Here is a 144,179-nt window from a genome sequence, read left to right as displayed (position 1 = left end):
GGTTGGCTCAAGGATTATTCAATCAATCCCATTTTGCCAGTGATTGGTTTGGGAATAAGGCTGTGAATCCAATTCTGTTACCTAAGATGTGAGGGGAGCCCTCTAGGAAAAGTTTCCTTGCTCCTGTGAAAGAACAAGAGCATTTTGTGGAGTCTTGATTTGACTGTGGAACTGCTGCCGCCATCCTGTGCCCAGCCCAAGGATGAAGGCCACACGGGGCATAACGTTTAAAGATGAATGTTGGTTCACTGGAGTTTTTAGAAGAGTAAAGTTGCAAGGATATGAGTAGAGGAGAACTAACTGAGTCCTTATCATGTGCCAGACCCTCTATTAAGTCCAGTATAACATATGACAGTTCACTTAATTTTGACAGCAGTGATCTGGCATTATAAAGTGATCAGCCTATCAAATTAGACTCTGTTGATTTTAATTTTAGCTTCAACATTTAAGCAAATGCTTTCATCTCTTTAAACCTCAGTTTTGTCATCTATGAAATAGGAATTATAGAATCTGTATATCATGGGGTTGTTAGAAGTATTAAATAAAATAATGCATGTAAATAATCTAGTGCTGCCACTAGGACTCAACAAAAACCAGGTTACAAATTTTTATCAACTATGTCAGGCAGGTTCTTAGTACTATTGTTATTATACTTTTTCATATAAATAGAATGAGCATCACAAAACCCAAGTGGACTTGCCTAAGATCTCACCATGTGTAAGTGGAAGAGCTGAGATTTAAACTCAAGAATTCTTACTCAGAATGTACTGCTCGTGCTTTTCCTCTCTCCCGCTTGCCATATTCAGTTGAAGAAATCCCAACATTCTCCTGCAGCAAGTGGTGGATTGAGAGTTCTTCCACAAACACAGGTTTGCAAGCAAACTAAGAGAAAAGGAGAAGCTGGGTCTGAGGCATGAGTATGACTCAGTAGCTGTGAAAGGCAAGGAACCCCTTTCAGCAGGACATATGTTAGGCTTGAAAATAACAGACGCCCATAGGACCACAGACTCTCAGGGTTCAAAGAACGTTTAGAGATTGTATAACCCAACCCTATCCCATGCTGAAATTCCTACTTGCCTACCCCTTGAGATGCAGGCTTTCAACTTTCCAGAGTGAGGCAGCTCTGAATGTTAAAACGTTCTACCATTTGTTGAGATGATATTTGCCTCCCTTGAACTTCTACCCATTGGTTCTAGCTGAAGTCTCCAGGAGGAGAGAGAACAACATGGTAGGCAGCCCTTTGGAAGCATGGTGTTGACACCACATGTGCATCTTCTCCTTCTCACCTCCAAGCTGCTGCCTCCCTCAGCTTTCTGGACTGATCCTCAAACAATACAGTTTCCAGTTCCACCACCATCCTGACCTCACTTTTGATATAGAGAGACAGAAATGGAATCAACACTGACGGATTTTCTAACCATCAGAGCAGTTCCGCAATGGATCCAGTGATCAGTTTGAAACATTATTGTTACATATAAATTATACCTAAAAAAAAAAAAAACAGTTGTGGGGGAAAAGCTATTACCTAAAGTGGTCGGCATCTGTTGTTTTTGTTTGTCCAACATACATTTCATTTCCTTTGGGACTAAGATTAAAACTCACTTGGGTGAACAAACAAGGTCCTTTGGATGTCATCTAGCAGAGACAGTTAGTAAGGTTCCCTACTCTCCCCTAGCCATGAGCAGAGCCATGGCCCTCCTTGGGCTGACCTGATATAACCTTCCTAATTGGATGGGAATTAGGGGGGGTGGTTTGAGCTCACTGGCTGTCACAGGGTGCCTGGATCAGCCAGTGCGTAGTTCCTGCAGGACCCCTGGAGCACTTGCTTCCTCTTCCTGTCTTTCTAAGCTTGACTTTCAGCTTTCCTTTTGAACTTGTGAATTCCCCCATATTTTCCCAACAAGTTTCCTTTTTGGTATATGCTTGTCAGATGTAATTTCTGTTGCTTGTAGCTAAAACCCCTGATTTATTTGGTAACAAAATAAAGAACAAATAACATTATGGAGTATTAATAAAATAGACTCAAAATACACATAAAGAGAAAAATAAATATAGAATTTACTCTCTGTTATTACATTTATTGCATGTTATATTTATTTTATGTTATATACATATGATGAATATATTTAATAGTGTTTCTAAAAATTAAGTTTTATTATAAAATAGCATGTGCTCATTATAGAAAATTTGGAAAATACAGAAAGTGATATATTACATATTATATATATAAAATTATTACTTGAGTGCCAAGAGTCTGAGTCTATGCCTAGGGCAGAATTTATGCCACTCCACACTAGCCTGGCTTCTTGGTTACCTTTTGGTCTGTTTTTATTTCACTGGGAATTTGGGCCAGTGCTTATTTTCACAGCCAAGTTAATTAATGAGAAAATCCTCAGACTTTCCATTTATCACGTCCAAACAGTCCAAACACCCACTTTTGATGAGTCAGTTGCCATTTGAACAATATAGGATAATTTTCAAATTCATTAAAACAAGGCAATAATACAGCCTATTTCTTACTCAAGTTATCTCCCAGGGACTCTGACTTCATTAATCTTTGGACCACCACTCTTGAGCAGGGAAAGGACATTAATCATGTTTTTCCAGTGGAGGAGAGACAGGCCCCTGCGTGAATGAGTGGTTTGTCAGTCACAGAGAAGTGCTGGGGTAATTGGGACTATGTATCTTGGAGTCTTTCTCAAAAAAAATTGTGGTTTTTTTGCCACTAGACAATCAAGTCACCATATATTTACTGGATTCCTATTATATGCTATGAATACTTAGGGGAACGTGAAATATGAACAACTATGGGATCTATCTCCTATCCCCTTATAGTTCAAGTAGCGAGGAGAGACAGATCTGTTAGGAAATAAAGAAGTACAGAGATAATATTGTGTTGTTCATGAAGTATAAAGCAGCTGCAATGTTTGCTCTCTGAACACAGTATAAAATCAAGGCTCTTGGCTTTTGTACCTTTTTTCTGCTTCTGCAAAGACTTGTTAGTATCTGCCATGCGCAAGGCATTTTAACATGTTTCTCCTCTTTTGATGCTCACACTGCCCACTGAAGGAGGTGCTCTCATTTCCAGCCTATCGGTGAGGGTGTGGAGGTCACGTAGCAGTAAGCCCCCTCCCTTCTTTCTCCCCATGCACTTTCTGGATTTTCTTGTGCACTACCATGACCTTATCACCAGTGTGCTCAGGGGCCCTACACCTCTCCCTTAGCCCAGCCTTCTCTCTCTCTGCTGAACTTGAGAGTCATAACCAAACAACAGTAGACAATTCCACCTAGATTTCCTGCAGGCGTATGAAACTCAATACACCTTAGGCCAAAGCCATCTTGTTTCCTCCTCCAAGCCTATTTGCTCTTGTTTAGTTTCAAATAGTGCCATCCACTGACATCCTAGCCAGGATCCTGAGAACGAGCCTGGATACCTCCCTCTCCAGCAGACTCCCTTCCCATTCAATCAGCCATCATTTCTACTTCCTGCATGTGCCTCAGAACTGCCCCCTTCTCTCCTTCTCCCCGTCCAAACTCTCACCTTTTATCTACTATTTACTCCATCAGCCTTTCTCTTCTTCTCCAATATCCACTCCTCTCCAATCCATCCTCCATGCTACTGCCAAAGAGATTCTCTATAAATGCAAATATGATCATGCTATTTACCTGGTTTAAAACATTCAGTGGCTCCCTAGTGCCCTGGGTACAAAAACCAAACTTTTATCCATGACATATAAAGTTCTTTAGGATCTTTTTTCAGTCTACCTCTCATCTTTTTGCTTTTGTTTTATATTTTTTTTTACTGCCTGGAACTTTTTTCATTTCTCTCATCACCTATCAAACTCCTATTCATCTGTCAAGATCCAGCTAAGGTGCCATCTCCCCTAGGAAGCCTTCCCTAACCTCCAACATGGGAAAAAGCTTGGGAGGGATGACAGTGAGGGCAGGGATTTATTTCCCTGACGTCTACCTTGTATGGTCACCCTGGTTTGGCTGTGACCCTCAGCTGTCAGTCACTCTTCCTCTTATGGTGATCTTCTCGACACAGCTCTTCCCTTCCAGGTTCCTGGAGCCAACACCTTCCCTTACTCTTTTGAATCTAGGGGTGGTAACAGCGCCCCTGCTGGTAGCCCTGGGTTCCTGCATAGCCCCGTTGGTCCTCTACATCCCACCCACATTCTTGTAAACACTCCTTTTGTAATAAACTCTCTTTGAATTATCTTAATTTAGGTGTCCCATCTGTTTCCTATCAGGACCCTGTCTGATCCACCAATATTTCACACACAGAACCGCATTTTCCTCTGTTACTATTTCAAAGCTACATTATCTTCATTTCTGATTGATCTTTCATTGGCCTTAGTTTGTAACTCTTTAGGTTAAAGGTGGGAGCAAAACAGTTTTTCTGTCCTATTTTCCAAGAGAGTGAAAAAACTATAAAAATCCACTGCTTTTATTTTCAGGACACAGATCTTATCACAATAATCACAAAAAGCTATTTACAGGTCTATCTCTCCACTAGACCGTGTGCACCTCGAGGAACAGGAACTGGGTCTTCTTCACCCCAAAGCCCAGCCCGCTGCCTGGAATACAGTGCACACTCAGTAAATATTCAATTAATGACCAAATCACTAGTAATCTTTAAAAAAAACACTTGTAGAATGAATGAATGAACAAACAGATGGGGAAAGAGTTGATGCTCCAAATCTGAAAGTCTTAGGGTCTGTGGTTGTTAACAAGTGAGCCCCTTTTTTCTTTTGTTCCCATGCCAGGGACACTGAAGTGTTATTTTGGCAGAATTGGGAATTTTCTGAAAGGAGTTGAAAATATCTTTCCTACCCAAAGCGCCTTAGTAACGCATCCTTGGAGGATGAACCCGGCTGGAGCAGAACCACTAACCAAGCTCTCACTCCCATCTTCTCTTTCACCCCCCTCCTCTCCCCCCTTCAGATTTGACAACTCTGTAGGAAACCAATTTGCTGTTAATCACAAGGGAGTTTTATTTACTCTGTTGAAAGAATTGAAAAGCAGTCATTTTTATTAGTGCCACAGCTGGTTCTTCCATTGGGGAAGAAATACAATTATGCGTCTTCCTATGGCTGAATGCAGACAGCTACAACCTCATTATTCATTCTGGTAGGAAGCAGGACTTTATAATGAGCAGGGGAAAAAAATGCACCGAACTCTCATTTGTAAAGGGAACAAATCTTAGTTCCTGGAACGACATTGCCACTGTCACCATAGAAAAGAAGGCTTTTTATTTTTTTGGTTACATAATACGGTGCGATAGCTTTAGAGGCAGAACCAAAGGCAGTTATTATAGTTTAGTGGAAAGAGGTTAGGCGTTGGCATCAGGCCAGCCTGGGTTCAAACCCCAGCCCTGTTTCTTATCAGCTGTGGGTAGGGGCACATTAGTTCTTCTAAGTCTCCATTTTCTTATTTGCAAATTGGAACTAGTAATAGAACAGTTTCTCAGGGTGGCAGCAAAGATTAGAAATTAAATTCCTACATGTGGCATCCAGCACCCATGGTGACATGATCTGCTCCTGCCTACCTCTCCAGCTTCTCTCCCACCCTCAAAGCTGCCATTGCTGCTGTAGCCATACTAACCTACTAACAGGTCCCTAGAACTTGCCATACTGCCCCATGCTCCCCTGACTTTACACATGTTGTCCCCTCTGCCTGAGTCACATTGTCTCCCCATTTTCCTTGTTCACCTGGCAAAGTTCTTTTCTTAAAAGTGACAATTTCTCTGCAAAACCATCCCTTTGGCTCCTGCCCTAGACAAGCACTGGCACCCCCTCTGTTTCCATCACCATTTGGACATACCCTGCTATAGGCAGTGGCCACACATTGCAGTGGGCTTGTCTGCTTACATGTCTGTTCCAAGCATCAGTGTGTAAGCTCCTCAAAGAGCACCGTGTGCCTTACTCCTGTGTGCCTAGTGTTGATGCAGTGCCAGGTAGAATTGGTGGTGAGCAAATGATTTACTGAATGAATGAATGAAGACTTAGGTAAAGCACCTATTGTTCTATGTGGATGTGGCAGGCACTATTGATTGGTTAAGTTAAACCATGCTCAACCCTTCCCTTGCCAGCTCCCACCAAAGAGGCACCCCAGCTGTTAGGGAGATGGAGAGTCCTATTATCCAGTTTTGGCCAATGAGTCATTGGGGGAAGTCTATTGAGGGGGTACTTGTGTTTCTGTTATTGGTCCTCAGATATCCTAATTGGGTCTTGGTTCAGAATATTCAACCCTAAAGGTTGATCTACTTTGATCCAGCCTCATCCCTGGATACAATGAGCGGTATGGCCTTTGGAGGCAGACAAATGAGAGTTTGAATTTAATCTCTATCCCTTCGTTTCCCACTACAAAAGTAGATATGGAATGATGGTTTAGAATACTGACCTGGGAGCCGGACTGCCTAGGCTCCAGTGCTGGCTCTATTTTGAAGCTGTTTGACCTTGGGCAAGTGACCCCATCTTCTAGTGTCTCTGTTGCTTCATCTGTAAAATCAGAATAGTAATAGTACCTGCCTCATAGGGTTAAATAGGCTAATGAATATAAAGTACTTAGAATAGAGTCTGACACATAGGGCTGTATTAGTGTCAGCATTAATTTTATTAATAATACTAGTTGTGTAACCAGAGGCAATTTCCTCTGCTTCCTGAGATTTGGCTTGCATATCTATAAAATGGAGGTTAGAAATGCCTATCTTGTAGGATTATGGTGAGGATGTCAACCCCTGTATGTGGAGTGTTTGGGACAGCTTTGGCATGAGGCCATAGCTGTGCAAAGAGGGAAGAAAGACTGTGACAAACCTTGGGACCTGCTATGTCTGAGAATGTCTGGACAGACTATGCTCTCACTTCGCTCCTGGTGTACTTCCCTCATCTCCTCCCGTGACCGAAGAGAGGTTCTGCCTCCTGGGCAAAGCCAGTTGCTCCCCCCAAGCTCTGGACCTCTCCCTCCTGCCTTCTCAGGGGCCTTGTTCTATTGATTCAGCTCCTGTCCCTTCAGCCTTTTCCTCTCTACTTGCTCCTCCCCAAAGCATTCAAATAGGCTCCCATCTCTTCCACTTTAGAACAAACACCAGCCCTCAAAAAAAAAAAAAAAATCACCTTCAATCCCAACTCTCCCTCAGTCCCATTCTTTCTCTCTCAATCTTTTCACAGCCAAACTCCTTGCAGTATTTGTCTACACAACCTGTCTCTACTTCCTCACCTCCCACTCACTCCTCCTGATGGTACAGCCTTTAAAAGATGGTTGAAGTCTTGGAGTCTGGGAAAAGCAAGGTAAAAAAGGGAAGGGTTACTTTCATCCTGAGAAGGGAGCCAACAGAGAAGGTACAGCGGGGAGGCCATAGAGTCCCCAAATGGAGACATTCCAGTGAACCAAGAATGGGGCTGCCCTGGCTCGAGTTGGCCTTCATTGCCTGATGTGTAATCTAGGCTTGTGGCACACTGGGCAAAACCGATGGTTCTCTAGTTCCTGACATACACGTGCATGCAGATCCCTCCCACATTGCGAGCCCTTTCCCTGGCAGCACCATCAGCTAAGTCCAGCCAGAGCCAATCTCTCTGTGTCCTCTCAACTGATAGCCTTTCTTGTGAAAAGGAGGGGCCCATGGCTTCCGTGAGGCCCAAGCAATGCTAAGAAGAGAAGGCTGAGAAGGGAAAACACGTATGCAGATGCAAGATTTTAATTTTTTCCCATGTTTTCCCTTTCTCCTCTTCATAATTGTCCATAATGAGAAGAGGCCAGGGGCAGATGTCAACCTCATTCTGATGTTGTCCACCTGGGAAATCACCTAGGAACATCTGAAATGCCGTACCCGACAGCCCCAAAAGATTGCAGGTAGTATTTGTGAAGCAGACACTACAAAGCTCTGCCACGTCCAAGAGCTCATTTGATTTTCTGAACAGATAGATGGAGTAAGGGCCCTTGCTAACCCCCATTTACAGATGACGAGACTGAGGTTCAAAGAGAAGCAAGGTCAGCAGCACCTACCATTTGCAGGGCCTGCCATGTGCCAGGCACTGACCTGGTTGAGCACTTGAAGGCAATCCTCACACAGCCACAGCATTGTAAACAGGTGTTATTGCCCCCTTTTTGCAGATAAGGAGCACAGGATTTGGTAGCAGACAAGGCTGGCTCTGCTACTTAGTAATTATATTGGTGACCTTCTTAAGTTCTCTGGGCTTCAGTTTACCATCTATAAAATATCAGGGCTAGATTGAATGGGCTGAAAGGCCCATCCCAACTGAACTCTCTTTGACCTAATCATTGCTAAGCATCGCCTCATAATTCCCAACCTTTAGTGTCAGCTCTGTATGTTGGAGTAACAAAAAACAAGTTATTTCAGTTTTAGGAGTGGAAATAAAGTGGGTTGAAAAAGAACTGGGTGTCTGCAACAGCCATTCTGTTCCCTTCTAAGTTTTTCTTAGTGGACCTTTTAGAAAACTTTCCAAATTCTTCTAAATTAAAGCTGGAAATATTGGAATCAGATAGAAGACCCAGATCCAGTAATGGTTGTAGCAGTTACTGGTTATGTGACCTTGGAAGTTTATCAACATTTCTGAGCCTCAGTTCACCCATCTATAGAAGTGGGTGTTCACAGTGTTGTTGAGAAGATTAAGCAGGGAAGAGTGTGTGAAACTGCCTGACACATAGTAGATGCTCAATAAATGATAGTGATCATTCCTTGTTTTTTAAAAACATTTGCTTAATCCATTACATGATAAAGTGACCCATGGGAGACCCTCAGAAATATTTACATGTTTCAAACTGGGGATTTGTAAGTATTGCCAAGGATCTACCCCTCCTTGCTGCACATTTGTGCTCTTGTTAAAATATATTACTCTGCTCGAGGGTGTCCAGCCTTCTACTGTGTTGCACAGTTGCACAAGCAAGCTTGTTGGAGGTAGGTGGAATCAGGGTGTGTTTTCAGCAACAAGTGAGCAGAGGAGCTGAGCGGGTGGTTCTGAGCAGGAGGCCCGAGGAGTGACAGCAGAGGGGGAGTGATGCCGAAACGATAATATTAGAGTACACAGAATAATTCACAGCTGCCAGGTCATGCAACCTGAGAACTGCTTCAGAACAGTCAACTCTTCCACATGGTTGCTAAGAGACGCGGGAGGTGGGGAGGTATTCATCCCGCTAACAAAAGGGAGGGGAAAAACAGGAACAGAAATGAACTTTAGATTTTGGAAATGATTTCACGGACTCTTATTCTCTGAACGCTAGTGACTTGGAAGACATTTCACATGTGTTGAGTCCCTACTCTGTGCCACACATGGTTCTAGGCCCTGGGGAGACAGCAACGGCCCAAGTCTCTGCTCTCATGGAGCTTCTGTTGGATTCAGCCTCCTCCTTTGATAGCTGAGGGGACTGACTGAGGCCCTGAGAGGGGAGTAAGCTGCCTAGGATCTCCAGGCGGCCTAGTGGCAAAGCTGATCTTTGAATTTGGGCCCCCTAAATCCTAGATCGAGACTTTTTCTATTTGCTACATTTTATAAACGAGATTCATTTGCAGCAGCCTTTAATGTTAGCTGAGACTTAAGTACCTCAGCTCGATAAATAAAGGTCCTTACTCTGGAGATTTCTGGAAATGAGTCCAAAAAATGATGGTTCTTTAATTTCAGGTGTCCCACCGGGAAGTTTTGTATTTTTTCAGAGTTCCTGTCTTGCGTAGTACACCCAGTTGGATGAGACTGTAGAGTATGAATGGAGGTGGCAGGATCAAACCAGGGGGAAGGTTTGGGTATCTCCTAAGTGCTTAGGTCTGGAGATCTGGGCCCAGAACCTGTTTCTCCCCTTCCTACCTGTGACCTTCACCTCTCTTGGGCCCCAGCTTTCCTACCTGTACAATGAGAGACTGGATTAGAATGATCTCAGAACTCTTCTCCAGCTCTAAATTCTATGGTAAGTAACCCAATAATAATACCATGCAGCAAAAAAGGCCCAAAGGACCAAGATATAATTTCAGAAAGTAGCCAGGGTTCAAGGGTGAAAACTCGAGCGTTAATCAGCCCTTCCTCTGGCAGGATGCCACTGTCGCAGGTGCCCCCTTGTGCCTCCTGAGCAGCTGTGTCAGCATCTGTACCTCCCGGAATGTCTGTGCTCCTGGAGGGCAAGCACTGTGTCCTACTCACCGCCTTGTGACTATTTTTGGAGGCCTTTCTTCCCCACCACAAACTACCTCGACTACTCTGATGACAGGAATTGTACTGTATTTATCCCTCTGCCCTAGGGCCTGTCACTGAGTAGTTAGCAGACGTCTACAGAGTGAAGGAATCAATGGATAACGACTGAATGAGAAAACTATACTTTTTCAGGGTCAATAAGAGAAATGGCATGAAAGAGCCGCCCCTGATAAACTCATCAAAGTAATCTTAGAATTGAACACTGAGGCTAGGGAGGTTATTAGTGATGTGCTCAAGGTCATGCAGTTAGAAAGCAGCAGAGCTAGGACTACTTCCCTCTCTCCTTTTCTCTCTTTTAGCAATATCCAACAAGGGTGTTTAGCTCCAAGTGTTAAACACAGGTGACTTCCCAAAAAATTTTTCTCAGGACAAAATGAATTTGGAAATAGTTAAGACCACGGCCTTTGAGCCTAATAGGTGTGGGTTCAAATCCCACGGGGCCACAGAGTATTGGTGTGATCTGTGGCAACGTTACCTCCCTGAGGTCCAGTTTCCTCATGGGTAAAATGGAAGTGGTAACATCTCCACCACCTCCCTCGGAGGCTGGCTCTGCAGGGTCATTTGAAGGCTTATGGTTAACCTAAATTAGAGGCAGGATGGGAGTTTCTAACACACCAAGTCTCTGATTGTCTGGCTTGATGTGTTGCTTTACAGCAATAGGTTCTTTTCCTTCCTTATCTCTTCTGAAATGCCACTGTTGGCTTAGATGATAAATAGCCTTCTCTACGCAAGTGTGCATTCTCCACCAGACCTACTGGTGTGTATTTTCCAGCCCGCCGAAGTAGTCCAGGCCCACTCATTGCACACATCAGTTTGTGCTGGCGCGTGCTTTGCCCTTTCTGAGCTAAGGCTGAGTCCCTGTGGCTCTTCAACACATGGTTGCTGCCTGCCAGCACCACAGACCTTTCTAGGCACTGGCACGGGTTTCAGCCAGCAGAGCCTGCACAGAGATGCAAGGAAAAGGCTTCCGGTGTGAGCTTGCTGTGAGTCACAGACAACCATAGTTATATGCTGGATGGAGAGCTGGCAGATGCCATCAGCATATGCCCCTTAGAAACTCCGGTTGTTTTGTGGCCTGGAGATGAGCCCAGAGTTATAGGGCCTGAGAGGCAGCACCTCTGCTGTCTGAAAAGGAAGCCGTAGCCCCGTGAGCTTCACCACGTGCACAGTGGCGGCATGCGGACCTGAATGCCCCTCTCATTACTCACCGGAAGTGAGCTTTGAACATTTCACACAGGAAGATGACTCGCTCCCCTAACAAGATCCAGAAAGCCTTTCCAAGGAAATGATTTGAAGTGTTTAAATATTCTAATTCTTAGTCTGCTTTTCCTCTGTCCAATGCCTCAGCTTGAACGGGAGGCTTTATTTGCAATTGATCCAGTTGTAGCATCCCTTGAAAACCTTGGTGGATTTTGCATTTGTACTTAGGCCAGTTACAACACTTCACCCACAACTCCACTCCTTTTATGCCTCTGCAGCACTGCTGTAGAGAGGACAGGTTTGTCACAGCAATGGGAAATAACACAATGAACATGTTGCTTTTACAACTGGAAAGGCACAAACGTAATAAAAAATAACAGCTGACATTTATCATGGGTCGGGCTTGAGCACAGGTATTATGGGTCTCTACCATGCCTGGGTGAGTGGGAGGACGAAACTGGGTGAAGGCAGGGTGGGGACCAACATCTTGATCCCACTCAGGTCAGTGTAGGGGCAGGGCAGTGTAAGAGACCCAACGTAGCAAGGAAGGGAATGGGTTAATCTGGGTTCTCATTCTCAAAGGAAGATGTGTCTGGAGGGGAAACCCCTGCTTGCATTCTCTGGAACCAAGCAGGGGTCTGTCACTTTTGGAGAAGATATGTCCATCTACAGCAAGTGTCCACCGGCAAGGACAGAGTCTGGAACCCAGCCCCCAGGGAAAGGATCTAAGAAGAGTCAGTCATGGATCCAGGCCACTCACCAGTGGGCTGTGGACAACAGCAGGCTCTAGGCTCAGAGGAAGGACACTTAGGAAGAAACTACTCTTATAGGATTGCAGAAGCCAGCATGGTGTCATGGGGAGAGCATGACTTAGGATTTGGACAGACATATTTTAATGCCAGTATCGGTACCTACTAGCTGTGTGATTGTGGGTAGGTCATTTTGCTTTTTGGGGGCCCATCTGCAAAATAATTCCTAGAGAGGCCGCAGAGTATCATGGTCAGATAAACTTGGGTTAGAAACCCTGGTCCATCATATATGAACTATAAACTACTTAACTTCTCTGTTTACCTTCTAGAAGCCTTAGCTTCCCTATCTGTAAAAAGGAGGTAAGAGTACTTATCTCATAGATCTGGTGGGAGGATTAATTGAAGCAATGCAAATAAAATACTTAGCATAAGGCTCGGAACACAGAATGCGCTCCACAGTGGAAGGTATTAGCTGGTCCTGGGATGTTGGGTCCTGTCCTGGTTGGCAGTGAAGGCCCAGGAATATGTGTTTGGGGTATGGTGGCAGTTTAGGGGATACCCTAGAATTTACCGGAGTTGCCTATTCAGCTCAATCTTGGTATCATGCACTAGGCTGTGCACCGTTTGGTCCTGGTCAAGCTACCAGATTCCAGGTCTGAGAACATCTTCAAAGCCCCTAGAGGGATGGGCTGAGGAGACGAAAGAGGCAACTTTGAGGTGAACTTTACTGGATGGGTTCACCTCAAGGACTGGGGTCTCCAAACCGGGGAAGGCGGGGCTGAGGCTGACGGCCTTACAGGTCAGAGAGTGTCTTCCCAAACATGGTTTCACGGAAGCTGATTCTTACAGGGTGCATCACCAACATGTTCCCTAAATGAGGAAACAGAGGTTCTATAAGTGGGAGTCACTGCTGGTACAGGGTCCTGAACCCGGGTGGGACTGCAAAGCCAGGCCCCACCCATGTCACCACAAGGCTGTGCTGCCCGCCCCCAACCCAGTAGCCAGCGAGGACTTGCTCTATGCCCAGCACTGTGGAGGGGCTGGCAGTGCCAGCCTGTTCCTGCCCTTATGTGGGTTGTAATAATAGTCACTATTTGTTGAGCAGTAGCTATGGGTGCTAACTGCTTTCTATATGTGACTTTATTTTTTTCCACAGAAAAACATTATAAACAGGATTTTGGTGTCCATTCTATAGACGAGGAAAGGAAGGTTTAGCAAGGTAGTCCAAGGATATACAGCTAGAGGAAGAGCTGGGATTTAAGTCCCCTTGGCAGCACTCTTCTCATGCTTGATGCCATTTCATTTTCCTTCCTGCTATGGCTTATTATGCAGTTAGCTTAAGCCTAATTATATAGAACCAATTACGAATTGTGCACAATAGGATTCTGGTATGAATTTCCCATCCTTCTCCCACTAAGGAACTGATGAAACCCCTAGTGGGTAGATGTGACTAATGGAATTGTTCCTGTTCTATTCTGATTTGAATTTCTACTTAGATATGAATAATTACATAAACACACTAATGACCAGGCTAGACACTGGGTTAACTGTGCCCCTTCGAAATGCTTCTGTGGCTGGGACTCCTTCTCTTGTTCTTTTCCTCCTTTTCCTTTGGAACAGTTGTTCACGTTCGTTGCCAATTTTTCTTTCTTTCTTTCTTTTTTTTTTTTTGAGACAGAGTCTTACTTTGTTGCCCGGGCTAGAGTGAGTGCCATGGCGTCAGCCTAGCTCACAGCAACCTCAAACTCCTGGGCTTAAGCGATCCTACTGCCTCAGCCTCCCGAGTAGCTGGGACTACAGGCATGTGCCACCATGCCCGGCTAATTTTTTCTATATATATTTTTAGTTATCCGATAATTTTTATTTCTATTTTTAGTAGAGACGGGGTCTTGCTCAGGCTGGTCTCGAACTCCTGACCTTGAGCGATCCACCCACCTCCGCCTCCCAGAGGGCTAGGATTACAGGTGTGAGCCACCGCGCCCAGCCAATTTTTCTATTGAGTTATAAGAACACTTTATATATTAAGAAAATCAGTACTATTTGTTTGTTAGAAATATTTTCCCCCAGTTAGTCAATGGTCTATTGACTGCACATATAATATTTTTGGGTGGGCCATGAAATAGTTTTGTATTATTTTTTAGGAAAGCCTTCTTACTCCAAAAGAAAAAGTCAATTATTTATGTATCTAAATATGGGTGTTTCACTTTACTTTCTATTCTCTTTCATTGAATTGTCCATCTAAAATTTCCCAATTTCAAATTGTTGCAATACTTATAGCTTTATAATTTGAATCAATATCTGCCCTTTTTCAGCTTTTCTCTGACTTCTCTTGCATGTTTATTTTTTCATTTCTTTAAAAGTTATACAAATGATACAGCTTTGTTGTAGAAAAAAAGAGAAATAATAGATAAGTACAACAAGAAAATAAAAGAAAATGAACAATGATAATTCCATCCAAATGTTACTGATATTAATATTTTTGGAATACCTCATTCCAATCTTTTTCCTATATGCAAATACATACACAGCCATCATTTTTCTAACAAAAATCAGATCATGCTATACCAGCAAATATCCTATCTGAAATCTCTATACCCATTGCCTAATGATTATGCCCATTGCTTAATATACTATGTTTATTTAACTGTTACTTAATTGTTAACTATGCAAGTTATTTCTAATTTTTCACCCAAGCTATTTATGCTTATTTCTGTCTGAGTGTGAATGAATCCTTTGCACATTCCTCTAGCAAGTTGATCAGCATCTGGTCTGAGCTATTCTTTAGCACCTTGGTGCTGGGTTTGTGATGTCCACATTAGCTTACCAATGTCTACTCAAAGACTCCTTCCTTCTCAAAAGTACTATCTAGACTTGCTCCGGGTATAAGGCAGACTAAGTCACTGTGGAAGAAGTTGTCATTGTGGTTAAGAGCATGAGCTTTGGAATCAGATAGAACTGTGTGGATTTGGCCTAAACTCTGAGTCTGTTTCCTCACCTGTAAAAATGTGGACACCAATACCTCCTCATAGGGTTATGGTGAGGATAAATGTGGCTATACCTGTAAAGGTCTCAGCCTTATGCCCAGCACATAGTAAGATGTTCAATAAATGATAACTAAACATTCTGCCACCTCTCCCTACTCAACCACAGCTGCCCTCTCTCACCTTACACACTTTGCTGCTTGACAATCTGAGGGTGGGGTTGCTGAAAACTGAGTCATGTTTTAGGAAGCCCCGTTGTCCCAGGACTAAGGGCATTTGCATCACCTGAGACTCTTAGAATCTGAAAACTCTCAGGCCCTATGAGCCAGACCTATTCAATCAGAACCTACACTTTCAAAAGATTCCCAGATAATTTGTATGCACAATAAAGTTGGAGAAGTTACTGGTCTAGGGGTATTCAGGGAGCTGGTGGTGGCTGTGTGTGGAGGATGGGAGTCCGGGAGCAGATGATATTTCTAGTCTGGAATTCTCTTTAGCATTTGCATTGTTTTTGTCTCAAATCCATCACTTAGTAGCAATGTGCCCTTCACAAAGCTCCCAGGTCTTTATCACCATGGTTGAGTAGGAGACGCTCCATCTTCAGAGTCAGACAGACCTGGGCTTCAATCTCAGCTTTGTTAGCTAGAGGACAAATCATTTCAACTTTCTGAGCCCAGTTTCCTCACCTGTAAACTGTGGATAATACACCTTTCTTGAGGTGTTATTAGAAGAGAAGCAGTGATAAAGTATTTAAGGAGTCTGGTGCATCATAGGGGTACAATGAGTGGTTTGGTACTCCAAAGACCTGAGTTTGGATCTCAGCTCTGCGACTCATGGGGCCAGTTACTTTCTTTCCTGGGACTCAGGTTTTATCATCTGTAAAAGGGGCATGTAGACCAAATAACTCTTGAGGTCTCTCCCTCCTTTAAAACTTGCTATCTCAAAGGCATATTTCAGTACAAATATTAAAGTTCTAATGGTAACTCATGATTGGGAAAGAGTTGAGACTTCCATCCACTTGCCAAATTATCACACTAAATCATGTCTCTCCATCAGGAGACATGAAAAAAAGTTTGCATTTTCTATGTACTAATGAATGTTTTCAACTTGGTAGAAAAAAGAGACTCAAGGGAAGTGTTGACAGTTATTAAAAAGAGTTTCCATATAATAAGGGCATAGACCAAGGTGATCTATGGTGGGTACTGAGAATTTCAAAGCTGGATTTTGAATGGGGACACATATCTGGTACTAGAAGTTCTCTGATTTGAATCAGAAAGCTGTCAATATCATCTGGACCTCAAAATCCTGGTGGGGGAAAGGAAACAAAAACATAGCTTCCCACAATGGAGTCTTAATTAGTGACATATAATTAATTAAAGTAACTGAAGATGTCCTAAGTAATCCTTTTTGAAGGAAATGTAGCTTCAGGAATGTCTCCTGAAATACGCTCAAACTCACAGTGTGTAGTGAAAGAGAGGAAGCTAATTCAAACATTATTTATCATCTATTTGTGCATTCACTCATTCACTAAGTCTTAACTGAGCACCTACTATGAGATAGACACTATGCCAGATGTTGGAGCACAGAAGGTCAGAGTGGGAATAAAGATAAATTAGATAATTACAGTGTGTTTTGAGAGATGAGACAAATACCTAAATAACTCTAATGCAAGATGAAACGTGTCATCAGAGAAGGATGGATGAAAGGCTTTGAACATTTAGGGGACAGGGAGATTGTTTCTGGAGACTGGTACACATTAGACATGGCTTCCTAGCTGATGTAACATCTAATTTGGGCTTCGAATGTTTGCATTGTATCTACTAATTCAACAAATATTTGCTAGGAACCAGTTAACCACAATGCCTCATAGAAGATGCATTCAGAGGTGGCTCATTATGAGGAAGCTGTTTGCCAATTGCTAATTTTCTACAGTTTTCTCTTCTTCTCCTTCCTTTTACACCCCCAGTTTGAGGAAGTTAAACTTGCAGATCACTTGGGGCATTGTCCAAGTGTGGCTTCTGCTAGATATTGGTTTCTGCAAGCCAGGCAAACCTGCATTCATTCAGCCTACATTTATAAAGTCTGGACTATGTGCCAGACATTATGGTAGGAGCTGGAGATACACAGATGAGGCCAGGCACTGTCTCATGCAACTTACAGTCCGGTTGGAGATACAAGCAGTGTCAGTGATGTAACAAACACAGATAGAAATGTAACTTTGATGAGTGCTGCAAAGGGAAGAAGGCTCTTGTTGCTGAGGGACTTATAAGGGGAGTTGGCCATGGCAGGGGGATCAGCGAAGGCCTCACTGAGATGTGATGCTTGATCCTTTACATACTCCAGGGACCACTGTTCTAGGTAGAGGAAGCAGCATGTGCATAGGCTGCTCTCCAGGGGAGCAAGAGGAGCTGGAGAGAAGACAGATGAAAGGAAGATGATGCAAAATGAAGCTGGAAGAGCAGGAAGGGGCCTGATGGTACAGGAGGCTCGGTCAAAGAATTTTGTCTTTATCCTCAGTCATGAGAAGCCACTGGAAATTTTAAGCTGGAAAAAGGGATGGTCATATTTATATTTTGCTAAGATCTTCCAATATGCTAACTCTCAGTGTTTAATTATTAATAGTTGAGTTCATATGTCTTCTGGCTGTAGTAAGGGGAATGAATACAAGGCAGGACACAATAAATAGGGAGAGGCTAGTTAGGAAGCTAGTGTTGAATTCAGAAGAAAGATGATGTTCTTTTGACTAGGTGATGATGGGAAGCAATGGACAATCTGAGAGATAAATAGGAGCTAAATTAATAATACAAACACTGAACACAGGAGGTAAAGGAAAGAAAATATAAGAACAGGTCAAATATATCTTCTAGGTTTGTCTCTAGTATGCATAATTGGATGGATGGAGTACCATTCATTCAAATGAATCACGAGTTGGCCTCGTTCCAGGGCTGCCATGTACAGTTGTGTGAGTTGGGCACTATACCAGGGCATCTGGCTAAGTAGCAAAGGCAGAAGCTAAAAGTCAGCCCATGCTCTGCTTGTCAAGCCACCCATCCTGATAAGAGGCTGTGTCTACCTAAGCTGGAGAAGCACCTTATAATTTGCAAAAAGGAGCTATCCATTTGGTTAGGTAAAAACAGTTACACCTTTTAGCCAGCATTGCAAGCACCCAGGCTAGCCCAGATGGGGTGCTACAAGTGGCAGGGGGTGGGAGTAGGGTGGTGGTGGCTGGAGGTGGTAAGGCCAGGACCAAAGCACCTGGATGGTGGAGGCAGGGGCTGGAGAAGGTGATGAGAAAACGAGAGTTCATCAAATACCAGGCTCAGTTTATTTCTCCTGTAGTGGCTGTCTCTGGCCTTTCCTGGACTCCTGACCCACAGGGAGGGAGCCTGCCTGAGGCTCACCCTTCCTGTTATTTTGATTCTTTTGTTGGATGCCTCTGATACAAATAGACATGGAAACTCAGACTTTCAGGGAGCAGAAGAAGCACTTTAAAAACCACCTAGCTCTACTCTCTCATTATATGGATGAGAACACTGAGGTCCAGGGAAATGAAATGCTTTGTTCCCTTGTCCCCATGCTGGGACAAGATCCTTAGTTGCCTGATGCCCCACACCACACTCACTGGTCTTTCCTCTAATAAGAAACTGACTGAGCTTTCACTGGCAGTGAGGCACACCCAAAATATCATAGGCATTGGGTTAGATTCACCTGAGTTTGGATCCCTGCTTGTCATTCTTTGCTGTGTGATCTTGGGCAAGTTACTTAATCTCTCTGAGCTTCACTTTCCCTACCCATAAGATGGAGACAAAAACACTCACCTTGAAGGGGGACTCTAAGGATTAGTGTAAAGCCTCTGGGACAGCGTCTGATAGTCACGAGCCACCAATCATCCCAACCACATCTCCATTTAGGTTGCCTTTGCTAGCCCCTGTCTCTCCCCTACCCTCTCTCTGTTCCTGAGAGTTTAGAGGTGATTCTGCAGAAAATTTATTTCTTTGGAAGTTCTTTGTGCAGCACAACATAAATTCGGCATATTAAATAAACACAATATTAAGAAATGGCTCTACATTTCCCCCTAACCTTTCACTTGAGGTTCTGATCCCTAAGATGCAAATGGCGGTTGAACCCTGGTCCCCAAACCAGCCCTCTACGTTCCCCCGACGATGACACTGCACAGATCCTAGAAAGCTTCATGTGAAAATAATACCTAGGAACCAGAGGCAAAAGGAACTAGAGAGGTTTATACAGAAAGCATAATATAAAAGCCAGTTTTGAAGAAGATGGGGGCTCAAAGAAAAATAAGCGATCACAGAAAGGGTTTTGTTTTTTCTTTCAAAATGATTTTTGATGGTGCATAGTTACTTTCATTTGTTCCCTGACTTTGAGAGGCTGACAAATAGCAGTCTTATTTTGAATGTCTATTGTTACTCCTGAGGTTTTATGTAGAGTAGAAAAGATTGTTTTGAATGTTTCTCATGGACAAGTGGAAGCTGTACTCTCGCTACAAATGATTCATCTGGGAGAAATGATATATAAACAAGACTGCCTGCTTGGAAAGTGGGTGGGAGGGTGAGTTTTTTCAGAAGGGTTTTTCACCCTCCCCTGGCAGCTAATGATAAAAGCTAGCACTCAAAACAGCAGGGGTGTTATGGAATGGAGACTTCAGAAAGTTTTTGAATCTTACGTCTCATAGTCAATATCAAACAAAATATTCCTTAAATTTCTGACTAAGGCCAGTTACTTTCTCATGGTGATGATGTATCAATAGGTTGATTCTATCATAGGCCTTGTCCTGTCAATGTGCTGTGGCTGAAGAGCTTGGGCCCTGAAAGCTGACCCAGCTGAACATCTGGGGAAAGCCAGGTGCCTAGGGTGCAAAATTTAAGGAGGCACCTACTTTCAGAGTCATATAAGTGCAGAGTCAGCATTTGCACAACCCTGAAAGCTAGGGCCTCTTTAAATTTTGCATTCTGGGTGCCCTTTTTGCCTCACCCTAGTCTGGGCCCTGGAACTGAGTTAGACTCAGGGCTCCATTGGTGGTGTAACCTTAGGGAATCAGTTAGAATTAGGCTTGGCTATAACTGAAAAACTGCAAATAAGAGTGGCTTATTTCTCTATTACATAAAAATCTAGAGTAATACAGGACAGGGCTGGTATAATGTCCTTGTTCCATAAAGTCACCAGATCCTGGGCTCCTTCTAGCATACTGTTCTGCCATCCCTAGGGTTTTGCCTTCATGATCCAAAATGGCAGCATCCATGATCTATGATGGAGACATCCATGTTCTAGGCAGCAGGATGGAGGAAGGTGCATGAAGTATGTGAATATTTATGATTTTAAAAAAATCAATAAAATTATAATTATAAAAATAAATGCAAATCCTATTTCAGAAACCCAAACTATATATGTGAGTGTGTGTATATGTATATAATTTTAATATATATATAGATAGATTGTTAAATCACTTATAATTGTTATTTCTGTCAATCCACTCCAAAATCTCAGCTTGAGCAAATTTGGGGATTGAACCAGAGTCTTGATCTCCATAATTGAAAGAGTTTTCAGAAAGAAGCATGCTCACAGATTCTCATGAAATGTTCCTTAAGCCACAGGTCTGAAAATGGGAAAATTATCTATCAGAGTGGTAGACATCTGTAGCATTTGCCTGCCCAGCCTTCACTTCCCATTCTGGTAGGCACATCCCAAGTTTGCTTTGAGGAACTATCAAGTTCCTTTGCTTACAGACTTGGTGGAAATTGTCAGTTGGGCTGTGGATGGGGAGAAGTAGAAATGTAATTCAAGACAGGACAACAGCTGCCCTCACTCCCAAGAATTGGTCTTTTAAGTAAAGAGAAAAAGCACATAAATAGGACTGGGGAGACATGGGGCTCATACAAAGTCCCTGAGCTGCTCTGGGTCCTGTCCTGTCTGAAGCCTGACTCTTCAGCTTTTCCTTTAAATCTTATTTGTGATGCCCCATATCCTTCCAGTAAACCTCTTCTATTTCGGTTAGCTAGAGTCTGTTTCTGTTGCATGCAACCGAGAACCCTAGCTGACAGAAGTCGTTATTCATTTCTCTACCTAAAGGGTTGAAATCATACAGGTTGGTCTCCTCCCTTATTAATTCTACTTGTTTTCTTCTCCAGCACTTCCCAGATGAGGCCACTAATGCCTCCACCCACAGGCTTAGCCCTGTTTTGTTTCTGAGCCAACTCTAAAGCAAGAAATGAAGAGTCTTGGGCTTCTATTGGGTAGATCTTAGAATTAAGTCATCCCTCTCTGGGTTTTAATGACTAATAGGCCTAGTTTTGTCCTCCAGAGTGAGTTGTGTGCAGGACACCAGAGAAGTTTCAGGGGCCAGGTTGAGGAATTACCTAGAAGGCACCATTCCAAGAAGGGAAGAGGCCAAAGCATCATGTAGAAGTCACAAAACAAGAGGACTTGCCTATCTTATTCCCCACTGTATTTGTGGCACTAAAAGCTATGTCTTGCTTATGATAAGTACTCAGAAAGAGTGCTGAAAGAAAGAAGAAAAAGCAGTAGTGCTAAGAAGGACTGAGATTTGTGGTGGCAGAAACCAAGTGAAGAGTTGAGGTGTCATCGTAGAGATAGAAAGAGAGGTCAGTGAGTAGGAAAGGGCAGTATGTGAAGTTGAGAGTGAAGAGAGATTGGCTTCTTAAAGGTGCCAGCCAAGGCAGCCATGGGGATGATTTCTGGCTGTCCACAATCTTCTCTTGTGTTCTCTTCTTTGCTAATTGCATCTCTTAACTAGAGTCAACCCCAGGAAAACCTATTCTGCCTCTTCTCCCTCCTCTTCTCCCTGATGGTTTGACCCCACCCACCAGAATGACATTCTGCCTTGGGCCTTCTTGGCTGCTGTTTCCCCATCCTCATCCAGTCTTAATCCTGTCCTAATATCCAACCCAGGGCCTAGGGCTCTCATGCCCTGCTCTACTCTTCTAAGTTCTCCTAAGACTTGCTCCATTTTCCTGACAGGTCCCTGAACTGCTGCCACCAAAGTCTGACTCCCTAAATGATGACTTGGTTAATAAAAACAATAATGACAATACCTGACATGTATTGGGCACTTACAAAGGTCAGGTCTTGGGCAGTGCTCTCTACTATTGTAAAGTGCTCACCACAAATCCATGAATTGAGTATTATTATTTTGGCATGGACTGCTAATCAGTTGCCTACCTAGTGTTCATTCTCCCATTCGCAAATGTTAAAGACTACATTTCCCAGCCTTCCTTGCAACTAGGAGTAGCCAAAGAATATAAAGGCAAGTTGCTTGGCGAGCTTTGGAGAAAGCTTTTTAATGCTGGTAGGGTGCTTTTTATTGCCCTGGAATTTTGGCTGGAATGTGGACATGATAGCTGGAGGGTACCTTGTAACCACAAGTGACTTCAGGATGGAAGCCACATGCAAAGAATGGTGGAGCAGGAACAAAGGAAAACCTACGCTGGATGACTGTGGAGCTGCCACACTGCCTTTCTCCAGACATATTTTACAACAGAGGAAATAAATCTCTAACTCTTTAAAGCCACTAATAGAGTTATTTGGCTATTCTATTTTATCCAATGGAATCTAATCCTGATTGAGCTAATTATTACCCAGTGGGGCAGATATATTTTGTGCTCCCCACATTTCCCAGTCTCCCTTGCAGTTGCGTTGGGCCATATGTTTCATTCTGACCAATGGGCTCCAAGCAGAAATGACATAAATCGCTTTTGGGCTGAGGCACTTAAGAGCCAGTGTGCCTTCTCCAGCTCACTCTTCTCTGCCACAGTAAGATAGGAAGCCACAGGGTGAGATGGTAGTGTCACAAGATAGAAGAAAATGAGACCCTTAAGTCACTGGGTGTAGAAGGACTCCCATTGACCTACCTTTCAGTGAGACTTTGGGTGAGTGAGAAATTAACTTTTGTTTTGCTAAGTCATTGAGATTTCAGAGTGTATTTGTTACCACAGCACAGATTAACCCATTCTGACTAATATACCCCATTTTATAGATGAAGAGATTGAGTCTCTCAGCAATTAAGTAACCTGCCCCAATTAAAGGTCTACCAAGTGACCAAGTCTACCTGACTCACAATAGCCAAGCTGTGGCCTCCACCCCTTCCTTAGATGCCTTGGCCACCGCTTGGCATTTCCAATCCTGCTGGCTCCCCTGTCATCTGCTTTTGCCCAGGTCCTTCCCTCCTTTCCTTCTGCATTTCTGTTTGGCACACATAGACGAGAATGCCATATGCCCAAGTCTTAAGCTATGACACCAAAATCACAGGATTGCTTCTAATGTTTTAATTCTCTCTTGGAATTTATTTTGAGTCTTGGCTGGTTGAGTTGGCCATTACTGAAAATGGCTGCTCAGCATCTGGCTCCTATTTTGGTCTTTGGCTAAAATAAAAAAATTCAAAATTCATTTTCATCACTGGGTTTGTAGTATTTCCTCTTTTCTTTGCTGAAGAAAAAAAGTGAGATACGGCCATAATTCTGAATCTGAATCATTCAGCTCGGTGGGTTGGAACAACTTGATCATAAGAAAGACTCGTGTACTCAACAGATGTTGTTATATTCCAGGGGCTGTGATAGACACTGGGGGTGCAAAGAGAGCTTTATGACATAGCCCTTACTTTAAAGGAATACCCAATCTAATGACCTGCATAAATAAACAAAATGCAAAACAGTGTGATAAGCCCATAGAGAATTAATATGTATACACACAGTGGTGACACAAACGAGAAGGTTGTTTTCCACACGAATAAGTCTTAGTGATATGATTGGAAGAGTTACTGAATATTGAGTGTTGGGCTAAGCGTTTTCCAAAAATCAACACTTCCTTCCTCCTTTACAACTATTACATCTATTCCATGGATGAGTAAGCCCTTGTTCCGTGAAGGGAAGAGACTTGTCCAAAGTCACGTATCTAAGATTTTAACTCAGTTCTGGCCAGCTCTAGAATCTCCAATCCCCCCAGCATACGAAGCCGGTACCCCTGGAACGCAGAAGGGTTGAGATGGGTTTATTCCGACGACTCAAGCCTCCCTTTCCTCATTATCCGGTGAGTTCCCTGAGCCAAGCCCTTCGGCAGCTCCATCTCAGCGTGGGCTTCTTGGAAATTCGGTGCTAGTTCTCAAGGCCTCCCTACCTGCTGAGCCTTATTCTTCATTCCTGAAATAAGAGCTGTCCTGTAAACAGCGTCTGGCGCTTGCTTCCTGGCCTCCGGCTGGTGGAGCAAGGACAGTTCCAACGCATATGCTTCCCCACTCTGTAAAAAACTGTTTATACTTAGTCCCCTCCGAAGGCGGACGACGCCCATTCTTTTGTCCCCGCCGGATTTGTCGTCTGGGCTTTTTCTTATCCTTTGCACCCCGAGAAGGGGGAACGCGGAGCCTGCCCTCTGGCGCCACCTACCGGCACTGTTTCCGGTCCACGCGGAGGAGTTGTGCTGTATTCAGTAATCCAGTTGATGATCATGAATCCTGCCACTCCATTAGAAAACATTTTTTTTCTTTCACGAACTAGAGGGTGACCAATTAGTAAAGAGATTATATAGCAGATATCTTACTTTAAAGAGACCAGAGTCTCCTCTGTCTCTCTGTCTTTCCCCACCCCACCAGTTGTGACATTCCTTCATCTTTAATTCTTTCTTCCTTCTAAAAATATTTATTTTGCTATTGTATAGAGATCAGGGCACGGGGCACACAGCTGCACACCTGAGCAAACAGAGGGGCTGACTGATTTGCTGGTGTAATGAAAAACATTAGTTTTGAGCTCATTACTGTGATTCCACAATGGCCACCAAATCCCACTTAAGACCCACGGAGGAAGTCTTCAAAGGGTCGCTGCTCCAGCTCTGTGCCTGGCCAGGGTGCCACCTTCTCAAGTCTTTCCACAGGAATGAACTACGTTTGGAGACCCAGACCTGTCAGATCAAAAGCAGGCCTGGCCTCCAGACCTTGAAACAAGTCAAAACAGTGAAGCTTACTCATCCATTTTCAAAATACGATCTGTTCTCTTTACAAAATTCAGCAAAGCCTCTCAGATGGGCGCTGGCTGCTGTGTTTGATATATTAGGGAGAGCCCTGACTCCTTCCAGGTTTCTGACAGTCTGTTTTAAATCCGAGTGGCTCGGTGGGGGATGGTTTTTAGTTATATTGTTTCATTTGAAATGGAATTTAAAACAGCAGGGGCAGAAAGCCCAGATATGGATGGGAGAGAAAAATAAAAAGGCCCCTGGAGTTCCCCATTCACCTTCCATGTTAAGGAAAAGGAATTGGCATTCCTGATAAACCGACCATGTCAAGGTACCACTCAGGGAGTGTGACATTGCCTGGCTGTTAGAATTTTACAACATTTTTAATGTTTTTCGTTTTCTTCTTCAGAGTTGCTTTGATGTAGTGATGCAGAGCTTGTCCTTAAAGTGGAACCCTGCCCCTGTCTTGTGCAGCCGTGGTGCCTTAGTCACTTCTGTAACCACTCTGAGGCTCGGTTTCCTCACCTGGGCACAGGCCTGGTGAGATTTAAACAAGGTAACGCAGAAGGCACTTACCACGGGTCTCTGCGCATCACAAGAGCTTCATAAACGGCTAATGTCATGGTCAGTCTTCCGTAGCCTGGAATTGGAGTATCTGCCTTAAGAACAAAGGGATGTGACCTTCAGAAAAAGCCTGGGTTTCCTTTGCTCACCGTCGAGTTGAAGACTCGAGGGTTTGGGTACTATATTCGGACATGGCGTGTTTAACTGCACACCATCTGGAACCACCTGGCCCTACGGCCTCACTCCCCCCTCGCCCCCATCACCCCCCTGAGGGAACCATACGTTCTAGCCACCCTGGTCTTCTCGCTGCTTTTAACACATGCTCTTGCCAAAGACAGGAATGCTCTCCCCACCCACCCCCATATGTCTGACTAATTCCTTCAGGTCTCAGCTTAAAGGTCACTTCCTTGGGGAGGCCTTCCCGAATGACCAGGCTGAGTCAAGCTCCTTCTTACCTCCCTCCCACCCCCCAATGCTCTGGTTGTGCCTTCACAATCTCTGCAGTGATGCTGCTTACACATTTTCTTTGCAGCACTTTGCAAAGTGCTGGGCTTGATGAAGTCATTGTAATACTCTGTTTAATGTCTCTTCCTTACCTGACAATAAGGGGGGAGGAACTCCATGCATTTTGCCCATGAATAGTCGATGCTTGACTGATGAGCCCTCTGAGTCTTGCTTTCCCTAGTCCCCGATATCCCCTCTTGCTGGAACACCATCACTCCATTTTATTGTCAAACTCTCACTTATCCCTTTTAAGATCAAATTCCAAATCGCCTCCTCAGTGAAGCCATCGCTGAACTTCCTTAGGTGGGTACTTATTCCCAAGGTGCCTTGCATTTACCTCCATCACAGAAGCTAATATACTGAATGTCCCCAGCTTTTGATAGAAGTGTTGATGTCCTGTATAGCTTCTCACCTCCAGTGTGCAAATGGCTCCCGGCACAGAGGAGTCATTCAATGAACATGGGGTGGATGAGAGAATGATGATAACTCAATTCCATGTTAGTACCCTAAAATGGGAAGATTTTAAGACTATTTATGCTGAGTATTGGTCACCATATCTTCTCCTAGAAACGTCTTGAGCCATACAGTAGCTACTCTTCAACTTTTGCTCGTATTTCATACTGACAACACTCAACTTATCATCCACTTCCTGTACTTATAATTAGCTCTAATTACTAGGAATTTTCAGAGATCTTTTTCACATTTTCGTTCTTGAGTGTAAAGATCTTTGATTCACTGTGAGGAGAATAAAAGAACATTTCATTGTACATTGGATTCTCCTCCTCAGAATTCAGTCATGATAACAGTCTATCTCATTCTGTCTTCCACTTTTACGGCTTTAACAATTGAAGTGAGGAAATACTAATGCAGATATTGATACTGATGTGGTTAATGAGCAGGTGAATGGAGGAAAACCCACACTGGAAGTACGTGTACTTGGTGGGTTTTTTGACATGTCAAAATCTTGTCCGGAGAATCTTTAATTCTCTGCTTTAAGCAGCCTAGAGGAGCCTTTTCTTCCCTTTCTTTCTTTCTTTCTTTCTTTCTTTCTTTCTTTCTTTCTTTCTTTCTTTCTTTCTTTCTTTCTTTCTTCCTTCCTTCCTTCCTTCCTTCCTTCCTTCCTTCCTTCCTTCCTTTTCCTTCCTTCCTTCCTTCCTTCCTTCCTTCCTTCCTTCCTTCCTTCCTTCCTTCCTTCCTTCCTTCCTTCCTTCCTTCCTTTCTTTCTTTCTTTCTTTCTTTCTTTCTTTCTTTCTTTCTTTCTTTCTTTCTCTTTCCTTTTCTTTCTGTAAACATTGTAACAGCAACTAATATTAATAAATAACTTTTTTTACAGAATATTTTTACATATGTTATATCATTTAAAACACTCCTCCTGGGCATTTCCATGAAGAGAAGTATGTTCTTGTTGGTTTATACCTGGAGCCCCCAACCCATTAAAAGAGACCAAAGAGCAAATCATGAATTGTGACCTAGTTTTAGAAGGGTAGTAGATACCCCTGGTGTGATACTAATAACAACAACAATCAGAAAACGGGTGGGTTCTGGTAGTTGACAATCTGTCTTACCCCCTAGCATCTACTTCCTCCTAGATCCTGATTTTCCTTTGAAGATCTCCTCTTCCCTCATGCTCTATATGTGGTTTGATGACTCCAGAACCCTGGCTTCAGAGGTGGATACTTGACCTATACTGAAGCCAATCAGTGTATCCTACCCCGGCCCTCAGCCATGGTGATTGGTTCAGGAATGGATATGAGACCCAATCAAATCAATGAAACAGAATTCTGGGAGGATGTGAGAAACTGCTGTTACCATCTTACTTACCCCTGTGGACAGAGAGCTGGGAGCTGCTGGATACTACCACATGGAGACTGAGGACGAAGCGAACTCTTCCCATAGCAAGCTAAGTGATGGAAATCAAAGCCTGATGATACCATTTGAACCCTGTACATAGCCAGGTCTAGAACTACCTTTTCCAGTGGCTTTTCAGTCATACGTTTTGATACAATTCCTTTTTGCTTAAAGTGAGTTTTCCGTCACTCGCAACCATAGAATTCCAACTAATACATTTATGATTTGCCAACATGAGGCTAAGTCCTTTTACATATATTAGCTTATTTAATTCTTACAAGAACCCAATGGAAGGAGATATTATTATCTCCATTTCATAGTTAATGAAGCCGAGGCTTAGAAAGCTAAATATCTTTCCATCCACAGCTAGGAATTGATACTAGAATTCAGGTCTTACCACTACTGTTTCCTGGGCATGGGAGAACATGGCTGGAGAGTGGTGGCATGTTCCTTTCTCGGGATTCCATATCCTGTCAGGCACTTCATCCATTTCTCTCCCTTCCCTCCCTTTCCAACACTTTTACCCCATTCCTTCAATTTGCTATCCTTTCCTTTTTTCCCCTCCTCACCCTACAGCTTGACTTCAAGACTCCAGGGAGATAAACACTAGCTCTTCCACTCAGCAAGCTTAGGAAGCCCAGGTCTAGCTGTTGCCTTGCTCAAGGCAGGGGGCTGGCTGAGATGACCCCTGCATGACCCTTCTAGATGCCTTACTGTGCAAGCCATGGCCTTAGCCTGGGCGCTGGTGATTATTTCTTCCTTTTTTGGCACAGAGCTACTCCCAGAGGCTTCTTTGACAGCACCCAGGGCAACTCAGGGTGATAGGCACCCTGCATGGATAAGGCATTTCACTGCCTGGGCATTTGTGTGCAGCTGGCTCTGTTTGAAATTCTGCCTCTTTCTGACTTCACTTCCTGAATGTGCTGACAGGCCTCTGAGCCAAGCCAAACAGGTTCACAATGCCGTGCCTGCAGAGTATTCCCCTGCGAGTGCAGCTGGGGAAACAAAACTTTTCTCCAGCCCGCAGAGAGGACCTGCCAACCCTTATATGACCAAGAAGTAGGCCCTGTGAGAACTCGTTGAATCTTAATGGGAAACGTTTTTATTTCAGCTGGGGGTGTGTGTGTGTATTACTGATCATTTTTTTCCTTAAATTAACAAGTCTACAGTGAAAAATGGCTAATTACTGCCTGCCTGCTATATACAGGTGCTTTACCTATGTGATCCTCCCAACAACCTTCTGTGGTAGCCACGGTTGACCTCATTTTTACAAAGGAAGGGATTGAGGCTTAGCAATATTAGGGGACTTGCTCCATGCTCCCCAGCTGTGAGCAGAGAGGCCAGATTTAACCCACAGGCTCTTGACTCCAAAATCCGTGTGCCTCTAACTCCTAACAGCTTGATCCTTCATGTGCTCAGAAGCATAGTGAGGAACAGTGGAAAGGGCAGAGGTTCTGGTGTCTCCCTAGCTCTGAAATGTGGCAAGTTAGTTTTTTTTCTCTAATCTCAATTTTCTCATATAGTAAATGAAATGATAACAGCGCCTGTGTGGCAGAGAGGTTGTGAGGTTCAACTGAGATAGAAATTTACGTGGCAGGACTACTGAGGGGTAAGGTCCTATGTGAACAAAGCAAGGTCTTTGGAGTCAGAAAGAGTTGGGTTCAAGGTGGGCTTCCACCAGCTGCTTATTTCATGAACTTGAACAAGATCTGAACCCTATTTTCTTATATATAAAATACAGCCCTAACATTTACCTTTTAAGTCCCTAGCACAGTGCCTGCTACATTGTAGAAACTTAGTAAATGGTATTATTATGAATATTATATGTGTCAGTTTTTATATTTGTGGCAGACGTTGTTGGTTCCTACTGGAGTTAGGATAGGCTAGGTAATGCTATAAGAACAAGCAACCTTCAAGCTCAGTACCTTAAAACCACAGTCCCCAACTCCTGGGCCATGGACCAGTACTGGTCTGTGGCCTGTTAGGAACTGGGCCCTACAATAGGAGGTGAGAGACGGGTGAGCAAGCGAAGCTTCATCTGTATTTACAGCCACTCTCCATCACTCACATCACCACCTGAGCTACACCTCCTGTCACATCAGCCGGGGCGTTAGATTCTCATATGAGCATGAGCCCTACTGCAAACTGTGCATGCGAGGGATCTAGGTTGAGTGCTCTTTCTGAGAATCTAGTGCCTGATGATCTGAGGTGGAGCTGAGGCAGTGATGCTAGTGCTGGGGAGTGGCTGCAAGTACAGATTATCATTAGTAGAGAGGTTTGACTGTGCAATAAATGTAATGATCTTGAATCATCCCCAAACCATCCCTCCTACCCTGGGTCTGTGGAAAAATTGCCTTCCATGAAACTGGTCCCTGGTGCCAAAAAGGTTGGAGACTCCTGCCTTAAAACAACAAATTCTTGTTTTCTTGCTCATGTTAAATATTCACTGTAGGCATGCTGGTGGGGGGTGGGAGGACTCTGATCTACATCACTATCATTTAGTATCCAGGCTGATGAATACTCCATTCCTGTGCTTTCACAGTTGCCAAGGCAGGGAAAAGAGAATGTTTTGACTCTTATACTTGCTCTTAAGGTTTCCATCTGGATGTGATATCTCTACTGCTTGCATTTCATTGGCCGACATAAGTCAGAAGGCCTCTCACCCAACTTCAAGGAGGTAGGATATAAGGAAGTGCAGCCAATCGTGGCGGGCTCATTCCCTTGTCAGGGATGAGTTTGGGGATAGGAATGTGACCTCCTGGCCAATGAGACAAGAGGGGAATTCTGCTGGGGTGGAGGTGGGGAGCTGCTAGGAAAGGTTTCTCTTGCTAATAAAAAGAGAAAGATGATAGCCAGCATCCCTGCATTGCTAGTGATTATTGTGTTTATCTGTGATGCCAGAAACTGCTGCAGGTATCTTGATGCACAAAAGAAACTTTCTTGACACACTGAGAATGGTGAAATGAAAAGATGGAAGGCACCTGGACCCATGATGATGTCACTGAACTACTATATTAGCCATCTCTGGACCTGTTTCGTATCTGGGCTTCTTGTTTAAATTGTGTCTTCTGTTTCTGGCCTCTGAAAGCATCCTAAGTGGTAGAATGGTCAATGATATAACAGCTCATATGCCTGCCCACTTTCTTCCAAGATGTGAGATACGGTCAGGAAAAGTTCCCTTTTTAAGCACGAACCTAAGATGAATCAATGCATCCTGGGAGAGATTCACCATCAGCAAAAGCTGATAGACAGATAATCCTGAGGAAATGTGGAAAACATCCAAATTTTATCCAGGTAGCCAGTGAGTACCTATAACCTAAGAAGGCAATAACTTTACTGATGATCTGGTAACACAATTGTCAGAAGCAATCATGAGGCAACCATCAGGCAATGTTTTTTTAGTGGATGTACATGAAGAAAGTTTGTATAGCAAGAAACTGTGAGGGCTTTTCAACACTAAGTATTCTGTTCCCTCCAGAGGGGGGAGTTTGCAGCAGGGCAAGGAGAGTTCATTAGACGTTGCTGTGGCATGGACGAAATATCCCGGGAGACTATCTGATTACCTTTGCTCAGATGCTGTGCACATCAAAGACCCTTATGATGACTAATTCAGATCCTCAGGGTCCTTGATGTAGAACTAAGGGTGTGCATTGGGTAAGAGACCCAAGGTCACCAGGGTTTCTGGTTTCTGGAACAATACAGGAGAAAAATATGGTTCGTGATGCCTGAGGACCAAATTGTGTCCCATTAGTTCCTGGATGCATGGCCTCAACAAAAACACTTGAAACCCACTGGTAGCCTCTGCTTCTACATGCATGACACATGGCTGTCAATGAGCCTCCCCAGAATTGTGGCAAAAATAAAATGAGATACAAGAGGCGAAAGCATTTTGGAAACTACAAGCGTATGGATGGGTGAGTACAAATCTCGGCTGGTCACTCTTCCTTTTGCTCTCTCCACTCCAGGGACTTAGGTATCCCAGAGCCTTCCCAAGCCCTCCCTCAGGCTGCCTCTTCACCTGGATTCCCCACCCCTGCTCTTCTGCTCTTTACCTGTGAGCTCATAGTCATCTCAGAATTCTCAGCTCGAGTATTTCTCCAGAAAGGTCTTCTTTGCAGCCAACACAATTTAGACTGATTTTCTCTTTAACACATTGACTGCCATGCTAGAAAAAAATTTTTTTTCCTTGGGGCCATGTTGTTTTATTACGAAGATAGAATAAAAACTTTGAAAACAAAACGATCCTTTCTAATTTAATGAAAAACAAAATTTATTGACTTCTTTTCATTTAATCCGCATTTTTAGAATTAATTTGTCGATATTAATTATAACAATAAGAACATCAACAAGTACTATTTTCATGAACCAACTGCAGGGTCTTGCCCAGGTTTTGCTTCCCAAGGCCCTGGGCTCAAAACTAATGTGAATTAAATACAACTCCCATGGCAGTTAATGTGTTAAGAATGCCCAGTTCTTCTTCATTGCTCTTGTCCAAGTGTTTGCGTGTACCTTTATATACTGTCTATCTTAACTAGATTATAAACTCCATGAGGGAAGGCATCCTGATGATTCCACTCTCTGCTGTGTTCCTAGTTCCTGGCACAAAATAGGAATTCAATATTACTTGTAGAAAATGAGGGTTACATGAATGTAAGATATTGTTACCCAATTACCCCAAAATCAATAAAAACATTGGCCTCTTTGTTTATAGGTCAAAGAGTTTGTAGAGTTTGGGTCAATTAGCCTCACTGAACTTCATCAATTCTAGGTGACTAGATAAAATTAGGTTTGGTTTTGCAGCAGTGAAGATCAACTCTGTGCTGTCACCCTGGGAGGCCTGGCCTAGGCAGTCACAGGCCTATTTCTTTCACATTTGCTTATTTGAGCTTCCTGACACTGAGCAGGTAGGCTCTGGGCTGTTTTGTAAGATGACTTTCTTTCAGGATGTCAAGTTGACACAGTGGAGAAGAAAACCTAAGTGTGGGACATGCAATATAGGTGGCAAGTGAACTTCCTGACATCGTTCCTTAGGCCTAACTTGTCAGGTAGCTGTGTAAGAAATGTGGCATGGACCAAGCCACCTTCTTCCCATTTCTCCCCCAACTCTAGGGCTAAATATCACAGGCATTATAAATGACACTAAAAGCCTCTGTTTGGTATTTCTCCTCTTACCTAGCCTCCTCCTCAGCCATCCATTCTCCAAACTGTTGCCAGCCTGAATCTTTCTCAATGTGAGGGTTCCTATTCTGCTTCAAATTCTTCTACATTTCTCCATCACCCATAGGATAATGCAGAATAGATATTACTTCTCAACCTGAGCCTTAAACTTTCCTGCCCCATCTCCCTTCACTTTTCTTCTCACACCTTCCTTCCCAGCCTCTCTAAGCAGCTTATGGGTCCCTAAACACATCGTGTTTTCTCATGCTTCTATGCCTTTGCACACAGTTCCTCCCCCAGCCTTTTCTGCCTAGTGAATCCCACTGGATCAGCTCAAATGTCACCTCTCCCATGAAGCCTTTCCTAAAAATAGCTCCTTCTCCCCCAATCTGGCACCTCTTTCTTATAGCATGTGTCTTGTGCCTTTGGAATGATTTCTATTTCATCTCCACACTCCTGCCCACCAGAATGTGAGTTCCATGAGCATAGGGATGTTGCTCATCACTGAATCCACACAGTCAAGCATAGGGACCCAAGGAGACTCAGGACCATGGAGAAACCCTTCTTTGGAATGTCTAAAAGTCCAAAATCAAATAACTAGGTTAGGTTCTAGAGATATGAAGAGATAGGTTCCTGTTCTGAAGCCATCCCTGCTTCTAACTCTCTTCACTTCTTCCAGGAGGGTCCACTTGACCCCCATAGAAGTGGATGGTGGAGACCAGGGGCAGAGACATTAGAAGGCATTGTCTTTTTCTTTTGCTCAACCCATACACCTCTCTAGCAATGAAAAGACACAGAGAACAGATGGATTAGCATTATACCTGTCTCAGCAAGCAAATGTTGGGTACTAACTTTTGGGCCCATGAAATATACCTAACTTTACAGAGAGAAAGTCCTCTCTGTCATTACCAATGAAATTAGCTGTTTTTAGTGAAGCAGATCTGGACCTATTTTTGTGTCTGCCTAAATATCATCCTGCCTCATTGCTACCTCCAAGCCTAATGTTTCAGGCAGACCCATTTTATATAAGAAGATGCCCACTGGCATTACTAGAGGCAGGAAGGGACGGTCTGTGTGGCTGGAAGTATGAATGTTTTAACAGCTTAATTCTTTTAAGAACTCTCATTGAGAACTAGGCTTTAGAACTTGGTGATTGGCCAGGTTTGACTTTGAGGGGAGGGATCTTCCATCCACCTGAAGTCATGCACCTGGAAACGGATGAAATATATTTTACTAGAAGAAATTAAGACCTGGAATTATGCTGGAGGAGGGTTTAAGTTCACTTGTTCATTCAGTCATCAAATATGTATTTTATGAACATCTACTATGTGCCATGCACTGCACTAAGACTCTAGGAATCCACTAATGAATAAGGTAGGGTTCTGGCCACGAGACACAGAGCTCACAATGATAATACACTTCGGTAAGTGCTATTATAAAAGTTTTGATAAAATGTTATGCTGCTCAATGGAGAATTGTTTATTCCACCTGAAGATGGAATTAGCAAGGAAGGCTTCACAGAGCAGGTGGCACTTATGCCAAGCCTTGAAGAACAGGTAGAATTCATCAGCTGAACCAGAAGGAAAGGTATTTCAGGTAGAGGGATGCAAGCAGAAACATGGAAGGGTAAAAGAGCATGGGATTCATATTCATACAAAGATGTTTTTGATGGTGGGCATGTAGCCATTTGGTTTACAGTTTATTAACCTTTTTTGTGTGTCATGGAACTCTAACCTTTTTTGTGTGTGTGCATGCACACACACAATTTCGTAGGCATTTTCATTGAGTTCATGAACAAACACTCTGTCTCAATGGACACAGAGGGTTAAGAATCTGATCGAATTATTTATTTTTATATATATGTACAAATTAAGAGAGGATTAATGGCTTTATGTGCCACTCACCTCATCCTCTCCAACTATTAGTGTTACCTAAAGAATAACTCATTGAAGGCTAACAATAAAATTAAACATTGGGTGTTTACAAGTAATTAGCAGATCTTTTGCCTCCAAAGTTTACAAGAGGTCATGTGTTAATTTCCTCTATCGCAATTATTTTTTCCACTTCTTTTGGTAAGAATGGTTAGAATAGCAGGGATATAAATTTAGAATATTAGTTGAAACAATCAAGTGTGGGGATAGGCGTGAGTTTCAGACTTTTTTTTTTTTTTTTTTTTTAACACTGCAATCTAAAGCGAACTGGGGAGTGGTGTGGCTTTTCTGTGCTGTACTGTTGTCTGGGCCTAGTCTACCTTTGCAGGTAATTAATTCCCCAGCCTGCTTATTTTTTCTAGTCGGCTCTTGTTTAGCTTCCACAGAGCCCCACCCCAAAGTGCTTTATTGTCCCTCTGCTGACTATTCCTACATATGGTCAAAATCAACTCACCTTCCGGGTTGCTGACATCGGCAAATTCACTGTTTGGCAAACTTGGGCTCTGCTCCGCATAACCCTTTGTTCAAGAAGTGTTGTTACAACAGAGGGTGTATCTGATAGCTAACAAGCCTATCCAATCTTTTCCACTCCTAGATATACTCCTAAGGAGAAACTCTTTGTGCGTTTGGATTTACAGCCACAGGCAGGATATTAGCACTCCCAGACCTGCTGGGTACTAGAGCACTGCTAATGAGCAAACAGCCCTGCCTCAATTAGTGGTTTGTGAAATATTCCTGGATATCAAATTGCTTTTGCTGCTTGATAATCACTCTGGCTCTTGGGATGAAAAGCAACCAAGCAAAAATTGTTCCCTTGTTGAGTACTGCCTTGTTGATCTCCTAAGTTATATCTGTAGACAGAATACAAGTTTGCCATTTCCCCAGAGTTGAGGTTTGATTTACACATGTAATCATTGTGTTGTTCATGTTTTCTGTTGTGAATCTTTTCCACAGTATTAGATTACCATCTTTTGAGACTGATTCTATAATTATTTAAACAAGCTTGATTATTTTAGAAACAAATTAAGAAATAAACTATAGACAGATCCAAATGCTACACTGCTAGCTAGACCAGTAATTTCTTTAGGTATAGGTGTTTATTTGGGAGGGAAGAAATAGAGACAGAGACAGAAAAAGAGAGAAGAGGGATTAATGAAATTGGGAGAATCTTTCATCCAGATCACAACTTCTAGTTTGACTCTTCCTAAATTCTTTGCTTCTTAATTACCGACTAACTTCAGATTGCAGTTAACCTCAGCAACTCAAAAGAAAAACTTCAATATATAACTTGGGAAGAAAAAAGTAGTAAAGGGAAAGCAATTCAAGATGTTATCGATATTTGAATACATTTATTGTGACAAGAATGCTGTTATAAATATTCATAACCAAAGGCCATCTTTTTAATCTAGGAATTGTTAAAGAGAAGATTCCAAATTGGAAGGATACATCTTTTGTAAAATCTGTCACCAGTTCGTGCTTTGAGAATAAGCATCTATTAAATTTCTACTAACATTATAAATGGTCACAGCACATGCCACTTACATTATAAATGGTCACAGCACATGCCACTTAATACAATCCCAAACTTTTGAAATGTTTGACTTCCCAGTAGGCTGTCCCTCTCCACTGCAACCCCCCTTCCTCCAGCCTCCTGAAACACCACACTATTCTTTGGAAAGCAATTCTATATAGATTTTTGGGGGAGGAAAGAGTATAACCTGATGATACCATCAGGTACATTTCTTTCTAAAGTCTAATAGGGAATGTTTTTTACTACTTGATAGTAAGAAACTCTGACAGTGATTTTAATTGACACTCTTAACTCATTCAACTCTACCTAGATATCTGTTGTCTATAGATGATGCAGAAAAGAGGTTGGGGGTACTTTTCAATATTTTATTGTATTTTCTTAAATATCTCCTTTCTGGAATTTTCAGAAACAAAACATAAAAAAATTATATACTTTATTACAAATGGTAAACTCAGAGTGCTCCAAATCTCTTATTTACAAACAACACTGGGCAGGACACCCAAACAAACAAACATGAAATAACTTACAAAGGCATGAAGCTGTTTATTGACAGTAATCAGCTTTCATCAAATTAAAAAATATATATATGTACATACACAGTTAACGAAGGCAGGCCAGAAAGAGTTCATCAGTAGGCTCAGCCTCACTCTCACAAACCTCCCTCCCGCCTCCCCGCCCCAGCCCACCCCCCTGCTTTGTGTTCTTAAGGAGTACTACAGAAGCAATCTACAGTATTGCAGTTTGTAACCCCCGCCCCTCCCCCCTTTTAATACTGAATGAGATCGAATGTTAGGTCCATGCAGTTCTTGGTCAATGTTAAAGAAAAGTCTAACGTTCTGTTCGGGCGCGGACAGCCCGTCCGCAAAGCGGGGCAGCCCGCAGGCGGCCGCTCCCTGGCTCCTCGCCAAGGGAGGGCGCGCCAAGTCCTTCCCACTCGTGCACACTGGGGGCGCCGTCAGGGCGCAACCCAGTCCAACTTGGATACCCTTGGCTTTAGTTCTCGGACACTCCTTTTTTTCTCTCTGTCACAACTTGTCAAGTTCTCAAGTCTGTCTCTCTGTGTTATGTTTTTTCTCCGTTGCCCCTCAGCCCTCTACAGTCTCTCCTCAAAATGTTTGCAACTGCTGCGTTAGCATGAGTTGGCATCCACTGTTAACGTGGTTCATGACTTTCTGTTTAAGCTGTGCCACCTGTTCCCTGAGCATGTTGGCTGTGGACGCCAGCTCCGAGTTCTGCGCTTTCAAGGTTTTCACTTTTTCCTCCAGCCGGGCGATCCTCTCCAGCTTCCTTTTCCGGCACTTGGAGGCAGCGATGCGGTTCCTCATGCGCTTCCTCTCCGCCTTGATCCGCTCCTGGGACTCCATGTCGATGGGGGACAGGGGCGGCGTCTCGCCGGGCATCTCGGGCACTGTCTGCGGCTCCTCCTTCAGGGCCTGCAGCCGCGGGTGCTGCACAGGCATCTGCTGGGGCAGGTGGTGCGGCGGCTGCGGCGGCTGCTGCTGCTGCTGGGGCTGCGCGGGAAAGGCCAGGCCGGCCGCGCCGTAGGAGGGCGCCCCGCCGCCGCTGCTCAGCGCGCCCGGGTTGAAGTTGCTGAGGTTGGCGTAGACCGGTGGCTCGCTGTGCAGGCTGGCGCTGAAGCCGCCGCTGCCACTGCCGCCCGCCACCGAGGCCACCGCGGGAGCCACCATGCCCGCCCCGCTGACCGGCTGCGCCGCGGACGTGACGCTGGGCAGCGTGTTCTGGCTGTGCAGTTCGGCCAGGGCGCGCACGAAGCCCTCGGCGAAGCCCTCCTGCTCGTCCGTCACGTTCTTGGGGCACAGGAACTGGGTGGGGGTCGGCGTGGTGGTGATGTGCCCATTGCTGGACTGGATTATCAGGCGCTCCAGCTCGGGCGACGCCAACTTCAGCAGCCCCACGTCGGGAGAGGTGAGGAGGTCCGAGTTTTTGGCGCGGAGGTGCGGCTTCAGGCTGCCCACCGGGTCGGCCAAATTCAGGGTCATGCTCTGTTTCAGGATCTTGGGGTTACTGTAGCCGTACGCGCCGCTCTCGGACTGGAGGAACGAGGCGTTGAGGGCATCGTCGTAGAAGGTCGTTTCCATCTTTGCAGTCATAGAACAGTCCGTCGCTTCACGTGGGGTTAGTTTGGGCTGCGCGCAGAAGTTTCGGGGCCGCAACAGCGCTCCGGCAAAGCGGGGAACACCCGCGCCTCCCGGGGCCTTTGGCGGGGAAAGTTTCTCTAAGAGTTCGCGCACCCGCTGCCTGTCTTCCCCCCTGCACCCTCCTCACCAGCTCGCTCCAGGGAGCGTAGGGTTAAGATGCTGCCTGCACGCTTACTTGTTGGCTCGCTCGCGCGCGCAGCCCGGCTTTGAAAAGTCGCGGTCACTCACTGAGCGCTCTTCGGTCCCAGCGGCTCCTCGGTGCCCGCGGATGAAATCGCTGCCCGTCACAGCGACTCTCCCGGCGGCGCGGGTCAGTGCGGACCCCGCAGTGGCCTGCCGGCGGCGGCGGGTCTCGTCCGCCCGGACTCCAACGACTGTCCCCTCCTCCGCGACGAGGGGGAGGGGGGCGCCTGGCAGCCGCGGCTCGCGCTCGCCCAAGTTCAACAACCGGTGCGAGCGAAGCTGAGCGCACGTCCCTCCTCTCTCGCGCCTCTCTCCGCCGTCTTCTTGTCTTTACCGCCGAGGGGGCAGCCTAAGGCGCAGCAAAGGTTTGCAAAAGTTCGCTCCGGGACCAGGGGGCACTTGTCCCCGGTCCTCCCGGTTGGGAAAGTTCTTTGCTGCTGCAGTCGCTCACCGACTTCCACCGGAGGACGCGCGGGCAGTCACCGTTCTCCGCGGCTGTCAGCGACGCCCGAGAAGCGGGGCTCTCCTCCCAGGGGCGGCTGGAGAAGGGGTTCTCCTGGCGCTCCCCAAAAACACCAGCCGTGGAGCCACAGGAACTAGCTCTAGGCAGTTGGAGAGACGATGGAAAAGAAAATAAAGATGTGCAGTTCGGACTCTGCTGCCGTGCTGGCTGGCTGTGTCTGTCTGTCTGTCTGCCTGAGTCCGCGCACCTCCGCTCCCGCCCGGCTGCTTCAGCCACACTCAGTGCAACTCTGAGCCCTTATCCAGCCCGAGCTCAACACTTATCTGCTACCAGTCAACCCCTAAAAATAGCCCATGATGTCACCCCAAGGCCTTCCCATTGGCTCGCGTCGCTCTCAGGGGGGCGGGCCCGCCCGTCGCCATGGAGACCCCACCCTAGAAGATTCTTCTCTAGGCCCGCGGAGGCTCACGGGATGAGGTAATGCTCCGCTGCCCTCCTACAGTTGGGCCCTTCTTTCTCCTCCTCTCCCCCTCCCCCTCCCGCACGCCTCTCGCCCCTCTGTCCCCTGTCTCCTCCCCAGCCCGTCTTTCCCGGCCCGCCCGGTGCATTGTGGGCTGACGTCTTGGGGTTTGACTGTCTAGTGACGGTGGCCGCCGCGAGCAGGCGAACGCTCCCAGCCTCTGACGGAGGCGGGCTCAAGTTCACAGCTCCGGACAGCGACGCTGGGGATGCGGGGACCCGGGAGGCTGGGGAACACGGCCGCTTGTCCCGGGCCAAAGGTGCGGGCGGGGGGGCGGTATTTCCCTACTTGGGGTAGGGCTCGAAGCCGGTCCCAGGCACTTCGCCACCGCGCGGGCCGGCGGGCCGAGTCTGGCCGACCCCCCCGCACTTCCGGGGGCGGGAGCACCGCCCTTAAGGTGGCTCTGTGCAGTCTCCCATGGGGGCGAGGAAAGTGGGCTTACGTTTGGGGGCGGTCTCTCTCGAGAGTTGGCCCCCCACGTTGAGAACGCTCCGAAGTTTGTCTCTTGGTCAAGTTCAGGAGCGACGATCCGCGCCGCCGTCTGGCTGCGCAACGAAGCCGAGCGATTTGCATTGCCCGAAACTGGGTGCCCCGCTGAGTCCCCCTGTACCCCACTTCATCCTCCGGGACCGTGGGGAAAAAGGCGTGGGGCGTTCACAGCTTTGGCTCGGAGGGGCGGTTTTTATAAGGGGTGTTATTAAGGGGTCACAGCGAGCAGACGGGAACGAACATTTAGGAAATCCGAAACGCAGGGAGCCCCGGGGATGTCTACTCCCCCACCCGCTCCCGCCCCCGCACAACACGCACACACGGGCGCGCACACACTCCTTTCGCCCCGATTTGCTTCCGGGAAAACGAATCTTGAGGGCGGTGGACACTCGCCAGAAGTCAAGCAGTAGAAGAAGTAGGAGTCCGGGGTAGAACCAGGACTCAAAAATCTCTCCACTGCCTGCCGGGTGGTGGGCCCATATCCTGTGCAGCCTCTAGGAAGCGCTAGACACATGTAAGTGGTTCCTTTTCTGCGGTTATTTTATCCTCCCCCCACCTCCCACCCCTTAGGGACAAAAGTGTGTGGTGGAAAGAATCCCGAAGTCCAGGCTGCCACGGTGTGAAGTCAGCAAATCACAGCACTTCTCTGTGCTTCAGGTCCTTCATCTACACGTGGGCCGGTGAGGTCCACCTCAAGGGACTGCCAGGAGTTAGTGTAGGGCTTAGGGGAGATGGTGGCCAAACAGTCCCCTTCCCCGCCCTTCCTCGCGGCTTCCCAGGGTCTGGATGGAATGCCAGGTTATAAGACTGTGATTTGGCAGGACCAGGTGTACTTTCCTGTGAGGAGCAGTTAGGGGAGGAGTGGAGGGAGGAAAGGGTTAGAAGTCAGCTCTTTCCCAAGCCTGCTGGCTAGGGCTGGGGTTTGAAGTTGGACCTGCAGCAGTTTAAGTTCCTAGGTTCTAATTTGAACTTCATTGCAGCTGGACTTGGGGGAATTCAGCCTTGGGTTCATTGCCCCGAGCTCTAAGGTATTTGTGGCTTTGAGTGTTCAGAAACCAACAACAGCTGGTATCAGTGGGAAGGCCGCCAACTTTTCTTCACTCCAGGCATTCTCCTCGCTTTCACTGATGCAGTGGAGGATAACTGAATGGCTACCGTGAGCCAGGCGCTGAGTTGGGGTAGGGAGCAGGGTAGGGCAACCTTGATGACAAGATCCAGTTACTTCTCTCTCTATCTGGTGCCCTGAATCATTTTCTTTTGTAATCAGGGAGCTAGTGTTCCCAATAATTTTTATAATAACAGTAAAAAAAAAACCAAGTATCATGTGGTAAACACCTACTATCTGCCAGGTATATGCTATTTTCTCACCACAACTGTCTTGAGAGACGTATATTATTATCTGGATTTAACATATAAGGAAATAGGCCCAGAGAGGTCAAATATTTTGTTAAGGTCACATAGGCAGCTGGAAATTGACCTCAGGTCTGTGTTACAATCCCTTGTATTTTTCTCCACTTACTTTCTTGTGAAGTATTTGTTGTCTGCAGAGGAAATGTCGCTTGTGGTATAGAAGAAATTTTCTTGTCTGATCCTCTGATTGTAACTCTTTTCAGAGCTCCTGTATTTAGAAACTTCAAGACTTAGACTTTGTATAAATATATATCTTTTGCCTAAGGGTTCTGTGTGTTCCTCTCTGCCTCATGTGGTTTAGTAGGCTGATTTTCTCCTTATGTTGAGAAATAGCATATTTCATCCAAAAAATAACAAATCTGTTCATGTTAACGCCCCTGCTTGGAAGCCTTCATTGGCTTCCCCTTAGGACCAGGAGAGAGTTCTGACTCCTTTGCCTGGGAGAAGGGGCCTTTCACAATCCAACTCCTGCTCTCTCCAGCCTCATCTCTCACCCCCAGTTCTCAGTCAGGAAAGGCTGGGTTACGCTGCCCTCACAAGCAGCCCTAACATCTCTCAGTGGCTTAACCCAGTAAAAGTTTATTTCGTGTTCTAGCTCCGTGCCTGTTGTGGGTTGGCGGGGGAGCTCTGCTCACTGTCGTCACTCAAGGACTCAGGCTGAAGGAGGCTTCCTCTTGACTCCGCTTCTCACAGCTATCCTGGCTGCGGTAAAAGAGCCCAGCACATCATATACCACCTGGAAGTGGCACATGTCACTTCTCGTACATCATTGGCCAAACCAAGTCACATGGCCATGCCTAACTTTGAGTCTCTGTAATCCTTCTAGGTGTCTCAAAGGGTTCTCCAGCAGTATTTGGGGGACAACATTAATAATTCTTTCCCCCCTTGTGTTCACCAAATGTTTGGTCTACTCCCCTCCCCTAGGCAGAATTCTCTTGCTCTTTTCTCAAGGGAGACAACATTAAAACCCATCCAAGGGCCAGGTGCGGTGGCTCATGCCTGTAATCCTAGCACTCTGGGAGGCCGAGGTGGGAGGATCGCTTCAGGTCAGGAGTTCGAGACCAGTCTGAGCAAGAGCAAGACCCTGTCTTTACTAAAAAAAATAGAAAGAAATTATCTGGACAGCCATATATATATATATATAAACCATCCAGTCACAGCACCAAGTGCACTTCCTGGGCTTTCTGGGGGCTGTGTAGTAGACTCAGAATCTACTCTGCACACCCTGAATATGTACGTGGGACAGCGACAGGATAATTGACTCCATTTGGAGAGGGAAGGGGTAGGAGACCACAGTAGACCCTCGTTTACTGAGCAGACGTTTTTGAGGACCTCCCTATCCAGTATACCAATTAGATCTGATTCTGCTGTCCTGTCCATTGTTTTCCATGACCCCTAGATTTGCCCTCAAAGAGTCTTCCTTATCTACATCTAAAGCAGGCTTTGGGAAATATACTTTTCAATAAGCTTTTAAAAATGGGGGGGATACTGAGTGATATTGCGTCTTGAATACATGTAGGCAGGCTTCTCATCTATCTGACAGTAAGTGTGTCATGTGCCAGTAGCCTCAGCCATAGTTCCTTTCCAGACATTCTTCTATGGTTTGCCATATTTCTTTGCTGTCTTGCTCTCTTGCCCGCTGAGCTCTCTGTCTGTTGCACGTTCTCTGACTCTTAGCTTGGTTTTGAGTGCTTTAGGCTTATTGGGCTTTGGTGGGAGAGACACACCTTTCTTTCCTTTCCCAGAGCCATTTTGTCCGATTGAAAACATATGCTGGGTAACATCTTACTTTATCCTGAGGTTTTAACAATAGATACATACCTTTGACTTGATCCTTACTTTAAGGCTGTTTTTTTTTCAAGGCCCTTTCTAAAAGCATTTCTTGATTTTATATTTTGCTAGTTGGGATTGAGAAACAATTGCCTCTTCCAGCCCTGCAAATCCATGGATTTGTAGATTGTTTCTACTCTGTTTCAATCCTGCTTGAAAACTGGCCAAATCTTTTCTGAGCTTATCTCTAAATAACTAGTGATAACTTTCTGAATGCATCCAATACCCACAAACACATGCTACTCACATTTTGCTTTAGTTCATTAGGTTCATGATCTGCCTTCTAAATTATCACAGGTGACCTGTTTACCAGATAGATCACAATCCTTTCAGCTTTTGATAGCAGTGTGCTTAGTTATTGCCCCCTAAAGCAGTGGTCCCCAACCTTTTTGGCACCAGGGACTGGTTTCATGGAAGACAATTTTTTCACAGACTGGGGGGCAGGGGGAATGGTTTCAGGATGATTGAAGCACATTACATTTGTTGTGCAGTCAGACCTGCCTGCTAATGATAATCTGTATTTGCAGCTGCTCCCCAGTGCTAACATCACCACCTCAGCTCCACCTGAGATCATCAGGCACTAGATTCTCATAAGGAGTGCACAACCTTGATCCCTCATGTGCACAGTTTACAGTAGGGTTTGCGCTCCTATGAGAATCGAATGCCACCACCGATCTGACAGGAGGTGGAGATCGTCTGGTGATGCAAGCAATGGGGAGGAGCTGTCAATACAGATGAAGCTTCACTCACTCATCCACAGCTTACCTCCTATTGTGGGGCCCAGTTCCTAACAGGCCACAGACTGGTACCATTCCATGGCCTGGGGGTTGGGGACTGCAGCTCTAAATGATTGTTTAGTTTTATTGTTATGTTTATTGTTGTTATGACATTATCCCATGTCTAGGTGCCAATTTTTGTATTAGGATAGTTTAGGTTATGCTTCCATAACAAAGAATCCTAAAATCTCAGTGGCTTCACAAAGAAACTTTATTTCTTAATTCACACTACACGTTCAAGGCCATGGGGCTCTGCTCAGCGTGCTCACTCAGAAACCTAGTCTGAAGATGGTTTCATCCTGATACCTGCTTCCACGATCATTCCAGGCACTTTGGCAGGGGAAGGAAAACATGGTGAATTCACAATGGCTTTAAAAGTTTCCTTCCAGATATGAGGCACATTATTGTGTTTACCCATTATTGGCCAAAACTAGTCACATGACCATGCCTTACTTAAAAGGTACAGGAAAGTGCAATCCTACTATGTGTCTGGAAGTCAAAGAACTGGAAATGCACACCTCTGTATACTCTAGGTTATGCTATGGTAGCAATCCAAAAATCTTACAGGATTACAACCACAGTTATTTCTCACCTACATTGCATGTCTGTCATAAATTGGCTGTGTCTTTGCTTCACACACATTATCCTTGCTTCAGGACCCTGGCTAACAGAGCATCCTGTTTCTAAAACTTTGCTGATTGTCATGGCAGAGAGAAAAGAGCATGGCTCTTAACGCTTCTGCGGAGAGCAATTCACATGGCTGAGCCTGATGTCAGTGGGGAGGGACAACAAGTATTTGTGAACAGTAATGCAGCCTACCACACCCTGCCCTCCACATTCCCTCCATTCCTTTGAGTCTCAGCCACCCCAAGTGTTTTGCATCCCTCTAACATTTTCCTAGCTTTCCATTTACTTTTATCTTTAATCAAAATGCAACTTGGCAAACTCCTATTCACCCTTCAAGACCCAGCTTAGATAGTCACTACCTCTGAAGCTTTCCCTCACCCCATCTCCCACTTCACACAAATAGTTATTATTTTCTTTGGCTCTCACCACACTGGGTACATACCTGAAGTACAGAATGTTTATCACGTGATCTTGAAAAGGTCATCTTGAATCCCTGACTCCAAATCCAGAAACTGTGTCTTATTCTTATTTTGTATCTTCAGTGCTTAATACAGTGCCTGCCATCTTGAAGGACAGAAGGTGCTCAGTAAATGCTTGTTGATGGATTTTTTAAAAAATAGCCTTTTCAAAAGTGGAGTTACGAGAGTGTTTTAGTAGTTGAGTAGCAATAGTACCACGTTTTAATATATAATATTTAGAATATGTCAAACTCCCCTGCCAAAACTCCTTTAGGGCATCCTGTTTAGCCTGAAATAGCTAGTACTTCTCCCCTCACTTTTCTCCAGCTACACTGTCTATGGCTGTATCGGTCAAGATAGCCTAAGTTATGCTATAGTAAAAAGAAAAATTCTCAAACCTCAGTGACTTAAGACAAAAAATGTTTTTTTCTTGCTCCTGCAACATGTCCATCAAGGGTTGGCAGGGGCTCTGATCACGGCAACTTCCTCTGGGACCCAGGTGGGTGGAGCACTTACTTTCAGGGACATTTCAGATCTCATGGTGGAGGGAAAGAGAGCTTTGAAGGGTCTCATCTCAGTAAGTGTCTTTGTGAAAAATGTCACAGGTCACTTCTCACAATTCATTGACTAAAACTAGTTTCATGGCGTGGCCCAGCCACAAAGGGACCAGGAAATGCAGTCTTTGCCTGGAAGGCAGAGCTGGAAGTATTTGGTGACCAGCCCTAACGACCAGCTCCCACACTGGCCTTCGTCAGTTCTTCAGATAAGACAAACTATTCGTTGCCTAAGAACCTTTATGTGAGCCCTTCCACCCCTTCCCTGTTTCTTGGCCAATTTCTGTCTTCCTTTGCACATCAGCTTAAATGATGCTTAATGAGGCTTTCTTAAATTTCCTAATGTGCCCTCCCCCATCTACATTAGATTTTTTTCTTATACTCTCATAGGTTCCTGTAATTTTTCTTTATAGTGACTAGGATTTGAGATGGAGGATGAATAACACCCCTTCCTTCTTGAGTTCAAAACTTAAAGTTAGACACAGGAATCAGATGAATAAAGATCAAAATGTCAACTTGACAGCTGATACAGACTGGATTAGAAGGCATGGCAGACATGAAGCCACAGTGGATTTCCTGACTGTTTTATTTTATTTTGTGTTGCTATAAAGGAATTCCTGAGGCTGGTTAATGTATTAAAAAAAAAAAAAAGGTTTATCTGGGGCATGAATCTGCTGGTTGTATCAGGTTTCAGTCTGAAGTGTTGGTTCTTGGCACGTTCATGGTCATAGAATGACCAGATGCACCAAAGTTCGGCAAGCACGAACATGAGGTTTATCGAGGACAGAAAGGTAGGATTATAGGGCAAGAGCAAGATATAGCTTTACAGAGCATGATACATATATCACAGATGACGACTGGACCCATTGTCGCAGCAAAGGGAAAGCCAAAGGAAGGGTACAAAAGAGGGGTTGGCTGTGGTCTGCATCTTATTTTATAGTGCCTGGATACGGACCTCCCTCATGGTTCAGAGGTCACTATGGAACCCCTTAGATTGGACAGTTGGGAGTCACATGACCTGAGCCTTAACTACACATGTGGATTGCAGATCACTTTCCAGACTTTATGGTACCCATGCTGCTTGGTCTGTGGTCTGTGGGCTCTGTATTCTTTTGCAGCTGGTGTGCCAAGTTCTGATTGCCAGATTCGTAGGGTATTCCCTCTTCCCCCAGGTATGGAGAATTAGGGTGGGGCAGGACCAAGATGGAGGAAACAGCACCCAGTTTTGTCCCTAGGAGACCTGGAATCCCTCGCTATCTGCTTAACAGTTGGAAAGTTCATGATTGTGACGCTGCATCTGGTGAGGGCCTCAGGCCACTTCCATGGATGGGTATAAGGTGAAGGGCAGCTGGTATGTTCAGAGATCACATGGAAGGAAGAGCAAGAAAGGGAGGAGACAGGTTCTTTTTTACAACCAGCTCTCCTGAGAACTAATAGAGTGAGAATCCACTCACCCTCCACCCCAGGAGAGGCATTAATTTATTCATGAGGGATCCATCTCCATGACTCAAACACCTTTCATTTGGCCCCACCTCCAACACTGGGGATCAAATTTCAATGTGAGGTTTGCAGGGGACAAACATCCAAACCATAGCACTGACATTTCACCTCTGAATTAAGCTTACCTACTGGTCCTGGCGAAGATGGGCATTTGCAGGCCTCATCCAAACGGACAGTGAATGTATACATCTTCTCGATGAATTGACTCTGAAAAGAAAAAGCAAGCTGCTGAGATGGGCATGCTTGGATCTTTCTTCGGAACTCAGCAATCAGATAACTCACCTCTCTTCCCACGGGGAGTATATAAGGGATGGAGAGGGAGGACAAAAGGGATACTCTAGCAAATATCCCCTCGTGGAAAACTGAGGCCAGGGCAATGGCAATTTAGTCTTAACAATAGAATTTGTTTTAATTTGTTATTCCATATTTCTTTCTGTAATTATGTATTTTTGGTCTCTACTGTATGCATAGCATCTAGCATGGTGCTTGGCACAGAAAGGGTGATCATTAAATCTTTGTTATACATCAGAGTCTGTGTGGAAGTCTTGGGTTTTTTTGAGGTTTTTGTCAAGGAGGAATGTATAATTGTTATATACACCATCACCCTTATGGTGATGTCTTTTCTACAGTCAGAGCTTCCATAAAACTTATAGGATCCTAAAATAGCAAGAATCCTTAGGGGTCATTTCCAAGTCCTGCCCTTCTCCCAGTGCTGGAATTGCTTTGGTAGCATCTTTATTACTTAAATGCTCCTAGTTACAAAGTAAGGACATGATGCCCAGAGCTGGGAATAATAATTCTACTAAACGCTGCTGTTTGGACATCATCAGGAATATTGTGGGCATGAAATTTGGAAAGCAATTTTGGCCAACCACAGAGATCTGCAGAAAGGGCAGCCAAATGGTGAGAGGGCTGAAAACTTGTCTGGTGGAGAAGAACTGAAGGAACTGGGATTATTTACCTGGTGTGTGAGGGTTGGGGAGGGTGAGGGGAAGACCATGAGAGCACGTATAGGAGCCTCCAAATAGTTGTGCAACTGTCACATGGGGGAGTTGACTTACTCTATAGATTTTGAGGTCAGAGCTAGGGTAATAGTTAGACCACGGGTGGGGAACCTGCGGCCATATGACCACATGTGGCCTTCTAGGTCCTATTGACTGAATCCAAATTTTACAGAACAAATCCTTTTATTTTTGTTAATATATTTTTGTTCATCTTTTATATTTTTAACATGAATGTATTTAAAATACCAAAGAATAAAATAAGTTTCAATTAAATAATCCTCCTAGATTGACCATCACAATTAGTAAGCCTTAAGCACTAAGTTAACGGCTGCTACACTCATGATTGATTTGGTTGTAACTTCTCCTGCCTGACTGACACCACTATTGCATGAGGCTGGTTGGTGAGAGTTTATGCAGATTGAGCACACCAGTCTGTTATCAGCTTTTGGCAAAGGTACACTGTGTTTCTGTTTGAAGTAGAATTTGTGAATAGTCGCACAGCTCAATAGTATTTTTTAATTCTGTCTGCTTAATAGCCCATCATGTCAAAGAAGACCAAGACAACACTCATGAAAGAAAACAAATTTTTCAATGAGGATTGGGAATTTCAATATTATCTTCTTTCTGTTAAAGATAAGAGATTTGCTTGGTTTGTGATATTGCAATATCAATATTAAAGAAATTCAGTGCTTATCAGCTTTATAACACTCATAAGGACCACAAATATTTTAAATTAGAGGGAGAGGCTTGAAAGGTTGCATTGCAGAAATTAAAAGATGAAAAGCAAAAACAAAGACAATTCTTTCAAGCAGCCATAAGACCTGGAAATAATGCCACTGAAGCAACTTATAAAGTAGCTTATATATTTGGGAAAAAAGGGAAACCACTTGGTGATCTAAAAATTGTGAAAGAATGCATTGTCAAAGTTGTAGGATGCTTAGACCCTGATAATGTTTCAAATTACAAACAACTGCCCCTTTCAAGGAGAACCATAACTAAATGGCAACATGAATTAGCCTTTAACTTAACAGAACAACTTCATGCAATATTTCAAAAGGAAAATATATGTTATTTAATCGCCTTGGATGAATCAACTGATATTGCTGATTCCAGAAGTAGGTTTCATACTTCTTTCAGGTCATAACGGAAGATTTTCTTTGCTACAAAGAGTTACTCACTTTGGAAACTCTTGCGAATGGAACATTAAGAATAGATATCTCAACAACTTTCAAGATAAATGTTGTGAAGTTGGATTGAATTTGGTAAATTTAGTTAGCATATGTACAGATGGTGCACCTTCCATGATAGGAAAACATGAAGGGTTTATTGCACAGATAAAAAAAGTATTAACAGATCCAGATGCTCTCATTTCTTTTCATTGTATCTTGCATCAGCAAAATCTCCATGCTAAAGCTACTGTTTTAAGTGAACTTTGCAACAAGTTTTAAGTATTGTTAACTATATTCACGCAAATGCAACAGAGCATTGCTAGTTTCACAACATGCTAAAGTTAAATGATGAGGTATTCAGTGTGGATTTACCATATCATTCTAAAGTGTGCTGGCTATCACAGGGACAGGTATTAGCCAAAATTTATCTCTGCAAGAACAGATAGTTAAATTTTATGAAGAACAGAATCAGCAATTGTGAATTATTGAAAGAAGATTCCTATAGGAATAGCAGCATTTCTGTGTGATATGTCAAATCAAAATGACTTGAATATTTGTTTGCAAGGTAAAACTAAGTCTATGTAGGATAAGTGGCAAATAATCCAAGCATTTTGAAAAAAAAATGCTATCTTTTTTCAAAACATTTCTTCTTGAAAAGGAAATTTCGGATGAATGTTTTCCCCAGTTAGCAAAGGTCACTGATGAGCAGGCTGATATATGCGAATCATTTGAAGAATGTGCAGCTGTTGTAGACCTATTAATTGGAGAATACAGTGAAAGGTTCACTAACTTTGAGAATCATGACATCACACTCAAATTAGCATATCAGCCTCACCTAGTTGATATTACCAAGAACTACAGATGGAATTGACTCAGTAGATGACATTTTAAAGTCATTGTTTGATGCTAAGAAAGATCCAGTTGAAATATGGAAAAATGCAGTAGAATACCCACACCTTTGGCAATATGCCCCAAAAATGCTTTCTTGCTTTTCAGTCACTTATTGCTGTGAGTCTATATTCTCCTACCTAACCCAAATCACCATGCCCTTAAGGTCACAAATGACTGATACCCATCTAGAGGATCAACTGAAACTGCAGACCTCCATGCTGTAACCAAATATTCAAATGTTTTCCAGTAAAAAACAGACACAATAAAGTCATTAAAAGGTTAGTTAACTTAAAATTAACAAATAGTTTTCATTTTTTAAAATTAAGTACATAGTAGTTAGATTTTTACAAAATAATGTGCATTTTTAAGTATATCTGATTAAAGTTTCGTGAATGTGGCCTTATATGATTACAGCTAAATTAATGCAGCCTTCCAACGTAAGTTTCCCCAACCCTGAGTTAGACATTAGAAAACTCTGCTATATTTAAAGAACTTTCTGAAGTTAGAGTTATTTATCAACAGGATAGTTGCCTTAAAAGTAGAATTGAAGTTCCTCCACTCAACACATACTTATTGTCTCCTATGTGCCAGAAACTATGCTAGGTTCATTTATGATAATTTCTAGTGAGCCCATAGTACTTATAGTAATCACCATTTTATTTTCAAAGTTCATAAAAGCCATCTTAAATAATGTCATTTAGAATTTAGGAGTACTCACTAACATCAGTGATTTCTCAATTCTGGAATTGACCCCTTTTTTACTCAAAATTTGTAAATCTGGGATGATACTTCCACATGTCCAATGTTACTTAGATGGACATTCTTCTATTAAAACAATGAGGGTTTTCAGTATTCATAAAACAAAATTACTTGGATTTGGGATTACTTAAGACTAGGTACTCCATTACCAACTGTGGCAGAAGAACTGTGAAGTGTTCACCAAACCCCTTCCCCTTTTCCTCTTGTGTGTACAGCTAGACCACATTCCCCAGCCTCCTTTATGAATAGGTGTGGCTGAGTTTTAGCCAATGCAAAGGGGGTTAATGTGATTTGTGTCACTTGTAGAGTTGGCTCATAAAACCATCTCTCTGGTTAAATGTAAGGTACTCCCAGGTCATAGAGAATGGCAGAGCCACAAATAGAAGGAGGCTGAACCTCTAACTGCCCATGTGGAAGGGTGCCCATTGACCAGAAACAATTGTCATTGGACTTTGACTGAATGAGAAATCAAGTTTATTGGGTTGGCGCCACCGGGATTCTGAAGTGTATGTACTAAAGCTGCTAGTGTCTTATTCCAATTGGTGCTGCAAGGGTAAACTCAATGAAGAAACAAATGTGAAACTGAACTTAGTGATTTTGTTCTGCCCTTTCCAGTTTGGAGAAAATTAGTGGAAAGGCAGAAGAAAAGAACATAAGCACTTAACTGAATACTGAGGTCTCCTTTTATCGATGGGAAGAAAACTTCATGAGGCATGTTACCATGACTTACATCCTCTTCCGTATTTAATTTTCAGTGGGCATTTACTGAGAAGTGCCAGGTGCTTTGCCGATTTCACAAGAAGTATAGTTAAGTTGTCAAATATTTTATTTATTTATTCAATAATTTTTGAGCATTTACTATGGGCCAGCCACTGGTAATTATTGGTGAACAGAAGCTACAGTACCTGCCCACAAGTTAGGGTATAGCAAGAAAAATAGCCAATGAAGAGGCAAGACTAGTCCAGTAGGATAATACTCTGAGAAAGAAGAAACAGGATGCTCTGGATGTGCATAAAAGGGGCATTTGACAAGAGTAAAGGTTAGAGGATTATCCTCTAAGGTGATGAATAAACTGAGACCCCCAGGATGAGTAGGAGTAGCCAGAAGAAGAAGAGACAATGGAAAGAAAAAGAATATTCTAGAAGAAGGGAGTACATGTACAAAAGCCTGGATATTATTGACCATTGGGCATGTTTGGAGGGACAAAAAGGTTCTGAGATAGAAAGGAATAATGGACAGGGTGAGCATGGGAGGAGGCTGGTCATATATGTATGCATATACTTAATAAATGCACTCGGAAGATCTTGTACTGTGTATAAGTATAATGTGTAATGTGTGTGTGCGTTCACCTAGGAGGAAATATGGCTGGTTAACCTTCAAGATATCAACAGTTGTGATATTTGGGTAATTTCCACTTCCCTCCTTGTGCTTTCCTGTTTGTTTTAAAATTTTCTACAATAAACATGTATTATACTTGCAATTAAAACCAATCAAAATAAATGTTTTATTTTTCTTTTTAGTTGTGACTGCACCTGCTGTCCTTCAGTGGATCCTCACGGCATCTTCTGAGCAGACTGAGGTCCAGAGCTATACAAGGTGAAGCCAGAATTAGACTGCCTAAGGTCCCTCTCCATTGCATGCCTGCAGTTTTCTAAGTAGTGATGATGGCTTTTCTTGGAACTGCTGACTTTAGCCCAGTGTTGCCTGTTCGTGTGTAGTTTGCAACCTAGAGAAATTGGGTCAAAGTTCTCATGATACCGACCTACCTAAGAGGATTCTCACACACAAAGAATGGTCCTCAACCAACTAGGCTGTGCAGACTTTATCTTTTCTGTGATACTGTCTCATCCTTTGCTAACGATTTGGCAGTTGGGGAGGGGCTACTGATAATTTTCTGAAATAAAGTTAGGGAGATGATTATTCCCGATTATTCTGGTACTTGGCCAAACCAGTGATGATGGATATTTGCAATGAACACCCAAACACTTGCAAGTCTGGATGCACTGTATTAGCATTCTCTAAATCATGTTGTGTCAACAAACAACTCCTAACATCTCAGAGGCTTAAAACAACATGAATTTATTTTATGTGCATGTTACATTTCCATCCTGGGAGGAGAGACAGAGGTGTCACTGCAGGGTGGCTCTTAAAGCGTTACTTATAGGTCACTTCTACTCATCTTTAATTGGCCAAAGTATGTCAAAAAGCCAAGCCTGAGACTGGGGGAGAAGAGAGGGCTCAACAGAGAGGGGCAGCACATATTTTGACAAACACTTTCAGCACTGTGAGTCTCAGTTCCTTTATCTGTAAAATACGTGATAGAAAATTAAACCGTGGAATAGCATGTAGCTATTTTAAAAGATGAGCTATTAATAATTGCCCTTAAAAAGATGAGCTGGCCCTGAGGAATGCCCATGGTATAGCATTAAGTGAAGAAAAGCAAGTTGCAGAGTAATGTGCATAGCAGGGTCTCATTTCTGCATGAGTTAAAACACTTGTATTTGAGTATATTTGTTTATGTGGCAATATTAAAAACAGCAACTGTTGAATGAGTGCTTATTTTATATGCCCAGTACTATGCTAACTGTTTTTTGCATGCATTTTCTCATTTAATTTTATTCACCTTAAAAATTAGATGATTTCTGTAAATTTTTACTTGTTACAATAGGTGGATTAATCAGCTTTTGTGAAACAAACCACCACAAAATCTGAGTGCTATATACAATGTTAAATTTTTATTTTGTGCTCAGTGGTCTCCAGGTCAGTTGAGGTGCCTTAGCCTTCCTAATACCCCATTCAATCTTCTCTCTGATCCAGTGGGCCTACCACCCCTGCAGTTTTCTAAGTAACAATGATGACTTTTCCTGGAACTGCTGACTTTAGTGCAGTGTTGTATGTGTATGTAGTTTGCAACCTGGAGAAATAGGTCTAAGGGTCAAATTTAAGTCTTCTCCATGTTTCTTATTCTAGAACTCTAGGGAGGCAGAATCTACTGGGGACATGTTCTTCTCAAGGAAGAAGTGAGGGTACATGGAAGCATGTGAAGCTTTTAAAGGCTAGGCTTGGAACAGGTATGTTGTCATTTCTGTACACATTCTTTTGGCTCAAGCAACTCACATGGTCAAGTTCAGTTTCAGTGGAGCTGGGAATTCAGGGAGGTTGCAGAAGGAGGGAGTGAATATTTGCAGTATAGTAATCTACCACAATAAGCATGAATTGTTTTCTTAGTTAAGAAACAAAAATAAAACAAACAAAAAAACTAATAAATTAAGTAAAAGGGAATATTTACTGAGGATAGTTTAAATTGTGTTCTATATATTTCAAAGCTATATTATGTATTTCTTAAAAATAAAAACTCCATACCTACAATTTATAATGAGCACAGTGATAATAATATGGACATTTAATTAACCAGAGTACTCATTGCCTAGTAGGGCAGGTAAAAGTTTACACCAGTTTAGCTCATGCTATCTGTGGTGTGATATTCTAAACACAATCCAGAGACTGTTTAATGGCCATCTGTATACATTATTGCTATACAATACTTGTGTGGCCATCTGCAACCCAAGAAGCTAAAATGAAATCACAGACTTTCACACCTGGAAGGGCTCTGGTACCCATGCTGGGCAGGTGTCTCCCAACTTACAGGGATAGCTGCTTTTGCCAATTATAGTCATTCTCAATTGGGTGTGCCTCATATTGCTGGAAAATAGTTATGGAAATTAAAACTGCTTCATTTAAACAATGGTAACACTGAGCACCCCAGCTGTGACTTACCTGAGTGACATAGTAAGTTAGTGTCCAGAGATGGGATGGAAACCCAGGTGTGTTGTGTGGGCACAGGGCCTTTTACTTTGTTTTTCTGCACAACACAAACATCAAGCATGTGGATCATTTGGAAATATTCACTAGTCTCTTAAAAAACTTCCATTACTGTCTTAAAAAAAAAGTAGGAAGTCGTCTTCTTCTACTGTTTCCTCTATCCTAGGAGAACTCAAGCACTTGTTAGAGCAACTACCACAGAGTCCTGTGAAGAAACACCAAATGGCACAGAACGTTGAAATAAAGAGTGCCATGTTAAATTCCTTAACACACTGGCCAGGCAGTGAGGCTCATTCTAATTTCCTGTCCACTTTAAGTAATCTAGAAAATACCTTTCAATATAGCTTATGGGAATCAATCTCTCTCTCTCTCTCTCTCTCTCTCTCTCACACACACACACACACATAAACATGTTTTATTAAGGAATTTATTTGTTAGGATTAAGATTTGTGTTTACCTGGTTTTCACCATTAACTCATCACTTTTTCCATTTTGCTATATCAACTTACATGTCTATAATAAATTTATTTAATGTTTTTCTTTAAATAGACTCACTTTTTTAAAACTCAAAGATATTTTTATAGGAGATGATAAATAGATATTATTGTATTTATACTGTTGTAAATGGATAACAAGTGTTAATTGCCATAAAATTTAGACAACTGTAAACATAAATACAAAACCACTAAAATAAATAGATTTGTCCATCTGCCACTGACAGTTGTCTCTTATTCTGCAAGTGGTAGGCATTTTCCACCGTTACAGTAGGAAAGTGTGGATGGGCTCTGGAAGGAAGACTGAGGTTCAGATCTCAACTGATTCCCTTCCTAGTGGTGTAATCTTCAGCAGTTTCCTTAAATGGCTGAGTATCAGTTTCTCATCTGTAAAATGGAAAAGCAAAAGCTATCTCACACTGTGTGTGTGTGTGTGTTTAAAAAGCATCTAGTGTCATTCCTGGCTCATAGTAGGAGCTCAAAAACTGTATTTACCTTCTTCCTTTTTTCAAAGTTTCTTTATTTTCAAAATGACACTCATGAATTATATTATTAGATAGGTAAATCATTTGGGGAAAGTATTAATTTTTCTCAGAATAACTTAATGCCTACCATGTGTTAGGAGCTGTGCTAAGTGCTATGGGTAAAATGAAAACTGAGTAAATGGACTTGGAGTTGGAGACTTGGATTCAAGTCCTAGTTCATCTCCATTGAATAAGTCATTTAATATCGCTAAGCCTCACTTTCCTCATCTGAAAATGAATGTGGTGATTGACACTTACTTCAAAGAACCTACATAAGGAATGCCGTAACAGCTCATGGGAAAGCCTTTGGTGAAGTGATACAGGCATTTCTGTTAGAACATTATATGTATGTTCTGAAATAGTTTGTGTTCTGCAGAATTATACATTAAAAATAACGGGGCTTTTGCAAAAATAGGGTGGGGCAGACCATAAACACCTACACGATATTTTGACCACATGCTAAGATAAAACTCTAAATATCCTAATAAAAATGATAGAGCTAAGCAGACCTGTTAAATTTTGAATAAATAAATAAACACACATATACACACATGCTAGAGCAAATATAAGACTTTTCATTAAAACTGGTGAAAGTTGCTTGATGGAAGGGTTACAGAAGGGATGAGGCTGCTGAGTTATGGAGACAAGGACAAACACTCAAAGGCGAGTGGCACCACGAGATATGCTCTTCCAAGGAGCCTGGAGACAAACAGTCCAGCTGGATGAGGGAGAGTGGGAGGGCATTCTGTCCACTACTTCCAGAACTTGATTCCTGTGTGGCAACTGCATTCAACCATGTTAGTGTGCTTTCTGCTCAGCTGCTGCTGCTTGGTGGAAAAAATCTTCAACGTCCTGGGAGAAACCATGCAACTTACATATTATCCTGTTATCACTCTTCTAGTTATCAGTCTTACATTGTTTTACAGTAACGTGTTATGGTGTCATGTATATAGCAGAGTAGTTCATCTATGCAGATGAGAGAGGTTGCAGCTCTCAGCTAAGTCCCAGGCTTCCTGAGCAGAACAAGCAATGATTCCCAGAGGTAGAATTCAGTACAGGCATGAGTCTCTCCCTCTGTCCCTCCCTCCCTTCCTAGACTGACCAGGCTACTGTTCCCTACCTCACTGGTCTGTAAACTCCTTGAGGCAGCGCTCTTTCATATTCATCTATGTGCTTGGAGACCCTGGGGCAGAATGATTGTATTACAGTTGAGCTTCCTTTTATAGGCAGAGAAAAACTCTAGACCCACTGAAGGGGTTCCATGACTCATCCGAGTACATCAGAGCCACCGGACCACCGGACCACCATGAGGTGAGGATGGAGGCTCTCCTCCAGGACAGGGACAGTGTCCTGCTCAGCTGTATCTCCTGCATCTGTGTTGCTCCCAGGTGAGGCAGGGACTGGCCAGTGGCTCCCAGCCCTGCTTCACCCAGGAGAGGGCCATGATGGGGCCAGCAGCACAGCCGCTTCCTCAACCCTCCTCCATTTCTCCCTCTTCCTCCCTCCCTCCCTCCCTTCCTTCCAACAAGTATTTATTGAGCCCCTGTTCCATACCAGACACTAGGCAAGGTCCTGGGGATGAAGTGGTGAGCCAGAAGAGGCATGAAGTCTGCCCTCATGATGCGTCTGTGCTGCCTACAGCTTAAGTGCTTAAGCTCTGGAAACAGACCCTCTGGGGCTGATCTTGGACTCTGTCCTTTACTCACTATATGAACTTGGCCATATTCCTTTCTGGGTCTCAGTTTTCTTATGTGAAAAATGAGGCTCATGATAGAACCTATTTCAGAGGGTTGTTGTGAATGTTAAACAGATCGACATGTAAAGGACTTAGACTAGTACCTGGCAGAGTAAATGGCCAATAAATACTAACCGTAATTATGTATTATAGTTGCTATATAGAGATAATAAACCAACAAATTAACATAAAATCACAGTAAGCAATACATGTTATGATTGAAAAGCACTGGGTGGGAATTGCCTGTAACTTGGAACTATGCTTTCCTTGTGGGGTAGCTCTTGAACTAGTTGGATATGGAAACGTTATCTGACAGTGAGTCAGGAAGCGATTGAGCCTGTGGATCTAGAAGAGCTCTAAATATCTTCTGGTTTTGGAAAAGAATAACAGTGAGGGTCTTCTTAAAGAGGAGGGTCAGAAAGGGCCTCTCTGAGGAGGGGGATACAAGATAAATGCTGAAATTGGCAGAAAGAGGAGGTGCAAGGGGGGTGTTCAGGGAGAGGAAAGACAGGAACAGTCCCAGGCAGGAAAGAGCCACCAACAATGACCAGGTGTTGATCCCTGGGGTCTGAGCGTGGACAGTTTTGCTAGAAGAACCTTTGTTCCTTCACTGCCAGCTAAAGTGTCCCTGTATGGGGAGCCTTCCGCTGGGGCTGTCCCACACTGGAGACCATGCAGTTACCCCCACATCCTGAGGATTCTGTCTAGCACTCCACCTTAATCTGTCACCACGATGGCCTCCGCCCTGCCTGCTCTACTTTACACCAACATGTCTGCTGGGCCACTGTTTTATTTCTTAAGTTATACTTGAGCAAATCTAAGAAAGGAAACATAAGGAACAGGCATTTCTGTGTATTACAGTCTAAATTCACTTCCAGTCCCTAAATCTTAATCAGTGCAGGGTGCCAGCCACATACAGTTTGGGTAACCTTGGTCACGTCATCTCATTTGAATACTCATTATTGGAATTCAACAAATACCGATTGAGCAAGATGTATGTGCTAGCATGACAGGTAGATAGGTCACTTGCAGCCTCAGCGTCTCCACTGACGAAGACTTGGGCCAGATCACTGGTCTTCAACTGCAGTGTTGACTCCTAACCCTTATTTTATTAAAGGTTATTCCTTTAATAGCTTCAGTCTCACTCCCTGGTATACTGAAGCTTTCTCAGTTGAGAGAGAAAATGGTGGAGTGACAGCTAGCAGCTGGGAATTTTTATTATTATTACCCAGAATTTAATTTTTCTCTGCCTGGATTGTTTGGTTATGTTAGGCTCACTTGTCACAAAGTCTCATGGAATGCCTTGAGAACCTCTGAACTGGGTATTCTTCGAGGTCCTTTCTAGCTCTGACATTCTCAGAGTGCTGTGACAATTTTTCTTTTTTCATTTTTTCTTTTCATTTAACACTGTTTCATATGCATATTTCCAAGAACTTCTGTGTCACTCTCAGGAATGGTGCTTCAATTCTGCTTAGTAGTAGCCCTGTTGGTTCTGCCCTTCTCTACCTTTACAGATGTTTTTCAGAGCCTTTATTTCCATGAATCCTAATTGTGTGCATGTGTGTGTCTCCCCATACTCAAGGTCTTTATCACTAGTACCTATAGGCATTCAGCAACTGCTAGTTGGATGAATTAGTGAATTCTTAAGAATATCAAGAACTTCACCAGACACACACACACACACACACATACACATACACATACACACTCAGAGACATCACAACCTTTGGATTATTTGACTTCTTTTGTGAGAGTGTTAATTCTCAAGATGGACTTGCTAGATCCAATGTTATAAGCAGGTTTCGTGTTTTTATTAACAACCGCCAGATTGCTGTGGTGCTTATATCTTATGTAAATGGTGGTATTGCTGATAGCACTTGTAATTATTTATAACATTATCTTAAATAATGAATTAAATCAAGGAGTACTTACTCTCCCTTTTTTTTCTAGTTATCAATATTCTTTCCATCTCCAATACCAGTTATTTCCCCAAAGCCACTGAAGTCAGTGCTTTGTGCTCTGAGAAGCCAGAGAAAAAGCCATGGGTTGTTCCAGCTCTCCACCCTTTGCAGTTTCTGTGATGATGATGATGATGATGATGATATAGATAACTATAACAACTCTCAGAAAATATCATTAACTCAATTTACAGTTGAGTAAATTAAGGCTCAGAGAGGTGAAATGACTTGCCTTCAGTCACACAGCTAGGAATTAGCAAAGACAGGACTGACGTCTGGTTCCATCTGACTCAAAGCCCGGCCTCTTTCCACTAAACTCCCAGACACAGCTCCCCAAGTGGAGGTTCAGGGTCAGGAGCATCATGGGAGCAGCAGGTCTGTCAGGTTCTGCAGGGCTGAGCTGTTTATCATTGCAGAGGACACTCATCACTGCGCTAATTACATTAATTGCTGCCCACTCTGCGGCTAGGTGGGTGGCTTAACAACACCTAGCAACGTGGTAATGATGCCCAGGCCTGCCTTTATGTGTGAAAACATCTGACTTTTTTTTTAAACTCCTTCCTGTGGTGGCCAAAGATAGTAATACAGGTTCTATTGGTTGGAAGTTAGTGACTCTCTACCTTGTAGGGGAAAGGTCAAGACTCTGAACTTTGCCCTCCATTGGCCTTTTTACTGGAAGTGGGAGGGAGACAGAAGATTTATTAAACATCAACTGTGTGCTTGACATTTTATTTAAGGTATCTTTTATAATCTTCAAGATTTCTCAGAAGTAGGAATTATATTATCCTTATTTTGTTTATAAGAGAGCCCGGTCACCTGTTTGGGGTCACACAGCCAGGTGGGGTGGGCGGGAACAGGCTTAGAACTCAGGACCACCAGAGGACAAACTTCGTCTCCACAAATTGCCCTACACCGCAGCATCTCTCAACAGGAGATTTCTGCTCTCTGATGCTTGGAACTGAAGTATATATAGACCAGTGGAGCTGAGTCTGTATTTCCAGAGAACAAGCAAGGCATTAGAAATTGGTGTTTCGTGGCATTCTCTACTGGCAAAGGACGAATATTTGAGATTTCAGCCTTCCAACCTCCACCTCTTCCCTAAGCTTCTGAACGAATTTAACAGCGTTTTCCAGCTGTTTTTTTAAAAAGTAATATGCAGAATACATTTGTATACTTGTTGGGAATGAACAAGATGGCTTTGGCAATTCATCATAATTGGGTAAATGACTTAACTTCCAGAGACCCAGATAACAGAGGATAATTTAGGAAGTAATTGACTTTGGAATGTTGGGTATTTGTGTACTTTATGGGTGTGTCTGTATCTATATGTGTAGGTATATATATCAATAAATGTGTGCGTGTGTTCTTCATGAAGTCTTAGAGTAGTATTGGACTTAGATGACTTGGTTCCTTTCATATGTACCATTTATCTACAAATGAGGTTTAAAATATATTTTACTAAAGCTTAGAACAACTACATTATATAACGATACAGGGTGTAGTGGTTAAGGTATTTGGAGCTAGACCAGGGTTTAAATCTGGGTTATGCCACTTACTTGCCAGCTGCTATGACTTGGGCAAGTCACTTAACCTCTCTGGGCATCAGTTTTCTTGTTTCTAAAAATAGAGATATTAATAGCTCTGAACTCATGGGGTTCTTACAAGTCAGGGAGGTTTTTGAGGGCAGGAAGTATATCTGTGCATCCAACCAGAATGAGGCTTGGAAAGAACAGGCTCTGGATTTTGATTATGCCTCAATTGTAATTCCAGCACTCCCATATTGGCTGTGTGACCTTGGAGAAATTACTTAACCTTTCTGGGCCATAGATTCCTCATCTATACAATAGAGGCTCTTTATTCCTAGTTCAAATGACTGTGATACGATGAGGTGGGACATATAAGACCTAATTCAGGAGTAAGCAAAAGTTGGTTCTATTTCCCATGCTAAAGTCTTACATTCAGTGACTGACGATTGAGTTCTCATTTGATAGGTAACATACATTCTTTTCTCTCGCGCTCTATTTTTTTTCCTTCCCATTTCTTTTATTCCTTTCCCTTCCCTTCTCTACAGTTCCCTTTCTTTCCCCTTTTTGGTCAGCTCCCATCTCCTGTGACTGGGTCCCTCCGCCCAGGCCCGCTAGCACCTGTCCCCTGGATCACTGGGGCAGCTTCTAGCTGGCCTGTTGTTTTATGCTCCACGCTGGGTGATCCTTCCCTAACTCAGACCAAACCCTGCTGCTGCTCCAGGCCACTCCCTCCAGTGGCCTACAAGGCTCCGTGTGACCTGTCTCCCGGCCCTCTCTGACCTTATTCTTAGCGCTATCTCTCACTCAGTCTGCTCCAGCCTCGGAGGCCTCCTGGCTGTTACGGGAACTTTCCATGCACGTTCCTGCTTCAGGGTCTTTCACACTTGCAGTTCTGTCTTCCTGCAGGTATCTGCAGACCTCATCCTCTCACTTCCTCAGGCCTCTGCCCTCGGGTCCCCTTATCAGAAAGGCCTACCTGGATGACCTTATGTAAAATAACACCCCCAGTTCCTCCCAGTCCTCCAGTTTAGTTTTCTTCTTTTCACTTATCAATGATGTATTATATTATGCATTTATTCATTTACTTTTTATTGTCTCTTTCCCCCAGATAGAATGTGAGCTCTATAAGAGCATACTGTGTTTTGTTTTCTGCTGTGTTCCCAGGGCCTGGCACATAGTAGGTGCTCAGTAAATACTTGCTGACTTTATAAAATGGCAGCAAAGAGCCTTGAGAGGTGCTCCAGAGAATAGCTCTGGGTGGCTCACTGATCAGCACTTATCTTACCCAAAGCAGGGTGGTGAGGAGGAGGAGAATTATTAGGTAGCTGCGGAGGGGCCCACATGCCTTCGGGACCAACACTGCTTCATCTGTGGCAGTGGTGCACCTGCTTTCATGCCTGTGTTTTGTACCGTAGTTGCAATGTTGTCTAGAATTCCCATGGCAGCTATACAATAGGATGACTTTTGTTCCTATAATACATATCGATCACAGATAAAGATGACTCAAGGTTTAAATTTAGCACCACCATAACAAATTGAAAGTTAGAGGTGTGCTACCTAATTGTTCCCAGACTATGAAAACAAAAACACAGTGTCTGCTGGCCCTGAATCACTCTTCTCCACCCTTTGCCTCCCTTCCTTTAATGCTCCCTGTCCTGGCTCTGTTCGTGTCATAAACCATGGTGCTCAGTGAAGTGAAACATAACACTGTCGCTTGTTCACTGTGAGATCTCAAGCAGGTTGCCTCACCTCCATGAGCCTCAGTTTCCTCCTCTGTAAAATAGGCCTACGTGAAGAACAGGTGCTCAATAACATGTGTCTAATGGAAGACGACTGAGCGAGACACCATGGTGGGGTGGCCAGTCCACAGTGAGCACTGTGTAGATGCTGGTCACCTTCTGTGGTGACTGAGGTACATGACTGTGGTGTTTTCATAACCTTTCTTTGGTTTTGGTCAACTATTAGGATAGACAACCCAGTTAAAAGTAGAGGGTGCCGTGACAAAGCCTTCCAGAATCAGTCCCTTGGAAGGGCTTTCATGGAGGTCCTATTGTGTGCGCAGGGAGGGGGAATCGGGGTGGATGGGTGGGTGGACAGCAAGGCAGTGAGAGGCAGTTCCTGCTGGTATTTAGTGTCCCGTGGCTGCTATAACTAATTGCCACAAGCTTGGTGCCTTAAAACAACAGGAATTTATTCTCTCACAGTTTGTTGGAGGGCTGTGCACCCTCTGAGGGCCCCAGGGAAGCATCTATTCTTTGCTTCTTCCAACCTTTGGTGACTCCTGGAGTTGCTTGGCTTGTGGCCGCGTAATTCCATTCCATGCCTCTGCCTTCACAGGCTCTTCCGTCTGCGTGCCTCTGAGTCTCAAATCTCCCTCTCCTTTCTCTGATAAGGACACCAGTCATTGGATCTAGGACCCACCCTACATCCCAAAAGATCTCATCTTGAGCTCCTTAATTACTTCTGCAAAGACCTTATTTCTAAATAAGGTCACATTCACAAGTATTGGTACTTGGACATATCCTTTCCCAATGGGGACACTATTTAAGCTGATCAGTAACCTCCAGGAATTTCAGATTAGGGAAAGGAACAGAACACACATCTGAGAAACCAGCAACCAGTTTCAAATAAAGAATTATTAAGACAAACCCTACTTGAAGGTGGTTAGGGGGCTGACTCAATTTTTTTGATCTCTGAACTCCTGCTATGCTGGATGCTGGAAAGAGAAATTAAAAAACACAGTCTCGGCCTTCCAGCAGCTCACAGACTAATGAGAAGAACAGAGAAACAGGCATTCCAGTTCAGCATGGCAGGGGATGCAGTGGAGGTAGGCCCCTGACGCTGGGGGCATTAGCAGGTCTGGGTGACAACCCTGGAGGGGTGGTGGTCAGAGACCGACTTCCTGGAGGACGTGTTGTTTCACCTGAGGCCTGAAGGTCAAGGGAGTAGGAGCCAGCCAGGCAGAAGGGGGAAGAGTTCTAGGCAGAAGGAGCAGAGGAGAGAAAGGCTAGCATCTATAGGTTCTGCACAAAGTAGGGGGCTGGAGAGGTAGACAGGGGATCAGTTTGAATAGGATGCTGTTAAGCCTTCAGAGAGCAATGGAGAGCCACAGAGAGATTTTAGGGAGGGGAGTGGCATGACCAGATCTGCATATTAAAAATAAAAATTAAAGAAAGCCTTTTGAGAAAAGTGATTTTCTAGTAAATTTTAAAATTGTATTTATTATGCTTTTTTTCTTTTTAAAAAAAGAAGTATAACATATACACAGAGAAGTGCACAAGTCATGAGAGTGTATTTTGATGAATGATTACCAAGGGTATAGCCCTGTGTGTGCGTACCGTCTAGGTAGTCTGGATATATGTGTTGTCAGAGCAGAGGCCAAATAGAGGGGAGGTGGAGAGGCAAAAATGACTTAGAATTTCTCTTCTTTGTCCTGAGGAGAAATGGCCCCCGTAACAGAAAGGACCTGGGATCTGGAGTAGGAAGACTCAGTTTTGAGCCCCATGTCTGGTATTTCCCTCCTGTGTGATCTCAGGCAAATGGCTACACTTCTCTTACCCTCAGTTTTATCATCCATAGAATGGGCTGGCAGTGTCTGCCTCACCAAGATGGTGGGCAGGTGAAATAGACAAGCTGGTGAAAGCTCTCTGCATCATGCAGAATAGTTGCTTATATGATTCTCAGGGTCCAGTCTGTCTCAGATCTGGACTACCTCGCTTCACTTTTTTCCTTTTCCACCTGACATTTTGACAGATGAATGAAAAGGGGGAGAATTTCTCTTTTTGCAGCACTTTTTTGGTTTGTCTCCCATTCCAAAATATCTAGACCAAATCCAGAGTGGCTCTCCTGGGCCCTTCTTTGTCCCTGTGCTTCCTGCTCACTGCCAGCTATCTCACCCAACCAGGCTCAGAGAGGCAGGGGAAGGAGGGCTGGTGTGGGGGCCCTGGAAAGAGGTTCAAGGTGAAAAGAAATCCAGACAACTGCACTTCTCTGAGCCTTCACTGAGGACCTGCTATCCCCAGCTGTGCCCAGGACGTTTGCCATGGAGGTGGGGGACATGGAAGGGAAACATGGCATTCACACTGCATCTGCTGTCAAGTGTGTTGAGGCAAAAGGAAAACAGATCAATAACAGAGTGAGGCCAGCTAAGGTCAAGGTCTTAGCACCAGAGGCAAACAGCCCCAAAGGAGGTAGAAAGAAGAGACCACCTCACTGGTTAAAACACCATCAAGAAGCCGAGCTCAGGGCTAGACTTTCTCTCTCTCTTCCCTTTCCAAATGCTTGGCATTTATACAATAAATATCTTTAAGCACCTATAACACATCAGACCATTATTTTACATACATTGTCTTGTTTGATCCTCACACCAAGACCAAAAGCTAAGTACTGTAATTACTATCTTTCAAATGAGGAGACTGAGATTTACAGAGACTTGCTCAAGAGCACACCACTATTAAAAAAGGAAACAGCTTTGAACTCACATCCGTCTAGCCCCCAAGCTCCCGCTCTCTGCCATGCTGTTTTATTGAATGCACGTGGAAAGGGAGCCGTGCGTTTTATCGGGCTGCATCGCATTGCACGCATTTTTAGTATATGTGCGCACATGCCAGCGGGCATGTGGGAGTCCTGCTGGGTGAGTTGTAACGACGGCGTTTTGAGTGGCTAACTGCATTGTTGCTGGCAAGGCCTGGCTCAAGGAGAACAGGAAGGGAAGCATAGAAACCCACCATGTGGGAGGCTAGTCACACGGTGTGAGGGCTAGTCCTTGAACAAACTATTGGGAAATGGGTCTGTTTAGCCCTGTGAAACTTTACTTCCCTGGAGGGCCCCTGGGTTTTTCCACAACTGTTTGATTTCCAAAGCGTTAATTCATTCCCCATGCTGTAAAAACAAACAAACAAACAAATATTTGTTTAGTATCCACTGTGGGCACATAGTGCTTAGTACTTTACATCTGTGACATCATTTGATTCTCACAAACCCCTGCCAAGGGGGCACCATGAGTGCCGCTTTTCAGCACAGGAGACAGATTCGGGAAGGTCAGGGGATTTACTCAAGACAGCTCTGCTGGTGGGGGGCCGAGCTGGGGCTCTTGCCCGATGCTGTCCCCACTACGGGCCACGCTGGCATTTTAAAGTTATTGGTGGGACATTCTCTTTTTCCATAAAGTTGTAAATTATCTCTAATTCATGAAACAGGATGCTGGCGTACAGTTCCTGTCCCTCCCTCCTCTTTTAGAAAAAGAAAGACTTCATCTTTTTATTCCTGAGTAACTAAGCTGCTTTGCCCCAGAGGTAAAAATCTCCACTCCAGGTCACTTGAGCGTGATTGTCAGGAAGGTACAGTTGCTACTGTTGCTCTCGTTTGGCCCCTTTTCTTCTTCTTTTCCTAAGGTACCTGGTCTCCTTTCAAGACTCCTCTCGGTCCCCAACCCCATCACTGCAGTATGTAGCAAAGAAGGTAGGGACCGGTGGCCCGGAGGATCCTGTAGTCAGGCAGACCTGGTGTGTGTGGAGCCCAGAGGGACCTCTGGGATTTGAGATGGGCTCTAACCAAAGACCCCTGCTCACCCAGTGCCACCACAGAAAGTCATTTGAGAACATTTGGCCAGTGAGACAAAGTGTTTGGGCCACTTGCCCCCTTTAAGAGTAAATGGCAATTTTAAATGTCTGAGTAGACTTAATTTTTTGCACTGGGCAGATGGATTGATCAAACCTTCCAGAAGCAGAATGAATAATAAAGAAGAAGGTCTTTGCAACCCTAGGACCTGTCCTTTCGTATCTCCTTGAAGGCTTGTTTAAGCAGGGAACAGCGGGGAGGGAGATGAGCAGAATGAGCTCTTAGCATGGGCTGTGGTAGAGAAATTCTGAGAACTTCATGTCTCTGAGCCTTGATTCTCTCTTCATTTGGCAATGGTAATGCTCTCCCTCCCCCACCTCTGCCCCGAAGGCCACTGTAAGAATGAGATGAGAATATGTTTACGGTTTTGTAGCAGGGGCCCAACTCAGAGAGGGTGCTTAGGCGGAAGTCAGAAGGCCTGGCTGTGTCCTCCAGACTCTGCCCTGAACCCCATATCTCTCCTCTCTGGGCTTCCTTGCTGTGAAATGAGGGAATTAGAATAGTTCTTTTTTTCCCTTCTCTCTATGGTCACTTTTGACTCTAAATGCCATGATTCTTTTCTTTAAATGGAGGAGTAGAGGCAACTTTTAGGAGATAAATGGATCATTTACTATTTAGCTATTCAGTCATTCAACAAATATTTAATGAGGATCCCTCGTGCATCAGCCACTGTGCTAGGTAATGCACGTAGAATAACAAACAAAATTCACAGTGCTAGGTAGTGCATATAGAATAAAAACACCTGCTGTCATGAAACTTCTTGTCTAGTATCAGACTGTATGGAGGAACTTCTTCATCTCAGATAGTTGAAGAAGTTCTGGGGCTCCAAGGAGAACATCATTAACTAAAAGAACCATGGCAGGCATGCAATAGGAGTTCAAATATTTGTTAAATGAATTAAGCAATACAAGCACCTTAAGGAAGCTCTTGTGGTGACCCTAGATTGGGAGCAGTTCCTTGGAGTCCAGAAAGACTGTGGGAGCTCCGGCAAAGGGTGTGTATAATTGCTAAATTGTTTGTTTGTTGAGACACCTGTGGATGGGAGGATCTGCCTCTACCTGCCCAGTTCTCAAGGGGGCCACTTACTGGGAACAACGATGGCTTCATAAGTCAGGTTTTTCCCCCAGCAGTGGAGCCAGTACAGATGCTGGGAACCAAGGGGAGAAGAGAAGAGTGGCCAGAGAAAGATGCCAGTGTTAGTATAACATCTGGCCAAGTTGACAGGACCCTTAGAGGTTATGGAGTCTCATCTGTGTCCTGTCAGAGGTAAAAGTGGGGCCCAGATAGGATGTATGGCCAGATGAGAGTTAGCCCCAGAACCATGGTCAGGAGGCTGCATGGGGAGGTGGAAAGAACCGGGGTTCAGGGGTTGGAGACTGACTTGGGTTGCAAGACTGCAGAACCTTGGGCAAATCACTTAATCTCTCTGAACCAGCTTCCTCATCTGTTAAAAAGACATTACAGCCATGGCCCCTCTAAGATGTCATGAGGTGTAATGTATCTCAGCCACCTAAAACCAGCACCTAATTGGTATTTATAATTATTACATTATTAGGACCCAGGTCGTATTTCTGTGCAATATTGAAAGACGGTGGTAAGAAAACTTTGATGAGAGAACTTAGAAAATAAGGTTGTATTATCTTCAACATAAGTGAAATAGCAAAACAAGACTGAGTGGATTTGGAGGGATTTAACTCTGGTTTCACTCATCTAGTAACCAGCTGTCTGACTGTAGATAGGCATTTATGCCTTCTCTGAAACTTGGTTTTCTCTTCTATTAAATGGGGATAATTTTTATGCTCAACCTTTTCTTGTCAATCCATGAAACACTTATTGCAGGCTTATTTGGACACATAATATGCTTGGTGCTGAGGATATAGGAACAGGACACAGTCCCTGTCCCTAAGGAGCTCACTATCTAGTGACAGACAGATGGTTAGAATAGAGTGTAGTAAGAGCCTAGCAGGGGCCTAGCCCTGTTTGAGTGGACGAGAAAGGCCTCTTGGAGGAGGTGATATTTAAAGCTGAGGGCTAAAGGATGAATAGTATTTAACCAAGTAAAAGTAAGAAAGTAAGTGGGAGCCCGAAAGGGCATTCCAGGAAGAAGAAATTGCATGTGCAAAGGCTGGGAGGTCAGAGGGCACAGTGGTGGGATGATGTTGCTAGCTGAGCATGAATTTATTCAGTGTCAACTTCATTGTAAAGGCAAGGGGAGACCACTGGGAGATTTTAAGCAAGGGAGTTGGGAGTAACATGATCACATTTACATTTTAGAAAGAATACTCAGGGTTACACGTAATTGTGTGAAGTTTTATTAGAGAGAGAAGTTGGAAGAAGTTGATTCTTCTTTTTCTTCTTCCTCCTTTCCCTGCCCTCATAAGATGGCTCTCATAAGATGAACTAAGCCCCAGGAACATGCCTCTTGTAGTGTCTGGCACATAGTAGGTGTCCAATTAGCATATATTCCTTCCCTTTTTAAATGTAGCTCCTGAAAGAGAAATCCCCTGGCATTAAGCACAAGGTAGGGCAAAATCTTGAGGATGAGGGTGTGGCTGCTTGTACCTTCTGGCTGGTGTTTGGGTATAGCCGACCGGATTTAGGTCAGAGGAAGTTTCCCAGACAGTTCAGCCTCCACCAGTCATCTGGGGTTTCAGGGAGTGCAGGTGAAGGTCACAATATCCCCCCATTTCAGAAGGCCACCTCTCCCCTGAGTCTTGGTCTTGGTCTTGAAAATTTACCAGACACGGGCCATAGGGTTAATTTGTCTGGGTCTGCTTTCTCATCTGTAAAATGGGTATGAGGTTAGCTGCGCTGCCAACCATATGGGGTTGTCGTAAGGATGGGAAGAGTGTGAACCACAACAAAATAATACAATTGATTACATTCATTAATGCCTACCTTGGGCTAAGCCTTGTTCTATAAGGCAGGTATTATCATTATCCCTATTTTACAGATAGAGAAATGAGGGTCAGAGAGAGTATGTGAATCACCCATGGCACAGGATAAGTGGCTGTAGCCAGAGTCCTGGCATTTTAACCACCACACCATGACAGCATGACTTGCTCTCCCTTGAAAACCACCAACTGCTTCCTGAGCTCTTAGCATGATGCGGGTATTCCAGAAATGTGAAGGAAAGGGGCAGTGTCTTAAATCTGAGGAAGTCTTCCAGATCCACCTCCCCACAGCCCCCCAACTCAGGGTCTTCTCTGGGAAATGGCTCCTGGCCTCCCATTAAATCCCTTTAAAATGGCCTGTTACCTGTCTGACTCCTCACTAGGTTGGGACTCCTGAGGACAAGGACTGTGTCTGGGGTCATGGTGTTGTTCCCAGGGCCTAGTGCGGTGGCTGGCACTTAGTAAATATTTGTGAATAAATTCCTTCTGTCACTTGCCTGAATTTTCTGCCCAAGCTGTCCTCTTGGCCAAGAGGTCTAAAGCAAAGAAGCTGGGGCTTCCGGAAAGTCCTCCAAGATGGGTAAGCACATGCATGATGGAGGCCCAGCGAGAGGTCAGTGTGCTGGCCCTGGGGCAAGCCTGTCTCCGGCTTCCCACACCCCCTCACTGCAGGATAGACCTACCGGGCTGGGGTGGCCCCGTTCCACCCAGTCTACTTTCCCCATGGGGCCTGGCGCTGACATGTGTTGTGTGAGGACCTCTGAGGATCTGCTGGGTGGTCCCAGGTGCCGGAACCACTATACGTGCCCGGTGGCTTGAATTGGGCCCACCTGGCTGATTGGCTGGCCGACAGGTAGCAGGAGAACCAGAACTATCCTCAGGCATATTGAGCAACCGGCTTCCCTTCCTCGCCCCTGGCAGGAGCTGGGCCAAGGAAAGTGAAGAAACCAGTTTGGGGCCACAGAGGGGTGGGCGTGGGTGGGGCCCTGCCGGGAAAGGGGCTGCTGGACCAGTTTCCTTCGCTCAGGGACCGGATGCAGCGCCGGACTCGGGCGGAGGCAGGAGGAACGCGCGCCCTGGGCGCACCTGTACGCCTTTCAGGGCGACGCTGGCTTTGGCAATGAGGTGACTAGGGGCTCTGCGTCAGCGGTCGTTGGGCGTGCGACTTCCGGTTGCTAAATCAGGCAAGCGGACCGGGCAGCAGCGAACTAGCTGACGGGTAGAAACGGAAGAGGCTTCGGCCATCCAGCGGGCGGGCGAAAGGCCTGGGAGGGGACAGGCAGCACCTGGAAACAGATGGCCAATCGCTTTGCTCACCTGACCTCGCCACCGCCACCGCTCATCCTCTGCCTCACCCCTGTGCCACCTTGGGAACAGGGACCCCAGGATAGACTTGCGTTTGAATCCAAGCTGTTCCACCCACAGGCTTTTGTGTTTTTGGGCAAGTCACTGCTATCTGACCCAGTTTCCCCAGACGAGAAATGGGAGTACAGTACGTACCCCAAAACGTCCTTGGAATGGAAGCCAATGAAATAACATAGGAAAGGTGCCTAGCACATAATAGGTGCTCAGTAAAGCCAGGTTCCCTTGCCCTTCTTTGTTTAGCACCCAGATCTCACTCCAACCCCTTAAGTCGCGTCCCAAAGGCGGCCCTGGGACGGCGGGTCTAGGAGGCAGGGGGCCTGGTCTGGCAATAACTCATTTGAATCTTCTGAGCCTCAGTTTGCCGGTCAAATGAGACGGTGGGATCGGGCGTGTGCGCGGATTCCGACGGCCCCATTTGGATTGTGTTTCCGTGACCCTAGGAGGGAAGTGCAATGCATTCTTCCATTCACGTGTTTATTTATTCACAGATTCCTGTCAGGCGAAAGCTGCCTCTCATGGCCTCCCCCAGTGGCCCGCCGGCGTTTCGTCCATACAAGGCCAGCCTCCGCTGGCGGCTCTTTGTGTACACAGAGCCACAGCCTCCCGCCTGCAGGTCGCCGCAGGTCCCGCCCGCAGCGGGAGGCGGAACCGGTGCGCCCGCCGCTGCGCATGCGCGGGGAGGCTGGGAGCCGGCCACACCCCAGGCTCGGGGGCACTCGGGCCGAAAAAAGGAGCAGGGGGAGAAACGCAGGGACTGCCCGTCAGGGTGCCCGCTCACTAGCACTCTTGTGCATTGATCCCCCAGCACGTGGCAGGCCGTATACAGTCGCAGCCCTGCAGGGAGTATTCATTGTTCCCATTTTACAGACGGCAGACTGAGGCTCGGCAGGGTTAAATGGCTTGACCAAGGTCCCACAGGCAAAAAGATAGCAGAACAAGAAATCCTAAACCAGTCTGTCTGGCTGCAAAACCCCGTTTTTCCCCACCCCACCTGTCATCAGTGAGATTGTAAAGCTACTAAGGGGGAAAATAACATATATATGTCCGCGAGTCGCAGATTAACAGAGCAACCGGAGCGGAAAGCGACGCTCCAGAGCTTCCTTCGGTGTGTCAAACAGGGGGACTCGAACCACAGGGTGAACCGCAGGCTCATTTTCCTGGGTGACAATTTTACTCCTTTTTAAATTAAAAAGTATAGATTCTTATGAAAACAAATAGTAATGGGGAAGGCTATAAAAATCTCAAAATTATTTTAGATGGAAACAGGAGACTTCAAAGAATTTTCGAGCTCTTTCCACACCCTTCTCTGGATTGTGCCTAAACATTCTTGACGCCAGTGCACAGACGGGTAAACTGAGGCCCGGACGAGTCCCACCGAGCACAAGGCGGAGCGGGAGGAGAATGGAGATCTCCCGACTCCGGGCGTGGGTGGTTTCCGCCGGCGTAGCAGGTCCCGTTTGCGAATAGGTTTCCTCGGACTCCTGCTACTGCAGATCTTTGACACTCGGCCAAGCAAGTGCGGGCGATTCTGAGTAACCGCCGGCAAACGGCGGCGCGGCTGGGGCTGAGTGCGAAAGGGACGCGCGGGCGCCGGGCTCGGAAGGGCGACGGGCGCGGCCCCCGCCGGGGTTCCCCGGGTGCTTCCTGCGCGTGCTCCTCCCCGCTGTCCCGCGGGGCGCAGTGTGCCAGCGCCGCGGGCCACCCCCCTGCTCCAGGCCAGCCACTCCGATCTGTGGCCCCAGAGCCCCACCCCTAGCCCCGGGATCAAGCCCCGGTCCCAGCAGGGGGTAGGAATGCGCGCCGGGTTTGCAGGCCGGCCCTCCGAGTTTCACGTTCCAGGGGCCTGCAGCCCTCTCCTTCCGTGCGGTGGACAGTCAAGTTCTTTGGCCTGGGTTCAAATCCGCACCTGACGTTTGCTAACTGTATGGCCTTGAGAAAATTACTTAACCTCTTTCATTCTCAGTTTCTGCATCTGTAAACTGGGGATTAGCAGCGCTTACCTCATATAATTGTTGTGGGAAGTAAATGTGTACCTAGCTGTAAAGGCCTAGGACACGGAAGAAAAACTAATCAAATGCTGTGTTTTGCTATGATTGTTAGGCAGGCCTGGGTCGGAATCCCAGTTAGGCCAATTAAGAACTGGATATACATCAGATAAAGGACTGATAACAAGAATCTATTTAGAACTCAGGAAAATCAGCAAGAAAAAATCAAACAACCCTATCAAAAAGTAGGCAAACGACATAAATAGAAATTTTTCAAAACAAAATATAAGAATGGCTAACAAACATATGAAAAAATGCTCAACATCCCTAATCATCAGAGAAATGCAAATCAAAACCACAATGAGATACCACTTAACTCCGGTGAGAATGGCCTTTATCAAAAAGTCCCAAAACAACACATGTTGGCGTGGATGCGGAGAGACAGGAACACTCAGACACTGCTGGTGGGACTGCAAACTAGTGCAACCCCTGTGGAAAGCATTGTGGAGATACCTTAAACAGATTCAAGTAGACCTACCATTCGATCCAGCAATTCCATTATTGGGCATCTACCCAAAGGAACAAAAGTCATTCTATGACAAAGACACCTGTACCCGAATGTTTATAGCAGCACAATTCACAATTGCAAAGATGTGGAAACAACCCAAATGCCCATCAATTCACGAATGGACTAGTAAATTGTGGTATATGTATACCATGGAGTATTACTCAGCTATAAGAAATAACGATGATATGACATCTCTTTGGTTCTCCTGGAGAGAGTTGGAACCCATTATATTAAGTGAACTATCCCAGGAATGGAAAAACAAGCATCACATGTACTCACCAGAAAATTGGTTTCCCTGATCATCACGTAAATGCACATTTGGGAATGATACCAATTGGGTATCAGACTGAGGCGAGGGGTGGGGGGAGGGGATGGAGGTATGACTACATGGTGAGTGCCAGGCGCACTGTCTGGGGAATGGACATGCTTGAAGCTCTGACTCAGGGGGATGGGCGGGACATGGGCAATATATATAACCTGAATTTTGTACCCCCATAATAAGCTGGAAAAAAAACCCAAAAAACTGGATAATCAGGCAGGTGTACTTTCTTCGGTTTCCCCACCTGGAAAAGGGAGCTTCATTGCACTTTACACCACAGGGTAGTGGTGAGGATAGATTGAGCTCTATCCTCAGTGATGTTTGCAGCCTTTACTGCTTACTAGCACTGCCTTAAGCTCTTTACACTTATTAGTGCATTTAGTTCTACAATTACAGTATGAGGGAGGTATCATGAGTGTCCCAATTCACAAGTAGGAAATTGAGGCACAAAGAGGTTAAATGATTTACCTAAGGTCACACAGCTACTAAGAAGAAGGATTTGAATCCACAAAATCTGGCTCCCTACTCCTTGTTCCAATCCCTGCAGGGTGCATCAGGCACTATGCTAGGCAGTGGGGATGCAGCCAGGAATGACACCACACACAGCCACCTCCTCAACAAAGGTGGCACCTCCTTTCTGAGTTTATTGGCATTCCTTACATGTGATTAAGCATTGCATGCACTTTCTTATATTTTATATAATAAGGCACTTCACACACAATAGGCATTCACTATTGTTAGTTTCCCTCTTCCTGTATTTTTTCGGGTCCAGTTACAAGCGCTCATGTGGAGTGTGGAGGTTAGGTGTTTTATTCAGGTGATAGAGCACTCGATGTCCAGTAGGTGCTCCATACGCCTGAGTTCCCTCTTCCCTGTACTTAGTGATCTTCCAGTTAAATAGACTAAAACAGCTCATGCTTAAGGTTTAGACCTTTTAATAATAATAATTGCTTCTGCCTCTGAGAATTACTGTGGGGTTCCCAGAACTCAGGGTGAATTTACTGTATTTATCACTTAATCATTTCCAAAACCGCTTATGACTACAGCATCTTTAGTCCAAGACCTAGAATTATCCCTCTCTTACCCTCCCTCTTTGGGGTCTCTGTGATAATTCTTGCTGTAAATGGCTAAAGCTATTAAATATGGAATGTAGAACTTCCTCCATGCAAGTGTAAGCTGTCGTTACATTCATTGCTTAAATGTTGTGATCACTTCAAGCTTGGCTTTTGCATTTGAAGCCTTGAGTTAAATGTGGAAAGTAAGGGGAAAAAAAGTATAATGGTCGGAAATAAAAATGTGCAGTGGGTAGGTTTCCAAAGTAATAAAAAGCCACTTTAAATGTTAAAAGATTTTAAATCTTGGGTGGTTTCAAGCAGGACACCCTAAGTTCTTATCCTTCATCGTGGCTGTATTCTGAGGGTCAAAACCACCTTGAAGTAATTCAGTGGACTCAACTGACAACAAACTATTAAATTCCTAATTTCTCCTTGTAAATGAGATAGCTGAGGAGCAACACCCTGCACATGGTAGGTATTCATAGGGAAACTATTATGGTTAGGGACAGGGATACAGAGGGAACAGTGGAAGATGTTATACTCAGCTGACATTTATTGAGTACCTACTATGTGCCAGTTGCTTGCAAGTCTATTATTTCAATAAATTTCACAATTAGCCTGTGAGGAATATATTATCTTATAGAAGAGGAAGCTGACACTCCAAGAAGTTCGTTAACTTGCCCAGGGAGTAAGTGGTAGAGTCTGAGCTGAAATTTGGGTCTTCTGACTCCAACGTCAGTATCTGATTCACGGCACCTCTCTGCTTTTTCCAGATGTCGGTCATCTCAGAGGTGGAGGTGAGAATCAGAGGGCACTTCAAGATCACCTCAGCCAAGGCTTCTCTACCTCTTATATAATCCAAGTCACCCTTAATAAACTCAAAAACTGCACACCCTCCTTTAATGAGTTTCAAATTCAAAATAAATAAAATATCATGATTCAAAACAAAGCAAGGGAACAACATTTTGAGTATTTTGTTTTTAAACAAAACAAGTCTCCCCAGAGCCTCTGGGTCCCGCTCCACACCTCCACTGACTCCCTTGGAGAGCTGCCGAACTTCTGCCCCCTCTTCATCATTGGTATCGGAGTAGGGGAGTTGAGTCCAGAGAGCACTGACTCACTGGTGACGGGGGCAGCTCTTGAACTCCGGTCTGCCTGGCTGGTCTATTTTGCACCCTGCTTACCTCTCAGCCTGGTCTCTCACCTTGCTGTAGCTCAGGGTCCACACTTCAGACTGGCTTTATCACCTCTAGTTCCCAGCATGTGTCATCTTCCAGCCAGGCCTGTGCTCAGGCTGGTCCTATGCATGAAGTGCCTTCATTGGCTCTCCTCCGTTTGCCGGGTGAGCCCCCGGTCGGCAGGATTCAGCTGAAATGCGGCTTCCTCCAGGGAGCTTTCTCTGGACTCCCACCTATATTCAAATGAAGGGGTCTGATTCCTCTTGTCCATGTCAAATTATCTTTTGGCACTTGCTAACACTTCAGTGTTGTTTACAAGTCTCTCTCTCAATCATCTATGGGCTCTCACCTTTGAGCATCTCACTACTACCTCTATCGAAATAATAGTGGTTGGAGTGGAACTACATATTTGTATTCTTTCAAGAGTGCCTGGCATTAAGCAAGCACACAGTAAATGTGTATGAAATACACACACACACACACACGCACACACAATGCCACTGTCAGATTATTTCATTTTAATAGCCTTGAGTCTTTACGCAGGCTGTAAACTCTCATGAACCACTGTCCTCTGTTGGAGCAATAGGGAGCCACTGCAGGTTTTTGAGGTAGAGAGTTCCTTGACCCCACAGGTAACATAGAGACTTCCTCATGGGATTAAAGCTGCAGATCTCCTAGTTTTCAAGCTTTTGCTATCTTTCTCTGGAAAGGTGTGATTTCATAAATAAGAGGCTAGGGAAGAGAAGTTTTATTCCTTCGTTTGTGGTTTACTCAAAAAATGTATCAAGTGCCTGATACATTTTGGTTACCATGGATATAACAGTGAACTAGGCAGACAAAATATCTCCTCTCATGGAGTTTACATTCTCCTGAAGGAGGAAAACAATAAATAAGTAAACAAGAAATATATCAGTTTGGATAGTAAAAAATATTAATAATATGAAGAAAGATAAAGACTATAAAAAGACAGTTGAGTGGGGGATGGACAGATCGATTTAGATGATAGAGTCAGGAAAGATGATTTGAGGAAGTGGTCTTGGGAGCCCTGAATGCAGTGAGGGAGGGAGCTGGGTGAAGATCTGGAGGAAGTGTATTCCAAGCAGATAGAACAGCAAGTGCAAAGGCCCTGAGGTGAGAACAAGCTGGACATGTTAGAGGAACAACTAGGTGACTGAAATGACAGCATGGACAGTGACTGGGGTAGATCCCAGGTTGCTTCCCATACCAACTGCTGGAGTCAGATGATAATTTGGTAGGTGTGGAAAATCAGCTGATGCAGCTGGTTCTAAGTCCAGCCCAGCTATCAATGAATGAATGAATGGAGCATGGGCTCCATTGGAATATTCAGCCAGGAAATTGGGCTGCATCACTTGATCAGACTCTTATTTGCTTTTGGTCAGCAACAAAACGACGGCTTATGTAACAAAATATAAGAACAATATGATGAAATGATCAAAATAAAATAAAACTGGAGTGAGTTTTTAATTATAAAATAGATGACATTTTGGCATTTATTCCTTTAAAAGGAATCTGTCGAATCCATCCTAAGATTGTTTTAACTGAAATGTAAAAGTTACTTTCACTCTAGTTTGGGGCTGGCACTAAGATGCCTCTTGCAGAGGTGGCTTCAGCTTGATTCTGCTGGGGTGCTCTGGAGTGTGGGCCGCAGCTCAGAGTCATCCCCACTCAAGGCTAGGGAGCCACAGCACCTGACCGTCCTCCCGAGAGCAGCTGCTGGCACTGGCCATCGAAGGCACAGCAGAGCTCCCACCGCCCCAGCAGTAAAGTGGAATCCCCCTGACATCTGAGTGGAACAATGACATTATCTGATGCAATAAGGCAGAATCGAAGGGGATAAACTGGAGATTTTCTTGCCTCAGGGCTTCCTCATGCCTTATATGATTATAGGACCAAAGACAGTTCGTTACAGGGTAGCCAGGGCCTCTTGGCTTTGCTCTTTCTCAGCCTTCAGGGTAAATAAATATACAGTTTACTCCACGGGCAGGGAAGCAGTGTGAAGGCAGGATGACCTAGATTCAGATTCTGGCTTCGTTTTCAGCTCTGTGGGAAGCTGTGTGACCTTTGGCACATTGCTTAACCTCTCTGGGCTTCAGGTTTCTCTCCTGGAACACTTAATAGTTCCCAGGTGGAGACTTTTCCGACCACACTGTCTGTCTTTCTACAATGTCCCTGAAACAATGAAGATGATAACTTCTTTTTAGGAACCAAACTAATTCTGGTTAGAGAGTACATAATTGATATTCTTGCTTTGCAATTCATTCAGGCTTCACTTTGCTTGTTTTATTTCTTGTAATTGTAGGGTCTTGATACAGAAACCTTGAAATTCATTTGCAGAAGAGCAGTTTTATGCCTTTCTTTAGAATTGGAGGGGAACTTTCAAAAGGGTGGGAAAAGGGAAAAATGTATAATCCAGGTTTATTTAAGATACAATTAATTATGTTGGGGGTAAGGTTGACTATTTGATCGTTCTTTGCCTTTCATTGGTAAAGCAGACTTGAGTGTCTAAGACAGTTGCAGTTTAATATCAAGATTTGGTGGTGGCATTAGTGGGAGATCTGAGAGCTATTAAAGGGAAGAGGGACCTTTTAGGGACAGCCCATTGCCCAAGTTTGGTGCTGAATGAATAAGTGGATAATTTGTTCCATGTCATATGATAGAGAGGAAAAGTGTGTGCTGATCCTAGAGCCAGAGTTCTAGTCCAAGTTCCACCACTTGGGTATATCCCCTACTCTCTCTGAATCCCATTTGTTTGTTGGCAAAGTGGGGAGAGTCAGGTTTGCCCAGCCTACCTCCTTGGGTTGTCTTAAGACTCAGATGCAAAACAAATGTACTTGTTTATTACATGTGATGATGCATGGGGTAATTGTGCTAAAGTCACTCCAGACTCTGCATCTCACTAGAGCGATCTCAGGAAAATCATGTAACATTACTGAAACCTCCATATTTTCATCGGTAAATGGAAATAATTTCTGTCTTGCTAAATTTGTAGGGATTCAATGAGATAAGGGATGAGAAAGCATCTCGTAAATTGTAAAGCACCAAAAACAACAAAAAAGGATCATTATTTTTGTCTTCCTTGTCCTATTGGTCATTATTATACTCCCTAGACCCTGAGCAGACCTCATGGGTGGCCATGCTCACTCCCTCTGCATTAGGGTGCTGCCGTGGCCAAAGCATAGGCTTCTGAGTCAGAGGGGCCTCTTCTTAAATCCCTGCTACTAGCTGCCCTGTCTAGTCACTCACCTGTCTGAGCACTATCTGGGAGCTCAGAACAGTGAGATCCATCTCAGAGGTGTTTGTGGTAAGGCTCAGGCAGGAGAGCATGTGTTTGGTATCCAAAACAGCATCTGGTGTAAGTTCAATCAGCGCTAATTACTTCTCTTGCCAACTCTCCTCCCTCCTTGGATCTTAAAGCAGTGATAGTTGGGGTTTGGTGTGTTTTATTCCAAAAACTACTTGTCACATGCTAAACTGAATCATGCTGAGTTACATGAGTTGCTTTCTCCATTAGGCTGTGAACTCCTTAAGAAAAGGATGTGTGGCTTGCAATTCTAGCCCCTGGTGCTGAATAGACATGCTGTTCTAAGCACAGGGCTCAGGGCTGACAGAGGGGAGGTGGTGAGCACAGGAGAATGAACATAATCTCTGGGCTACACAGATCTGGGTTTGAATTTCCTTCTAATACTTCCTTGTGGTAGGACCCTAGACATCTAATGACTTTGAGACTCCGTTTCTTCATTTGACAAATAACCAAATAGAGATGCATAGATGCATATGTTTAGGTGTCATTGGGAAGAATAGAGATAATGCTTGCAAAATGGCTAGCATGCTAACTGACACATAATATGTCTTAGTGAGTAACTGTTGACTGACTAAAGGCTCTGCCCAACGTTCCATTCTATCACTGATAGCATGGTCTTTTCCTGGACAGCAGAAATTGAGAAGTGCCCATAGGAGTGGCATACCAAGTGCTGGGAGGGAGGGATATTTGCCCTGGTGGGGGAGAATATTTTATCCCTGACATTGTTCAGAATTGCCTGCTTATGGCGACAATTAACAAAGAGACTGACTTATTAAATTTCATTTTTTTTTTAGATGTGCTGTAGAAAATGCACTCCCTTCTAATCTGCCTCCAGGTGGACTGCTCCCTACCTCCCCACTGGTGGTTCATTCACCACAGCTCACAGGCAGGGGCAGGGGGTGGGGTGGGGCAGATGGGGTGCTGTAATCACAAGGCAGCGAGATAACTGCAAGTGGAGATGGGTCCATGGCTCTGTAGGAGCCCTGAAACCAAAGCCACCCACTCATCCTGGTGTGGGGGCCAGGATCTGGGGACACCACTGCCAGGATAGGCTCACAGGGAGGAATCTTTCAACTGGTCATGCAGGCAGCACAGGACCACGCCAAACAGGGAGGAGGAAGGGCCTGTCAGGCACAGTGGTTTCACACTGCATACCGTATTCTGGAAACCTTAAGTAGGAGGGTTTGGTTGGGGCAGAACTAACAGGGTACATTACTTATATTTAAAAATCTCCCAGGGAATGACTTTGAAGTCCCACTTTGTTACAGGTTCTGAAAAAGATTCCAGCCCACCCATCTGTTGTTCTCTGAATCCAGGGCTTGGTAGAACCCCGTCTTGGCCCACAGCCATTAGGATATTTCTCAGGGAAAGCCCTTGGACCAATAAGTCTATTTATTCTTTTCTTTGGAAACTATGGTGCTGTCTGTGAAAACAAAGGGATTTGGATTCTGTTCAGGAAAAATGTAACTTGCAAACAAATAGCCCTGGAAAATCAGTGCCTCACCCTCAGTGCCTGGGTCAGGCTCAGGGAGAGCCCCTTCTGCTGCTTTCTTGCTGGAGGGCACCTCCTTTTCCTCTTCTGTGTGTTGTCCTGGGGCCAAAGGGCAGTGCCCCCCTCCTTGCCTTACCCTTCCCAGCTGCTCAGGCCCCGGGTCTTTGCAAACGCTCTTGCTCTGCCTGGAATGTTCTTCCTCCCTGTCTGGGAGCCCTTTCTCACTCTTAAGACCCAGCTGCAATATCTCCCTATTGGTTCTTATTTCCCCACATGATTAGTTCTCTGGCTAATTTCAATTTTAAACACGCTTCCCTTTTTTCAGATAACAACCCCTGATTTTATTTTTTAAAACTATAGTAATAAAAATGACTGCCAATTCTTAAGCTCTTTCTATGAGCCAGGCAGTGTGGTATGTAATGTTATCCACTTCATATGCAATGTGTTTAGAATGGAAAATGGAATGTAGGAAGTGCTCAATAAATGTTGTTTATTATTATCCTTATTAGTTATCTTAATTCTCTCATAGCACTTGCAGCAAATACGATTTGTTCTGTGAATTATTTGAATCATGTTATATGTCTGTGAGCTCCTAGAGGGCAGGAACTGAATCTTTTACCTCTGGTATCTGAGAGCACGTGAATATCCCGAGGGACCATCTAGGCTTTGAAGCTGGTGACTGAGTGTGGAGGTTTATCTCAAGAGTTACCAAATCAATTTGGAGTAGCTATAGCCTAAAGAATATATTAATAGGACTGGGAATCAGAAGATCTGGGCTTAATTCTGTTACAACTAACTACTATCTTTGTGGCTTGGGTAGATTAGCCAATCCTTTATGAACCCCAAACACCTATTTTCCAAAATGAGGATAATATTCCTTACCTTGCCTTGCTCACAGGTTTCCCTTGAGCATCAAATGAGCTCACACAGGTGAGAGGTTTGTGAATTGTAAAACACTTTACACATTGTGCGATATTATTGTTAGACTCCGTTCTGCCCCTATTGCCATCACCTCCACACTTGTGAGAACACAAGCTCACAGATAGCTCTAGTTGGATAAATATCAATATGCCATTTTTACATCTTCACAGTGTTCAAAAATGTAATTCCTTAATGTTTGGGGTATTCTTTCTCCTCAAAGCATGCATCCAAGGTATTAGCCTCAACTATTTTAAAGAGTTTTAAAAGGCTTTTAATTTTACCACTTGCCACAGTCATGCTTTCTCTCAGGAAATGTCTTATAAGAATTGTAATCAATTGTAATATTTGTTGTTTGATATTATTTAATTTAAGGAGTGAGATGCTAGGGATATAAGAAGGAATGTGGTCTTACTCTCAAGGAGCTGACAGGCTAGTTTGGTAGCCAGGGTTAAGTCCTAGACTTGTGGACAAAGTCATGATCTGAGAAAGGAGAGACTCCTCTGTGTTGAGGTGGTTTGTGAAGGTCTCAGAGAGAAAGTGGGCCTGTTTTAAGCCTTGGAGAAGGACTGATGTAACACTTTCCTGTTTAGCAGGATTATTGATCTCTTTAGTTTTAGGTGGAATTGGAGGAAGATGTGAGAACATTCCAGTAATTTACTCATTGACATATGTCTGAATTCAAACAGCCGCTAATAATCTGTGGCTTATGCTTTCATGATGAGAAGAATAAAATCTCTACTTTTTTTTCCAGCCATGATGTAGTTGTCTTAAAAGATGTCAGAAAGAAAGCTGTTTATAGACAATTGTAACTCTCTAGCTTCAGCATAATGATAACAACAACAGGTGCTCCTCAATCAGTAAGGCCAATGAATGGTACTGAGAGTATAAGATGATACTAATAATAACTCAAAGAAGAAATTTTTAAATATATACGATTGTAAACTATTTGGGAAAGAAAGAATATGAGAATACTGTATATAATATATGCAATGCAGCCAAAGCCATAGTTAGAGGTAAATTCATAGCTTTTGTTTATACTTAAAAATAAGAATAAATGAAAAGAAAACAATTAAATGTCTAGCCTAAAAATCTGGAAAATGAGCAGTGAAACAAAACCAAGAAAAGCAAGACAGTAAAAAAAATTACAAGGATAATAAGTGAATTAGAAAATCAACAAAGTAGTAGAATTCATAAGTAAATTCATGAGCTGGTTTTTGAGGGAAAAGTAAAATAGGCAAACCTCTAGAAAACCTACTCAAGAAGATGAAGAAAAAAAATCAAGTATCTGAAAAAAGTGTATCATTTGTAAAACACTTTCCCGTTTCTTATCACTCTTGGTCTCTAAACTAATCCTATGTATTATATATTTGTATCCCTATTTTGCTAGTGATCAAGCTGAAGATCAAAGAAATGAGGTTACTTTTTAGGGTCACACAACTATGGGTAGTAAAATCATGATTTGAACTCAGGTCTTCTAACTTTGTTGAATATTCTTCAAATAATCTCATGGCATTTTTCAGGATAAATATAAATAAGGAAGAGTGAAGCATTTAATCTGTTTATTAGTTTTTTGGGGCCGCCATAACAAATTACCACAAATCAGGTGGCATAGAGCAACAGAAGTTTATTCTCTCACATTTCTTGAGGCTAGAAGTCTGAAATCAAAGTGTCAGCAGGGCTATACTCTCTCTAAAGGTGCTAAGGGAGAATCTTTCCTTGTCTCTTCCTAGCTTCTGGTAGCTGCTGGCAATCCTTGGCATTCCTTGGCTTACAGCTGCAGCACTCTGATCTCTGCCTACATCATCACATGGTGTTCTCCCTGTGTGTCTTCACATTGTCTTCCATATATATCTTCTGTTTTCTCCACTTATATGGCGCACCCTGATTCAGTAGGACCTCACTTTAACTTATTTAATTATATCTGCAATGACCATTACATTGGAGGTTTCAGGTGGACATGAATTTTTTGGGGACAATATTCAACTCAATAAAATGTTATTTCTAATGATTGTGGTTTCAACAATCTCTGTTTTGCTCCACCCACATAATGAATTTGTGCATCCATCCATCCATCTACCCAGCAACCATTTTGCCAGTGCTTGAAATGCGCCAGGTACTCACAACTCAAAAAGCAAAAGGCATTTGAGAGTTTAAGCCATATTATTAGGAGTTTACTAAAATCAGGACAGGGTGAGAGAGATAGTCCTAATCAACTAGTCAGATCAATCTAGAGAAGTGTTTAGATTTAGGCACTTTAAGAGGGAGGTAAAGTGGGACAAATTCAGAGGACAGTGACCAGTATCCTAAAATGCTATCACTCTGGCCACAGTTGAGGGACCTGTTAGAAAGGCTAAGAAAATCTCAGGTGTGTATATGGATGGTGGGGTGGGGTGAGAGATCAATCAGAGCATGGGAACAGTTTTCTAATACTTGAAGGGCTACCAGCTATAAGTCTGGGTTTGATTTTTTGTATCTCTAGTTAGAAGGACCACAACCAGTGGGTGGAAGCTACAGAGATTTATATCTCAACTCTGTTTACAGAAGAACTTTAAAAACTAGGATTAGATGGTACTGGTACAAGAGACAAGGAAAGATTCTCCCTTAGAGCCTTTATGGGCAATTTTTAGCCTATAAGCTGCCGCAGCTGCTGAGAAGTGCCTCATATGCTAGGGGGGCTGGAGGGAGCCTATGAGAGTAGGAGGCTTGCTAATGGATTTTACTGCTTGCTGAACACTCCAAACAAGTCACTAGATAGAGATCTCTGTTTAAAAATTATTTTTAAAAAACTTAAATTTTTTTTTGCACAAACTTACAACGTTTCTCAATAAAAACACAGAAGTTTGCATAAAATTAAGTGAATTTTATGGGTGGATACTGTGCTGGGGCCTAGTGATGCAAGATTGAAACACGTGGGCCCTAATCCCAAGGGGCTCACAGTACAGTGGAAGAGATCAAACATGAAACAGCGATAACTGGCTATAACAATATAAGAATTAGGTGTGCAATAAGTATTTGAAGAACAAATGAATGAATAATTTTCTTCAAGGAATATTTTTGTTGTTCTTATAGCACTGAATTTATAGTAGGGTGAGCAACTGTCCCAATTTGCCTGGAACTGAGAGGTTTCTCAGGCCGTGGTACTTTCCGACCAAACTGAAACGAGTGGGTCATGCTGATTTACAGACTTTTACAAAAGGAAGAGGGACATAAAAGCCATTATTGTAATAGCAGCAACCACAGTTATGGGAACGGAGACACAAATATCGTCTTTAAGGGGGATCCAGGATACCTCTAAGCTTCGGTAGAGCGGGGATGACACCTGTCTTGTTCACCACTACCCCCCGCACGCAGCGTGGTGTTTGGCACTTAGCTGGAATTCAGTCTATAGTAGTCAAATACAGTCACGCGCTGCACAACAACGTTTCAGTCAATGATGGACCACATGTACGACAGTGGTCCCGTAAGATTATAATACCATATTTTTAACTGTACCTTTTTCTCTATTTAGATATGTTTAGGTACTCAAATACTCACCATTGTGTTACAATTGCCTGCAGTATTCAGTAACATGCTGTACAGGTTTGTAGCCTAGAAGCAGTAGGCTATGCCATGTAGCCTAGGTGTGTAGTAGGCTGTACCATCTAGGTTGGTACCATCTAGTATGGTACATCTAGAATGTACCACAGTACACTCTATGATGTTCACACAGTGATGGCCAGGAGCAGTGGCTCACACCTGTAATCCTAGCACTCTGGGAGGCTGAGGCCGGAGGATGGATTGAACTCAGGAGTTTGAGACCAGCCTGAACAAGAGTGAGACCCTGTCTCTACTAAATATAGAAAAATTAGCCGGGCATCGTGGCATGCACCTGTAGTTCCAGTTACTCAGGAGGCTGAGGCAGGAGGATCACTTCAGCCCAGGAATCTGAGGTTGCTGTGAGCTAGGCTGACACCACAGCACTCTACTCAGGGCAACAGAGTGAGACTCTGTCTCAATAAATAAATAAAAATAAAATAAAATATGTTCACATGATGATGAAATTGCCTAATGACACATTTCTCAAAATCTGTCCCCTTCATTATGCAATGCATGACTATATATGAGTTAAATAATATAAGTCAAAAAGCTGAGCCTTGAAGGCTATGTACCATTTTGATCATAGGAGAAAGAGGTATGTGGTGGAAGAGTGCAAAAACAGAGAACTTGGGTATAGTAATTGATAAATATGATGTTTACTGGAATCTAGTCTTTTCCTATGACTATTAATATATTTCTTGGGGAAAGCCTTTGAAAGAGTAAGTCTATTACATTTCCCCTATGCTTTTTTCCATCTTGGAGACCTTCCTTCACCCTCCTTTCTTCTCTCCCTTTCCCCTGCTGGAAAAGATTATACTCTTTGCAGAAAGGATGCCATTGGAATCTCTTTCAGCTCAAGCCTAAGGGGCAAATAAACTGTCTAGGAAAACATTCTGCTGGGGAATGCACTGAGGTGCAGGCAGAGCTGGGAGAGTGGGATTTGGCCTAAGAAGGACAAATAGCTGGCAATGTGTGGAGCAGCAAGGGAGGAGGAAGAGGGAAGAGGCATTAAGGCTGGAGAAGGTGCTTGGGGCCAGAGTGAAGTGCCTAGTTGCTGAATCACAGTGCACTGTGTGCTAAGCTGCCTTGGGGCATGCAGGTGTTTCCTGCTGGATTCTCATTATGGGGGACAGAGTGTGAACATTTCTCCTATGAGGGAAAGAGAAGCAAAGGGGAAGAAAAATTTATTGACCAAATACTATGTGCCAGGTACTATTGGGTGCTTGAATTATGTGCATGATTCACTTACACACATTTGAAAGACGGTATTATCCTCATTTTACCAATGAAGAAACAGAGAAATAAATATTTTAACTAGTAGCTGGTCCAAGCCAGATTTGAACAGAGGTGGTTTCTAACTTCCCATCTTCTTATATCTCAACTAATGGAAGAAGAGCCCTTGCCAGCTTCCTCCCTCCTACTCCTGCCTCTTCTCAACACCCATGGAGCCTTCTGCACCAAATTCACCCAGTGTTTCCTCCCAGCAGGCTCAGAGCACTCTGTCCTCATTAGAAACAAGACAAGACCTTGACATTTCTAAATATATTATTTTGACCTGGACAAAACCCCCAAACTTTGTGATAGTCTCTAACTTTCATTACTTCTCAGGAATATTTCTAACAAATGTTACTGTACTTTGAAGATATGCTTCTTAAAAGGGCATAGTTACCCACAGCAGGGAGCTGTGGGAATCTTATGAACTCAAGTAGCCCAACTGCCTCTCTCTTAGAGCTCATAGCCATGATTTCTTAGCAGAACAGAGAGAAAAATAAGAAAACCTATTCTAGTCTCCAGGCTTCGCTGTGTGATCTAAGTCCCTTTACTTCTCTGGGCTTCAGTTACATTATTTGTAAAATGGATGAAGTGCTTTGTTTTGCCTACATTGATTGCCTTGAGTGAAGTCATAAATCAGAAATCAGAAAGTGTAAAAGACAAATGAAGGATGTTAGCTTTAAATCTTTTGTGCAACAACATGGGCACAGATAAAATATGAAATATTATTTTTATTTCTTGGTGGTTACTCAGATAAAAGAAACCCAAATTCAATCTAGCTTAACCCAAAAAGGGGACTTTATTTGCTCAGATAAATCGTGAGAAGGGCAGGGGTGGAACCCACCTTGGAAATGGCTAGGTCTGGGTCTCCAGCACCACCCGACGCCATGCCTGTGTGTTACCTCTGCCTTTTCGCAAATTGGCATCACTCTCTTCTGCTCCTCAGAGCTTCCTACATGTGATGAACATGTGATTTCCAAAGCTCCAGGTTTGCCTTCCAACTTTTGTATAGTCTTTTCTAATTTGTGAAATATTTATGTAGAGAAGAGGACATAATGATATATGTACAACTTAGGCTTCCATTTTTACAGCTTGTGATCAGAGGGAAAAGAATGTTTCTACAGCTCAAGGTAGAAAACTCCCACGGAAGCCCTGTGATTGGCCTGGCTTGGGTCATGTGCACACCTTGGGCCAATCACTGTGGCTGGAGTGGGTGTTACCATTGGCTCACCTGGGGTCTCAGGCCCACCCCTGTGGCCAAGGGGCAGAGAAAGCACAAGCAAGGTGACACTCACTCCTAGTCACAACAATGGAATGTAAACAATAAAAGATATGTGAGGGGGATATATCTACAGGCTTCTGGTTCCTCAAGGATGCACCAGCTCTGGAGATACAGGGCTGCCTGCGGGACCTGGAGGGGACCTTTGCACTGATTGCACTTGGGAAATCTTGCCAGTCCTTGCTGAGTTTAAGTGTGACTAGGTGTACTGTATAGACGGAATAAGCACCTACTTACTTTGTCACCTTGATATAAAGAAGGTAGTAGAGTGGATGCCTTGTGGATGAACTCTCACTCAGGCCTGGATAGTTCTTGCTATAGCAGGGAAGGCAGAAAGAGAGTAAGTATCTGTGCTACAAAAGAGAAGTGTGGAGCACCCAGCAGCACATAACAGAGACCAAAGGATGCACTGATACCGATGAGGTGTCGGTGGGAGGAAGGCCTTCTAGGGAGAGGGATTAGTATGCTCAACAGTCCTGGGGTTGGAAGGAGCATGCTGGAGGAAGTAAAATAGGGCCAGTGTGTTTTCATATGGAGAACTCAAGGGAGAACAGCTCAAGATGTAGGAGGTGGGGATCGGATTAGACATCTGGGCAAATACCCAAATGCCAGGCCCAGTGAGTACTCAACAGTGCTCTCTCTCCATCTTCATTAGAGTTGGGCAGTTGGGCTGTGATCATTACAGGAGGCCTGGGTCCCAGCTCCCAATCCCACCACATCCTGTCATGGCACCGTCCACTTTAATAGCAAAACTTAGCAATGGATGGAGCCTGAGCAGCTGGGAAAAAGTTGTAGGGCTATTTCTCCTTTCACAAGAGCTAAGCCCTGCTGCTAATAATACTTATTATTAATGCTAATCGTCACAATGACACCTCTATGGCCACAGGGAATGTCAACCTTCAAAGCTCCCGGGAGCAATAATTACTCCTGCCAGCTCCCCTATGAAACAGGTAAATAGGGGCCTGAGTCCAGGTTGAGGAGCCATGAAGTCCTGAAAATCAGACTCTTTCACTTTGGCTTGGGACTGAAAAAGGGATGCACACCCCAGAGCCCCTCTGGCTGCAAAGGAGGGGTGCGTGGGGTTGGGAGGGAATTGTGGCCTCACAGGTGTGCTAGAGACTAATTAGGAGGTTCCAGGTGCACTTTCATGAGGAAAAGGGCTGCTGAGCACTTCTCCAGACTTCAAACGCCCCTCTAGGTAGACAACATCAGGGGTGATGCAGCCAGTGCTGGGGTGAAGGGAGGAGATGGGGACAGTGGACACTTCCCACGAGATGGCACTTGCCTGGCTCCCAGAAGGCCAAACCGGGCACACTGCCCGGCTCTCTCGGGCCTGGAGCTGTGAGACGTAGGGGACCGAACTCTGATGTCATTCAGTCTCATCTCTTCCTGTGGTGAAATGCTTGTTGGGACCAGGAGCCGTTAGGTCTTTGGTGGCTCAAAAAACCTTCCCGGGGTTTTGCTTTGGTTCAAAAAACAGGCCTTTTAGTTTGGTTACAGTTCATAGTGGTGTGTTTTGAGAGAGGGAAGCTCAGGGATTGTGGGAGCCCAGAGGAAAGGCCCTGGCCAGGACGGGGGAGACAGGGAGTACCTCCTAGAGGGCTGAGTCAGCCTATCCAACTCTTCCCACTGAGCCCAGTTCCCTGGGTGAGAAGCCTGTTCCTCCCCAGCCCCTAAAGCCAATGTGTGCCACGGCCTCTTGTCATGGGATCCTGCATCTTTGAATGCCTGTCCCAACCCTGTGGCACCTCCAACTGACTTTTGTGTTTTTGGACATCTCTTTAGGCATGAAATTTTCTATTCCGAATGACAGAATTAATAACAATAACTACCACCCCTTACGTTTGTATGGTGCTTTGCAACTTACAAAGTACATCACCTCAGAGAGCTCAGAGAGTTGCAAGGATCCGTCACACCAGCCAGCCCATTGCACTCACCTGTCTGCCCTCCAGGCCTGTGCTTTCTCTCAGGTTCCTGCTGCAGGCAGGCAAGGAGGAGGAGTTAACATCTGGGGCACACCTGTTCTTTACCTGCTAAACACTTCACAGGGGCCATCTCATTTATTCTTCACATCAGCCCACTGAAGGTGGCATTGTATGGTCCCCTCTACTAGACAGCAAACTGAAGCTCCAAGAGGTCAAGTTATTTGGCTCATGTCTCACAGCTCATGGGGAATGACCTGGGATTCCTCCTACCACGGGCTTTGCTCCCAGCCTGCTCGCTCTCGGCTACACAACGCTACTTTGTGTTTATCTCGGTTCTTATCTCTCAGTGCCAGGTTTATAGTAGGAGTTCAGTAGAGTTTTGGAGGTCTGATTTATTCACTCGTTTTCTTCTCTTTCTGCCTTACCTTTTTGTTCTCGAAGGAGGCATGCAGACATGAGGGAAGGAAGTTCTGTCCCTGGCATACTGGCTCCATAGACACTGAAGCAACACCAGTCCGTGACTGGGCACCTGTTCTCTTTTGCTGCCTGGAAGGTCTCTGGTGAGGGGCAGAACGTTAAGATGTTGGAACATTGACTGTCCAAGGTGGATGGTTCCTTCCTGTCCTCAGCCTGTCCAGGCCTGAATGTCATTGGAGGTAGCTGCCCAATAAACCGGGACTAGCTCTGTCCTCCAGAATATCCTTTCCCTCTGCCAGGACTAGGGACGCGCTGTCCAGGCCTTTGTCTTGGGCCCCGGTTTTCCCACCCTCCTTGCACATCAGGGCTCTGGATCCATTTGTGGCCTCTGTGTCCCTCAGGGGTCCCGGTTTGCTTTCTTATTTACCAGTGGATCCTCTGGTTGTCTTCATTCAACACCCATCTGCTGGGCCATGCACCTGAGGGTCTCTGGGGACGTAGAGTTGGATGCAGTCTCTGCCTCCGAGGTCCTCCCAGGTGGGTTGCATTGGACCCTGGGTAGAAAGGGGCATTGGACCCAGGGTAGAAAGGGTGCATGGAAGGAAGCCCAGGGGCTGGTGGGAGCATAGAAGAGGAGCACCTACACAAGCAGGAAAGATTGCAGGGGGAGTGGTGCATGGGCTTGGTCATAAAGGATGCACAGGGATTTTCTAGGCAGAGAGAAGGAGGGAATTCCACCTAGAGCAATTTTTATCCATTCATTAGTCCTGTGTGCCTGCGGAACCGCACAGGTGTGTACGTGGATTCTGCAGGACAGCCGCTAGATGTGGGCACAGCTGGCATGCTGCTCGTGTGGCTTGGTTCCTCATTTGTGAGCAGCTCTGTTGCCCTGTGTTCCTAACTAGCTTCTCTTCTTTAGGCATTTCCCTGGAAACTGTTGCATTTTGACAGCGTCCTTCAGAAAGTAGCAGTTGGCATGGTGCTTAAGAACATGGTCTTCAGGGTTACGCTAGACCTCAGTTGGAGTCCTGGCTTGGCCATTTATTAGCTAAGGGACATTAGGCAGGTTTCTCTGAGCCTCAGTTTTTTTATATGTAAAATCGGAGGGTCCTAACACTCCATTGGCCTATGAGGAGCTTAAATGAATATAAAGTGTTCACATGGAGCCTGGCATACAAGTGCTCATATTCGCTATGCCATATTCAAAGTGCGGGGCCCAGAACTGAATACAGGTCCACCTGGGGGAGTCTGGCCAGAGCTGGACGGCTGCCTCATGGCCCTGACACTGGCCTTCTCATGCAGCCAAGGATCGCGGTGGCCCTTTTGGCAGACGCACCTCCTGCTGACTCACCCCAGGTTGCCTTGTCCCTGGAAGCTCTGGCTTCCTTCTCAAGGGCTGTGCTGCTAAGTCACGTCTCCCCAGCCATTTCCTGGAGCCGCTGGTGTGGTGGGGTCCTGTCCAGGGCCTGACATTTAGGCTTGTGAAATTCCACTGTGGGTACACTTAGCCCATCCTTCAAGCCTGTCTTGAATCTCTGTTGTGCCCATAATATTTGCTAGCCTGTTTCCTAACAGGATTTCCTCCCAGCCCAATCCATCTCACAGGCTCTGACCAGAGAAGCTTTCTGAAAATGCTGTTTTCCTCATACTCCTCTTCTGTTCAACATCCTTCCATGGCTACTGAATGGATAAAATTCAAACTCCTTAGCCTGGCACACAAGACTCTTTATGATCTCACACCAACCTACTCTTTGGACCGTTATTTTTCCTGCTCACATAGGAATGGTAATTCTTTCTATATCATAGGATTTTTGAGAGGATTAAATGAGTCTGGAAAATTGCTTAGAACATGGCTTTCTAGGACTGTGAGGGGTCTGAGATCTTCCACCCCCTGCAAACTGTTAGGCTAGCCTGGTACCATTTCACGGCTGCTAGGTCAGAGCTGAGGGATTTTATCACTCACAGCAAGAGTAGCCAGGGTATCAGTGTTTTCTTATGCCCATTCTGTGAGCTCAATTCCCATGGGCCAACATGAAGAAGACCAGATGATACGTGACATCTGAGGGTTGCATTATGGAGGGGAATCCTGAGCTCAAGGAACCCAATTTTGTTTAATGGGCTGTAAGTGAGCCTACCCTCTGCTCTAGAGAGAGCTACTATCTCCCTCTGTTCCTGTACAACCATCCTTGAAAAGATTCTCTGGAACAAAGGCAATCAGTCTTCTGATCATAAAACGTGCAGAAATTTGAGACACCATGGAGAATTGTCTCCCAGTGAGAGCCAGGTATGTTGCAGGTGTTGTGTAAATATTGGCCATGTGGAGGAGGAGGGTGGTGGGGTGCATGCTTTGCTTCTTTCATTACGGTGGGTCTTCTCTTCAGTATCACCCTTGAACAGGACTTCTGGCTTTTGTGCCTTTACTTATGCAGTTCCCACAGACCTTCCCATCCTCCACCTCTGTCTAAAATCTCTGCATTCCAGCTCTAGTTCTCCAATAAATCGCTCCTGATTAACTCCACCTCATCCTTTGTTCATCACCTTAGATGAAACTTCCTCCAGAAAGTTTTTGTGATCTCTCCTGTTCCCAGCCTGGATTAGAGGCCTCCACATGCTCCTGTGGCATCAGTGGTGACCTCTATGTGACATTTCTTGCTTGGCTTCTCCTCTAGACTTGGGGGTTTTAGAGAACCCTTGTGTGCCCAGAATCTGCCCTAGTGTCTGGCACATAAAGGCATTTGATTAACATTTACAAGTGAATGATCACATGCAATCACAAATTCATGCCCATTTAGCAAACAAATCTAACCACGTTGGAAGCTCCTGGAAAATGCCCACAGGACGGAGACACTTCAGTAGGTGTTTAGTATCTGTGGATTGATTGATAAGATATGCAATTACCTTGGGTATGGTGGCATGCACCAGTCGTCCCAGCTACTGGGGAGGCCAAGGCAAGGGATTGCTTGAGTGCAGGAGTTCAAGTTCAGCCTGGGCAACATATTGAGACTTTTTTTTTTTTTAATAAAAAAAGGGACTGTAATGCAATTAGTCACTACATTCCCTTTTAGATGTGTCAATTTCATCTTGATTTAAAGGATATATGTCAGGCCAAGTGGACCTCTATTTAAGAATGTATACATTGTCAAAGGTACTATTCATTCTGACTTTATATAAGGGAAAATTCTAGTAAGCCTTCTCAAAGCAATTTAAAAACCATAAACTTCGTGTTCCTTTAACTTAGTAAATATCAAACCCATTTCATCCTTAATAGTCTACAAAATCAACACTAGTTTCAACTAATGGTCTGTTTATAGCTTACATGGCAAGTTTCAAATTGCAAATACATTTTTACAGTGGCTCTTGAAGGTTGATGTTGGAAAGAATGACAGAAGAGTCACCATGAAACCTGGAGCTGAGTTTGAGGCTAGCTCCCAGTTTTCCTTAATAGGATGAAATTATACCAAAGAATGGAAAATTTGGAAACTCAAACCAAGTGATGTGAACACTCATGATACTTGGGGAAGCAGAGAGCAGAGTGGTTAAAAACTAACTTTCCAGGGTCAGATGAACTTGCCTTTGAATTCTGCTTCTCTTAATTACTGAGCCTAACTTTCTTCATTTGTGAAAGTGGGAAAATATGATGCACAGTGTGAGATTGTCATAAGAATTCAATGAGGTAACGTGTTTAAAAGAAATCTTAACACAATATGTTGTACATGGTTGTTATTATTATTATTAATACTAATTTTGTAGTCAGGAAGACCTGGATTTTTATCCCAGCTCATAATAGCTTATAGCTCATCATAGCTTATAATAGCTGTTTGTTGGGACCCTTAAGCTGAGAAAGATGGAGAAGTTTCTTAACTTTCTGAAGCTTCAGTTTCCTCATCTATAAAATGAAGACAATAAACATAGGGTTGATGTGATGATAAAATTGGAAGATGATATTTAATGTACTTAAGGAATGTATACATGGTAAGCACTCAGTAACTGTTAGGTAGAAAAATAATGATAATAATAGTTATTATTCTCTGCATCTCTTCTTTCCTCATTTGTACATCTGGGAATGCCAGTGTTACAATATGATTGTAAGAATTGGAAATAATATTTATAAAGCATCTAGTGCAACGTCAGGCACATAGTAAGTAGGTACTGAAGACATGGAAGCTATTGTTTCTGGGCCCTCTTCCTGACTTTGCCTGGCTTCCAGCTCCGGATGAATGGATGTGGCAATTTCGATTTTGAGGGGCTTCTCTGACAGCACTGAGTCGGGTGAGGGGCCAGAGAGGGCTCCATCAACTAGAAACTGCAACCTGGAAGTGAACTTCCCTAATCAGCGCTGCAAGATTCCAACAGCTGGTTCTACTTTGGAATCAATTGAAACCTCCTGGGCTCCTTGCTCTTTTTCTGCAAGGAGCAAATGCCATCCCACAGCTAAGATTTAGAAATTTGCCACACCATATCAGAAACAGATCCATCTGCCGACAAGGTCAAGGCTTCCCAGGCCGAGGTCCCAGCTCTGGAGCCTCTGCGGCCTGCAGGGTGGCCTGGGAGGCTGAGGCTCCAGCCCAAGGTCAAGGCTGCCCATGGCACTGCCAACAAGCACTGTCCTGTCCCTGGGCATTGGGAAACGCCACCCAAACCGCTGAGATTTCCATTTCAAAGAATGAGTCATGTTAGGATGTGGAGAGCACGTTAAATAACAATTTTTAGGATATGAGTGTTAGAGTGCAGCAGCAAGAGTGCATTTGGTTTGGAAAGGAACTGCTTCCTAAATGCCGGCCTTATAATTTCTTCCATCTGCCCACTTTTCTAGTGGGCCCCTGAGGGTCTTTAGGGCCTCCAGAGTGGCCAGCATTGCCCCAGGTACTGTAGGTACCAGAGGATGTTGGTTGAATGGCTGTTATTACCAATGCCTGAGCCTTGAGTCATCAGGTGAACGGACAGCAGGCTGAGAGTAGAATCCAAACTCTGAGCTTCCTAGCTGTGTGGCCTCAGGCAAATCCTTTGCCTTCTCTGAACTCCAGTTTCCTCATTTGAAGAATGAGGGGGGCTATATGTTCTTGAAGTTTTTAGAGCTTATATGTTCTTAGAGTTCTTAGAGCTCTTTGATTCTCTGAACACAAATGATCACTGATGCAATAACTGCTCAGTGAATGAAAAATAGTAACTGCCATTAATTAAGCACTTACTGGTCCCAGCACTATGTTAGGCATTTTAATATATCATTTAGTGAATTGAATGAATGAATGCAAAAAGCTATTATCTCTTGTGGGAGATAGAGTAAAAAGTACAAGGGGGTAAAGTGACAGGGTGAGCACCTCTTAACATATTATACACTATCCTAGATGCCTTAGGACATCCTCTTGTTGTGTCCTCTTATTACCACAATTTGTGGATGGAAGAGAAAACTGATGCTTAAAGAACTTAAGTAACTTGCCACATAAGTGGTATTGCCAAGAATTTCAACCCAGTTTTGCTACTTAGAAAAGGTACATGTATCTGTTTTCTTCTGGGATGTCGAGCCCTTCCTGAAAGTGGCTGACACGTAAGAAGTGCTCAGGTCAGGGAAGGGCCTGCCTATACACTGGTTAAATGGATGAGGAGGGTCTTAGTGATCAGCTTGGGGAGGGCCAGGACTCTGCCAGTGCACACTGTGGGAGTGCAGCGGGAGTGGAACACAGTAGGGCCCAAGTCCCCGAGTCCTTTGTCTTGGGGCAGCCGCGTCCACCTGGCACCCCTAGCAGCCCACCCCGTGAATGTGTCTGCACTAGCCCTGACTCATTTTTCTTTAGGAGAGGGAGCCACTGAGCAGGACAGCAAAAGGAACCTTGATGTAGCTTCTGGAGAAACAGGAAGAAGAAGGGAGAGGAGGAGGAACAGGGTGCAGACGTTGGGCTGAGGGCCCAGCTGGAATGGGGCCTTGCATTTTGGGAAGAGCTTTTTCCCCTCGAGCAGGGCAGGGCACCCTACCGACCCCTGTTCCATATACCACTGACCCCTGTTGTTGGGTAAAGAAGGTGCCAGCCTCCCAAGCCTCCTGGGGAGGGGGCCCCATACCCATATTATAAACTGGGAGATGGACACCCTCACACACTCACTCCTCACTGGGCAAAGCCTCCAGAAACACAATGGACTTTGCAGGTAGTTGTGATGCTAGTCCCAGGGAATATGTCTTGTTGAGAAACAAAGAACTCGGGAGTCCTCGCATCCACTCAGGAGCCTTTTCTGGCTGCAAGCATCTGAAATGTAGTTAGTCATGCTTTTATTTATTCAGCAAGTATTTGCCAAGCTCCTGCTTCAATCTTGGCCTTTCTAGACACTATATGTAAAATAGTGAGCAAAATAGAATTTATTACTGCCCTTGTGGCCCTTGCAATCTAATTGGAGAGTGGGGTGGATGGGGGCGTATTATTTTCCTGTGACTGCCATAACAAAATGCCACAAACTGGGTGGCCTAAAACCAGAGACATGTTTGTCTCACAGTTTTGGAGGCCAGAAGTCCAATGTCAAGGCGACGGCGTGGTTGGTTTGTTTTGGAGGCTGTGAGGGAGAATCTGTTCCATGTTTCTGTCCTGGCTTCTGGTGGCTCCCAGCACTTTTTGGCATTCTTTGTTGTGTAGATCTATCACTCTAATCTCTATCTCTGTCTTCATATCACCTCCTCTGTGGGTCTTCTCCTCTTCTTTTTTCTTACAAGCACGTTTGTCATTGGATTCGGGGCCCACTCCGATTCCGGATGGTTTCACTTCAAGATCCTTAAATGTGTCTACAAAGACTCTTTTCCAAATAAGGTTACATTCACAGGATCCAGGTGGACATATCTCTTGGGGGACCCCATTCAACCTGCAGTAGGGGGGCAAGAATAAAATGAAATAAATGATTACATCATCATACATTGTGGGGAGTGGTGAGATAGGAAGATAAACCCACCAAGTTGTGGGATGGAGGTAACACAGCTGTTGAGTATGTCACTTCTCTGAACTTCAGATTCTTTATCCGGAAACATGAGACTAATAGTGACTAATTCATAAAGTTAATAGGAGGATTCAATTGCCAGAGAGTTAAATATGGAATTATTGATTGAGTAAATGATGAAAATATCACTGGAAAATGGTTGTGTATAGGATTTCTTCCTCCATTGGCTTCAAATTTTCTTCCTCTTCATTTGTTTATTCCATGTTTTGAGCTCCTCCTCTGTGCTAGGCTTTTTTTTTCACCCTAGGCACTGGGGACACTACTGTGAACAAAATAGATAAAAAGTTGGTTCCTTCACTGAGCTTACATTTTCATCATTGTGATGGTTAATTTTATGTGTTAACCTGACTGAGCCATGAGGTGCCGAGATATTTAGTCAAATATCATTCTGAGTGTTTCTATGAGGGTGTTTTTGGGTGAGATTAACATTTAAACTGGTAGACTGAATAAAGCAGATTGCTTTTCCTAATGTGGGTGGGCCTCATCCAATCAGTTGAAGGCCCGAATAGAAAAGGGCCAACGCTCTGATCAGTAGGAGAGAATTCTTCCTGCCTGCTGGTCTTTGAACTGGGACATTGGCTTTTTCCTGCCTTTGGATCCAAAATGGAGCAATAGCTTTTCCTGGGTCTCAAGCCTACCCACCTTTGAATTAGAACTACCCACCTTTGAATCAGCTCTCTTGGTTCTTGGGCCTTTGGACTTAAACTGGAACTAAACCATTGGCTCTCCTGGGTCTTCGGCTTGCCCACTCATCTTGCAGATCTTGGGACTTGGCCGCCTCCATGATTGTATGAGTCCATTGCTTATAATAAATCTGTCTCTGTCTATATCCCTGTATATGCATCCTGTTGGTTCCATCTCTCTGGAGAACCCTGACTACTGTGATCATCATAACCATCTTCATCCATTTTGTATTTGTCCAGTGCCTTCTTCATCCATTATCTATTTTTATCCACAAAGCAGTGTTGTGAAGTAGGCAGCACAAGCATTGTGAAAATCCCCATTTTACAGAGGAGGAAGCTGAGGCCCAGGAGGGTCCCCTTTACCTGCTACACGATGGAGCTGATCCCTCCATAGGAGAAACATCCTCATGTCCCTGCAGCCCGTGGACATCCAGGCGGCTGGATAGAAACATTGTGCTCAAGTCAGCTTTCTAACCCTCCTAACAAAGGAGCAGGAGTTTGATTATTACTAGTTTTATTTTTGTGGCAGGGTAGAAAACAAATTTCTCTCTTTTTTGATTTTTAATATAGCATTGGTCATCAATTAGAAACCACTTAAGATTCCCTTGGAGAGAAATATGAGACTGCTAAAATGTGAGCTAGGCAAGTCTTACAAAATAATATATAAACAAGATCTTCTAGAAAAGCCTCAATTAGAGTAAAACAACAACAATAACACAAAAAGGTGAGTCATGGAGACTCAAGTTTAAAATTATTTTGGAATTTATCAATTTTGGTCCCTTTTTCATATAACAAGAATGCTGAAGCCCAGAAAGGTTAATTGGCTTACCAAGTTCCACAATTTAAAAAGCATATTTTGACTGTATTGCCAAGATACCCAGACTCCCAGTCCAGTGCTCTATTCATTATTTAATGCATCTGCAGCCAATGCAGACTGTCCCCTCTACCAACTCTTTGGGTAGTTTATGCTATACCCACAGAGTAGGAGTGGAATGGTGGTAGAAAGGGTATTCATACTCCTTTTTTCCATATTTCTGTGCTCACAGATGATCCGTTGAAATGCAAGTTCTCAGCCATGGTCCTGCAGCTGTGAGAAAAAATATTTTGGGGTTGAACAGACCTGAGTTTCAGTCTCAGCTCCTTGCTTGCTAGTTGTGCAAAACTGTTTGACTTCTGTAGTATCACAAATCTGTTTCCTCATCCATTAAATAGACCTGGTAACAGTATTGACTACTGTTATTTTCATGTGAAGACTATGAGATGATATGCATGAAGCACTCAGCACAGTGTCTGACTTAGTAAGTGCTCAATAAACGATCCCAATTGCAGTCGTCCCTCGGTATCCAGTATCCGTGGGGGATTAGTTCCAAGACCCCTGTGGATACCAGAATCTGAGGATGCTCAAATTCCTGATGTAAAATGGTGTAGTATTTGCATATAACCTACACACATCCTTCTGTATAATTTAAATCATCTTTAGATTACTTATAATACCTAATACAATGCAAATGCTATGTAGTTATACTGTATTTGAAAATTTTTGTTATTTTTTATTGTTGTATTATTTTTATTATTTTTAATAGAAATTAAAAATTACGGTTATTTATTTTAAATTTTTCTGAATATTTTTGACCTGTGGTTGTGGAATCTGTGGATGGGGAACTGCTGACACAGAGGGCAGACTCAGGGGACATTGAGTGGGGTTGGGGGGCCAAGAGTGCACACTAGGTCTTCAAGGCTAAGTTCAAGGCTGCCTCCCCTGGCCATTCCAGCTAGCAGTGCGTGCTTTCTCCTCTGAATCCTAAAGTAGTGAACAGGGCCTTTCATGGCACTTGCCACACATGTTGTCTTGCATTGTCCCTGCACCACCATGGGAAGTCTCTTTCTTCTCTGGCTTAAGTTTTTCTATCTGTAAAATGGGACAGGAACAGGGAGTTTTGAGAGATTTAAATGAGTATGAAAGTGCTTGGCAAACCGAATAGTGGAAGCTTTCATTCATTCATTTGTTCATTTACTCACCACATGTTTATCGAGGAAAAGTTGCTGTGTCTTTGGCATTTGCTTGGTTGGTGCTGAGAAAACATTGGTAAACAAAATCCTGTCTGTCTTCAAGGACTTCACAGTTAAGTAAAGAGGAAATTTCAATATAACTGTAACATGAGGTTTTTATTACTATATTTTAATAATTATTGTCATCAGATTTCTTGGGATAGATGAAAGCTCTTGGATGGCAGGGACCTTCATGAATATTACTGATAAAACATACTGGGGGTCAAACCAGGAAATGGCATGAATGGAACTTGCAGAATATGATCATGCCATTCCCTTGCCTAAGGTTTGTATGAGTCCGTTTGCATTGCTATAAAGGAAATACCCGAGGCTGGGTAATTTATAAAGAAAAGAGGTTTATTTGGCTTGCGGCGCTGCAGACCGTACAAGCATGGTGCCAGCATCTGTGTCCGGTGAGGGCTTCAGGGAACTTCCAATCAAGGGGGAAGTGAAGGGGCAGGGAGGGAGCAAGAGAGGAAGGAGATGCTGCCAGGCTCTTTTAAACAACCAGCTCTCTGTAAACTAATAAAGCAAGAAGCCCACTTGGGAGGGCACCAAGCCATTTTTGAGGGATCCACCCCCCATGACAAAAACACTTCGCACCAGCCCCCACATTCAACACTGCGGATCAGATTTCAACATGAGATTTGGAGGGGCCAAACACCCAAACCATGCCATTGTTCTCAATAGCTCCAAGTGTAAAATTCCAGCTTATTAGCAGGGCATTTCCGAGGTCTTTCTTCGTCTGACTGCTGCCTCATTGCTCAGCCCTCTGCAAATCTCACTATGTGCTCCAGCCAGACAAAACTTCATTTAGATCCCTCATGCCACCATACCCTTCCACATGCTGTCCCCTCTACTGAGGATGCAGTTCCTCCTTTTCTTCTCTGCTCAGCAAGCCCTGTGGTCTTGTAAGATACCACCTCCTCTCAGGGGCCTCCTCACCACTGCCCTGGGGTGGATCAGATACCTGTGAGCTCAGTGAGCTGTGGTTACCTCCAGGAAAGTGGCAGGGCTACCTTCTGTGTCTTTGGTGTGCCCCTGATAGACGGAGTGCGCTTTGTGCCAGTGATCCTGTATTCCTAACACCAGAGTAGAACCTGGGACAGAGAAGGACTCAGTGTGTTGAGAAGTGAATGAGCAAGTGAGTGAGTGAGTGTCAGTCATTCTTTGCTACCTTCTCAAGCCTTAGGTTGAGTGCCTTAATTAAGCATCCAGTTAAAGTGGATTAGGAAACAGAAATTGCTCCTCTGCCACTTCCAAGATGGGGAGTGTGATTTTTACCCAAGGCCTCTCAGAGCTGTTTGAATGTGTCACTACTGTAAATATGGGTGTGGACTCCATGGATAACAAGAAAAGCTGGAGCCCATCAGAGGAGGGAGAATTTAGTGACTTCTCTCTCTTCCCCAAAGGGCTCAGAAGTCATTCTCAGTGTTGCCAACATCAGGAGAGGAGAAGAATGCTTCATTCCATCACGCGTTTGCAACTCTAGGCAAAGAATTTTCACCTGTTGTCTAAGAAGTACCCTCCTTAATTTTCTCCTGGTATCTCCATGGTATATTTCAAGGAATTTGTGTTGTGGGGGTTAGAAGGACTGCCCTAGAATCTCAGTTCTTCCCCTTGCTAGTTTTGTGACTTGGGGACCCCTCCAAGCCTCAGTTCCATCTTTGTAGGATACTCACCTCACATCATGGTGACCAAATCCAGTAGGATGATGTCAGTACCATGTAGTCCAGTGCCTGGTATACATCAATAAGTGTGAGTTCTCTTCCCTCCTTATCACGGAAACTCACTCTGAACATGCTTCTAACTGTCACCATTGACTAGCCTGTTTGAGTCTGGGAAGGTGTTTCCTGAAATCCGGTATCAATGACAATGGCAGCGGAGCTCACAGAATGGCGTGATTATTATGGACCAGGCACTATCCTAAGTGCTTTACATATATGATTCACTATAATAGCTCTGGGGGGCGTGTAATACTGTTATCCAGTATTGTCATATGAAGAGACTGAGGCACAGAGAGGTTGCACATCTTGCTTACGTTTACACAGCAGGTCAGTGGGAAACCAGGGATTCTGGTTCCAGAGCTTCACGGTACTGATGGAACTGGTCCACCACCCACACCTCAGCCAGGTGGAGATTTTGGTGAACACTAGTCAACTAGTGGTGCCACACCAAGCCACTGCCACTACAATCTCAGCCTAAAGCAAAGAAACTGGGTCTTCCAGGAAGTTTGCAGAGGTTGCTTTATTGACAAGTATACAATTTCTCATACCTTTGGGAATGTTGCAAATACCTCTAGGTACCCATCTCTCACTGTCTCTACCTCCTTCCCAGACCCTTTGAGTCCAGGGGTCTAAGGTTGAAAACCCTGAGGTAATACCTCATGAAAAAGAACTCAGAGGGATCAAGGGAGTTTTTTGCCCCTTTTCCCCATCCTGAGATTCTGGTATATGAGGAAAATGGTAGTTATAATAAAAATACCAACTACCACATTTAGAGCCCTCTTTCAGTATAATAAACTATATTTTTAAATCAAAAACAGCATCTTAAAATTTACCAATAACTTTCCATACAATGACTTATTTACGGAAAATAATAATAATACTAACAACCGTGATTCCTTGAGAACCTACTGAATGTGCAATATTTAATTAGGTCATTTTTAATGTTATCTACTTTTCACAACAATGAGAAAGATGTATGTTATTTTCTCTGGTTTACAAATGAGGAAGCAGTTCCATATATTATCTCATCTAATCTTCATCATAACCCTTTAAGGTTGATTCTCTTATGATCCACATAATAGATAAGGAAACTGAAACTCAGAGAGGCTAAAAAACTAGCCCCAGATCACACATCAAATGAGAGGCAGAGCTGGGATTCAAACCCAAATCTTTCTGACTCAAAAGTCTGGGTTTAAGTCATTGAGCTGCAGTCCTCAAAATAACCCATAATGTAGGTGGTTTGCAATGGGGAAACTGAGGTAATGAGAGGGGAAATGGCTTACCTGATACTCTCTTGGCTTTACTGTACTCTTTGGAGAAGATAATGCTTAGTAGCTGCACACGAGGGCTTTGGAGCTGGCTTATACCGAGCACTGTGATGGGACCTGGTGAACTCTCAGTAAATGATAGCTGTTGTCATTTTCAGCGCGAGAGTTAGGCAGCCCACAACCTTGGGCACAGACCAAGTACCTGCATCCTTGACTGTGTTCTGTTTTTGAGCATCCCTGTGCTTGGACCACAGAACTTTTCTATCATCACCGTGCAGTGCCCACTGATGACACAATACCCCAGTAAAGGCCACCTGAGTCTCTGCAGGGACAAGCTACCTTCGTGGGAGGCCCATCTGAATGGATGTGGCCTGTAGGAGGCCTTTGGAGCAGAGACCTGCCCCCTGACTCACTCTGAGCTGTCCCCCATCCGGCTGAGGCTGGCCCAGGAGCCGCCCACCTCACTAGCGCCCGCCGCCTTCTTGGCAGAGACCTCTGGCTGCAGCCTTTGGGCTTCAGGCTGCAGAATTACTCACTCACTGATTCTTCCTTTGGCATCTGCCAGAATCCAGGAAGAGGGCTTTGTAGTCTCTCTTTCTCGTTTAGCTTTTTCCCTGCCTGCTTTATTGGTTGAATTGCTAAAGCCAAAGAGAAATTTCTCTTCCATTTCCTTCCAGGACCAGTATCCGGCAAGAATCATCTCTGAGCTTGGAGGCTGGGGAGAAGTCAAACGCCAGGTCTGGCTCTCTGCCGCTGGAGGAAGAGTTAGTCACTTGGTTACTGTTGGCTGAAATTAATCGGGGATGTCACAGGGAGGAAATGCTTTCGTGTGAGCTGGCAGAGCATGGCTTCCACAAAAACTGCCTTCTTTTTAACAGAGAAAGTGGCAAGCTGATTTCCTCCTATGAAGAGTTCTGACTCTAATTCCCTAGCTGCTGCCTTTAGCGATTCCTTCCCACCCAGTGCACAGAAGACACAAGAGGCATGTGACAGAAATGAGGAGTTTGGGAAAAGGAAAGTCCCATTTTATCCCCACAACAAGCTTATTGTCATCATCCCGAGTTTTCAAAGATAAAACTGGAGGTGCCTGTGCAAGGTCACGAAGTCAGTAGCTGGCAGAGCCGACATATGGACCCACGTCTGTCTAATGCCAAGGCCACAGTAGGGGAAGCAGGTCTTCTGTCTGCCTCTTTCTCTCCCTTTGTCTCCCCTTTTCCTCTCCATTCCATTTGTCACTTCCCCCACCCCCACCCTCCAAGGAGTTGGGAAATTTCCAAAGGATTAAATGACACAACATACTGCCTTGCATACAGTACTTGCTCAATAAATACACACTGACTCTGGGTTATGGTCCCATGTCCTTTCAGAGCACATTTTTAAAAAGTACTTTTGGAAAAGATAATACCCAACACCAAGGACTAAACGGTGAATTTCCACCACAGACAATCTCCACTGGGATGTTTCTTCCCTCCCTTCCTCTTTCTTTCTTTTGTTACTTTCCTTCCCTCCCTTCCTTATTCCTTCCTTCCTCTCTTCCTTCCTTCCTTCCTTCTTTCCTTTCACGTTCTCTCCTTCAAAACAAACACTGACACGATCCTAAGTAAATATTTACTTAGTATACCATTATTATCAGCAACATCCTAATTTGCAAATAAGTAACCGGGCACAGAGTGGCTTAGTTATCACCCAGGAACACACAGCTTATAATGGGCAGAGAAGAAGTTTGAAGGTGGGCAGGTGGGCTCTTTAACTACTGCCAATATCCTTATTGGTGCAGGGATAGCTTCCTGCAGCCACTTCCATCCCTCACATGCACCTGACACTGTAGTTTCCAAGGTACGTTCACATATCTCATCCCATTAGATCCTTGCCACCATCTGTGAAGTCAGGACTATGATTCCTATTTGCAAGAGGAAACCCAAGCTCAGAGAATTTAAGCGACTTGTTCAAGGTCATACAGTTGTCACGTTAGCAGAGCTTGAGAGCCAAGCTGACTTGTGGTCCCTCAATTTCTATGAACGAGGCTGGTGCCAAGGAATTAGAGCTGTCCAGCGTAAAGAGAAAGCTTTGAGCAGAAAAAAAAGTGCTCATTGTGTTCATTTTTTTTTCCTTGATAGTTGGACAGGAAAAAAAAATGTGTGTGTGTGTGTGTGTCTAATAGTCGTAAAAGTATTCCTCAGACCTTGAGGTTTTAATAAAATGTGAAAAACATTTTTACCATCACCCTCTCTTCCCTTCTGGTTTTTAGGTGCTGCATAATTTAAGGAAATGTAATCCATATGTTTGATTATTCATACTTCCATCATCAAAAAATACTGTTGATTCTTTGAGGAGCGTTTGATGTTCTGGAAACCATTTTTTTTGAGGGCAAGGAAAAAGAGAGATTGTTTTTAAAAAGAGCATCTTTCCTTTCTATACTATTTTATTATGAAAAACGTTTTATGGCATTTGACTGGGAGATGAACAAGTGCTCACTGGAATATCTCACTTATTCCTGTAGAATTTTAATATAGTAATGAGTCCAGAAATGCAATTCTCAGCCTCAGGGCTCTCTGATGTGGTGGGAGGGGAGTTAATATTTACGGAACTCCTACCTTGTGCAATCACTTTACCTACATTGTCTTATGTGGTTTTTATAACATCCAGGAAGAGGTGTCATTGGGTCCATTTTATAGGAAAAGAAAGTGAGTGGTATAGCTGGGATGCAAATCCTGCTTTGCCTGTCCCCAAAGCTATGGTGCTCTTACCTTCCAGCTCCCTCAAGGGAACACAGGGGTGTTTGCTGTCTAGTCCACGTAATACCTGATTCTCTGCACGTCCTGATCCCCACATATCTCTAAGCAGCCACTTTCTCCCAGGAACACTTGCTTACCTCTACAGGAAGTGAGAGTTGAAAGTTCGAATTTGGTTTCCCCATTCATTGAGTATCTGTTGGGTGCTGATTACTTAGCTAGGTGCAGGGAGGGACAGAGATAAAGAAGTCCTCTTTCCTCTGGGGCACTAAATCAAGTTAGGGTGTCCAGTGTGCCCCTATCACTGATGGCCCCTCTGGGGCATGACCCTGCTGCAGCCTGAATGCCATCTCCTCGCAGAGGCTTCCCCAGCCTCCTTCCTGTCTGAAGCAACCCTTCGCTTTCACTCCACCACTTCAATCTAATGTGATTTGTCAACATAGCACTTTTCACTAGATGGTGTTTTTCTTATCTGCTGTTTTATTGTCTATCTCTACTCCTTTCTCCTTCTCCCTAGAAGTAGCAGAAATCTCTCGCATATAGAGGACACTTAAGAAATATTTGTTGAAGGAAAGCCTGTCTTATTCATGGTATCCCTAGGCCCTAAAACAAACTAGGTATTTAATAACAATACTATACAGGATTTATTGAGTGCTTACCATGTACCAAGAATTATTTGGAGGATGTTATATATATTATCTCATTTAGCTTTACAATAAATCTCTGAGGCAATTACAATTATTACTCCCATTTTACAAATGAGGAAACTGAGGCACAGGAACACCACGATCCCACAGCTAGCAAGCAGGGGAGCTGGCTTTCAAATTCAGACAGTCTTGACCCCAGAGCTGGGCTCTTGACTATGGTCCTATGTGTCTAATAAATCAATGAATGATTGAGAGAACTGCAGCTAAGCAGAATATGGAGTTCTGAAGCCACGGTGGGAGCACTGTATTAAGTGTGAAGAAGAAAACTCGATCTCATTGTAGCTGACAGCATCAAACTTTTTGGAGAAGTTGACAGTTACACTTAATCTTAGGATGGGTAGCATGTGCATTCCAGAGTCGAGAGTCCAGAGTTAAACCTGTAGGCAGGACAGAGAAAGGACAGATTATGCACAGAGAAGGAGAAAAGGGAGAGGGATGGGGAGGAGGGGGAAATAGGCTGGTGGTGGGGGGGCACAGAAAATGGAGGACTTTGTGACGGTGTGCACGTGGAGAAATGCCATTATCGGAACCTCTTGTTGCAGGCTGTATGTATTTAGCCTTGGGTTTAAGCTGTGTCTCCTATGGTTCAGATTGCCTGTCACTCTTCCCATTGCATCTTCACAGTAATCCCATGAGGTCCGAATTACTATTCCTGTTTTACAGACGACACTGTGGATGTTCAGCGAGTCGGATTTTCCCAAGTATCAGCTATTAATTGTTAGAACAAGGACTTAAATTCCCCTATGCTCGTGCCATTTGCACTACCTGGTAAATATTCTCACAACTCCAGGGAGAAAGGAATGATGCCACTGTGCCCATCTCAGCTTTCCAAAAGTAAGGAAGAGACGAGATGGGGGCGCGTTCAGGGTGGTAGGGAAGAGAATTGCCTGTCGCCTCTCCTTCTCAACACTGGAGGCTGTTTCCAGGGGAGAGAGCTTCTGATGCAGGGAGTGGGGGGGAGGAGCCGGGGGATGGGGTAGTCGGGGTGGGCTGGGGCTTTGACGTGGAGAGAGAGCCTTGTGGAGGAGGGGAGGGCTGGAGGAGAGACAGCAAATTGTTTCGGGATGGAATTTTCCAGACAGGGCCTCAGTCAGAGAACAAATGCGCCTTCTGAATTTTCACTATAATTGTTATTGACCTTTAGTGAGATGAGCAAAATTACTCCCCTGGACCCCTCCACCCCCACCCCTTTTTACAAAATTGTTTTCCCTGACTTTTCAAAAATGAAGTTTGGCAAGCCCGGCCCTGACTGGCCAGCCGACTGTGGGAAAACAATGCATCTCCTTATGGCCTCAAACAGAGCGTTTGCAATTAATCCATTGATCTCAGTAGAAAACCCTATTGTATCAGGGCCCGCCAGGAGAAAGCTGCATCCTGCCCCTCTCCCGCCCTGCACAGAACGTTCATTGAAGTCAGCCCCCAAATTGATGGCAGGATATGGCCCTAAAAGCCTCCAAATTAAAGAGGCCCAGAAAATAACGTCGGCTGGTGGCGGAAGCTGGGGTGGGGGCTGGGGAGGTGGGGAGAATGGGGAAGGAGGACGGTTTCCTTTTGACTCTGTGGGTAGGAGCAGAGTGGCAGGGCCTGCCTGTGTCCAGAGTGTTGCGAGCTGTAAGGGGTTTCTTGTCATCCTTTACCCTCCGTTTTCCTCAGTTTGTTCTACAGTGTCAGAACCTTAGCTATCTAATTTGCTGATTGTTCAGCCTTTTGTTGCTGCTGCCACCGATAAACTTGACAATAATGATGCTGGCTGGGATCTAGTGGGCATTGTCTGGGTACCACCCCCTCTCTTTCACCTCATTTACTTCTCAAACAGCCTTGTGGTGAGGGTGATGGAGATTATGAGTGGGTCCTGCCTGCCAGGTGCGTAACATACTCTTTTTCATTTAACCCTTTAAGCCCTGGGAGTGAACTGAGCTGGATAGATTACAGTCTGGTCTGGCCAGTCGAGCGGTAACCCAGCTCACCAGGTTTCAAAGGGGATTAAGCATCAGCGGAAATAAGAGCTGTATTTTGTATTTTCAGAGCTTCTCTGAGACAGAGCATTGTATGTGGCTGGAAGAATGAGTTAGATAAGCTGCCTGGGCTGGAATGAGCCCCACAGGTGCCTAAATTGTCTTCCCTGGAGGGTGGGTTGGGGTGACTGCAGGATTTGGCTATTCTGAGCGGAGGGGAGCACATGATGGGATGCTGCCATCCTGGGGCACCGCACATGCTTTGAGATCGTGCACTGCAGAACTCAGGGAGCTCTGCTCCAGAGATTTTACTGTAGATAGCTCTCCACAGTGGACCTGCTGTGGCCCACCTTGTCAGCTCATCTCTCACCCAATAACTTCTCTCTTCTAAATAAATGTTAAACAAATACTCAAAGAATTATAAGCCCTTCAGGAACACCTACTATGCCAATGCTGGTGGTGGGCATTATTCTCATTTTACAGGTGAGCAAACTGAGGCTCCACAAGGTGCAATGGCATGCTTGAGGATGCACAACTATTAAATATTTAATAGCTGATTTTGGGCCAACAAGAATATTAGTGCTAGGGAAACTGGGGTCCTTTTAGTCTCATTCAGAGATGTTTCTCTAACATCTATATACACGTCTATGTAGCATGGTATCTGGCATGGAGTTGATGCTCAAAAAATATTTGTTGCATAAAAGAATAAACTGCTTTTTGCTCTTTTCTGGGCTGTGTGGGGCCCTGGCTCCCTGCTGCCTGCCTGGTTGCCACACTGCGATTCCTCTGGTCCTTATGCTGCTCAGTGATTCTTCTATAAGGATTTTCTGATAAGATAGGCTCAACTAGCCCCTGTAACAAGACTGGTCTCCCGCCTCCTGTCTCAGGCTGGCTCCCCTCTCCCTTTTCCACTCTGACCTGCCTTACCTGGGGCAGTTCTCTCTTCCAGGACCAAACAGTAAGTAAACATGGAAAAGAGAGCAGTGGACACATTGAATTGTTGAAAATTTTCTGATTCGTATTGTTAAACCTCAGCCTCTCAGTAAGCTGTGGACCCCAAGGGCTCCCCTGGAGGTGACAGGGCTCAGGGGCCAGCTGCCTCAGGTGCTCACACTGAAGTCAGAAAGGGCTGCAGGGTGAGGGTGGAGTGGCCACACCCATCTACCATCGCCAGCCCAAGCTCAAAAGAGACCAGCTGGGAACACCAAACCACCAGACAGAATATTTTTTGAATCCTCACGACAGCTCTGAGGGGTAGATATTATTGTCTCCATTGCACTGCTGAAGAAACCGAGAATCAGATGGGTTGAGTCATTTGCTAATACATGCAGGAGCCAGGATTCAAAAGCAGGGCTTTCTGTCCAAATCCACTTTCTTCACATCAGCTCATTTTCTGAGCACAGCTGAGGCTCCATGGCCAGCGGAGCTCAAAGCAGAGTTTCCGTCCTATTTTCCCCTCAGGCTTGCTCTCCCAGGGTGGCTCTGAAGATGGAAACAGAGTGAGAATCAGAATAGAGCTTGCCTGTTTTGTTATGTTGCACCTCTTTTCGCCAAGATTTCAAAGGCATGGGCCCATTTATCTAGACACTCAGGTTCTCAACAGGGCGTTAGAGGCTGGGGAGTGGAATGCTGTTTGCAAAGGATGAAACAACACTGGCAGTGTTTATGTTCGATTCCGGAGACCTGGTTAGAAAAATATTTTTCAAAAACAGAAGGAAGAGTAACTATGCACTCTCAAAATGTGGGCTCCTCATCTTGGGGAACTTTTGCCCTTGGGTTTTATTCCCAGGAATGGACATGTGCAGACTCAAACCGCCTTTAGGAGATGAAAGGGAATCTTTCGACATTTCCTCCTATTGTGTGCGCTTTCTCCCTGCTTTGTCACCATCATATTCCTATCGGAATTCCATTAATGTGGAGTTCCCCCCCACCCCCGCCCCTAGATACAATTAAAAGAAGCGCTGGCAAAGCCAACCAGGAAAGACCTGTGGCTCACTCCTAAGTGAGTAATTGTCATATGTCTTGGAAGGAGTGGCTGCTTCCAGTTAAAGAAGTTTGAGCTTAAAAAGAAAAGTACACACAGATCCAGCGAAGGGAAAGATGGGCTATCTTTCACTTAGGGGGCTGCAGGAGGCGGATTAGACCCTATCATAAGGCACTAGGAGAGTTGAATATGACTCTGGAGCTAGAAGACCTGAGTTCAAATCCTGTTACACTCTTTACTAGTTGCATGAACTTGAGCAAGGTATTCAACTCCTCCGAACCTCACCAAGTTCATCTGTGAAAATAGGAATTCTGCCCATGTTTTGTGTGCTCTTGTGAAAACTAAATGATATAGGAGATATGAAAGTGCCTGGCATATGGTAGTTTTCAAATATGTCTTTTTCCTTCTTTCTCCCTCTTATTGCATTCCTTCCACCCGCACAGCCTCTAACGTGAAGCTTTTGAGATGGTCAAGTGAAACAAACAGGAACAGTCTCAGCAGGAAGCTTCACACACTGGCAACTTAATTTAACTAATGAGGAATTGTATCTGTGCTTGTATCTATATATGTCTTAGAGCAACAATTTGTAAGAGAAGAAAAGAGTCCTTCATTGAGGCTATCTTTCCATGTGGGTGACATGCTCTGAGTGCTAATCAGAGCATGTGTAAAAGAAGCCTATCATTTATAAAGCTCCTCTTCTATCCTGGGTACTATGTGAATATAACCTTGTTTAATTCTTACAACCACCGTATGTACTAGGAATTGTTATCCAAATTTCCACATAAGGAACTAAGGCTCAGAGAACTTGGTTAATAGTAGAATTAGGATTTTAATTCTGTTTTCTTTTTCTGAATTCAAAGCCATTCCTATTACCACTGAATTTCCAAAGGCTTTGTGATCTCTAACACTCATATTAGTAGTCAGCATGCACAATCTTGTATTCACTCATATAGTCAAGGAGCTAGCATGTGCCAGGAATGACTCTAAATGGGGAGATTCCAAGTTGTAGAAGATGGTCTTTACCAGTTATCTACAATTTTCGAACTCCGGGCATCTTTTTAACCTATAAATGGAAATACTAATATTTACCTGATATTTTGTTTGGGAGGATTACTTGAAAAATGTACAGAAGGCACCTCAGAGTGTGCTTGGCACATGCTAGGTGCTTGTTTAAGAGTTGTGGAACACTCATACTAGGTAATTTGAGAAGAATAATTATTGAAAGAGTTACAGGCAGGGTTAGACAAAGCAATGAAGTGCTGGATCCTACGGCTGGCAACAGAAGGGAGCTGTTACCATTCCCAGGCCTGAAAGGGTGAGGGGAAGAAGTAGTCTTGGAACCAGCTGGAGGTAGCCACAATAGCTGTGGCTTTTCAGAAGCTCTGGCTTCTGGTAGAGGAACGCAGATAACCCACAGCGACATGATAGAAAAGGAGCCAGGGGAATAAATACCCCAACCTCACCCTCCTCTCAGTCTCTGATCTCCTCCTGCTGGCTCCGCTCCCATTGGACAAACCCCACTGGGAGCTGGGGGCAAGGCAGCCCATTGGTGTCTTCTGTAAGGTCAGCCTCCTGGGACATAGGGCTGGATGGACACGTGTAGAGCGTGGATCTGGATGGGCAGAAAAAATATCTAGCAGAGTATTCCATAAATGTTGAATCCAGATTCCCACTCTGCAATTGCTTACAGTCAAATAGACAAGATCAGACTTTTACTCAGTGTTCACAACACAGGACAGAGTGGGGTGAGTCTATGACAGTAAATTTGAGCTGGACTAGATGCCACTTTATATTTGTCACAGCCTGCAGTGGTTCCCCCATGTCTCACAAAGCCCAAACTCTTCAAAGCAGTCCTGGAAGACTCTGTGCTGCGGCTCAGATCACATGTCCTCCTCTCACCTGAGGCGGCCAAATTGGATTGCTCATGGTTCAGTCTCTTCCTAAGCACCGTCATGCCTCTATGCTTTGGTGGAAGTGCCTCCTCCAGCCCAGCGGGCCCTGCCCTCCCACCTTCCCACATCCCCTTTGAGCTCTCAGGGCACATCCCACCTGCTCAATGAATCCTTCCCTGTTGACTCCCACTCAGAATTCTAGCATGATTTTCCTCGTGCTTATGCAGCGTGGTGCTTGCTTATCTGGACAGGGCATATTGCACTCAACAAGCATTTCATTCAACAAATACTGAATATCAAGCACCTGGCACTGTGCAAAAAGGGAGCTACAAAGGGAATGAGGGCAGGTTCTTGCCCTTAAGAAGCTCATATTCTTCCTAGGATTAGAATTATTTATTTGGCCATTTCCCCTCTAGACTGTGGGTGTCCTGAGGACAGGGAATCTGCCTAATTATCTTTGTGCTCTCAATGCTTAGCAACCGTGTGGCACAGAAATCTTTCAGAAAATGTAGAGCTATAGAAGAAATGAATTAATTTGTTTGACAACCATTTGCTGTGTGCCTAAAAGGTGCCAGGCCCTGATGGACAATGAATAGCACACAGGCTACAAACACGCAGGGGTGTGTGTGTGTGTGTGTGTGTGTGTGTGTGTGTGTGCATGCATGCGTGAGGACTTAGGAAATGAGAGTGCATGTCTGCAGAGCTCTGAGGACAGATCAGAGGAAGCCCCTCCTAAGCAGTTTTCTGGACTGAAGCTTTAAGAATCCAGAGGAGTGAAGAGAAGGGACCTATTTTGATGCCCAACTGAGCTATTGAGTGGTGGTTAGAGGAACTCTTCAAACAATTTCTGAAAGCAGGTGATTTTTGCAATTGCAGGCTTATAGGCATATGGTATTTGGATGATATAATTTCTTTAATTGAAAGTGTTATCTTAACCAGGGAGTTTTGCAAAACCCCAAAACAAAGACATCTGTTGCTGTTTTTGTTCTTTTCCCCAGCAAACAATCTGATGGTGAAAAATAGGAATGACTAAATGGAACACCAGGGAAAATTGTGGATTTGAAAAACAAACCCGTACATCTTTAATGAGGGTGCAAATCAATCAAGGCACAAGGCAAGCAGCTTCTGATCAGAGTCTTCTGTGAGATCTTGGGTCATTATAACTCTACTTATTTTTATGTCAATAATTATTAACACAGAGCCAATGGGATGAGGTGTGGCAAATTAAGTACATTTCTCTGCTGTCCCTAGACCTTAACAATTAGCTCTGTATGGCTGGTGCCCTGGCTAAATCTTTAGCCCAGTACCTTTCATCCACCGGCCTCCTGGACATCTTCTCCTGATGTCCCACAGGCACCTCAAACTCAGTTGATCAAAATCGATGTCATCAGTCCACTGGAACCTGCTTCTCCTGCTGAATTCTCCATTTTGGGGAGTGTCTCACCAAGTCAGAAACCTCTCAGGACCTTCCCTCTCCTGCAGACCCCGCAGAAGCTGAAATCAAGACCTGTGGCTTCCTGTTTGCAAAGATTCTCTGTTCTGCAGCCTCTTCTTCACCCCACTACCTCTATGTCCCTCTCTCAGATTACTGCAATGACCCAGCCTCTCTCCAGCTCTCCATCTAACCTTGACCCTGACTGATGGTCACCTCACTTGGTTCCAATGAAAAGACATTAATGAAGGGACTACATAGAGAGATGGGGTCAGGATTAATGGAATGAGCAAGGGATGTTGAGTACCCAGAGACTAGCAACAGCTGGAAGCTGTTATCACCTCTAGGACTGAAGGGACAAGGGAGAGAAATAGACACTGAAGCCCAGGGAGAACTGGAGCCATGCAGGAAGAGCAGCCCAAAGAGGAATATCAGAGAGGTAATATGGAAGCAGGGGAGAAGTCACACAATGCTCTCTCCCCACTTTCCCCCAGTTGGTGCTCCCCATCAGTTGGACCCAGAGCCTAGTTCAAGGGAGCCCAGAATATGTAGTCAGCAAGGGTCAGCCTCCTGGGGCACAGAACAGGACAGAAAAGTGCTAAGAATGGATCTGGGCACATGGAAGAGGAGGAGAGTGAATTACAGGCCTCTCCCCTCTTATCCATTCTGCACGCTAATATACTGTCTGTCATGTGCAGTATATTCTATTTTTGCACTGTTGACCCACTTTGTGATTTGCTCTTGAGCATGTCTGTATCCCCTAGCCAGACTGGCAGCTCTCTGAAGGTGAAAGCTGTGTATTATTCGCCTTGGCATTGCAGCTGGTTGTTACAGGGCCCGGAACATTAAACCTGTTCAGTAAACATTTAAGGAAAAAAGATGAAAGAGAGGGAAGGAGACGGGGAGAGGAAGGAAAGAAAGAAAAAAAGAAGGAAGGAAAGAAGGAAGGAAGGAAGGAAGGAAGGAAGGAAGGAAGGAAGGAAGGAAGGAAGGAAAGAAATCATTCCAATTATTCAAAGCATTTTCAAATACCTTGCCATCTCTGACCTTCACAAGCAGCCTAAGTGTTAGGGTGGCAATGGTTACCTAGATAAGGACACTGAGTCTCAGAAAGGGGTGGGAGGAGGCTGGGGGAGAGGGCAGTGGGAAGGGCTTGGGATTGGGAATCAGAGGACTGGGTTTGAGCCCCAGGTCTATAATTTTACTTGAGGTAAGTTCTGTGCTGAACTAGGAACTTCTCTGAGCATGTGCTTCATCTCTGTAAATTGGGGGACTAATACTAATACTTACCTCCCAGAGTTGTGGGCAAGGCGATGTGTGAGGCTGTCTCACATACTATACAAGGCTAGACAAATAAAGCCACTTATCAGCACTCACTCCATCATTTTTAGTAGTTGTGATTGATTGAGTGACATCTCTCAAGCTGTCCTTCCTTACATGACCAAGCTAACAGAAGGCTGAGCGGGCTCTTTCATAAGGACAAAGTGGCTTCATGGATTTTTAGAGTTGTAAAGGTAGGTCCAGAAAACTCCTGTAGACCACCTGGCCCAATCTTTGACCTCGGGCTAGGGTCACCCACTATAAGCTCCCCTGACTAGTGGACGTAGGCTTCACATGCCAGCAGTAGCTCATCCCACTCAAGCTAGCTCTTTCCACCTCTGGAACACTCTGGATGCCAGAAAATTCTTCCTTTGCACAGAATTTTGTCTCTCTATAATTTTTTCATGCTGGCCTGGTTCTTGCTTTGGGACCACCCCCAGGAGGCCTGTGCGCATTCCTGTGTAGCAGCTCTTCTGGAATGAAGGCCGCTCTGTTGTCCCTCTGAATTGGTTCTTCCACCACACATCTCTCATCCTTCAGCCTTTCTTCTTTAGAGAACCTTGGAGGCCTTTTGCTACTCTGAGGGCCTCATCAGAACTTTTCTCTCTGCTACTAATAGTATTTCTCATTGGATCCCAGGACAAGCCATGTAACTGCCTTATTTGACTACACGGACACCATAGCAATCCATCGTGCAACTAAAGCAATGATCACCAATTATAGAGGTCCACTGGTCCACTTAACAAAATCAAGGCTCTAAGAGATGGGGGTCGCTTGCCCTAATGCATACAGGTGGTCAATAGAAGTGCAGGGATTACACCCAGACTTGCCTGACTTCTGGAGCCCCTGTTTTCTACTAGTGATCCCTTCCCTTGCTCCATTCAGGACATGGGCAAAAGAACCGAGGGATGCCCTGGTTGCTCACTTAACTCCACAGCAGCCTCCTCAATGCAAAGATAGCATCAGAATAGATCCTAACCATCGATGGTGGCTTTAGCATAGGAAGCACTTGAAAAGTGATAAATATTCTCAACAGCATTATTATTTAATGTTCACCAAATTTGCCAATTGATTTTCCTAGTCATTCTGAGATTTCCAGATGACAAGGATTTTGGAATCATATAGGCTCGCACTATCCCAGGTGCAGTCTGTGTACCGGTATCAGTCTGTAAACAGCCACAGGTCCTTGCCGAGGTAAGTACAGAAATTGAGAGTAAATGTTGAAAAAGTTTTTAGCAATTTGACATCACCATGGCAAAACGTGTGTGATTTTGATACAAAAGTATCAGCAGACCACAGATCGAAAATAAAAATAAAACCCTGGTCCTTTACTTTAGACATTTGGAGAAGCACTGATGCAGGCCATTCTCACGATGATTGAATGGTTCTGTTTGTACAAGAATTTGGACTACGCTTGGATTATAGGGTCAGGTCAGCTCAGTTTGGAAAACTGTAGTCACATCAACTGTGCGCTGTGTGCTCTACCCAGGGTGGTGGGGAAGACAGGGATGTTCAGGGCCCTGGGTCTCCCCGCAGCACTCAGCACAACAGTGTGCACAGAGTAGATGCTCAGGAAACGGTGTTGAAAGGGAATTGGTTTGACTTGAACGTGCACTTGCAGTTCTGCCGCCTACCAATGGTGGGTGTTTGTAGGAATCTTTAGGCCTGGTCAGGAATGTCTGACCTCGTGGCCTACAGTTGTGGGCTGTAAGAATATGAGTAAGATCACCCTTTTGCAGATCTCCAAGTGCTCTGCAGAAAGGGAAAGACTGCCTGAGACCTCTGGTGATTAGTCTGTGGTATTTAATCATGTATTGCTTGGCTTGTTTTTTGTTTTTGTTTTTGGCTTTTTCATCCATGTAGTCTTATCTTGCCAACTGGACTTCTTATTTTTGAGGGTAGAGACCATATGTCCTCAAATTCAAAGACATACTTTTTAAAATTTAATTTTTCTGAAATCAATATGGATCTTACAAGCACTATGTACATATGATATAATCTCCCCCGCCTTCAACCTGAAAGTTATCAAATCAGTGCTGCTTCTTAAAATTAATGACATCTTAGAATTTAAGAAATAATGTAATTCTGTGATACTCGAATTGCTCTCAGCACTCTGTTGGGCACATACAGAGTGTTTCATAAATACCTGCTGGTTGAATTATTATCTTTACTTTTTAGAAACATAATTTCAACTCACTTAGGGCCAGAAATATTGAGTGGAAACTAAACATTTTTGTGTCTACAGTTGAAACAAATGTTTGCTTACTAACATATCCCTAACAGCAATCCTCCCCAGTCGGTAGCTTTATCCTGGTTTACAGATGAGTAAACTTAGGCTTAGAGGTAGAGGCTGATGTCAGACCAGGGTCAACACCTGCTCAGTTGGTGAACTGCTCTTTCGACTGTGCCAAAAACTGGTAATCTGTTCTCATTGCAATGGCCCATACAAAAGTTACTCTTTCAGGGAGACTTCTTTGGTTCCTTTCTTCAGATAATGGTGGTCTTTGTCTTCTCTTCACATCCCTAACACTCTACATGTGTCAGGCTAATGGCTTTAATGCTTTATGCCTTAAATTATGGTGTTTCATGCATGTCTTATTTCTCATCATTAGATACCAGTTCCTTGGGAGGCAACAAAGGGTAGAGCCTCTACCAGAGGATGTTGTTAACTTGCCCCAGGTTTTAAGATATTTCCTGATTTCCTTTGTGAAACATAACTTAGGCTTTGACTATCTGTCTAAGTGGTTCATCTGTCATGGTAAAGGGGCTTCTGGTCCCAATCAAGGTCCTGTCAGTCCACTTGTCCTGGGTGATCCAGTTTTAAATTCATCCTACCTTAATACGATTATTTGTTTCATAGAAGTTATGTGGACCCCACACAAGTAATGAGGATTCGGGGTTGTGATTATGACATAGAAATATCCTCTGAGTAAAATGAAATAATATTGCTAACAGCAATAAAAGCCAAAATTTCTGTAGCATTTAATAAAAAAAAATACTTTGACATCTATTAAGTTGTTTCCTTCTCAAAGCAACTCTATGAGGCAGGTAACTTTGTGCCCATTAGCCATAAAAGGAAACTGAGGCTGAGTCACCCACAGCACCCACTTGTGGCCTAGCCAGAGCTAAAATGCTGTCATCAATCTCCATATCCACACCACTTTTAACAATACAATAAATGCTATTGTGGCCACTTTTGTTATTTTCATAGCACTGTTCTACCTGATGTAAACTCATTACAGCAATGAGCTCCCTGTTGGCCCACTATCTGATAGAAATCTGTTGTGGACTAGAGTTCACCAGGTGACATCTCAGGTAGGTTATTAGGATTAAGGCAGGCAGCAGACACTATCAGTCAGGTTTGCCCTGGAGGTCAATTGAGCCACAGAGATGAAAAGAGTTACCCAAGAATGGAGAGGGCTATTTCCCTACTGTAAGGCAGGGGTCTTATTTCCCCCTGGGGCAAGTGTACAGAGCCCCGGACAGGAGGCAAGACACGTATGTTCTGGTCCTGGACCAGAAGCCTGCTAGTGGTGGGCCCAGCACTGCCCCGCCCTGGATGTGCTCTGTTTGACTGCTGTCTCTGAACCATGAATAGGATCCTGGCCGATGACCTCCCTGGTGACTATGAGCCCAAATGAGATGTGTTACATTTGCCCATTGCATAGAAAGCACTTCTAGGGTAGAGACTATTCCTGGGCTCCTGGCTGTGCTCAACTCCTGGCCACTTCCTAACCTGGGCTCCCAGCTCTCCATCACTTGCTAGGGAAATTGGTCTCTGCCAATGTTTTCCTGGGGCATGAAGTTCCCATCCGTGGGACTAAATCAACTGGGCGTGGAGCTTTTTAGCCAGCAAATTCCCTTGAGAACTCAGGGGAGCTTATGTCTTTTTTTGTGTCTGTTCAATTCATCAGTGTAATGGGAAACACTCAATTTCACCCTTCAAAGCCCACTAAGCGCCTGCTTTCTTTGTGAAGCCTCGCTTGGCCCCTTTGGATAGAGTTAAGCATTCTATGTTTCTACTGTTCTTTGTACGCACGTCCATTGTTTTACTTCTCTTATGGTGTGGTGGAACTTGGGTATTGGCAGTCTTGCCCACTGAACTGTGAGCTCCTAAGGCCAGGAGCTGTGGAGTCCCTAGGGCCTAGCGGGGGCCTTGTACAGAGTAGACATTCAGAGGGATGGAAGGATGGATAAATAGACAACGGAATGACTTAGGATTGGAGGATGTGGATTTGAGCTCCACCTGGCCAGTTTATCAGCTGTGTAACTCATGCACATCCGTATTTATCTGGGTAAAATGGAGAAAATAATGCTTTTCTATCATGGTCAAACAAGCTAATGTGTGTGGAAATGCTGTGAAACAGTAAAGTTATGTAATGCAAAGTCATGTTTCCTATTTCAGGGACATATAATGTGCACACACTATATTCTGGCACAGTTCTAGGCAATTCAGTGGAGAAGGAGGTTAAAGATCCAAATGGCAGCCTGAGAGTGTCTGTGTCCTACGTCTTAATTTTGATGAAAATTTGAGAGTGAGGGGGACGACTACCATTGATGATCTTAGGGTGAAGCATTTAGTCTATTTATCAGTCTTGAGCTTGAAGCCCCTTGACAGCATCCTGTCTCCTGTGACGGGAAACTTGCACCCAGGCCAGGGCCACCCGTGCAGTCACATAGCCATGTCTGGCACACTGCACTGCTACCGCCATCTTGACAAGCAAGGAGGCTTATGTTTTCATTTTGCACTGGTTTTGGCAAATTAAGCATTGGGTCCTGGTCATACTCTCTGGAGGCTGCTACTCTGCTTTCCTGTTTCTTGAGCAGACATCCCCCCCTGGTGCTGTTTGCTCCAATACCCTTTGAGGGCTAAACTGAGAGAAGGATTCCTCTTTCAGCCAAGAAGCCTGGGGTACTTAAGACAGCTGTTGTTCTCCCTTCCTGATCCCTGCGTCCTCTCTTCTCTTCTCACCCCCATTGATTTGTGATGTCCTCATTATTATACATTCTATTTCAATGGAAAATGGGGCCTACTTCTCGTGCATATTGTATTCCATTCATCCACCTGTGTTTTCTTGTATTGGTATTATACTATTTTAATAATGACAGTCTTGTGATATGTTCTGAAATTTGTCAAGGGTAAATCTTCATTATTAGTTGTCCAAGTCAACTGTGTATTTCTCCCCTCTTTAGTCATCAAGATGATCTTTAGAATCATTGCATTCCTGGGATAAACCCAACTTAGTCATGGTGGATTATTCTTTCTCGTATACTATGGGATTCAATACACTACCATTTTATTTAGAATTTTCACAAACATATTAATATGTGAAGTTGAGCTGTAAAGACCCTTTTTTGGTATTATCTGTCAGATATAAAGATAAGGATTTATGATATCTTTATAAAATAAGTGAGATAATTTTTCATATTTCTCTATGTTGTAGAACACTTTAAGCAGCATGGAAATCTCTTTCCTTAAAGGGCAAAAGAATTCACCATATAAGGCCTGGAGATTGTGAGGCTGAGGGAAAGGGTAATCTTGAAGATAATTTTCTTGAATTGTGCCTTAGATATTGCCGTATATATATTATTCTATATATATATATTTTGTTATATATAATTGCTGTGAATATATTGCTATATATATTGCTACGTATATATGTCTTGTTGAACCAATTGTGTAATCTATATTTTCTCACAAATTATCCAAATTAATAAAACATTTTCAAAAATATCTGGACATAGCTGTATATAGCATTCTTTAGACATTTGTATTGTCTACATGTATTATATTCCTTCTACATTTTTAATTTGATTCTCTTTTTGTGAGTAGATTTGTCACAGGTTTGTAAAGATATTTTATCTTCATCCCAAAGAAATAGTCTTTGGATTTATATGTGAAGTCACTGTATATTCTATTTCTGCTTTCAAATTAATTTATTTTAGTCTTTATAGTTTTTTTTTTCTATTTCCTATCACTCTTTCTCTGGTAGGGAGGGTTCATTAAAAAAACATTTTAGTCAAAATATTATTCATTCCATTTTCTTATTAAAATAAATAAATTAAGTAAAGCTTAGGTAAATAACTGAAATCTTCATTTTTTTCTATTTTTAAAAATTGTTTGCAGTTTTTAAATTTTAATGAGCTCATTACTGACAAGTCGTAATTTAGGATTGTAAATTTTATCAATATAAAGTGATTATTGTTACCTTTCACCCTTTTTAAATTTGCTTTATCTAATAGTTAACTACCTCTGTTGTATCTTTAAAATTGTCTGACTTACAATGTTACATCCTCATTATTTTAAACTTTCTGTGACATTTCGTGTGCCTGCCTTTTATATGGACAAAAATCTAACCCAAGAACTTTACAAGCTCATTTCTGTTTATCCATGTACATTTTACAGCTTCCTTACCATCCTGGTTAATAGTGGGTTTGTAAGAGCTTCATTTTTTTAAAAATTTTAGTTTTTGTGGAACCTCATTTTATTATCTATAACTCCCATCCACTCTGCCCTTCATTTCCAAACCTCTCTGTATTTCCCCAAAGAAACTAGCAAGTTGAAGTAGGAGCAATTCAATGATACGCTTACATAGGATGGTACTTCTCATACTTGTTCAAGAAACCTAAGAAAAATAGTATATTGCTGGGATACCAAAAGAAACTTACAAATATAATGTACAGTTGGATTAAAATAGATAAAAATAAAAAGTTTTTCTGATGATTTAATTGTTGTAAGAAAAGATCACATTTTGATTCATATGTTTAATGGACAAAAAACATTGACTAATATCAGGCATATATGGTGCTCTTATGAGAAATATATATAACATAGACCAACAATCATCCAAAAAGCAATATACATGAATTGGTTAGAGCTGCCCATGTATCATTTTATCGTGGAATGTTCCAGGTCTATGAATCAGGAAGATCTTATAAGATTACCAGGCATTGTAACTTAAGGTTTTCCATTTCTCCATTTTTTTTTTTTACCAGAGCATCATGCATCATATGTTATAATAATACGGAACACACACACACACACACACGTAATTCTTTCATACAGTTGACCCTGGAACAACATGGGGTTGCGGAGCTGGCCCTCCATTCTGTCAAAAATCCATGTATAACTTTTGACTCCCCCGAAACTTAACTACTAATAGCCTACTGTTGACCAGAAGGCTTACCAATAACATAAACAGTTGATTAACACATATTTTGTATGTTATATTCTGTATTCTTACAAAAAAGTAAGAAAAATGTGATTACGAAAATCATTCATTAAGTGGAAGTGGATCATCATAAAGGTCTTCATCCTCATCATCTTCACCTTGAGTAGGCTGAGGAGGAAGAGGAGGGCTTGGTCTTTCTGTCTCAGGGACAGCAGAGGCAGAAGATGCCTGTGTAAGTGGACCCGTGCATTTCAAACCACTGTTGCTCAAGGGTCGACTGTATATGTTCTAAATTATATTTTGCAAAAAATTTCCAAAATTATGTTTTATTTTCTACTTTTTATGTTTTAATTATTCAGAACAACAGCTATCTCATGGATTGCTAGCATTTCACAGAATATGATTTGGGAAAAATCTGCCTTAGGAGCAACTGGGTTATAATAGTTCTGAGAAAGATAAGACCACAATGTGCTAGTGGACTTACAGATGACATTATTCATCTATTTAGTGATTTATTCACACAACAAATACTTCTGAGGCGCGTACTCTGAGTCGGACATTGTGCTCACTCACTGTTGGAGTTGGGAGTGAAGTGACTGCAGGCTGAGCTTGAGAGAGGTGAAAAGCAACAGGTCTTTGGGCTTTAGAGACACTATCTCACTGAATGCTCAGAATTCTCATTGCAGAGATGGAGAAACTGAGCTTCCATGAGATCGAGAGACTCACCCAGAGTCACACTGCTTCAGAAACTACAGAACGTTGGTCAAAGTTAGTCACTAAACAGACAACCTCCCTCTGTCTTTAATCATGGTGGTCGTACGGCCCCCTGCATGTATCTGGGAGAAGCCATGAGGAAGAGGAGCCTCACTGCCTCAGTTGTTCAAGGACAGCCTGGCCTAGATGTCTCTAAGGCTCCTTCCTGTTTCCTCGTGCTGTGGTGTCCACCCCGGCAAGAGCCCAGCACCTCTGGGTTTTCATTCCATAGATGCATGGCTTTGAGAAAGTCACTCCACACTCTGGTTCTGTGTAACTTGATGATACCTGGATTCAAATCTTAATTCAGTCACCTGCCAGCTTTGTGTTCTTGGGCTTCAGTTTCCTTGTCTGTGAAATGGAGCAAAACCATCCTGGACGAGTGAAATGAGTACAGGTATATGAAAGTGCCCTGCCCAAATCCCAGCACGTAGTTGATGCTCACTGACTGTGCTACATTTCTCTCCCCTATTTTAGACCACCCAGTCTTCAGAAAACTCATCAGAACTCTTGGGAAAAGTCTGGGCTAAGGGCATCTCTTTTTCACTTCCTTCCGATGCTATCCTTTCTCTCATTGAGCCACTCTAGATGTCTTTGTTTCTTATCTTCATCGTAGGCCTAAGTGTTGACTGGGCAAGGCAGAGAGTAAAGCCATAAAGAGAAGGCAGCAAGGCAGTTGGGCCCCCAGGAGGAAGGGGGTGGGCAGGTCTCATTCTATTTGTACAGGTGCATTGTAATGCTGCCTGTGGTGTGAACATTTTCCACTTCATTACTCCTGGCCCTGGCCCAGGCCCTGTCTGCTCCCCTGGCCCCTACCTTGGTTTAATTTCAGCAGTTTCTGGCCTTTGGAAGGCAGCAGTCACAGAAAGGAAAACAAATGAGGTCGCTATAAACATTTCTGCACGTTGCCCAGCCGGGGCAGATGGGTATACTCACGGAGCAGGAAGGGGGCCAGTTTGGCCAGGGCTGCTGGTACCGCCATCAAAGTAACTCAGTCCCCAGGGGCTTCTGTCTGCTGAGCCCAACCTTTCTAGCTGGAGTTGGCTTTGGTGTAATGTGTGAGAGTGGGCCAAAACAGACACCCAGGGGTCCTGGGGTGGTGCGGTCTATAAGCACTGACTGAACTGAATAAATAACAGCCAACATTTACTGAGCACTTACTATGTGCCAGATGCTGTTCTAAGCACTTTAAATGGATTTTAGAGTTCGGTATATCCTGTTATTATTCTCATTTTACAGATGAAGAAACTGAGGCACAGAATATGGTTTATAAGTAGCAGAGCCAGATTTTGTCTCTGGCAGTCTTACCTCAGCATACGCATGTTGAAGTGTGGTGCTACCACACTTCCTGATATAACATGTTGTATGCACTTGTATTTACACGAGAAACCTCGAGGTACCTATCATACAGCTACAGAATGAAATAACTTGGACTCGCTGAATCCCAGGATTGGATGGGCCTGTAAGGTGATAGAGCCCAATGACCATTAGATGCTGGGATTCGCCGTAGATATTACCCAGATTCTGCTTCAGAACTCCGTTGATGGGAAGCGCACTACTGCATGAGGCCATTTCATTACCTGACGGTTTAACCTTAAAGGTAGTGCCGGTGACTCTTAGGGTGCAAAATGAAGCTTTTCCTAATCTCGCTGGTTATCTGTAAAAGAGACCCTTCACGTGACTGTCTAGCAGAGTGCCTAGTACACTGTGGGCACCCACTACATCTTCATTTTCCCTTCTTTCCCTATGTCTTTCACAAATTAAAAGGAAAAGAAAGAAGTTGTTTACTCACCCTAGTGTCAGGAGCATATTTTTACAAATAGTAACAGGATCATGCCTCATTTGAAAGGTGAGAGCTTCAGTAGGGCAGGAAGATCCAATTCCCACCTTCTTTCTTTTTTTCTCCTTCTCTTTTCTTTCCCAAATGGTTCGTGAAGACACACGTGCCAGCCATTTGCTAGGCACAGGGCTGCGGAAAGGAACAGGACACAGTCCCTCTCTGCGGGGAGTTTGTATCTACAGGGGAGCCTGCCTCATCAATGACCCGGAATCAGAGGTGGGCACCAATGCAAGGGAGCCCGGCAGCAGGTGCAGCTAACTCATTGTGTTCATTAACGTAGGTTCTCCAAGGCCCATTGGGCAATATTTTTGCCACCTCCTGGTAGACTATGTATTGAAAGAAATATTTGCATTCGAAAGTGGTTTAAGAGTATTCCCAGAGGTATAATTTTATGAGTTAAGGGGCATATCATTACAGTAGAAGACACACCAGGGATTGGACTGGACTCCAACCTTCTCACCTAGTGCAGGGCATTGCTCCTATGCCCCTCTCTCTGCCTCTTCAGCTTCTCCCTGTCTAGGAGACCACGCCCATCCACACACACGTGCTATAAAGCCAACCATCCTCAAAATATAGACCCTCTGCAGATCCCCATCTCCCCCGATTTCTCTGTTCCTCTTTCCGGACAAACAAGAGTGGAACTTCTTTGCAGTCTCCACTTTCTGTCCTCCTGTTCTCTCCCGGCTGTTGTCCTCATCACTTCACCAAAGCAGATATTGTCAAGGTCACTAAAGATCAACCTTTGCCAAATCTGAAGGTCAATTCTCAGTCTTCACCCTAACCTATCGCTGATTTGACCTTGTGGGTCATTCCTTTCTTAAAACATGTCCTTCACCCGGCCCCCGGCATGGGAATCCCTGGGTTTTCTTCCTTCCCTAACAGGCTGGTCCTTCATAGCTTTCTTGCTGGGTCCTCTTCCTCTTACTGACTCTAGCCGTGGAATGCTTGGTCCTCTTCTCTACCTCCACTCGCTCCCTCGGGGATTTCAGCCCAGGCCTAAGGCCTTCAATAACAGGTGTTGTGAAGGACGACAAATGCATCTCTCTGGCTTGCCTCTCTCTCACACCTTCCCTGCCTTCTCTGTGGCATCTCCAACATGCATCTCAATGTAACATACTTAAACCTCGTGATTATCACCCCAGCCTGCTTCTCCGCCTACCACCCGGCTTTCCCCTCTCTGGGAACAGCAACTTTGTTCATTCTCCAGTTGCTCAGCCCTGGAGTCATCGGCAGTCTTCCTGCTCACCCCCACCTTCAGCCCCTCAGCAAAACCTAAAGCCTCTTCCTGAGAAATATACCCAGAATCTACCACTTCTTGTCACCTCAGGCTACCGCTCTCTCGGAGCCATGCTGCTTTCCTGCCCAGATTGTTGCAACAGCCTCTAACTGGCCTCCCCACTTCCATCCTTGCCGCCCTTCGGACTGTTGTTCAGTGGGAACCAGAGGGATCCTTGCACACGCTCAGTCACATCGCGGGCACTGCTCTGCCCAAGCCCTCAGTGCTCCCACCTCACTCAGGGCAAAACCCAACATCCATTCCACACCCTACAAAGTCCTCGTGAGCTGGGCTGCTCACTTTTTCTTGGCTTCACCTCTTGCCAACCTCTCCATCCCTCTGTCTGCTCCAGCCATGCTGGCCTTCAGGCTGCTCCACAGTATGCCACCATGTTTCCACCTCAGGGCCTTCAGCCCTGCTCTTCCTCCCACCTGGACACCCTCCACGGAGACGTCCACACCTCTCTCAGGTCTCCCCAGAAAGGACGTCCCAGCCGACTCTACACAAAATATTAATAGCATCCCGCATCACTATCTTCTCCACTCTGCTGATGTTTTCCTCCACCGCGCTTGCTGCTTCCTGACGCAGTATGTATTTACGTGTTTGGTAATGGTCTGCTTCCTTCCCCCAAAGCTTAAGCTCCTTAATGCAAACTCATTTTGTTCGCTGCCTTCGACCCCAGTGTCTAGAGCAATGCTGGCACCTAGCAGCTGCTCAAGAAATAAGAACTGAAAGAATAAGTTGGAAAATGTGTGTTTGAATCCCAGCTCTGCCTCTAATTCTCCCTGTGACCTGAGCAAATCACTTCCCCTTTCTGCCTCAGTGCCTTCGATCTGGACTGGAAACAACCATTCTTGTCCTTCCAAATTCAGCGGGTAGTTAAGAAAATCCAGTGGGGTATGGATTGTGAAAGCATCTGTAATGAAGACATAATGCATAAACCTAGGAAGAGATCAGTTCCTCTCCAGTCATGTCCAAAATGGTAAATTTTTCTTAGTTACAAGAAGAATGTTATAAAAGTACATGGCCTCTTGCTAATTTTTCAGGGCTTTCTGTGGTGTAGCCCAGTTTGAAGGAGGGAAATAAACTTTTATAGTGCAACTGGTCCCACTGGGTGCTGGGCAGTGGACATGTGCTATGATCCAACCTAATATTTTATACAGTTTTGCCTGGCAGGCTAGATGAGCTCCCTAAGGGCAATAGCCTGGTGTTTTCAGCTTTGTAATCCCAGTATTTAGCTCAGAGTAGACACCAATAAGAGTTTACTGACTTGGGCTTAATTGAATTGTTTTGCTAAGGAAAGGGCTCAGGGACAGTAGGTGACTTCCTCAAGGTTGCACAGGTAGTAGGTGGTATTACTGTCCTGTGTCAGAGTCAGAATTAGTACACCACGCTGCGAAAGCTCTGCAGACAATAAGCAGGCCGCTCATTTCGGTTCACATCTCTTAAAACCCATCATGAGTAAGCAGCAGCAGTCTTTGCGCATACATCTTTGCTCAGAGCGGGCAGTAGGCTGTGTGCAGCCAGCATAATAGCTTCTCTTTAATGCTCTTTGAAAAGAGCCTAGAAAAATCTTCAGTTTGAGGGGAGGGAAAGGTCCAGGAGAAAGCCTTCTCTCAATCAGACCTGACTTTGGGGCACCTCCCAAGTTTTGATGTGCAGTTTCAGGGTTTCCCTATGGCCCCTGTGGTTGCTATGGAAACAGAGCAACAAATATTTGGAGGCCGGTAACACCTTCCCCCCCAGAAGCCTAGTCAAGAATGTTTGGGACAAGGCCCCTGCCCACCAGGCTGCTGTTGTTGCAGCTGAATGCAGCCTTTGTGACCCGCGTCCTGGCCTGCCACCAGGCTCCAAAGAAGTGCCTCAGCCCAGATCTTTCTAAATAGTGTTTGTGTTTTAGTTGTCCACAAAGGGTGGGGTGGGAGGAGGGGGGGACTCGACACAAGTCTAAGAAAATCATCCAGCCTATGGCTGATTGTCAGGACAAAAATAATGCTAAGTGTCAGTTTGCAAAGATCATTCAGGAGAGCCACGCCAGGTTACTGCGGGAATGCTGCAAGTTGCCACTCACTGAGCACCGGCAAGTGGTCCTCGTGCGGGGGAGGGGGGGGGGTCTGTTCTCATAGGATCCTTGCAGCAGCATGGCCAGACAAGCCTGTGCTGTCACTCCCATCTTATAGATGCGAGAATGAATGTTCACGGAGGAGACATAAGTTGCTGCACTAGTGACTGTTGGTGTTGAACTAAAGTGTTGGTGCTGAGGTTGAAGGATCTCATCATTATGATTGCTGTTGGTATTGTTGTAAAGCTCCCTAGATGTCAGTGGGACGATGGCTGGCAACTTTCCGGAGCCTCTCACCTTGCACTATGCTGAGTCGATCTTGAGAGAACAAGAATACAGTGAAATGGAGAAATGAGGCCTGAGCTGGGAGTTGATTTTATTTGTTCATGGGAACTTGATATGCTACCTTACCCCTGCAGGCCAGGCATTGTGAGATTTTACTGGAATGGGAAGGCCCACGGCTTCCCATCTGGCTCCGGTGCTGTTTGGGAGACAGGAGGCGGTGAAGGAAATTTGACTTAACAGCAGGTGTTTCTTTGAGGGCTAGAAAGGTACCATTGTCTCCTCTGCAATAAACTGCCTGGTTTTCACCTGCTGTCAAATTGCAAGCTCACTGACCATTAAAATACTGGGTCATTACTTCATTAATTTAGTAAGTGTTTATTAAATGTCTACCGAGGGTCAAGCGCTGGGCTGAGCATTGGGGATGGAGAAATGAGTATTTGCTTAACGAGTATTTATTGAGTGTCTGCTCTGTGCTGGGCATTGTGTAGGCCTTGGGGATACCACTCATTTCATCTCCTCAAGGGAATTGCTTGAGGATAAGGCAAATAAACAGACATTTGCCATGGAAAGGATCACTACATCATTTGTAAGTATAAGGTGCTGGGAGCACCCAGCAGGGGCACTTAGGTTAGTCTCACCGTCCCCTGTCCAAATTGGTAGCCAACTGTAGCTCTTGAACACATGAAATATGACTGGTCTGAACTGAGATGTATTTTAACTGTAAAGCAAACACTTAATTTCAAGGTCTTAGTAGGAAAAAGAGAATGTATTTATCTCATTAATAGTTTGAATTATCATATGTTGAAATGATAAAATTCAACATATATTGGGATATATTGGGTTAAAGAAAATATATTATCAAAATTGATTTTTCATGCTTCTCGTCATGCCATGTGAATCACTCAGCAACCCTATGAGGTAGATATTATTCCCATTTAACTGAGAGAGAATGGACTTAAATGGCCTGGCCAAGGTCACATGACTTAGGAAAGGTGCCTAAGATTGCACAACTGGACCTTCCCTCAGAGAAAGCCCATTGATAATTTGGTTTAGAAATTGCGTCTTTAATGAGCAGTTAGTTGTCTTTCCTCAATGCATATTAATGGCCTCTATAGAGGGCCCAAGAGTATGTCAGAAACAGAAGACATATCCAACCATGAATCAGGTTTAGAGAGCATGGCAGATAAATTCTGAAAGCAAGGCATTCATGTCTGTGGCAGAGGAGGGCTTGTTTCCAAATAGCTGCTCTCCTCTTCTCCTTAACAGTAGAACCATGATGTTTAGCTGGGCATGTGGCTGCAGAAATTGAAATCTACAGTGTCTGGCCTCCATTACAGCTGGGAGTTGTCAGGTAACTAAGTCTGGTCCATGGTATATAAGCAGAAGTGCTGCATGCAGCTTCTGGGAGGTGTTCTTAAATGCAGGGTCCATGTCCTTTGTCCGGCTTATTGTCCTTCTTGCTGAACGGAGGGGCCATTTTGGACCAGAAGGTATAAACCATGAGTTGAGGATGGCAGAGCAACAAGACAGAAGGAACCTGGGCCTCTGCCACCATAGGGTGCTATTTCAGTCCCATGTCACTCCCTCTAGGCTTCTGTTGTATGTAAGAGAATTAAACCTCATGATTATTGTACGTTTTCTGTCATATACCATAATCCTTATAATACCACGTATCAAAATTTTCACCAAATACAGGCATATCTCATTTTATTGTGATTCACCCATATTGTGTTTTTAAAGTATTGAATGTTTGTGGCCACCCTATGTCCAGCAAGTCAAACAGTGCCATTTTTCCAACAGCATGTGCTCCATTTATGCCTGTGTGTCATGTTTTGGTAATTCTCATAATATTTCAAACTTTTTATTATTGTTAGATATGTTACAGTGATCTGTGATCTTTGATGTTACTATTCTAATTGTTTTGAGGTGCCACAAACAGCCCATATAACACAGGCAAACTTTACCCATAAATGTGTGTGTTACGACTGCTCCACTGACCAGTTGTCCCCCATCTCTCTCCCTCTACTTGGGCCTCCCTAATGCTGAGACACAACAATATTGGAATTAAGCTAATTAATAACCCTGCAATGGCCTCTATGTGTTCAAGAGAAAGGAAGAGTCACATATCTTGCACTTTAACTCAAAAGCTAGAAATGATTAAGCTTAGTGAGGAAGGCATGTCAAAAGCCAAGATAGGTCAAAAGGTAGGTCTCTTGTGCCAGAGAGTTAGCCAAGTTGTTAATGCAAAGGAAAGTTCTCGAAGGAAATTAAAAGTGATACTCCAGTGAATACATGAATGATAACAAAGCGAAACAGCCTTAATGTTGACGTGGAGAAAGTTTTAGTGGTCTGGATAGAAGATCAAACCAGCCACAACATTCCCCTAAGCCTAAGCCTAATCCAGAGCAAAGGCCCTAATTCTCTTCAACTCTGTGAAGGCTGAGAAACATGAGAAAGTTGCAGAAGACAAGTATGAAGCTAGCTGAGGTTGGTTCGTAAGGTTTGAGGAAAGAAGCCATCTCTATAACATAAAGTGCAAAGTGAAGCAGCAAGTGCTGATGTAGAAGCTGCAGCAAGTTATCCAGACGATGTATCTAAGACAAGGATGAAGGTGGCTACACTAAACAACAGATTTTCAATGCAGACACCATAGCTTTCTATTGGAAGAAGATGCCATCTAGGACTTTTATAGCAAGAGAGGAGAGGTCAATACTTGGCTTTAAAGCTTCAAAGGACAGGCTGACTCTCATTAGGGCCTAATGTAGCTGGTGACTTTAAGTTGAAGCCAATGCTCATTTACCATTCTGAAAATACTAGGGTCCTTAAAAATTATGCTAAATCTACTCTGCCTGCACTCTATAAAGGGAACAAACCCTGGATGACAGCATATCTATTTACAGCATTGTTTACTGAATACTTTAAGGCCATTGTTGAAACCTACTGCTCAGAAAAAAAAGATTACTTTCAAAATATTACTACTTCCTGACAATGCACCTAGTCACCCAAGAGCTCTAATAGAGATGTATAAGAAGATTAATGTTGTTTTCATGCCTGTCAACATAATACCCATTCTGCTGCCCATGGATCAGGGAGTAATTTCAATCTTTAAATCTTATGATTTAAGAATTATATTTCGTAAGCTATAGCTGCCATAGATAGTGATTCCTCTGGTGGATTTGGGCAAACTAAATTGAAAACCTTCTGAAAAGTATTTGTCATTCTAGATGCCATTAAGAACATTTGAGATTCATGGGAGGAGGTCAAAATATCAACATTAACAAGTTTATGTAGAAGTAGATTCTAATCCTCATGGATGACTTTGAGGGGTTTAAAACTTCAGTGGAAAAAGTAACTGCTGATGTGGAAGAACTAGCAAAAGAACTAGAATTAGAAGTGGAGCCTGAAGATGTGACTAAATTGATGTAAAAGTTAAATGGATGAGAAGTTGCTTCTTATGGATAAGCAGAGAAAGTGATTTTTTTGAGATGGAATCTCCTGGTGAAGATGATGTCGAAATGACAACAAAGGATTTAGAATATGACATAAACTTAGTTGATAGAGCAGTGGCAGGGTTTGAGAGGACTGACTCCAATTTTGAAAGAAGTTCTGTGGATAAAATGCTATCAAACAGCATTGCATGCTACAGAGAAATCTTTCGTAAAAGGAAGAGTAAATTGAAGCAGCAAACTTCACTGTTGTTTTATTTTAAGAAATCGCCACAGCCACCTTGATCATCAGCAACCACTACTCTGATTATTCAAGAGCCATCAACTCTGAGGCAAGACCATCCACCAGCATAAAGATTACAACTTGCTGGAGGCTTAGATGATTGTTAACATTTTTTAGCAATAGTTTTAAATTAAGGTTTGTACATTGTTTTTTTTTTTTAGATATGATGCTACTGCGCTATGCTACTATGTAAACGTAACTTTTATATGCACTAAGAAGCCAAAAAATTTGTAAGTTGCTTTATTATGATATTCTCTTTATGACCATGGGCATCGACCCCACAATATCCCTGTGGTATGCTTGTGTATCAGAAACGAGATGGTTATGGCAGAACAGTCCCTGAGGTCAGAAAAGCCCAAATCTAAATTTTTCTCAGGATGTGTGATCTTCAGAAATTTTCATGGATTCTCTATTTTAAATAAGCAAATTTTAGTTTTGAAAGAGAAATACATGTAAATAACTAACAAACTCGTTCAGACACAAAATGTTAGATCATTAAAAAATGTCCCCCTCGAACCTCCTGTGCCCAGTCCTCCAAACCCCTCCTTCGTCACCTCCCCAAAGGCAGCTTCTTGTGTGTCCTTAAAACAGTCTCGTGTTAAGTGTGTATGTATTTTTATATATTAATATTTTAATTTTCCCTAATGAGCGCAATGGTGCAAACTGGCACTCCGTTTTTTGTTTGTTTTTTTCATTCAGTGGTATATTTTTGAGATGATTCCATGTAGGTTTACCCCATTTTTTTTTTCTCATGGATTTTGTTGAGTTATTTAGACTCTCTGTGCCTCTGTTTCTTCTTCTGCAAAGTGAGGCTAACAATACTTAAATGACTATGTGTGTACGTGTGCATGTGGACATACGTGTCTGTGTGTATCCAGCAGCTAAAACAGGGTAGCACACAACGGCGCTCAGTAACTCTTGCCCTCTCGCTCTTGCTTTCTGCCTCACAGCCTAACCCACGTCAGACACACAGACAGCTAGTATCTTCAGGAAGATCCCAGTAGAACTGAGTAGATGAGTCCTGTAGGAAAAATACAACACCTAACAAGACGAGTGCCCTAAAGAGGTAAAAAGAGCGTGCTAAATAAGAACCAGAGTCGTGGAGCAACTTGGAGTCAAGCAGACTGTCGTTTGAATCTCATGGGGTACGTGAATATGGACAAGTTAGCGCCCCTTTCTGAGTCTCAGTTTCCACCTCCATAAAATGGGGATAATAATATTCACTTACCTGTAAGGTGGCTGGAAGTATCAAATTAGACAAAGCATATAAAGTATTGATCACAATGATTTGCACGAAATAAATTATCAGTAAACATAACATTTTGGGCTGAGAGTATCTGGGAGGGCTTCCTGAATGAGGTGGCTTTTGAGTTCAGATTTGAAGGATGGATAAGACATGGGAAGGACATTCAAGATGAAAGTACGGACCTTAGCAAGGGCAAGGAGAAGGAGAAGTAAGTGACAACTTGGCGAAACAGCCACTCGTACACTGGGCTAGAGGGAGGGGTTCAAGTGGGTGTAGAGAGAAAGATGACTAGAAAAGCAGGCTGAGGTTTAATCAAGAGGACCTGGAGTGAAGAGTTAGGGGGTTTGGCTCTTTTTTCCAGGTACTAGGGAGCGATTCAAGATTTTTTTTTTTTTTAGCATAAGCACATCATACTCAGAATGTGTGACTATGGTAAATTACTTGACTTCTTTAAAAGGAAGGTTGATAGAGTGGGGCTGGGAGCCCCCAGTTGGGACCAAAGATGATGAGGGCTAATAATTAGGCTGCTGAGAGTTGGGGTGCGGAGGAAGGGAAACCTGTGAGTCAGGGCCCACGAGCACAGGGACTGGATCGGTGTTGACTCTGCACAGTCTCGTGAGAGAGGGGCGTGGATCCAGTGTGATGTCCCTGTACCTGCCCCATCTTCACCCTCCCAGAGGGATTTCCCGGGTGCCGTGCTTGGCTGGCCTGATGGATCCCTGGGCACACCTGGGCACACCTGTCCAACAGCACATCTCTGTGCTGTCCTCAGGTCTGAAGTTCACCTCAGCCCGTGACTCAGTGTGAGAGGCTGGCCGATTGGTTCAGTGACCCTAGGCGAAGGGTGAGTCATATGCAGCAGAGCAGTGTCACCCCACCCCAGCCAGAGTGGCCTGTGTCGTGGAATCTGGCAGAAATGTCATCACAGCAGGTCTGGAGATGCCTGGCTTGGTCACTGACTGCCAGGCCGCTCGCTGATCTATCTACACTTCTGTAATATGCGTGTATCTCTCTCTAAAACTGTGTAATAAATTGTTCCATCAGTTTACTCAACCCATTTTGACCAGGCGATGTGCTGGGGACAGAGGAAGGAAGATGACGCCGGCCCTCCCTTCAGGGGATCAAGTTCTCATGGGGAAACAGACAAGTAAATAGCAGCACCAGCCTAGAACTAGACTTTCCAACATATGGTTTCCACTCACTGATTCACTTGAGTCCTCTCATGTGAGGTCGTGACAATCACACTCACTGGACAGGTGAGGAAACTGAGGACCAACCTGGCAAAGCGATCTGCCCTTTCTGGCATTCCCCAGCCCCTTTCACAAAACTCCATCATGGCCCTCAGCCCTCTCCATCTGGGGTAGAGGCACAAATGTTTATTTCCCCCACTACACCTCAAACTCCCTACAGGCGGGTGTAGCCCATGCAGGGCACATGGTAGCAGAGGGCTGGGGGGCAGAGACAGAGGTAGGGGGATGGAACTAGGAGCTACGGCACATCAACCACACGCCAGGCTTGGCTGGGCACTCCACATTTGTCATTGGTTAATCTACTACAAAATCTTGGCATCGTGGATATCATTGTCTCTCTTTTATAGGAAATTGCCAGAGGCTGAGATGAGTTATGGGATTTGCCCAAGGTCACATCAATAGCCATCTGAGAAGCTTCAAACTTCTGGGCCAGAAATGGCCCAGGAGATGGTGTGCGTGTTGGGGGCAAAGGGACGGGGAGTGTGGCAGTCCAAATGCAGAGCTAGAGCAATGTCCCGGTAAACATTTAGCGGGTTCCCTGAAGCATCTTTACCCACCAGAGCCTGATCCTGCGCTCGGGCTTTTGTTAGCATCTGTATTCTCTCTGCTGCAGCGCTCAGCTGCCCCGGCAGGCTCTCTGTGAACACTTGCTGAACAAATGCCCGGCTGGGAAAACGAAGGCATGAGGAAATCAGCACCGATGCTGAACACTGCCTGTGTGTCAGGGCACTGGGGTAAGTCGTTTACTTATGCTTTCTCTTGTCATCCTTTCAGCATCACAGTGAAGTAGGTACCATTATGGCCTCGGTTTTACAGAGAGGCTTAAAGATGTTGAGACTTGGCCTGAAGTCACAAAGCTGGTAAGTGGCCTTGAAGCCAGGCCTAGCTGGCTCCAAAGCCTGGACTGCAAACCACTGCTTGAAAACGAATGCATGTGTGAAAGCATTGCAGCTCCCAAACTCTTCCAAAAATGAGCCTCAGTCAAGGCCATGGCAGCATTTGCTCCCTGGGAAGGGTGTTTTCCAGGGATTTATGGATCAGATCTGACTCTTTATGGAAGAGCCCTCTGTCTGCCAGCTCTCCTGGGGTCAGAGGGCATTTCTAAGCCTCCCACCGGGTCCAGCTATCTTTGGGGGCTTTAAGGTGTGGCATGGCTCCAAACCAAGGGCTCCCCCCAGGTAACTGCTGAAAGAACCCCTCAGGAATACCACCTAATGGGACCAAGAGAGGCCTTAAGAAATCAAGAGAAGTAGAGCAAAGGACAATGGGCAGGAAATTGGGACATGGGAGAGTTGTGAGTCAGCAGCGTGGGAGTTGCTGCCGTAAGAGCCGATGTGAGCTTTGGTTGTATCATGAGGAGCATAGCATGTCAAATAACTAAGGTGATATTGCACTTCTTCTGTGGCAGAGCTGGAGCTGGCATGTGGGGTTAAGGTCTGATTCCATATTTTCACCTGGTCATAGTCAAACTGCAACTTATCCAAAGGAGCAGAACCGGAACACCAAAGGAAATGATGCTGTCTTTGCAAAGGCTGAGGGACCTGAATTTCTTTCCCTGAAGAAGAGAAGCGGTGAGGAAGTTGGGAGAATGGGCTTTGGGTGTCTCAGAGGTTTCCCTATGAACATGGCAGTAGACTTCTGTCTGATGCTCAAGAAAAAATAGAAGTCAAGTGAGGAAATAATAGGAAGCTAGATTTAGACTCAAATTGAGCAATGCTTTTGTACTAGTCAAAAAGATAGCCAAAGAAGGAAATATTTTTGAAGAAAAAGAAAAAAGCAATACATTCAATGAACCTCCTCCCTCTCCTCTGTGTGGCCCCATACAAGTAACCTAATCCTTCAGAGCCCCCGTTTCCATGTCTGAAAGATGTAGGTGGTATTACAAGAGAATTCAACCAGGTGCAGGCTATGGAAGCAGTGCAGAGAGAGATGGTTACGCACATGGCCCTGGGACTCTGAGTGTGGGGATTTAAACTGTAGCTTAGGGTGACCTTGGTTACTTTTAACTTCACAGTGCCTCAGTTTTCTCATCTATAAAATGGGTATAATATAAGGAACACACTCAGAACTGTACCTATCACACAGTAAGTACTCAATAAAATTAACCATCATCATCATCATCATCTCTTCATATATGAAAGTGACTGTCACAGTATCTAGAATATAATAAGTATTCAGAGAATGTTTCCCATTTCCCATCTTCCTATAGGGCTGCAGTCCTCATCCCTGGGCCATGGACTAGTACTGGTCCCTGGCCTGTTAGGAACCGGGCCGCACAGCAGGAGGTGAGTGGTGGTGAGTGAAGCTTCATCTGTATTTACAGCCACTCCTTATTGCTTGCCATCCTCCTCGCCTCTACCCCCTGGTCCGTGGAAAAATTGTCTTCCATGAAACCAGTCCCTGGTGCCAAAAGATGTTGGGGACTGCTGCTCTGGGGAACTCTTCCAGGCTGTCTCTGGGGTACCAGAGTCTTCTAATCCACAGACTTCTGGACAGTATTTCCAAATACACCATCTTTACGCCTAGATTCAAAGGCAGCAATCTGCCTCCATCTAAATACTCTTTTAGTGAAGAAAGGGGCAGAGCAAGGAGAAAGTTAACCTCCCACTTGCAGAAGTTTCCCATTCCTGAGAGTGTACTTTACAGCTTACAAGGTGTTCCTGCCTCCATTACCCCGTTGTCCCTTATTGGTACATGACTTGCGGGCAGAGAAAGCACAGATGTGAAAACCGAGGCTCAGGGAGGTTCAGTGATTTACTTAGAGCCACCAGCACCTGAGTGGGTGAGCCAGGGCTTGAACCCACGGCGTTTACACGAGGCATTGCCAGCCTCTAGCCCCTCACCCCACACATCCTCCCGCCTTGGGTTCTGCTTGTGGAAGCATGAGGAGGGCACTTGGCCAGGCTCCGAACCCCACAGCTAAATCCTTACAGTATTAAAGAGGACCAGGAGGAGAGCAGGAGCCAGGAACCCCCACATGTTTCTGCTGCAAATCCGAGGCCCTAGAGCGGGAGATCTGCCCCCGACCAGTCCTGTTTTGGGGGAGATGTCATGGGTGAGATCCAGACACTGTGACCCTTTTCAGCTCTGCCCAAGAGGCATTTCCTGACAATTGCAAGTCCAATACGGTAGTCACTAGCCATATGTGGCTATCGAGTGCCTGAACTGTGGCTCCATTATTTCTGTTTTATAGCTGAGGAAACCGAGGCTTGGTCACGCAGCTTGTTGAGGCTGCACAGTTGGCAAGTGGGGTCACTGGGACTTGAACCCATCTTGTCTGGCTCCAAAGCCAAGCCCTTCACCACCACAGTAACTGCTTGTCCCATTCCCCAAGGAGGGTGTTTGCACCCTGCTGGACCCAGACAGGTGATTGGGTCATGTCTGCCTGTGCAGAGTGGTTTCCCTTCCTGCCTGGCTCCACCTGGACCCAACTCTAGAAGGCACCTGTGTTGTTCTACTGATAACAGTGTTTGCCCTTCTGAAGCCAGAGCCATAAAAGGCAGCTTTTAAAGTCACTGCGGCAGAAATGTCAACATGAGGGGGAGGCCAATCATGGTTTCTGAGGAGGAATGTCACCTCTGGGCTGCTTCAAAGGCTGCTGCAAAGATCTTAGGCATCCAGGGTCTTGGGGCCTGGACTTGCTTCTACCACAAACATGCTGTGTTACCTTGGAAATGTTTCTTACGTTCTCTGGGCCTTGTTTTTATCAGGAGTGTAAGGAGAGGGCTGAACTTGAAGATCTTAAAGGACCCTTCTATCCCTAAAATGCTTAGGGATCCCGGAAGGCAACACCCAAATGCCCCAGGTACTGACTGTGAAACGCTTTATGCAGCAACCTTCAAAACAAAACCACCCCCAAACCTGAACTTGGAGTTTTTTCAAAACTTCCAACAATGTCACCATTGAAGCAGTCAAGGTACTCATTAATATCTTGTAAAAAGTGATTTTGTGATTTTCTTAATGTATGAAAAAATGTCACCCACTCTCGACACTGGGCCCAGAGCCCCAGCGCACAAAACCACAGTCAGACCACTAGGATTCTACAGAGCTCAGGTGTCTGGACAAATTGCCTGCACTTGAGAACACAGGGCAATTTTCTGAACTTTTAAAATGTTTTCTCCCTTCCCCCCTCCTTTTCTGAGGTTTTCACCCTTGCTTGTAACTCAAACCACAAATAAAGCTCTAAGCCTCTGGCTGTGAGGAACAGAGCCCAGGCTGCCAAGAACAGCATGGTTCACGTGGGCCCTTTCTCTGCCGTTCTGGAAACCAGCTCTCCAGAGGAAAGCACAACACGCGTTTTTCTCTCTCTTTATTAATCACAAAAATATTGCCTTTCATATGGGCTGGGGTAGGGGCAGATTGGTGCTGATTGGTGGTGGGCAGAGAGCGATCGGCTGCTTTAGGTGCATCAGAAGCCAGCTGTGGCAGCCATGAAGATTCACGTGGCCCTCCACGCTCTAAGCCTGGCTCCCATTTGAGCTCTTACCGGAGAACCTGGCATGTATAGGTATTCAATGCCTGTTTGTGATTCAGTGAATTCACTTCTATAAACATTCTTTCTTCTTCTTAACACAAGGATAAGCATTCCTGTCTTCCTTCTGAAGCTGGGGAAACTGAGGCTCTGAGAGGCTCGCCAAGTCATGCAGGGTCATACACATGGTTACCTTGCAGGGCTGGTGTGTGACCGCAGGCTGGTCCCAGATTGGCCTCCTCTACTTAGGCTCTTTCTATGTCTGCTTCTCAGCCACACAGGGCAAAGAAACACTGTGTTCCCAGCCCACGGATGAAGCCTAGGCATAATGGACCAGGCTGTGGAACTAAACTTTTCTTCTCCAAGTGCTCTCTCCCACAACTTCCAAAATTATCCCCATGGGGATGGCACTTACAGCAGAAATGCCAGCTCAGCCCTCTTTCCAGCTGCTTGCTGGACATCACTGCTTGGATTTATGCTCAGTTCTATGTACGGTGCATGGCCCAGAGTGGGTGCTCACTATTGAATAAATAAGTCAATGATGCCCCACAGGTAATACCCAAATCTGAACTCACCTTATCCACTGCTGAGTCCCCAGTGCCTTAGAAAGGGCTTGGTGAGTAGCTGTTCAATGAATGAATGGATAAATGAAAGAATGCATTTTACTTCTCTGTACCCTGATATAGTTTAGCTTCTGGATTGCCTGCTGCTGCTGAAGACACCACCATCCTTCTCTGGTCTCTCAAGCCCAAAGCCTGGGACTTCCAGGGTACCCATTCTCTCACACGACTCTCATCAAATGGGTCACAACAGTCTTTCAATTCAGCTTCTGACCTGTCTTTTATACCTAGCCCCTCCTCTCCAAATCTGAATGCATGAATTCTTTCCTTTATTGTTCAAGGCTGTATTGGTTACAAGGAGGAAAAACTCTGCTTGAACTTGCTTAAGCAAAAAAAAAAAAAAGGAGAATTTAAATCAGGAGGATGTAGGAAAAATCACAGAATTGAAAGAGAAACCAAAGTACCAAGCCCCAGGAAGGGCAAGGTTGTCTGGAACAGGGAACTCTAATTCTTACAGCTCTCTCTCTCTCTCCCCCTATCTCCCTTTCCTGGGTTCATTTCCAGCAGCCTCCTCTGTATCACAGGAACATGGATTCTACAGACTCCCCTCTGTACAGTTTTAGGACCAGAGTAGAAAAGCCTCTTTTCCATGTGCTCCAATAGGGTAATTCCTAGGGAAGTCCAGTTTACCCCAGCAAGGCACACGGGCCCGCTCCTGGACCAGTCACTGGGGCTGGCAGCACAGACAGCCCCTCTCTAGGAGTTAGACGAAGGCACCATCCTCTGGGAGTCTGCAGCTCCACAGGTGTAAGTTTGCTCTGCAGAGCATGGGCTTATTCTAGGCCCCACTTATCATCTCTGCCAGACAAGCTTGTACAGGTCACAACCTGCACAACTGTACATGGTGGACCTGACTGGAAGTGGATGTAGGGCCGGGCACTCCCAGGTTAGATCAGATGCCCACACCTGGCAAACGACTACCGCTAGGAAGGCAGGGTCATGCAAGTGATCTCACTTTCCATTTGGACCAGCTCTGTCGAGACACCTGAGATCCCTGTCCTCGGGCAGAGGCCCCGAGGTCCCTCTGAGTCCTTGAGATCAGTCTCAGAACCTGACCAGGCTTGCTCCCCTGGGGGACCCAGATGGGGACACCAGCCCGGCAGCTGGCGAGGCCTAGAGAACTGCCTGTCCATCCATGAGCCAACAACAGTCGCACTGGATGTCAACAAGGGAAATGGAAAGGGAGAGACCAGCCTCCGCGGGGGCTCACGCCCTGGGACCCGCGCCAGGGTGAACAAGGTTTTCCGGGTGAGGATTTCCCTTTGTAGGACGGGAATAGCAGCCGAAGGCAAGGAGAGAGAGAGAACTGCCTGTGCTTTCCAAAGGGCTTTCCTTCTAACATTGTCTTATTTATTAGAGCTTCGTGACCACCCGTGGGTACACATTCTCATTTTGATTTAGGGATGAAGAAAAATCAAGCCAGAGAGGCCACACGACTTATATAAGTTCACTCAGCTAGTAAGACGCAGAGGTGAGCGTAGAAATGAGTTGGGAATGAACATGTGCCCCTTGACACTCTTGGGGTCTGTGAAGTCAGGGGTGGCTTAGAAGAAAGGATTTGGGGTTAAAGAGGGTCCGTGGGGCCAGAAGAATTGTTGCGCTTTCCCATGAGGTCTGCGTGCCGCAGCCCAGCCCCCACATCCTTGCTAGAGGCAGCCCCCAGTGCAGGATGGGAGAGGCAGTGGCTTCCAGTGGTTGCTGCTGGCATGGTTTGTCCCACACTGTGTCTCCAGCCTCCTCTCCTAAAATTCTTCCTTGCCTGTACTCTGCACTCAAGCCTCTCGTGGTAGCTGGCTGGCCCCGTTACTCATTCGGATGTTGATGACGTTAAACATGCTGTTTCTCCTGCCTGGTGGGCAGCGGATGGAGAGAAAAGAGGGGTTACCTCTTCCCTGAATCACTTTCTCCAAAAGCGGCACCTGCTAGTTAAGGTTAAGGTAATATGTTGTTATGACAGTTGTTGAAGACACAGTAAATGACACGAGGAGCAGAGTACACATGCAAGACCTTGAGACAGTAAAGAAGGTAGTCAAAGGTGACACCTTTTAAATATGCATCTTCCCACCCAACCACGTGTGCTGCCCTGGCCCAGCCCAGCAGGCTAACTGGCCCCTGCTGCAGACCTGGCCACACCTCCAAGGAGCTACCCAGCGCCTGGCACGTACATCTTTGCGGGAGGACTGAGAGAAGGGAGGTGTCAAGCCACAGAGAGGCGTCAACCCTCTCCCCTTGGCTGGGACTCTCCCCTCAGGAATATATGTAGGCTGTTACTTGGGTCAAAAACACAGCTGTGGGGAAGAGAAGGAGGAGAGAATGGGTATGAGGAGGAGGAGAGGAGGAAGCGGAGGAGGGGGAAGGAAAAAGGGCTGGCTGGTGGGGGAAGTGGGACACAGAAGGGGGAGGCAGCCCCGAGGAGGGGGATGCCTGGTGAGAATTTAGCCGCATCTGGAGGAGAAGTTCAGCCTGCCCACAGGACAGGGCACTTCCTGCCAGGAGCCTGGAGGCCTGGTAGTCTCCATACCACACCCAGGGATGCCTGGGCAGGGTGAGCTGCCTGGGCCCAGACTCCCAGCCAGCTCTGCACACTTGGGGTCAGACCCTGGGAAGACCCGCTTGCCTGGGCCAGCACCCAGTGGGGTTAGGGTAAAGATGTACAGCCTTTTCTAGAAGCTACAGATTGTGGCTCAGAGAAGGGTGTTCCGATGTCTCCTGAACCATAGCAGGGCGGGCACAGGGCTGGGGAAAAATACTTAATTTTAAAAAGTGCATTTTTGGAAAGAGAGGTTTTTATAGACTTAAAGGTGAAAGAACTCTGAGCTACAAGAATCAAGAAAAGCATCCCTTGTTCAGTGCCTGCTTTGTGCTAGACACTGTGTGAAATGTGAAGATATGGGTATTATCATCAATGGCCCCATGAACTGCATGCCTGCCATGTGCCGAGGCTTTATACCACCATCCTATGTAACTTCTGCTCCCATCACCGTGAGGTGGGCCTGAGTTTAATCACCAAGGAGGCTGAGACATCTGGTCATTGAACGGAGGCCCCCACCATTCAACCCCACTTGGTTTCCAGCTGCAGAAAGTGAGGCCCTGGAGGGCAAGCGACTTGCCCCTGTTGAGAGCATCCCGGTGCATGGGGAGAGGCAGAGGCAGAGCTGAGCCCCTGGCCCAGGCTGGTGGCTTCTTCAGCCCCCACATCCCCCCTCTCCGATGTTCTCCAGACTTCACTTTCTGAAGGTCCAGGACAATGGGAGGAACATCCATCCATTGGCAGGATTTCCAGTTGCTCATCAGCTGCCAGGGCCATCTTCTCAACTGATGGCAGCTTCTTGTTTTTTCCCCAGTTTCTGATCACATTTGGCCCTCCCCAAGAGGCTGTCAGCGCCATGGGCTACAGCTTTGCTCAGTTGTGCTCTCAGGTGAGTACTGACAGCAACCCACATGCTGATAGAGACACAGAGAAGGTAGGGGAAGGAGCAGCGGGAGGGAGGAAGGGAGGGCCTGGCGGGGCTTGGGCTGGCGGCCAGTGTTCCCTGCAGGGAGAGGGCAGGCCCAGGGGACCGGCTTCCTTGTAAACAGTGTGCAGCCAGCAGCTCTAAAAATATCCCTGCCCTAGACAGGGCACGCTGAGCTCCTCGGGTCTCCTCCAGAGCCTTCCCAGGGGCCTCACGCCTTTCCTGAAAGGTCAAGGGGATGGGAAGAAAGTCGACTGAAGAGTTGGATTTCCTTAACAAGGAAAGTATAACAATATTTCCTTCCTCTGCAAAACAGAAAGGAGGACGCTTCGTGGGTTTTAACAACAAAAACAACAACAACAACAAAAGGCAAAAGGAAAGGTGCTCTGGGTTCCTGTTACCTCCTCTAGGAACAGGTCCAAGGACTGGTCCTGATTCACAGCCTGGCATCAGGGAGCCCCGAGAAGACCCCTGGGCTGGAATCTCCAGCTGTTCCCATCATCAGGCATGTGATTATGATTCAACCACACGATGCCTCAGTTTCCACAGTTATAAAAGAGGATAATAATAGTGTTTACTTCACTATTATTAGTGTGGAGAGGATTTAATGAGATGC

The 144,179-nt window shown here is 44.6% G+C and overlaps 1 protein-coding gene and 1 long non-coding RNA gene across 7 annotated transcripts; one reads left to right on the top strand and one right to left on the bottom strand.

Annotated features, from left to right (window-relative positions):
- Positions 1-37,058: 37,058 nt before the first annotated feature.
- On the bottom strand, positions 37,059-38,836 carry JUN (Jun proto-oncogene, AP-1 transcription factor subunit). The gene has a single exon (XM_045547914.1). The coding sequence runs from the start codon at positions 38,751-38,753 to the stop codon at positions 37,749-37,751; it is 1,005 nt and encodes a 334-aa protein (XP_045403870.1). The 5' UTR covers positions 38,754-38,836; the 3' UTR covers positions 37,059-37,748.
- Positions 38,837-40,454: 1,618 nt separating this feature from the next.
- LOC123635591 lies at positions 40,455-138,927 on the top strand. Of its 6 annotated transcripts, none has more exons than XR_006734169.1 (8): positions 40,455-40,970; positions 52,955-53,030; positions 54,405-54,505; positions 57,501-57,585; positions 133,472-133,666; positions 135,631-135,751; positions 136,426-136,588; positions 138,728-138,927. It is a non-coding gene; the product is annotated as an uncharacterized LOC123635591 (long non-coding RNA). The 6 variants fall into 6 exon arrangements; XR_006734172.1 differs by lacking the exon at positions 138,728-138,927 and adding an exon at positions 137,032-137,066; XR_006734174.1 differs by lacking the exons at positions 133,472-133,666; positions 136,426-136,588; positions 138,728-138,927 and having other exon boundaries at positions 135,631-135,662.
- Positions 138,928-144,179: the final 5,252 nt, after the last annotated feature.

The sequence above is a fragment of the Lemur catta genome, chromosome 3 (genome assembly GCF_020740605.2).
Source record: "Lemur catta isolate mLemCat1 chromosome 3, mLemCat1.pri, whole genome shotgun sequence".
NCBI lineage: Eukaryota > Metazoa > Chordata > Mammalia > Primates > Lemuridae > Lemur > Lemur catta.
The sequence above is the reverse complement of the archived record's forward strand: the minus strand, read 5'-3'. Positions and strand labels throughout refer to the sequence as shown.

What these genes read in the sequence shown, in the direction of transcription:
- JUN (XM_045547914.1), bottom strand. Translation starts at nt 38,753, where the DNA reads ATGACTGCAAAGATGGAAACGACCTTCTACGACGATGCCCTCAACGCC.